The sequence below is a fragment of the Erithacus rubecula genome (genome assembly GCF_903797595.1).
Source record: "Erithacus rubecula genome assembly, chromosome: 3".
Classification (NCBI taxonomy): domain Eukaryota; kingdom Metazoa; phylum Chordata; class Aves; order Passeriformes; family Muscicapidae; genus Erithacus; species Erithacus rubecula.
In genome coordinates, this window is record NC_136689.1 from 128,373,259 (window position 1) to 128,517,437 (window position 144,179).

The 144,179-nt window shown below is 40.4% G+C and overlaps 2 protein-coding genes across 14 annotated transcripts; both read right to left on the reverse strand.

The window, feature by feature from the left end:
- Window positions 1–3,805: 3,805 nt before the first annotated feature.
- Window positions 3,806–23,783, reverse strand: RRM2B (ribonucleotide reductase regulatory TP53 inducible subunit M2B). 5 transcript variants are annotated; one of them, XM_079301406.1, is made up of 9 exons: window positions 23,678–23,783; window positions 19,145–19,297; window positions 17,510–17,626; window positions 16,460–16,593; window positions 14,834–14,928; window positions 12,875–13,008; window positions 7,467–7,571; window positions 6,270–6,383; window positions 3,806–5,807 (listed from the first exon to the last, which is right to left on the reverse strand). In XM_079301406.1, exons 1-9 carry the CDS (start codon window positions 23,678–23,680, stop codon window positions 5,655–5,657), a joined length of 1,008 nt encoding a protein of 335 aa, XP_079157532.1. In that variant the 5' UTR covers window positions 23,681–23,783; the 3' UTR covers window positions 3,806–5,654. The 5 variants fall into 5 exon arrangements, with proteins under 5 accessions (XP_079157532.1, XP_079157529.1, XP_079157528.1 ...); XM_079301403.1 differs by having other exon boundaries at window positions 23,472–23,734; XM_079301402.1 differs by lacking the exon at window positions 23,678–23,783 and adding an exon at window positions 21,838–22,897.
- Window positions 23,784–29,135: 5,352 nt separating this feature from the next.
- Window positions 29,136–114,022, reverse strand: UBR5 (ubiquitin protein ligase E3 component n-recognin 5). Of its 9 annotated transcripts, none has more exons than XM_079301378.1 (60): window positions 113,682–114,022; window positions 96,493–96,537; window positions 95,945–96,026; window positions 95,696–95,772; window positions 94,781–94,900; window positions 91,590–91,779; window positions 89,734–89,893; window positions 83,094–83,243; window positions 80,890–81,083; window positions 76,420–76,536; window positions 76,230–76,340; window positions 75,366–75,520; window positions 73,363–73,480; window positions 72,393–72,577; window positions 71,539–71,648; window positions 69,827–69,939; window positions 63,139–63,282; window positions 62,930–63,041; window positions 62,563–62,717; window positions 61,534–61,731; window positions 60,215–60,425; window positions 59,525–59,569; window positions 56,341–56,467; window positions 55,270–55,421; window positions 54,792–54,887; window positions 54,254–54,377; window positions 53,844–53,941; window positions 52,905–53,053; window positions 52,380–52,471; window positions 51,325–51,471; window positions 51,108–51,226; window positions 50,883–51,009; window positions 50,654–50,783; window positions 50,270–50,430; window positions 49,530–49,769; window positions 49,255–49,378; window positions 48,551–48,662; window positions 47,381–47,512; window positions 46,482–46,743; window positions 45,875–46,139; window positions 43,653–43,864; window positions 43,068–43,298; window positions 41,283–41,356; window positions 40,544–40,716; window positions 40,331–40,444; window positions 39,575–39,795; window positions 38,816–38,936; window positions 38,595–38,702; window positions 38,088–38,331; window positions 37,415–37,526; window positions 36,750–36,894; window positions 36,304–36,434; window positions 35,372–35,432; window positions 34,909–35,084; window positions 34,473–34,557; window positions 33,376–33,531; window positions 32,886–32,999; window positions 31,475–31,619; window positions 30,830–30,915; window positions 29,136–29,756 (listed from the first exon to the last, which is right to left on the reverse strand). In XM_079301378.1, the coding sequence occupies exons 1-60, from the start codon at window positions 113,741–113,743 to the stop codon at window positions 29,544–29,546; spliced, it is 8,433 nt and encodes a 2,810-aa protein (XP_079157504.1). In that variant the 5' UTR covers window positions 113,744–114,022; the 3' UTR covers window positions 29,136–29,543. The 9 variants fall into 9 exon arrangements, with proteins under 9 accessions (XP_079157504.1, XP_079157506.1, XP_079157501.1 ...); XM_079301380.1 differs by having other exon boundaries at window positions 54,792–54,836; window positions 80,890–81,101; XM_079301375.1 differs by having other exon boundaries at window positions 50,654–50,777; window positions 80,890–81,101.
- Between the last annotated feature and the right edge of the window lie 30,157 nt (window positions 114,023–144,179).

Consider the following 144,179-nt stretch of genomic DNA (forward strand, 5'->3'; position numbering starts at 1 on the left):
GACAAGAGTGACCACACCAGTCTGTGCATGATGACCACTTTAGTGGCACTGCTGCTGGCATCTAAGCAATGAGGACTGAATGGGCTGTCACTCCCACTGCACTAGCACATTCTTTGCTTGTCATACTTTCCCTACCCAAGGAATGTCACTGCTTTCAGGACTTCCCAGCCCTCCCTTGAGTGGTCTCAATCTCTCAGGAGGTGGCTGATGGGCCACCTCAGTCTGTCTTCAATGAATCTTTTAAAACTGCCTGTGAAGCAGCAAACAGCCATCCCATTCTGGAGCCCCCCACAGCAGAGGCCAGCAGTGTGACCATCATCAGCACACCATGGGCCCTGGACAGGCTGCTTGGTAACAGGCTGCAGACACAGCACAGCTGCAGAGCCTGCACAGCCTCCTGCATGGTAAGGCCACCAGCTGGGAAAAGGATTCCTGCATTTCCTCATAAAACAACCCAAGTATCGTCTCTTCAGAACATCTCTGGGCTAAGGAATAGTCATGGGGAGGCAGACTTTCCCTGAAGCTCTCAAGTTCAGCTTGCCAGAGGCTTTTGTCAGATCAGTAAAATGTATTTGGATGTTGAGACTTGTTCTTAACACTTCTCTTGGATCTGCCAATTGACAAAAAAAAAAAAAAAAAAAAAAATCCCACCAACTCCTCTGGTATCCATCCAGAGCCTCATCACTAAAAGAAGCAACTTATGGATGACCTAAGAGAGGACCTTGTTTGAGGGGCTTATAAAAGCCACATCAGCCTCAAGAGCATGCAGCCTTCTCTGAGCCCAAGGGGCAAGTAAACCTGGCTCTGGTCAGCATCTGTCCCAGTCTGCCAGGCCAGTGCTGCACTGCAGGCCTTTCCTCTGACACTGCACTGCACACTGGCATCAGCAAGAGCCAAGTCCAAGCCAGGCAGGACTTCAGCCTGAGCTGCAGCTGAAAGGGCAGAGCAGCACCCTGCCAGCCATCACAGAGTGGGCAGAGCAGCCACCAGCAGAGCTGCTTATGGCATCCCAGTGGCCTAATTTCAGTAGAAGCAGGAGCAGAATATGACATGTAGGAGAGACTTTCAAGACAGCCTTTGAGCAGATCACATCCAGCTGTCACTGTGCCAGCACAGATTTTTTTTTTTGACATTCACTGTCAGAGGCAACAGAGGGACAGAATCCAAATTCAGTCCCTGCTGGTGAAGTCACAGAAGAATCCAAAATAACTTCCTATCAGTCTGCTGATCTTTTTTCATTATCTGCTGATGAGGACCTCACCCTGTCTCTGTAGCAAGAGGCACTTCCTAAAGGAATAAGCAAGGCCTTGGAACAAGCCCCAGAGATGGCCTGTCCCCATGGCAGGAGACAGCACCTCACCCTTAATGCCAGGCTGGCCCAAGCAGTTCTCTGTGACAGCTCCTCTACTCCTACAACCTCACTAGAGATGTTGCTGCAGTTATGGGAGGCCATTCCCAGAGTAGCACTAACCAAACAGTGGAATACAGCACAAACAGGGATTGATGATGCAGATTTGATGTGAACCCATCAGCAGCCACACTAGAGCCAATGCAGTGATGAATAGTGCTGGCCAAAGCAATAGAAGGAGGACATTTCCCAGGTAAGCCCTTCAAGCATATTTGTAAAAAAGGATCTGCAGAGCAGAAGCCCCTGGTCAGCAGCACTGCACAAGAAGCTGAGATAATGGCAGCACTGCTGCCTGACATGGAAACCTCATTTCTGTCACTCAAACATCCTTTTAATTCATTGGAAGGATCAAAATTCAACAGGGAATCCCCAGCCTGCTCACATCAGTACACTCAAATAGCCAAATCCCAACGTTTCTGTTCAAAACAGAAATGTGTGCTCCACACTGGCCAAAACCAGCCATTCCTGAGATTTACCTGCATATCAAGCTGAAAAAACTTCAGCTAAAGTTAGCAGAGTTCTATCCTCAAGGCAGCCCTGGTTCCTAGAGCCAAATTATGTAAGATGGGAGAGGACCACTGCCCATCTATGCCCATGGCAGCAGCTGCCAGAAAACCAGGAATAGCATCTCTTAACAGCAATATTCCAGTCCCCACCCTGCCCTTCTGCTCCAGGGAGAGGGTTGGCTAAAACCTGACACCCAACAGCTTCTCCCCTCAGCTCTGCTGGTGTGTGTGTGGTGTGTATGCACCTCCCTGTGTGCCAGGTGTGCACACCCTTGCTCACAAACTCAGTCTGCGCACACACATCAGCATTCCTGCACTGTGACAGCAGGCCCCAGGCACACAAACATCCTGGCAAACACAAACCCAGCTATGTGAAATGTTAACCCATCAGCATCGCCAGGGACTGACTCCCAGAAGGAGCTCTAGATAATAGTGACAGAAACATTAATATTTTCTGACTCAAGGGCTCCACCAGGAGGAAAAACCAGCCCAGATCATCCCCTCAGGAAGGCTGGAAGGAAGATGCTCCTCTGGCAGGCTGGGGGACTGGCAGGGAGGCCACGCTTGCTCTTTCAAAGCTTTCATCATTCAAAGACAAGGATAAGAAACGTGGTGGAAGTGGACCAGCAGTGTCAGCTCCGAGGGTGCTGCCACAGACACAGCATCCCCATCTACTGCAAAAATCTTACCAGTACAGAAACACTAAGAAAGAGGTTGATAACTGCCCTGCCTTCACCCACTTTTATTTCCCAGCAAGGGCTGGGAATACCCTCTGACCTCCTGTGCTTGGCAATGGTTTCACAGTCAGAGCAGTGTTGGGAACACGATGTCTGCTTGTGGCTACTGATAACCAAGTGATGGGATTTACCAGGAGGCACACGTCTGCTTGATTGGGAACAATGGGAACTACAGAGACTACTCTGGAATTTAAAAGAGGGATTCTTACCATGAGCCTCAGCTCCTATTGCAGCCCCCAAAGAGAGGTTTCTACTCATCTGTTGTTCACCACGAGACAAACACCTTCAGGAAGCACCTTCTCTGTCACTGGCTACAGCAAAGTCACACCCCAGCCTTATTCCAACTCAGAGAACACAGCCCAGCAGTGGTGGAAGAAGGCATGCCTGCCCCAAGGAGGCACAGAGGCTGCATTTTGAAATGGCAGCCCTGTGAGTGCATACACATGCAGGTGTGAAGCTGTGCCAGCTCAGACCCAGGTGCTTGGCTTCAGGCAGTGCCTGGCTGGCCCCAGCTCAGGGCCTGAACCCAATGATGCTGAGACCAGGCAGCCAGGGTGTCTGCCCAAGGGCATGATGCCCTTGATATATCAGGTATCACCCACTGAAAACATTTTTGGAGTGTTCATTGAATCTTACAGACTCCCAAAAGATTTCTCCTTGAGCCAGAAAATCCCAATTAAAAATAACACAAACCAAGTAAGCACCAAACCCTCTTGTTTTCTCACTAGACTGTAAAACCTATTTCCAGGAACAAGAAAGAGCAAGTCAAGAGCTCCAAAAAAGTGCAAGACAATATATGGAGCACTCATAACTTTCTCCCACAACCCAAAAGCTGTGAATACTGACTTACTTTGTCACATCCCAATTTTATCACTTTGGATTTCACAAGGAAGCATGTAACTTGTAAATGAAGGCATGGGCTTCCCCACAATCAAATTTTATTGAAACTACACACATATTTACACACAATTTGAGTGGGAGCTGTTGTACCAGACTTTGGTATCTCATATATATTTACAGAACCTGAGCACATTGCAGTTTCATATTAGAATACTCTCTATATTCTCATCATAATTCATAAGACTCAAAATAAATGCTTTTCAGTAGTTTCAGTGACATAAGAGGGTCCATTACTCCAACAACAGATGCATTTATTTTCTTTCTCTCCTATCAACTCAGTATTTCTTAAAGGTGCTGGGTTTTTCCTTTGAGTCCACAGTTCTCTTCTGCTCCAGGATGTGAGGGCCACCAGTTCCACCTTTTCTCTGTATTCTCAATGTTCCCCTCTGCCCTCTTCCAAGTACCTTAAGTCAAATTACTCAGGTTCTTCTCTAGGAAAAAATAAAGCTGTTCCATTTCCATGCCTAGTGCATACTCCTGACCTACAGAGACTAAAGAACAGAGTTGATTTTGCTGCTTATTTTTACAGCAGGGACATCTGTCCACTAGGAACTATGCTAAGGCAGTGGACATGTTTTATGGAACACTAGTACCAGGACTATTGGGGCTGATCTGGGCTGGCAGGGAAATATCACTTACACCACCCCATCACTGAAAACCCCAGGCTGTCAGTTTGGCTCATAGCAGGTATAACAAAAGCAGCACAAGATGTTTGCAACAGTTAAGACTTTCAAAAGCTCTTTCACAAAATGCTGAAAATTATGAAAAATGCTTGGGTTTCATAAAGCAGAGCCCTTTGTCTAGCTCTGGTACACTCACTTCATCTTGAAAAAAAAGAGCCTATGTAATTGCAGATAAACCAGTACAGTTTCCACTCCAAGTGCCACCAGAGCACGTTAGTCACTCTTCAATCGCTCCATGCTCTGTGTGTGGTATCAAAAAATTATAGTTTTCAGGCACACAATCAAAAACCATCTCTGTAACATGCTGCTATTCCATACTACTTCTGGGTTTGTTTTTGAAATGTTAAATACCTTCTTTCAGAAGTTCTTCTGTGCCAATGGTTCCAATGGTTCACATCAAACACACAACTTGATGTACCTTCATAGGTTACTGGGTGCTTCTTTACAGCCCTAGTAGTCTGTAGCACCTCAAGGAATGACCCCTCGGAATGTCTTCTCACCCCTTTCATGCACAAGTGCAACCAAGAAGGGGAGAATATCAAACCACCCAGCACAACAGGGGGAGATGGACAAGACCCAGAGCTGGCTGTTTCAGTGCCAGATAATAACACACATGAGTACAGACTGCTTAATAAGGCACTTGATCAGTGAAGCAAGGAAAAATAGGCAGCACAAGCCAAAGAACTACAGGATGTGGTTTTTCTCCACTGTTAACAGGTGTGCCTTTTCAAGGACCATTCAAAGTCCACTGACCTGCTCAGTAACAGCTGTAAGACAAGAATCACATGTATTTTAATTAAATGCCTACCAAGATCCATCAGTTTTCCAACCAGAGTAAAATTTTTTTTTTCAGACAGAACCCAGGTTATTGGGGAGATTACACTTAATTCCTGGGTTTAATAATATTCTATAGTTCAGACCTCATTAAGGTCTTCTCACATTCAATTACTACTGTATCTGCAACAGGATGAAACAGAAGAGCTTTTACTGTAAACCAAATCTATAAACATGGAAACAGAAGACAGGAAAATAATTTATAGCAACGTTCTTACATGGATACCTTATCTGATTTTCATATTAAAATACCTTAACATGAGGTAAATTTGCAGTTTGCTTTTTTAAAACACTACCAAAGTCTTAAAAAAGTAGTAGCATCCATGTCATCTTTAAAGACAGCATTGGCAGTAGATCAGTCAAGGGAATCTTAAAAAGGACATCCTTTCACAAAGCCATATAAATTTTTTACAAATGATTCCCCTTTTTTCTTCAAATGCCACAGAGAGAAATATATTTGCTCCTCATGAAAACTCAGGAAAAATATCCTAGTAGACTCTGATTTCCCTGAGAGGAAATTAAGTCAACTTCCCAGCATAAAGGCAGATGAAGATAGGGAAACAGTCACCATTCATTTGCCAGTTTGTCAAAAATCTGCATCCAGAGTGAAGACATTGTCCATTGTTTCTGCCATAACAGCAAAACGTTGATATTCCGAAACTCGCTTCTCAAAGAAATTTGTTTTTCCTTCCAGAGAAATATTCTCCATGAAATCAAAAGGATTTTCTGCATTAAAGACCTGGGGAAGGAAAACAAACTGGTGATTCTGACAGGGAAATAAGACTTTAAGAACCCTACAACAAAACTGTCAAAACTCTTTCAAAGTAGACCACCTCTGGCTGCAATATCCTGTTGGATCTATGGACACATATTTAAGCAAATTCACTACTGCCACCCCCAGCAGTTTAGTCTGTGGTGAAGTTCACTTGTGCAAGGTGCTTGTTATTCTTCAAGCACTGCAGCATCTCTTACATTTCCCATTACAAACCTGCTGAGCAGCTGAAGGGAAACAAAGGCCTAAATTGTTCTTGCTCTTTTACAGTGAAGCACAGGTATGAATGCTGTGGTTTCAGCTGTCACTCACAGGAAGCCCATGTGCTAAATTTGACCTGCTCCCCAGCACGACAAGGGAGTGCTTTGTGCTGACAGTTGTCGTGGGCTGCATTGGCAGGCCAGCATTTGGGGCAATTGCATCTCTTACCTTTGAGAAACCAAGCTCCATTAGTAACCGGTCTGCAACAAATTCAATGTACTGTTTCATCAATGTGCAATTCATTCCAATCAGACCCACAGGTAATGCCTCAGTTAGAAACTCCTAGAAGTTAAAATACAGATGATATTTAGAGAAATTAAATTTAAGAAGCAAAAGGAGAGAAGACACCTGTGTTTCACTGTAACATACTTTGTGATGTTCCAGGGCTCCCCAGGAAGTTGCCTTAATAAATAACTTGCATCACTAAATTCAACAAGTATCTTCTGTTTTCAGTAACTGTTTGTATCTTCCTTTATTTTTAGCCTGTTACTCTGGAAAATGCACAAGATTTTTATCACTGTCCCTCTAATCTTTCTCCAAACCCCAGCGTAAGCTTCACTGTAAGCTTAAACTCCAACCTCAATAAACCCACAGACCATACTAGTGGGAGCAGGGATAGAACAAGAAATCACCAGTTTTCCTGGCTTCCAGCCATTCGAGAATGACAGATCAGAGGGCAGTGATACATATGAGTGCTGAACCCAGTCATGTCTATGTTTAGGCACCAATGCATATCTGTCAGTGTTGTGAGACAAAGCAGGAACATTTGTCATCATCACAGCAGTTAGATGACAACAGGAAAGAAAACAAAACTAAAATCCTGCCAAACACTCAGCCATGCAGAAACTTGTGTCTGCAGAAGGGCAGCACTTCACATGAAAGAATCTGACATCAACCTCAGGAAAAGCCAGAAGATAGCATGATGCTTGTGGTAGAACAGACCCTGCCTTCTCCTGAGGACAAGCAGAGATAGAAATACAATATGGAGAGACAAAGATCCTGAAAGGACAGACATAAACAAACTCCTCTCTAAGAGACAGCTGCAGTTGGACTAGATGATTATTGTAGGTGCCTTCCAACTGGAACTAGTCTATTCAATATCAAATGAGACAGCTTTTTTTCCTTTCTGTCATTAAGGAGAAAATCAGCTGCCAGCTTCAGCTCCCCCCAGCTGCTTGACAACTTAAACTAAACCCGACTCTTACTGTCACCATTAAGGAAGAGGGGAAAATGGTAAAATGCAGCAGGGATTAAGCCTGAGCCAAGTATTAAGCACAGAATCCCGGAAGTTAGAAGTTAATTTGCTTATTTTCACATCTCAGACTGAGCCTGTGCTGCCCACAATGTTGTCACAGCCAGGATTACCTGCTCAATTTCTACAGCATTAACGATGATCTCACGGACTCGCTCTTCTGACGGTCTGTTCACCAAATAATGGAACATTAGACAAGCAAAATCACAGTGTAGACCCTGAAATAAGAGAACAATGAAAAAAACAGTCAGTTTTTCCCTCTTCCACATAGTTTGCTCTTATTTTCAGGCAGTCTCATTTGGGTTGAAGTTTCCCAGCCTCCTACTTTTATGAATGTCTTAATGTTATCACATGTAGCGTGGACTTGTTGTTTACAACCTAGCAACATCTCAAATCTAGCACATGCCACCTATGCCAAAATAATGTTCAGCATACATGTTTCTCAGGCAAAATTCTTCTGAGGGCTGCTCTACTGTGAGTGATCCTACACAGAGCCTTGCTGGTCCCTGCCTCCTGTCAGGGATGATTTTGCTGAAAGACTTCTACATCAAGACCTGTAAAACTACCTGTGAGCTAAAACAGGCTGTTTACCTATTCTATGCTTTGAAATACTTGATTTAAATTCTTTCAGTAGCATTTCTTCCCTTACTTCTCCCAACAGCATTTTCAGAAAGGCAGATTCAAAGTAAAGTCACCCAAGATTAACAAATCATCTCTGCCCCAACTAAACTCCCCCTCTCATTTCACCCAGCTATCCTACACAGAGCCTAGTAAACTGTGCTTTTTTCCAGGATTTCCAGAAAAGTCTCCTGCCAAGGTAAGGAAACATCAGGAGACAAGGAACCCCAGAAAACTGCTGCAAGAGGCACCTCAGCTTCTCTTTGATTTGCCTGGGTACAGCTTGATGGTCTTGCTTCAGCCATACCCACCACTTCCAGACTACAGGAGCACTGTGCTACCATCTCTCCTCTGCAAGCTGGTGATCACTGCCCATAAACACCAAGAGGGCACATCCAGAGTGAAAACCAATCAGAAAGAATTTGGCAGACTATGGGTAACATGACAATCCCATATGACCATTAACAAGGATCAAACAAAACCTGGGGGCAGACCTACTAGAGAGCTGCTCTGCTGCAAAACACCTGGGAGTCTCAGTGGGTAATAAGCTGACTGAGCCAACAGAGCCCTTGTGACCAGAAGAGTCAAGGGTATCTCGTGTCTGGACTGCTGTGTTCAGTTCTGGCATCCTCAGCACAAAAGGGACAAGGAGCTACTGGAGAGGGTCCAGCAGAGGTCACAAAAATGATGAGGGGTCTGGAGCATCTTTTTTTTTTTGAGGAGAGACTGCAGAAGCTGGGCCTGTTCAGTCTGGAGAAGAGAACACTGAGAAGGGATCTCATTAATGCATACAATTATCTCAAAGATGGTATCCTGGTTTAGGAATGGTACTCCCCAATTCAGTGCCCCCAAGACTCTCCCAAACCAGGTTTGCTCACTCCCTGCCCTCACCTAGAGACCCCAGCTTCCCCTTGCCCTTTCCTGTTCTGAGGATGGAGGCACAAAAGGTGAAAATCACAGGATGGGCAAGAACAATTTACTAGAAACAACGAGGTAACAAAAGGAACAGTAACAGCAATATGAACAACAAAATGTATAGGACAAAGAAGCTATTTACATGGAAAGCCCATGACAGATACTTACCTGCTCTTTCCAATTACTTTTTTTTCCCTCTGGAAGGAACACCCTTCTTCTCAAAAGCAGGAGAGGGAGTGGAGTCCCTTTCCCCCACTCCTGTCAACGACCTGAGGTGGCACCCACTAACATTAGGGTCTTAGCCATGCCACACAGCTCCAGGCTCTACCCCTCACAGCTACTGCAGAAAAATAACCCTGTCTTTGGCTGAAGCCAGGACAGACAGGTGCCAAGAGGATAGTGCCAGACTCTTTACAGTGGTGCCCAGTGACAGGATGAGGAGTAATGGCTGTAAACTAAAACACAAGAAGTTTCACCTCAACATGAGGAAGAATTTATTTATGTCAAGTGTGACAGAGCACTGGAAAAAGCTGCCCAGGGTGATAGCATGGTCTCCCTTTCTGGAAACATTCCAAACTGACCTGGACACATTCCTGTGTCACCTGCTTCAGGAAATACTGCTTGGCAGAGAGATTAGACTGGATGATTTCCAGAGGGCCCTTCCAACCTTAACAATTCTGTGAAAACCTTTATGGAAAGGCTATAAAATCCTTTTGATTAAGGTCATGAAACAGCCCTGAAATAATGTAATTTGGGAAAAATTCCCCCCTCTAGTGACCACATTAGCTTCCTGCTGCAAGGCTTCCCATGGTCTTATCCAGGGCAACATCACCAGCAGGATGCAGGACTTGCCTGGCTTCTCCCATGAACCAGTGTGCTCTGCTGATTGGTGACCCCACCAGCTCTGCACCCTTAAGTATCAGAGATGCACCAGCTGAAAAGTAGCTGGGAACAGAGCCAACAGCTCAAAAAACACACTGAGAGTTACGTTAATCATTTATCTGTCCAGGTGCATCAAAAAACAGTTTGTAGTTTTCCATTGTGGATTCTTTTTACTGCCACTGGGTTTCAATGCAGGTGCTCTCTGCACCAAGCTTTAACCTTCATAACAGCACTGCAGTTGGAATTATGCCAGCAGAGCTCCAGAAAATTTTAGTCTTTTGGTGCTGAACTCTGCAAAGAAGTACACTTACATTCACTCACCTGCAAGACATCCTTGTAACAAACAAATCCTGCCTCACTCAAATGGATCAGTTCATGATGACACAGAAGACACAAGGAAGGTGAAGGCTGAAGAACAACTTGTTCCTCCTCACTCATCATATCACTTCCTTCAAAAGTGTCTTTTAAAGACACATCATAAGATGTTTCATTTCAAAGCAATTTATCTAACCCATGAAAATTACTTCCATTATAAAAAAGCTCTTTACACATTAAGACCAACTCTGCTAAGTTACAACCACTAGCATGTTTATACTGCATAAAAAACTGGTCTTTCCACTTGTTCAATGCTGACAGCGACGTATGTAGTGCAGTGCACAGTCCCCAGCCATAAACAACAACTGCCAACTTGCAGGGAGCAAGGAAAATGAAAGGAAGGAAAAAGGGGCATTTGTAAGCACATGGTCTGTCATATTTGGTGTGCTGACATGCAGCCCCTCAAACTCCTCCTCACATCTTAACTTAAAGAAGCACTCTCCTCAAAGGCAGATCTGTAGTTGCCCCCCTCCCAGGAGATTTTATTGTTGTGCAGCAACACAAGACCACAGAGAGAAGTCATTCTGTAGCAACCTGCCACAGCTGCCTCAGTGATGGACGCAGGTAGCTGTCTGCAAGCTCTGGGACCCACAGCCAGGAGCAGGTGGGGAGTGGTACTTGGAGCCCAGCTAAACCTGCCTGAAGCACCTGAGGCACAGCAAGTCTTAGTCACACACTATCCAGGTCCTTGCTCCAGCCAGCCCCACCTGTAGTTGGGGACCATGCAATTCCACCCCACTCCTTGAGCAGCTGGGTCTTTGCCTCCATAGCACAGGAAAACAAACACCCCATTCAATCTAAAAAAACCATCTATTCGATAATACTACATACATTGGAGTGCTGCTTTTGGCTGGGGTAGGGTAGGTTTTCTTCAAGTATGGTATGGGCCTGTGTTTTGGATTTATGCTGAACACAGGGTTGATAATACTGAGATGTTGTTATTGCTGAGCAGGGCTTACACAGAGCCAAAGGGTTTTTCTGCTTCTCATACTGTCAACCCTGCTAAGGAAGTTGGGGGTGCATGGGAGGTTGGGAGGAGACACAACACCTGTCCTGAGATGAGACAGGTGACCCAAAAGAGTCCAAAGGGATATTCCAAACCATGTGACATTCAGCATATAAAGTGGAGGGAAGAAGAAAGAACGGGGGAACATTTGGAGTAATGCCAATTGCCTTCCCAAGTCACCACTGCACCTGATGGGGCCCTGCTCTGCTGGAGATGGCTGAACACTTGCCTGACCATGGAAAACAGTTAATTAGTTTCTTGTTTTGATTTGTTCATGTGTGTGACTTTTGGTTTCCCTATTAAATGTTCTTCATACCAACCCACAAGTTTTCCAGCTTTTACCCTTCTGATTCTCTCCCTGATCCTACTGGTGAGAAGTGAGAGAGTGGATGCATGGGCTTGATTGATGGCTGGGGTTAAATCATAATTGGGACACCAATATTTATGTTTACTCCCCTTAAAAAGAGATATTTCTGCTGAGGGACCCAGGGGCATCCAGGCTCTAAGTTCATTAGTGCTGTTTGCTGGGTACAAAACTGGCTGGATGGCCAGCCCAAAGAGAGTAGTGAGAATTGAATCCAGTTGGTGGCTGGCCACGTGCAGTGTTTCCCACAGCTGAGTTATGTTATGCATGCTATATATTTTTTTTATTTTAATTTTTTTTATTGGCCCCAGTGGCCAGTTCTATTTAATATCTTTATCAGCAGTAAAGTGCAATGAGTGCACCCTCAGTCAGTTTGCAGAAGACACTAAGCTTGGTAGGAATGTTGATCTGCTGGAGGCTAGGAAGGCAGAGAGATCTGGACAGGCTGGAACAGTGGACTGAAGACAATGGTATGAGGTTCCACACGACTAAATGTCAGGTCCTGCACTTGTGCCAAAACAACCCTATGCAATGCTATAGACTTGGGTGGAGTGGCTGGAAAGCAGCCCAGTGGAAAAGGACCAGGGGGTGCTGGTCCTTTGAGAGTGGCTGAACATGAGCCAGCATGTGCTCAGGTGGCCAAGAAGGCCAATGGCATCCTGGACTGTGTCAGCAATAGTGTGGCCAGCAGGACCAGAGCAGGGACTGTCCCCCTGTACTGGGTACTGAGGAGGCCACACCTCGAGCACTGAGTCCAGTTCTGGGCCCCTCAGTTCAGAAAGGACATTGAAGTGCTGCAGCATGTCCAGGGAAGGGCAACAAAGCTAGTGAAGGGTCTGGGGCACTAGTCTTAGGAGGATTAGCTGAGGGAGATGGGGATATTTAGGCTGGAGAAAAGGAGGCTCAGGGAGACCTGAGCTCTCTACAAATACCTGAGAGAAGGCTGTAGTGAGGTGTAGGTCAGTCTCTTCTCTCAAGCAACAAGACAAGAGAAAAAAGCATCAAGTTGCATCAAGCAGGGGGTTAGACTGGATATTACAAAAAACTTCACGGAAATTGCTGTCAAGAATTAGAACAGCCTGTCCAGGGAAGTGGTTGAATCACCATCCCTCAAGGTATTTAAAAGACACGTGAATGTGGCACTTAGGAGTGGACTTGGCAGTGTCAGGTTAACAATCTGATTTGGTCACCTTAAAGGTCTTTTCCAATCTAAATGATGCTACAATTCTGTAAGTATTGGTAGAATTCTGCTTCTTTCCCCTTCCTCTGTCAAGACTATGGGTTCTTCAGCAATATAATTCTACCCTTCCCCTGAAAACTCACTTTTATTTCCAAACAGTGTGTAGGACATGCCACATTACCTCATCTCTGCTAATAAGTTCATTGGAGAAAGTCAATCCAGGCATCAGACCCCTCTTCTTCAGCCAAAATATAGCAGCAAAGGAACCCGAAAAGAAGATGCCTTCTACTGCAGCAAAGGCAACCACTCTCTCACCTGTTTAACATAACACATCTTTTGTTAGACAAATTGCTGTATTGCTCATCAGCAAGACTCACCATTTGTATCAGACAGAGTGATGCTAAAGAGGAGCAATCCCCTTTGCAGCACCAGATGCTGCCTTTGACCACATCCATCCACAGATCTACACAGGGTCTACACACCCCACAGCACTCAGCCATAGGCAACCCCAGCAGAGCTGAAGAACCAGGGCACCCACTGAAACTGCTACAGGTCAGAAGCAAAATAATGTAATGTCCAAAGTGGCCAAGACATTAGTAGTCCATTATTTCTTTCTCCTGAAAGGCAGGAAAGCAGCTGAGTAACTGACAGCCAAAACTGAGAACAGGGCCAATCTCTTTTAAATTAAACAAAAAACACCCCACCACAACTTCTTCTTGCTGGGAATCTACATAAAACCATCTTCTGACTGTTTACTGAGGACACATCATCCCATGTACACTACTTCAAACAACTTCACAGGCTCATTGTCTATGTTCTAACATGAAGGGCTTTGGCACTAAGTTCTGCTGCCTATTCCCAGTAAGAACTGCACACATTGTTTAAAAAATAACCCAAAGTAGCCAGATGTCCCACTTTCTCTGTGAGATACAAATGCCAACTGCTGGCTCATCTGAAGAAATTCAAATTATAGGAAAAAAGCACAGAAAGCACTACCAACTTACAAGCATCACAAAAGTTATTAGCAAAGAATTTTTCTAGCAACACTTAAAATCTTGTAGGTTACTTCTATAGAGGAATGGAGAAAGGCTGCTTATAAAATACAGGTTTAATGAAGCAGAAGATTGATAATGTACTTGGATAAAATGCATGAAGTTTGGGGGCAGGAGCAGGGGGTACAGTGCTTTTGGAGTTAGGAAACCTTCTGATTCCTGGCACACCCCACACTGCTGGGGGCCAAACAAAGGATGATGAAGAGGCTCCACACACAGCAAACAAAGCCAGACCAGGGAGGCAGTGGGAGCTCCAGACAGAACAATGCACAGCTAGAAAAAAGAACCTCTCTCAAACAAGAGCTGTGAACAGATGCCGCAAAAGAATGTTCAGATTTATCTTGTTCACCAGGCTGAATCTCTCCATCTCCTACACTTTCTCAAAATATAGAGGATATTTGCTTAAAAAAATTCACCAGAGTGCACCCATTATGGATTTCAGCTACAGCAAACCCTTCAAATTCAACACTGTAAGAATGCAGAACACTGCTAAGGATGCCCTGCACCATGCTGATGGAAGGTGAGCAACTGTCCCAGCTCTAAAATAGATACAAAAGAGATACAAAAACTCGAAACCTAGTCCCAACAGCAAACCAGAAACACCAGAAAAAGATGGTTCTCAAATCTTTTCTGTCCAGGCTCAGTCATGCCTCAGTTACAAACAAACCCCCATAGATTCCTCTATAGGAACATGAACACAGAAAATAACTGGACTTGAAAACTTCAGCTGCCCAGTTCTGAACACTGAGTACAAAACAAGAACCAACTAGAAGAAATAATCAAAACTAGAATATAAAGTCTACAAGTAAAAACTGGTGAAACCAAGGTTATTCAGTATAAAGACAAAAAAAAAGACAGAGCATTTTTCATAACATGGTTTCAGGGGGCAATGCCATTCCTTATTTCTCTAGCTGAAGATAAAAACATACAAGCTCACCAGAATTTACTTCTAGTTCTTTCGTTAAACCAGAGACTCAGAAGTCACTACACCTGTGGAGAATTTAATTTCATATTCCAGGGGTGCAGCTTACTCACAGTAGGTCAGTTTGTGATATGCAATAGAAACAAGTTTTTAAAAAGCTACACACCAAAAGTGGATTCTCGGTCTTCAATCCATTTCAGAGCCCAGTCTGCTTTCTTCTTAACACAAGGCATTGTTTCAATAGCATTAAATAAGAAATCCCTACAGAAGAAAACAGAGACAAAACATCAAAATAGTGATTCATGTAAATCTGCTCTGGTTTTCCCTTCCAGCTCCACTGGATAGGGGATCCATGATGCAAGGCTTTGAGCTAACCCAAGTAGGAGATCATTCCCACTGCAAAGAGGTGATGATCTGTCCTGGTTTTGCATGGGAAAGAGCTCATTTTCTTTCTAGTTGCTTGTACACTGCTGTGTTTTATATTTAAAATAAGAATTGTGTTGGTAACATACTGATGTTTCAGTTGTGGCTAAGTAGTGTTTACAGGACTCTTCAGCTTCCAACCTCACCCCACCAGTGAACAGGCTGGGGGGAGCAGGAATCTGGGAGGGGACACAGCCAGCAGAGCAGACCCCAGGTGGCCAAAGGAGATGTTATGCTCAGAATATAAACCAGGGGAAAGCTGGGCAGGAGCTGCTTCTTGAGAACTGGCTGGGTATCAGCAGGCAGTGAGCAACTGCATTGTGCATCACTTGTTTTGTATATCATGATTATTTTCCCTTTCTGTCCTCTCCAACTCCAACCTCAAACCACCAGTTTTACTTTTGTCCCCAATTCTCTCCCACCCCACTGGGCAGGGGCAGGCAGTGAGTGAGCTGCTGTGTGGTGTTAGCTGCCTGCCAGGTTAAACCAAGGTGTGATCTGTGATAAAAAGGGCAGAGGGAGGCCAATGTGCAGAAAGCAATATACCCAGGGGCTCAGGGGAGGCAAGCTGTGGACTCAAGTATCTCATCCCAGGAGTGCCCACCCAGCAGATCACAGTCTCTCTCAGACTTGAAGCCACCTACCTCAGTCTATCCATAGAGCAAAACCTCATCTTGCTCAACTACACAAAAGGAACTGGACAAGTCCCACATGCACAAATTCTGAACACCTGAAAGGAAACCTTGCAGTCCTCCCACCATTACCAACACAGGATGCCACTGTGGGAAAGCAAGCTCTGCCTGACCATCACCATGGTAGAGCCCCTGGTCGGGGTGGGGGGGCTCAAATATATTTTCAAATATATTACTGTTTGGATTAGGAACTTCTTCAGACAAAAAAGGTGAACTCAATCATTCAAGAATAAGCAGCTCAAGTTGTATTAAAAAGCACTGACAACAAAAAGACTGAAGGGATGCAATACATTTGTTGCTGTATATTAGAAACAGCACTTTGATCATGAGCACTCACTTTCCTCACGCTGATCATTTGCTGATGTAAGAGCAAGCACTGCAGGAGCACAATAATCTCAAGGGGCCTTTAACATTTAAGATACTCCATGCTTCCAGTAATAAAAGATTTATACCAATATTAACTAACCTTCTGATGCTCCCAAAATAACCCTTGGTCAGTAATACTCCTCTCCATTTTGGGGATCAGACATGCAGCATTGAAAGCTTTAAGGAACCTTCCCCAACTCCCCCAGAAAGTCGGTATTGAAAAAGGAGAAAGCTGCCATGCTGCCCTACTACACTGGCACTGGCTTCAGCCACAGACTTCCCATGGGTGTGTACCACATCCAGAGGTTTACCTTTTCTTGGGATCTTTGATGTAGGTGTCTATGAGCAAGCTGTACATCTCTGAGTGAACATTCTCAATGAGAATCTGAAAGCCATAGAAACAACGAGCTTCTGGGATCTGCACCTCCTGACTAAAACGTGCCACCTACCAAAAGCAGAAAGCATGGCAATGAGTACAATAAGACAGTCCTGCATGACACTACTCTGAGCTCAACAGGAGAGACAGCAGATCTCTGCTACAGAGACAGGATGGGAGCAGCTCGGTCCTACTTTGCTCACAGACATGTCAACAGGATAGCTGTGGTGCAGAGGAAAATAAAGCAAGCTAGCCAGAAGTAAATATATCTAAGAGCTGAAGCATGAGGGCACATGTACACAAGAGAAGAACAGCAAAATAATGCAACACTAAACACTTAGTACTGAACAAAGCCTCAGACATTTTGTTCATAATTAAAAATATAAACAGCATGACCTTTCATGCAATGCATGCACATATATTACTGTTATAAACATTCAAACATTTGAGATTTAAATTGGACATTTGCAGACAGATAGCACTGCTATCCAGTTATAAGGTATTCTCCAGCCCAGAAAAGATATCAACAGGAAGAATTCTCTACCATTTTAGCAGCACCACCTGCAGCTCTAAGAGATTCTAGGATGCTGTTCAGTGGTAACAAAACAGATTTTACCAAAATGAGGAATACATGACACAGCCATGGTCTGTATTGCCTACTTTTCAATTAACATGAGTACAGGAAAAATACAGGGTTGTACTAATTTATTCAGAAATACACATGCCACAGCCAAACGGGCTGAACTTAAAAACAGTATCCCAGAGTAATGTGATTTGGAGCCCTGATGACCACAGCTGACCCAATCTAACTCAAACACTGTTCCCAGAAAAACAAGCTGCTTGTTCCACTTGACAAAGGTGAGAGGGAAAGAAAAAAAAAGTACACACTTAACAAACCTATGAATTAATGTGAAAAAGCCAAAAAGGAAAGTTAATGAGACAATAACATGACTAAGTATTCAAGTCCTCTGTAAGTCTTTCTCACCAGGTTTTCATTTACAATTCCATCACTGGCTGCAAAAAATGCCAGAACGTGAGAGATAAAGTACTTTTCATCTGCTTTCAGCTTGTTCCAGTGAGGAAGGTCCTTAGACAAATCAACCTAATGAAAAGGAAAAAGAAAAACATTATTGTCCTTCTGCATCTGTCATTCTGTAAAAACAAGCAGACCAGTCAAGTGACTGAGGCAGAGTTTTAGCTTTTGCTTTCAAATCTTTCAAACATAGGGAATTTAAATACTTGTGAATGTAAAAGACAACAGAGACACTGCAGTACTGTCACCTCTCTCTGCAACAGTAACATCATGTACTTGCTTCACAGTTTACACGTTTGTAATTTGGAATTAAAATCAGTGTCTATTGAATAAATAAATGAGATTTTGAAAAACCTTAATACCTTTCCATCACAAGTATGAACATGCACCAGTAACCAGAGCTCATTCTGAGACACTTAAACTTTACTTGAAATAAATGCTGATACTCCAAGAAAGCTATAGCCAAGCATGTCAAAAGATGGACTGAGAATACTTCTGCCTTTGGCAGGTGTTCAGCCTCCATGTTGTCAAAGAATGGTATGGAGCAAATGCTGTGCAACTGCTCTTGTCTATCAGACCAAACCCCAGCCATGAGAGAAAACCACAGCTTCCTTCACATGGGCCTTTTTTGTTTGCTTGTAGGATTTCTGTACCAAAAGAGCACTAGAGTCAGATGTGAAAAATTCAGAGGACTCACAGATGGTAGGACAGTGAAAGAAGGAACCAGTAACAGTAAAAGGGAAATGCTGGTAAGGCAGGAGTTCAAATGCTTTTTCTTTAATAGTTCAAATTAAGATCTGCTGCAACAGGGTAGCAAGCTTCCCAGGCAGGCAATGAAATATCACTTCCACAAACAGCTGCTCCTCATCATCCCATGACACTTTCTGGTCCATTTAGAGCCTCCCAGTGCTTTTATCTCACTCCTCTGCAGTTGCAGACCACTGCCCACAAACAAGCAAAGGGTGCATAAGCTTTGAGTTGGAACAACCAGCTCCCCTGGCAGGTGATTTCTCCAAAGCAGAGCAATGTTCAGAGGCTGGTACTGCTGCAAGCATAGCAAGCACTGCTCAAGTCTATCTAAATAGCAACCTCAGGGAAGAACTTAGAGCTTGCAATAACACGGGGCAAGCACTTCACCAGGGTGATCAGGAGTCAGCTAAAATGCATTTTAAGCAAGTGTACATGATTAACACTGTCTGCCTGGAAATTTAGGTACCTAATATTAAGGAACAGCATGACATTTTCCAAAGCATCTTAATGGGCAGGAAGTTTGCAGAGATCACGGGAGCTATCTGACCATGAATCAGAGCAATCTGACTCAGGATTTCTCTATAAACAGAGAAGCACCCCAGGACACAATTATACCTCACCCTAAACTAAGCTAAAACAGCTTTGCTGAATTACCCTGTGGAAGCAGCTTGCTTTCCACTGTCAGTGAAGGGAGTTCTGCTTTGCTGCTGGCACCTGATGTTTGATGCAATTAACTCCAACCTTTGCAACACAGAAGCCAGCAGCAGAGCTAGGAAAGATGAGGCAGGACCCCAGTGGTCTGACTGCCTTTTGCCAACCCACTGGCCCAGGGCTCACCTCTTCTGCTGTCCAAAAGGAGGCCTGAGCCTGCTTATACATCTTCCATATGTCTGGGTACTGGATGGGGAAGATGACAAACCTGCGGTGATTTTTTCTGAGTAGAGGCTCTTCATCAAGGTCAGAGCGATTTTCAGCAGCACTCGAGGAGCTCTGAAAGCAAAGCACAGTTCTGGTTAAAGTTACCACTGTTAATTTCTCCTCTTCACAGGATCCCAAAGGTGTGGCTGAAAGCTCACCCGTGTCACACAGACACTCACCTGGTCCCCTGGGGTCCGTGTCCCCTTGCCCTCCATCCGTGCTCCTGGCAGCACTGCTCTACCCAGCACAGCTCACACCAACACCCCCTCCCAGCTGTGCCAGCAGCAGGAAGCCCTGACACCTGTGTGTCAAAGACAAAGCCTTTTGCAGCACAGGGGGGAAATGCCCTGGGAGACACCAGCCACTGTGGTATCACACATGGGGAGACACGTGTGAGGTCACTGCATAGTGCTGCAACCAGCACAGCTCCACCAGGCTCACTGCCCTCGTACCTCCCACGGATCAGGAGTCAGCCATCTCCACACTGATCCTCCTGTGTGGGCTCCCAGAGGACATCTGTGCACAGCTATTCCTCAGTGTTCCAGCCCAGCTGAGCTGGGGAGATGGGACAGATGATATTTAGGAAACGGGCCAGTGAAAACAGCAGAGAGGTCACTCTGAGCAGGGCCTTCACCCCACCTCTGGCTGGGGACATCTGCTCCCAGGATCAATCCCTGCATCCCTGCAGACATGCCACAACTGCTGTGAGGAGCTGTCAGGTCAGCATGCTGCAACCTGGCAGAAGGGCTGGTGACTCACACTGATGAGAAGTTCAGCCAGCAGGATGCCTTTCTGGGTTGGTTCCAAGATCCCACCGACACTGCTGTAAAGGATACCTAGCCACAGGCAGCATACAAGGTGTTACATATAATACAGCAGAGAAAGGGAGCTGAAGGTTTTGAACACCATTTCTACCTTCCAGAAGGTGCCAAAGTCCTTTCCCTACTCAGTCTGCTTTAACCTTTCACATAACAAAAAGCATTCCTTTACTTCAATTTGGAAACTATTCTCAAATAATGCCATTCACATTTTAAAAAACAAACAAAACCCAAACACACATGCACATTGCATGTATGCTGGCACATATACCCCAGATGCCCAGTGAATACATCTCTGAAGCACATTCTGGCTTACAATTCTACCACTTTATTCTATTTTAAAATATTACTCAATTACATGAGACAGATTTCCCAGCATCATCTTACAGAGCGTCTGCTGAAGGCCATGAGTTGAAGACCTTTTTTACTTCCTGGGACATAGAGATGGTTTACAGAAACTTACTGGAATTCAAAGAACTTGTGTTTGGCAGGTTGGGCACCTTGTCTCAGCACATACCTTCTCAGGGCCTGGCATCCAACCAGCTGACATACTTGAAAATGGAAACACTGCAAAAGTGTTCCCTGCTAGCCCAGCCACTGCTGGCTCATGGACAGTTTGTTTTCATCCAGGATTCCCACATCCTTTCCTGCAGGGTGGCTTCCCAGCAGGTCACCCCCATCCTGTACTGGTCCTGGGGCTGTTCTTCCCCAGGTGCAGGACCTGCATTTGTCTTTGCTGAATTTCAGACAATTCCTCTGCCCACATTTCCACCCTGCTGAGGTCCTTCTGCAGGGCTGCACAGCCCTCTGGTGTATCAGCTGCTCCTCCCAGCACTGTGCCACCAGTGAACTTGCTGAGGAGTCATCTGGCCCTTAATCAAGGTATTTATGGGTAAGTTAAACAATACTGGACCCAGCACTGAATCCTGGGGGACACAACCAGTGACAGGCTTGAAACTAGACCCTGTGATGCCACTCACAATCCTTCAAGCTCTGCCATTCAGCCAGTGCTCAATCCACCTCACCATCCACTCATCCAGCTCACACTTTCTGAACTTGCCTATGAGGGTACCATGGGAGACATTAGCTAAAGCCCATGTAGACAAAATCCACTGCTTTCCCTTGCCTATTAAGCCAACTGTCCCATCACAAAAGGTAATCAGACTGGTTAAGCACGAGTTCTCTTTGTTGAATCCACAGTGACTGACTTTTGCTTACTTGGCTGACTGATGTGCTTAGACAGACTGCAGGATGAGCTGTCCCATCACCTTTCCAGGGATTCAGGTGAGGCTGACTGGCCTGTGGTTTTAAAAACTATATCAGTATTTTGTTAAATAGATAGTTTTGGTTGTTTGGGGTTTTTTTTTAATTTTAATAAACAAAAGGTCAGTCACAGAAACCACACCATACTGGAACCTCCTGTTCAACCTATATCCCACCTCCCTTACAACTTTCAGGGGTGCAGAGGGATTTCACAGGCAGGCTGCTGTGAAAGGAGCCTTTCACAGGCAGGCTCTAAATTGGCAGGCAGGCATGCAGCTAGTGGCTACAAGACAATCTCATCTTCTCTAACGCAGTTTCAAGTACATGGCACATTCTGATCACTGCTGAGGCTTCTGAGCAGTGCTGAAGGAGCACAATGCATTCCCTGCCTTGCCTTCCTGGATCCAGGGGCACTGGCAGGAGTGTGAGGGGCAGGAGAAGGCAGCAGTCACAAGGTCCACACTACCTTAGGTCTGCACCCCAGATATTTTTCATATTGCTATGATGGTGCATGAAACAGTCAACATTCACCACAATGACAAAGGGCACGTGCATGTGTACATGCCTCATTCTGTTCAGACAACGCAACCCAAAAATATGAAAGAGCTGAAACTGGTGGGTACAGACCAACCCTTGCTCTAGCAGGGTCAACCAGAGCAGATTGCTCAGCACCACATCCAGATGAGGCTTCAGTATCTCCAAGGATGGAGACCACACAACTTCTGTGAGCAACCTGTGACAGCATCTGGCCACCTTCAAAAAAACAAGTGTTTTCTTACATGTAAATGTAACCTTTTGTACTTCAGTGTGTGACCAATTCCCATAGTCCCACCATGAGGCACCGAGAAGAGCCTGCTCTGTCTCCTTTATTCCCTCCATCAGGTATTTTCACACACTCACAAAATCCCCTGGAGCCTTCTCCAGGCTGAACAATCCCATCACTCATTGCCTCTTTTCATATGATGGACACTACAGTCTCTTAATCATCAGCCCTTTGCTGGACACACTCCAGGTCATCATATCCCAGTTATTCTGCAACTGTGAGACAAGCTCTTCTGGTGATGACAATAAACCAAATGGACAACAAAAAACGCTTGGGGTACTGAGACGCCTTCCATTAATTTCCAATTCAGCAAACTAGGAAATTATTAACATATATACAAACATACAACCATCACCCCACAGCTACAGCTGCTGGGCAACATGTGCAAGTATCGCAGTTACATGCCCCACATCAGCCGTAGCCAGGGAAAAAGCCAGAGGTGCTGGCAGAGCCAGCACTGTGATGTGGAACACACACTCGATGGGATGTGACCATGAACCCCCACACACCCCAATAAGAGGCTGCACGTTGCATCCCACGGCTCCCAAAGCGTTCAGGCCAGCCCTGGGCAGGGCATTCAGGCCTTGCCAGCAGTGAGTCTGGGAAAAGCATCCCATTCCTGGGAGAGACGGCTTGCAGTGCACAGCATCTGAGGAGCACAACACCGGCTGGTTCCACATGCTGGAGCGGGTCACGGGACTACCATGCCCTTCACTAGGGGTACAGCGCGTCACTGTTCAGGGGGTTTCCTACACTTGAATTTAACGGGGCACACCTGTTTCTGGATACTTCATGAGACACAAGGGATCAGGACTAGGTGGGTTTTCCTGCCGCGGTGATCCTTTCTCTGGAACACCCTAGCCTGGCGTAGTTAGCATGGTTATACTGCGGGGACATCAGAACGCAGCTCAGACGCCTCCCAGGGGCAGACTTGCCTGGTCCCCAGGAACATCACCGACACCCACACCTGCCTCCACGGCAGAGAGGACGAGCTCTCCTTCCCGGCCCGGCAGGCACAGACCGCGGGGCGGCAGGGACGGCGCTGCCCGGGCCCGCGGCCTCCGCTCGGCGGCCGCATCCCCTCAGGGGCTGCCCGGGCCCGCAGCCTCCGCTCGACGACTCGCATACCCTCAGGGGCTGCCAGCGCTCCCCGGGGCCGCGGTGCCACAAGGGCCCGTGCCCCCTGCAGGGCTGTCCGAAGCAGCAGGTGCCCGGTGCCCGGGATCCCCCCGGTGCCGGAGGGGCGGAGAGGCCGCGGGCCCGGCCGGGCAGGGCTGCGCTGCCGCCGCCGCCGCTGCGGAGCCCCCGGCCGGCCCCGCTGCCCGCTCCCGCCCGGCCTTACCCGCTGCGGGCCCGCCGCCTCCCGCGGCACCGCCGGACCCCGGCGCTCGCCCATGGCCGGCGGGACTGCTCCGCCAGGGGCGGCGGCGGAGGAGGGGGGAACGGCCATGGCCAAGGCCGCTCCTCCCCCGGGGAGGACTCAGGAGTTGCGTAACAGCGAGCTGTGGCGCTTGGAGGCGCTCGCTAAGGGCCTCTGGGTGAAAGTACCATTAATATTTCGCTCCTTTCTTGCAAGCAGAGAGCTTCAAAAGATTCGGGTGTCCCCTTTCTCTGTGCTGCTTTAAGAATTCGTGCGTCCTTAAGAATTTTGGGTATTTCTCTTTAAAGGCACCTGGCTGCCGCAGTGGCTGGGAGCGCACGGGAAGGGACAGTCGCCCCAGCTGGGCTCCTCTGCGCCGCATCTGCTTCCTGCGGCTCTTTATGCCTTGTGAGGGACGCTCAGCCTCACCAGGGCAGGGATAAGAGAAGTTCTGTGGTGAGACCTGTGACTAAGCACAAGAACAGTTCTGGTTTTCTACATGGAGTTTTCTGAGGAGCAGAAACACGTGCGTGAGCAGCAAGTTACTGAAGAGCAGGAACACACAAACACTAAATGAGAAAAAGTGGATTCACATTAACAATATCTGCTGTTACCTGAGTACTGTTACTTCTGAGACATCCTTGAAGTTTGAATTCTCAGAGATACCTATAAGCTGCTTAATCTTTATGTCCAACAACAGCTCCACTCATATCAAGCATATGGACTACTAGGGATTCCAGTGTTTTGTCCAGAACACTTAGAGGAACACTGACTGATGTAGAGCCAACCCAATTGACCCATTTACAGACAAATTCTATTGGTGTGTGTAATACACAGTTTGCTGATGGTTTAGGGGGGAAATGCGTGAGTTTCTGGACCAAAACCAAAAAGCAGCATACTATTTGTATTAAAGGACATTGACTTGCCTACCAATAGTCTTAGCCCCCAAATGTGATTGTCCTGGCTACTATTTCAGAGTTCCCTAAATAAGGAAATGCCATGTCCTGACAGGGATTGAGATCTACCATAAATTAATATAATCAGCAGTATAAAATTGTTCAAGTATTTGGAGATAACTCCTTAAAAGACCTGTCCTTATTATACACAGCAAATGTCTATTTACATGGTGTCTAAAGATGCACAAAAAAAGAAAAATACTGGAAAGGATTAACCAAACAGCATGTGGCTGTTCTTGCACCTCCACAAAAATATGCCAACTTCTGTTAGCTTTGTTTTACAAAAACTAAATCACGTACACAATACTGAAATACAGACAAGTGCATACAAATAAAATACAGCATTATGCACAATTTTGCAAGATTTCAGATTTCTCAGCTGTACTGCAATGTCCTATTTAGAACAAGCTCCCTGACAAGTGTGGCAGCTGTATTCCTCCCTTAGTTCCTCACTGCTGCAGCAGCTGTCCTGCTCTGGCAAACACAGTCATCACTGCTTTAACCATAGTACCTCTTTCTTCCCTCCCTCAAAAGGTGCTACTTTCTGGGGGAATACTCAGCTGCCTTTTAAAATGGGCTATAAGTCTAATTTTGTATATGAAAATGCCATTTCAGGTAAATTTAAGAATTTTCATTTATAAATTAAACTGAAATCTCCTTTTCAGCTTAGCACTGTTCACTCTCAGAAAACCAATTTGTGAATAACTTCAGTATGACTAAAGCCTAAAATTTCCTTAAGTCTCCTTGCAGAGAAACCTTACCTTGGGTTGTGGCAACAATCTGTTTTCCAAAAGGTTTACCTGACTACAATATTCAAGCATACTCATTTGGTTAGCTGCCATTTCCACTGGACAAATGAATCCTGAAACACTAGGGAGCAGTCAACTGCCTTTTGTTATACTAAATTGTCTATTACTATAATAGTAGTTTGTGGTGGTAATGGACAAAAAATGCTTTCATATTAAGCCATTGACAAAGGGGGGAAATAGTCTGTCACAGGATTGTGTTTCAAGCAAGACATGAAATTATCCTCTGAGACAACTCCACAAAAAATCCATTAAAAATATGTAACAAATTAAAAGCCCTCCATGCTTCTCAATTCAGCAAATATGAAATAGTTGCAAATGAAAGCCATACAAGCAATTTGCAACTAGCAAAGGATCCATCAGAGCTCCTGATGATGCCAGAAATCCCGATTAACAACTGCACTGTGATAGAGGCCACATTCCAGTTGTGAAGCCTGTTCATGTCCTCCCCATGGAGACCACGTGCAAACTTCCAGCATTGTGAGTTCCAGGCAGTCACTGAAGCTTTCACATGACCCATTCACCTATGCATTTTAATGTGTGGCTGTGCATTCTACCTCAGAATAAGCTAATGCCACACATGCTGAAATCCAGTTAATCTGGATGTGCAGAATTTTCTTTAGCAGTGCTGTTACTAAATAGGCAAACTGAAGAGTTCAGGAAAAAGGTCCAATCCTACAAAGCTTGAAAAGAGGAAGGGAATCAGAGCTACCAAGCGAGGTATCCACAGTTTGCCTTACAGAGAGGAAACCAGAAAAACCCACGTGTCAGTGAAGCGAAGAGCACGGACACAGCAGCAGCTCAGAATGGCATTTACAGATGCACACAGATGTAATCCACAGGCTGTGGGACCCTATAAAGGGGGTCAGGGCACAGCAGCAAGCACAGAAAGGAGGGTTAATAAAACCTGGTGAACCACCTTTCACGTGGTGTTAAGGGTGGCCAGGAGCTGTGCTCAATTCCAGCTCTCCCTGAGAAGCAGCCACACAGGAGGTGGTTGATGGTGGCTGGGGAACTTCTCCCATCAGCACAACAGCTACCATGGAGAGGTGCAGCCCTGCTCCCTACACCCTCCTCTTCAGATGCATGGAAGTAAACTTGTGAAAAACAGCAGGTCTGTATGATTTGCACAATCGTATACAAAGATAAACATTGTTTAAGAGTTGAGGAAAACTTCCTTTACTCTGCCTCCCTGAATGCTGCTGTGCAAGGATATTGGTTTGGATTCACAAGTTTGCCACTTTACAGCTTTATCACTGCTTGTTATCTAGTGACCAAATGACTAACTTGCAGGAAAGAAAAATCACTTTCCAAACCACACAGGTAGGAACGACCACTGAATGACAATTTTTCATTCCTGGAAAATTATCAAATCTGAACAAGTGATTTACCTTGGATGCAACTAGCTAAGGAAAAGAAACCAAAGCCAAAAATTATTTGTGTAAATTAGCACTACAGTATCAGCTTTCCATAGATTCAGATTAGGACCGACTCTAGTAGTTGGTCATAACATTTTATTAGTAGCTACCTTTATCTCCTCTTTTAGCAATGGTTAACACCTAAGGATTTAGACTATTAAAAAAGTGTAAACACTACAGAATTTAACTAGTTTCTCTACCACATTTTAAGTGAACTAACAGAAGGGCTTAAGTCAAAGGGAGAGGAGGTGTATGATTTTAATAAACATTTTTCTTATTAAAATCTTGATATAGTTTAAATATACCATACAGAGGAAAAAAAGCTATTTATAAAGCTACATACATATTTCAAGTCAATGACGACAGCATATATCATTCTAAATTCCCTCTCTGCTTATCAGAATGCCTTGTGTGTGTATATATGGTGAGCTACTGTGCTATCTGCATAACTTTTGTCTAACTATACATTACAGGACTTAAAAAATGTTTAAGCTATATACAGAAATATATATACATATAACATATATTTATATGTTATACATACACATACACTTATATACATATACACACAATACATATATATATACACAGTACTTTACATGTATATATGGCCTTTCATCCAAGGGCCTTGGATACTTCTCAGTACATCAAGCCTCACAAAGCTTTGTGAGGGACGGAGCTTTATTTCACAGACTGGAGCTTTGATGCCTATTCTAAACAGTTTCTTTTGTTGCTTTCTACTAACTTTGCACATTTCAGTTAGAGGCAGTTTTGGTAGTGGAAATAATCACAGCAGTTTGATAGCCAGGCACAAGGTAGATGTTGCTTTGTACCTTTGTAACTTAGCCTCCTCAGTATAAGAGAACAGCCATACCAGCATGAATTTTCTCTGTACTAAAATGCCTCTACCTAGATTTGTGAGGCTGTACTGGTTTTTTAGCATAGTAAAATCTAATACAGTTTTGAACTTAAGATATGCTGGAGGTCACAACAGGAAATCTACAACAGACTCCAGTCCTTGTACATTGAAGTTATCCTTTCCTAGGATGATCAATAGAGGAAGTATTAGTACCTGCAGAAATAATTCCACATCTATTTATTTATTTATCTGCAGTTTAACTACACAAGCCTGAAACAGTCTGCCTTATTTATAAAACAGGATTTTCAGCATCAATTTGGCAACTGGTGATCATAATTTGTGGTGTTAACTGTACTCCATACCTTTAGCAACTAAATAAATCATGAAAACAGAGGCATTTTTGAAAATCGGATGTAGGTAACTTTTGGTCATCCTATAACTAGCTGACAAAAAGGAAAACCCAAAAGAGCTCTGGCAAAGGTGAGTTCCACTGGGATTTGGATGTATTGTTACATCAGCTCTTCCCAAAAAAAGGGAGAAAAAAAAAAATCATGGACTAATGGGGTTGGAGAAGTAAGAAAGAAGATCACCACCACCAAAGCCCTTATCCCTCAATACTTCAGTCTGCTAAGGTTTCATAAATTTCTTTTGACAAAGAAAAAGTAGCTCCTTTCTTCATTAACCAATTTCTAACTCTCAAAAATCTCTCAGGCCTTAGGGAAAAGAAGTCCTAGATTATGGTCAGACTGCCCACCCCAAAAGCAACCAACCGCTTCAAGAGTGAACACAGTGAAGTTCAGGAATTTTATTCTAACCTAACTGCCTTGAGATTTTTCAGAATAAGCCACTTTTCCTTCAAACCAATTCTGTTAAAAGGAGGGGTTGCCTGGCCCATTTCTTTCAGGATTCTCTGCTAACTGTAAAATGTGGGCTAAATGTCTTCTGCATGTCAATTTTTCAGCTACAAAATTCAGATTTTTAATGAACAACTACGTTTAGTGTACGCTGTTAACTAAAGTATAAATGGCTCAATAAATAAAAACTATTGTTTCTTCAGTATGACTTGGTATTTTGTGTGTAATTTCTTTATTAAAAAACTGTAACAAGATACTTAAAAAAAGGCTAGATACAAAAGAAGTTAAGCAGCTCACGAACATTAAAGTTTTCCAAAAAATGTATCTTCAATAATCATGATCTTATAAACATTTTACAGTTACCAGAAAGTGCCCAGGCTGAGTTTACATAGTTAGATAATGTAGTACAAGTGTTGGGTTAGAACTGGTAGTGGAACAATCTCCTGACTGTCTGTTCACTGTAACAAGGATACAAAAATGTTGATTGTGAACTATGAAATACTGTGCATTGGCCTCATCATATATGTACAGGAAAAAAAAAAAACACTAAAGGTACAGATTACATGCAAAATATTAGTGATGGTATCTGATGTGCCAGAGTTCAATGCAATAGAACAAAAATTGCAATGGAAGTGGTTTCATAAGTGAACAATCCCAACTTTGGGATCTGAGCTGTCAGGAACTTTTTACAAGTTCAATATACATGCTACACAACTGCAGCCAACCACAAATTAAACACCATTAAAAAAAAAGTTAAAAACACAGAACATACTTAATTTTTTATTTTGAAATTCCCTACTCCCTCTATACAAGAACCTTTGCTGAAACACTTTCCACAAAGGCAGCAGTGAATTTTCAGAACATTTTACATATTTTCCCTCAGCAAAAAGATAAATCACAGTGTAAATTATATTGTTCTGCTGTCATCTTTGGCTGGGGTTAGGCAAAGGAGCCATTAACTAGCAAAGTGTTGCAATCACATATTGCTAGTGCTCCTTAGGCCTTTATGTTACAAATTTAGTACAGGAATGTTTGCATTTATATCTTTGAAGTACCACCAGGGGTATGACAGCATTAACTTTCATAAACTTTTATAGACAAATGGAAAAATCTACAAAACTTAGCTAGTAATATTACACAGCAATACACACTTTTTATACTCTACACAAAACCAAAATTCTTGGTCTTAATGGCGAGTAACAATTTTTGTTTCAAAATCTGCTTAGAGGAATAGAGTGGGACATAAAGGCGAGAAATGCAAGTGTTTGCTGTTGGAAGATGTTGGTCATCTGGTGGCCTTATTGTGATGGATGGCATAGGCTGGAATCCCTCCTCACTGGCAGGCAATGATGGACTTGAGGTCCAAAAGTAAACCTGAAAAAAAGAAGACAGCATTTTAAATTATGATTTACAAGGCTGAGATTCATACTGCCTACAAATTTGTGTAGGGATAGGTTAAAAAAGAACTGCATAGTCACAGCAAGTTTGATCATACTATGTTCTCTTCAATATGCCAAAATAAACTCCACAGTCATACTACTGACTTCTGTAATAGCTTTCTTCACTTCCCTTTGTCAACTGCTCATTCATAAAACTGATAAAAGCAGCACTCAAAATTATTCTGTATCAACAAATTCTCAGTAAATGGCATGTTCCCAAATCCATCTGGGAAGGTGGTGACAGCCATCAATATAAACTGAATCAGGAATCTCTCATAAACCACTTAAGGGACTACAAAATGTAGTACTGGTAGAGCCAAAAGGCAGCAGAGAGTATTTGGTTTATTATCTCAATTGTGAAATAATGAGTCACCCCACCAAGGTGTAACCATAGACACTCCTTAAAAATGTGCTTTGGGATTTCCACTTTTCAGAGTACTCTTTGTTTCCTTTTAGTAGACTATAAAGGAGAGATAGTACCTTGAAGACTAGGAAGTTAAAAACAGTTTTAAGAAGTATACAACAAATAGAATTTACAGGCAAGTTTTTAGAAATTAAATCCCCTGAAGAGTCTCTTATTCTTTCATGTTTCTCATAAATTACTCCTAAAGGGTTTTGAGAAGGACGAGGTATCATTACTGACATCTTAGAGAGAGGATACACAGAAGGCAGGTGAGTAGATGATCCATGAAGAGAGCTCGACCTCAAAACCCTACCATCCCACAACACAGCTGAGTAACCACAGTTACTCATTTTAAGAGCAACTGTGCAGAGTGAAACTGGGCTTCTGTAAGAGCCCTGTGAACAGGGAGAAGGACACACCACGCTTCCTTTCAGTTACAAGAAGGTCTAGGATTCACACCTGTTGTTTCCAGAACTAACTGTCTTAAACCCAACCCTACTACTGTGCTCTTCACAAAGTCTCTGCAGGTAGACAGAGTTAGGATCAATATTGACACCAGTTATTCCAATTCTTCTGCATGTTTCCAGTGGGAATGGACAACTTACCAGATCTTGTCTTTCTGTCATACTCATCTTCTCAACTATGGACCAAAACCAGCGCTTGAATTGCAAAAGCTTCTCAGCATTCTCTCCTGTGTGAAGTAAAAAGACATACAATTCAGCTGCTACAGGGACATCAAGAGACCAGTTTTATGTGTGCTGCAGGCTGGATCTCAGCTACAAATGCATTCATAAAGTTCTGATACTGGAGACCAGTAATTTCAAAACTAATAGCTTTGAATGCAAGGCTAACACTGACATAACTCAGTACCACTCCCACTCCTCCCTCCTTACCAAAATGTCCAACTGCAGCTAAATGCAGTTTTAAAAACTATGCAAGTATTAAACATCCATTCATCACATTTACAGTTCTAAAGAATTTTCACAAGAAAGATTTACTACCAGTAATACAACCCATGTATTTAAGATTAAGCAAAGTTGGAAAACATGCTTTCTCCACCCTTCCTTAACTGAAGGTAAATATTTTCAAAGGAATGTAAAAAAAAAAAATCCCAAGTTACAGCTTTCACTGGCTTATTAACTAATACCAGATTTGAAGACAGTTCAGTTTAATGCTGGTAATTACTCCACACAGAATAAACAATGTTAAGTTATCCCTGCAACTCTGTTTATGAGCAAGTTATTTCATACCTGATTCATCGTTGAAAGAGGTAAAGCTGATTAGCATTTGCACATTTACTTCACCACACCCATTTACCAAAAGTCTGAAATCTTCTGCTGTCAAATCTTCTAATGAATTCTTTGGAAGTACATCCAGGAGTCCCTTCCTCATTGCCTTAAATGAAAATCACAAAATACACATTGTAACCCTGTAACTTTTAAGATTGACCATAAATGCATTACTGAAAAGTTTCAGGTGAAATCCCCTTAAACTCAAGATTCATTATTCTCTAAGCTGTTCTTTTCTTTTAAAGCTTTATCATCTGAGATGCAATTCTTCTGAAACAAAGAACTGCATTCATTTTTACACCCTACCTACTACAGCAAAAGAAAGCAGTAGTGGTTTGAGCTAGTATTTCACCAGGAGTAGAAGCACATGCATTCTTATAATGCTAAAACATTCAGGTATTTTGCTAAGCTGTGCTGAATCTGATGAGAATTTTAAAAAATCTGCATCTTGCATGTTACTTTTACTTTGCTTCCTCAGATACATGCCAACTCTGATTCAAAAGTATTACACACACACACACACAAACATATATTCTATATGAGTAAGTAATATCCAGAAAAAATAGGAAATTCCACTTCAAAATGGAATACTATGAATCAATTTGCTTTAGAAAATTCCAGAATGAATACAAGTGTAAGGGTTTTCAACTCTTAAAATAAACAAGAGTCAAACTATTAATATATGCAGACATGGAGATCAAGTATCTTAATTCCAGGAATGTTATTTCTGTGAGAATTTGGAGCTCAGCTGCACAGAGGTAATCTGGCAGCCTGCTCCCCTATCTCAAATGTGCAGCAGGAAACCACAATGACCACAAGCAACAAAGTTCAGATGTAGCATCATGTGACAGCCTTCATTAACTGTCTACAAAAATATATTATTCCATAAGTGTTATTTGACAAGGGCTTAAAAAAGGCAAATAATTTTTAAGATGGTTTTCTAGTCAATTTTTACATTTCTTGACAGGCTAGTAGAAGTGGTTTTATAAATTACTTTTCCTTAAAACAAGGATGCAAACAAATCAATAGTAATAAATTAGAACAAAGAAGCTGCCAAATACAAAGCCAAAGTTCCAAGAGAATTTGTGCCATTTGAGCTCAAGAAATGAACATATATATTTAACCAATGAGACCCACTATAAAAGAAATTATCTTTCATTCTATAAAATAAATTACTCAAAGCACTCAGTCTTCACAGTACTGCATAAACAGCTATACAATTACAAAAAAAGAAATTAAATACTTTTAATCAAGCTGTCAAGACTTTAAAGAAACCTGATTAACAACACCACAATGAGGAGAATAATTACCTGACTGATGTATTACAGATTTTTTTTTTCTTCTTTTTAAAAAAACACCACTAAAGACTTACATGTAGAGGCTGCTCTGCTACTACCAACATTCGGTGTTCTGCGTATTTCCGAACATACTCATATACATTCTGAGGAGTAACTGGTATATTTACACCGTTGGAAATAAGTTCAACCTATGGCAAAGAAATAAAGAACATTTAAAGGGGGGGAGAAGAAAAGGGATATAAAGGAAATGAGATTATTACAACCACTACAGTATGCTGCGGAGTGATTTACTGCTTAATATACCTCCAAACCCAAGCCAAATTTCCTACTACAGGTCAGTTTTAAAGATCCTAGGATTGACTACAGTTGCCAGGGTCTATGGTAGGCACTATGTCATTTTCAAAGAAAAAAAATCCAGGCTTCAGTGTCTAAGAACACTACACTGAATCCAGGAAGAATAAAATGTTCTACCTGCAATCTGAGAAGAGCAGGGATTATGTGCACATTACAACCTGCATCAGCCGTTGAACTCAAACCACAGAGCACAGATTTAGCCGTGCTTACCTGCCCTCCACCCTCCTCCTTACACAGGTCTATTGCAAAGGCTAAATCCATTGCTGCAAACACTGCATCAGCATCTGCACTCTGGGAAGCAAGGATGAGCTGCCGAAGGCTTTCATACATAACTGGATCAAAAAAAGCAAAGTCGTGCCAGTTCACCTATAAAAAAAGGACAGAAGTTTGAAACATAACAGGTGTTTGAGAATGTATTCAAATTATATGATCTGTGCCAGATCTATGCACAAGTAACAAAGGATACAAGCACACAGAAATAAACACACAGAAATAAATGCAGTTGAACTCCTACTTTCAGTCTGCTTTAGAAGGTACATTAGAATGCCGGAAGAAATACATATTCGACAAGAAAAACCTGAAGAGAAGAATTAGCAGACAATTGCTCTTGGAAGACACCAGGGGGTATTTAATTTCTGCCATTAACTCTTTTTCATTAAAGATTATATACTATGTTGGATAACTGATTATGTGATCAAAACTGAATTTAAGGGAAGACCAGCAGTAACAAACCTTCTTTTAAGTTTGTGGGATCAGACAGAACTTTCAATGCCATTGACTAATGCATCAAAAGTGCTATACATTCCAAGTTTTTACTGGGCCAGGGTAGAAGTTTTGGTCAAAAGTTTAGGTAATTATTGCTCTGAATTAAATTATACTTACACCTGAGACAAAACTCTGATTACAAATTAATTCCATGAACTCTCTCAAATATATTAAAAAAAAAAAAAAAAAAAAAAAAAAAAGCTTTTCTGTAAACTATTGGCTAGCATTGTCTAATACTATCATTTCTGAGTCTCAGGGAAAAAAAAAAAAGCAGACACCATGTAGTTTCTGAAGAGAGTTAAAGGCTAACTTATTACAAATTACAAATCACTACATCTTAGTCAAATAACTGGCTTCTACTACATCTACTCTGTTCAAAATTTAGGAAACAAAAAAATTAGCAGTCCTCAAATTAAAGACTTCCATACAGTTTCAGTATCAACTCAGGTAGTTAATACATATGTGGTTAGGTGAAAAAACTCAGTTTTATAGATGACATTTTAAGTAGTTGGAGGAAATTAAAATTTTTATGTTCAACTTACCTTTCTGCCAAGTAGAACTTTGATTACATGTCTATTTAACGTGATGGGACATAGCTCATTCTGCAACAAGCACAATCCTAGGATTCTGGAAAAAAAATGTTTGGAGTTTGTTTTGGTACAGCAGAAATTACACTACAGATCTTTCAACAAACTTACATTTAAGAGTTCCAATAGTCTAAGAATTAAGCTGGAGTTAGCTTTCCAAATTTATCGGTCACAAATGAAAATCATGGACTTAAATAGTTTTTTAAAAGTAGTATAAAAAATTAAAATTTAACAGGAAAAGAGAAAAGATGACATATGCAAATTCTTCACTATCTAGGCTCAGTGTGAGAAATAGAGATCATTAAAAAAAATTGTTTTCCAGTCTGGATCATCAGTACTCTCCCTGGTGTCTTTCACATTTTTTCAGACTAAAGAGTTAATGGTAGCATACCTGCCAATGTTTCGGAAACAATTCAGCCTTGCTTCTGTGTTTTTACCAGGTCTTGGTGTATAAAAACCTCGTTTCCCAGGTTGGTAGAAAAGTGGTGCATTATCATCCCCATCATCTGTATCATCTAATTCCATATCTACTACACTGCGGCTGGATCCATGTCGCTTTCGATTTTCCTGTTTTGAAAGTCAAAACAGCAATTAACACACTTGGTTCTAGTTACTGACACACATCAAGCTATTTGCTACTAGACCCAAAGATTGATTCCATTGGTTAAGAATTCCTGTGATACTTCCTAATGATGACATTTTATACTTTTGACTAATTACTGTTAATCCTTTCAAAAGAAAATTATTAAACAGAACTTTGTCTTGCACGATAAAGAAAGCTTCCAATTGCTTCCAGTTTTAAAATTAACTGATAAAACTGAATCTTACATAATTTTTGTGCAAGAGGTCATTACCTGCACTTTATCTGAAGAGTCTAGCAATCCAAGATCCAATATACTGTCAGCACCATTCTCCCTTGAGAAGGGAATAAAAAGGCAGATTTAATTTCACCATCATAAAGTCACAAAATGATAGAATGGTTTGGGTTAGAAAGGGACCCTGAAGACCATCTAGCTCGAACCCCCTTGCTGTGGGCAGGGACACTTTCCTCTAGACCAAGGTGCTCAGAGCCCCATCCAACCTGGCCTTAAATGCCTCCATGGATCTACAGCTTCTCTAGGTAACCTGTTTCAGTGCTTCAATATCCTCACACTAAAGAATTTCTTCTTGTTATCTAATCTAAACCTACTCTCAGTCTGAAGCCATTCCCCCTTGAATTGTCACTACATGCTCTTGTATAAAGTCCCTCTCCATCTGTTTGTTGGTTCCCTTCAGGAACTGGATACATCACAATTAGGTCACCCATAAGCTTTCTCTTTTCCATGCTGAACAGCCCCAGTTCTCTCAGCCTTTCTTCAAAAGACAGGTACTCCATTCCTCTGACCATCTTGGTGACCTCCTCTAGACTTGTTCCAACAGGTCCATGTCCTTCCTGTGCTGGGGACCCCAGAGCAGGATGCAGCACTGCAGGTGGGGCAGAATCCTCTCCCTCAACCTGCTGGCCATGCTGCTTTTGATGCAGCCCAGAACACATCTGGCACACTACCAGCACATGCCCAGTTTCTCATCCACCAGCACCCATAAAATCCTTCTCAGCATGGCTGCTCTCAATAAGGAACTGTCATATTCTGAAACCAGTCAGAATAGATTAAACCAAAGCCAAAAAGTTACTTGTTCAAAGAAAAATATCTAGACTATCAAGGAAAAAGCTGCATGTATTGGAGTTATATGTAGAACAGTACAAGTGCTTTGGCCACAAAATCAATTCTCATTTTTGATACTTTACCTGCCATGTGCAATAATGAGTTCCATTGCTTCATCAACTCTTGCTCTGAGGGAATCTTCACTAGCTAGTAACAGAAGCAGCTGAGCAGGAGACAATTCCAACAACATTCCTGTGATTTTACTTGCAAATGCCTGGGGATAAAGGAGTGATAGGTCTTCTGTGTGATAGGTTCTTCTCCAGTTCTCTCATTTTCAAATACAATCTTATGAAAGTTTTGGTATTTTAAATAGAGAATACATTACAAGATACCTCCTAAGCTAAACAACAAAGCTAAACAACAAATTAGAGAAATAAAATCTTAAGAAAAAGGAAAAGAAAATAAAACCCGTCTTACATATTTGAATACTTTCAATTATGTTTTAATTATTTCAATAATGAATGAGGAAATAAATTTTTACATTACAAGATGACAAGAACAATCATGAAGTGTATTAGGGAAGTCTTACTGGTTGCATTGCTTGCACTCGAGGGTAGAGCCGCTCTCCAAGGGCTTGTCTGTGTGCTGGGAGAGGGTCAGGGTCATCACTAGGATTTCCTTCTGATGCTGGTCTAAAAGGCCGTGTGTCAATGGACAATTGTCTTCTGAAGTCCCTTAAGACAATCAGAGCAGTTTGCACTCATTTCAGAGGAAAAATGCAAAAATCCTCTGGAACAATATTATTTGCACATGGATTCATATTAGCATTAGCTTTACTGCTGGAATAGTAGTGTTGCTCATAGCTGCTTGGAGAGAATGAATCAGAAAGAGAACCAAAATGACCCAGAGATTTTAGAATTATTCCTGTTTTGGATACAGCAGTCAGACATGCCACCAATGGCATTGTTGTTTCTAAACCACCTCACAATTTTAGTCTAGTACAGAAGTTTTTGTTATTGCTTTAGCAGAAGAGATTGATGGCCTGTGGTGGAAGCATAACCTATTAATGCTAAAGTAAACATAATAATTCTTTAAAGAATTAGAACTAAAGACTGAATTTCAAGAAATTACCCTGCAAATTGTCCTGAAAAAGACTCCTTTAACCAGAGGAAATAAAACTATCTCTCCTGATGACATCCAAGGAAATGACTATTTGACAAAGTACCTTTATCAAGTTACAGATTCATCACTTACCTATCCCTATCTCTCCGAGAACCAGTTCGCAAGCCACTACTTCTCCGCATTTCTCTCTCTCGCTCCCTTTCCCGATCTCTCTCTCCCCTATTTCGCAATCTCTGCATCAGACCTGAAGGGCAAAAAACCTCATAAACTTAAACATCTTTATATTTCTCTCTCCTACCTAAGTTTCAGTGTAAGGAAGACTAAGTTTTGTAAGAGCTTGAAAGATACAAATGAGACAGAATCACTTGACTTAAGAAAGTGAAGTGTTACTGAAGTGTTCGTACCGACTTAAAAATGACGCAATATTTCAAGAGTTTATACATACTTTCAAAAACATTAAAATGTATTTGTGGCAAGTCAGATGGAGCAGCAATATTAAAATGTATAAGCTCTTAATAGCTAATATCTTGACAGTTATTACCTGCTGGAGAGAAGGACACTCAAGAAATCTGAGCACATCTAAAGCAGACCCTTGTTGCAAAAAAAAATAAGAGGTTCCTGTTTCTGAAAGCGTGGTGGGGGAAAGCAATTTCCTTGCACCAGAGAACTAACACATAATTTTTATGGATTCTGGGCTGAGCTAACAAGAGATGTCTTTGGCATGTGGCCAAGTATTCCTATGTAAAAAAAGCACACAATTTTTTTATGAATATTTTCTCTAGATGAACTTCTATGCATCACTTACTTGTATGGGTACCCTTGTTGGCATTCTGAATGCAATCTAGATTTGGCAGTTTCTCATTTGACAGAAAAGCCTGGGCAATAGCAGTATAAAAGCTCCGTGCTACACCGCTGCCTTCTCCAGGCTCATCCTTAAAAGTAACTTTCACTCTGTGTACGGCCATCGGAGTGGTGGCACACCTGCGACCAAAATGGTTGTTGAGCTGCCTCATGGTCTGCTGAATTAGAAGATCTCTGTCTCGATCAACCTAGTAAGAAATACAAAAAGAATTCTTTCTTTACCTATTATCATACTGAGAGAGACTATTAGCTTAACAACAGATTTCTGGATACTACTGCACACAGATTCAAAAAATATCAATCAGACTGGGAAAAACTACAGAGTAATTGCAATATAAGTCATTAAGTATGATTTAAGACACCTGTTTGCAGCCTCTGAAATACAACTTCTCCTATCAAGTTACTGTAATAATTCAACTTTTAATGAAAGTTTATTCAAAGACAGACTAACATTTTTTACCTCCAGCGTTAAATCCCTTGATTGTTGGTTTCTAAGTTTTTCCATCTCCCTGCGGAATTTCGATTCCTTTACTTCAAAACCACCCAATTCAGTCAAGATCTAAAAATAATAAAAAAAAACAAAAACAAAACACAAACCCCAAAATCAGAATAATCAGGGAGAGTCACAATTTAGTTGTAAGAGGCAATGTCCTTACACTTAGAAATACATACCGATCCAGGCTCTGCTCCAACATCTTCCATGAATACTCTCCCGAACAGCTCCAAAGAAAGGCGCCAACGGCCCAGCAGCATGTCATGAGAAATGACCATGCCCATGAAGCTGCACTGCGGCCTGACACAAACAAGAAAATTTGACAGATATGAGGAACCAAGTTAAATTTCAGCCACATTTTGTGTACTTCAGTTTTTTCTTACCCTCTGCCTTTAACTAAGTTTTTTATTCCTGATAAACAATGACACAATATGCTAAGTCTGTGGACAACAGCACATGAAGCTACTTAGTTTCAGCAGAAACACAAGTCTTGCTTCCAAAGGGTAATTACTCCAAAACATCTAACTTTTGCTGCTATGTGGAATTCACTGCTACTGGTCTCCCACCAACCACAACCTTACTTTCTTTTAAAATAGCTGCAATTTGAAGGGAGGGCAGTTCAATCTGTGGCTGATTAAGTGTGGGCAGCACCACCACACAGATGGCAAGCTGTTAATTCCAACTGCTCAGCCTGGCTACCCAGGACATCACAGCAGGTCTGCAGCAGGAAGTCAGGGAGTAAAGGAATTTGTCTACAGTTTGCACTGACCTCTTTGAAGACTGTTGAACTATTCACTTTAGAAGCTACTAATCACAAACTACCAATGCAAACTAAACTAAGCTATCTGTTTTAATTTTAACTTAAAGACTTTTCAGAGTCCCAAACAGCCACTTATCAGAGCAGGAATATTTCAAAGAGTAATTTTTGAATCAGCTACCTGAAAGATGTGAGGGGTGGCCCTTCACTTTCTGTCAATCCTATCTCTGCCAACAAACTGCTTTTCAGTTGTGCTGCAAGATCATGAGCTGAAGGCCCTGGTTTTGAACTCTCAGATTCTTCTGTAGGCACATTTTGTTCTTCCCCTTCCTTCTTTTGCCGATTTTGCATGCTCATAACATTTTTCAAGTTGGCTGCATAAGACATTTTAGTTGGAAGAACCTAAAGGAAAAGTAAAATTTAATTACATTTTCAAAGTGGCCTAGAAGGCTTTTTCAGTACATATATTCACAGATGAATATTTTAAATCACACAAAAGTGAACACTGTAATTGTTAAAACACAGTGACCTAAATCATTTCAATAAATACAGAAAAAAAAAATATTCTCCCCACTGTATTTTTGCATTTCATATGCTTGTCAATTAATGTTCAGTCTGAAGGCAAGTCAAATCTACTGGACTATAGGAAGATTTAAATATTTTCATCAAAAATAATTATATAATTAGCATTCCAAAATTCACTCAGAATTGTACTGCTGCATTTAATAATACTACCTGAAAGCTGCTATAAATCAATAATCATCAAGTTTCTACATTAAGCACACTTTATTCATAAAGATTTTAAGTTTTCACAGGCACTGGGCTTTTAAATTATCACTCCAAAAGCTACATAAAATTTTCTCTGAAAACATTTTAAGGAATGAAGTTTCTAGTTTAAATTACCATATTGTTTAAAATAATAAAGCTTAACATTTACCTCAAGGCAGTTTCTATCCACTGTAACCTCCACTAAGCACTTGCCACTGTTGGCAGAAGATGAGTACAGACCCTGACTGGGCCGGCCAAACAGATCTTCTTTGCGAGCATTTGGCTGAAAAGCAACAACAGTGTTCTGGGTCAATAATATACTTCGGTGAGGAATGAAAAAGCAAACTGCACTTTTCCTCCAAAACACCATCTCTGATGTCACCTGTAATAGATGTGGCTGGTCTGCCAAGGGGATGGCTTCTGCCAGAGGAACCTCGAAGGGGTTGGGTGGAATGCAGCCGAGGAACGTCATAGAGTCTGACCGTCTGAAAAATGGATGGTTTTGGCCAGTCTCTGCTGGGAGGGTGTCATCATCTTTGTCGTTGAGGGTAGCACCTAAATATCAGAGATTTCAAATCAGTTCTCACAGTTATAAAGAGCAAAGGACACAAAATGCCAAAGATTAATATCCTTCCCTCTTAGCTACCTGACTAGAGGAGAATCTCTGCAAATTTAATACTTCTACAGGATGCTTCTGCAAATGCTGTATTATCCTTATTAATTTGCTTAGTTATAATTTTTATTCATTTTACTATACCTAGCTTTACTGAACAGGCACTTCTACACTTCTACACTGTATGTAGTGTTCCATTTTCAGCACAATTTCATCAGATCAAAAAAATCAGTTTAACTATGATTCAAATTTTAATGTAGAATTGTAGGTAAGGGCAGAAATGCTGCAGTTTAGTGAGGAAGGAGATGAAAGACAGCCCCAAAATGAGAGGCAATGAAATAGGCAATGACAGAAAAAACTTGGTAAAGTAACAATTTCAAAATCTTAATAAAACCCAACTTTACATATACAAGCAGCAAAATTTATTCAAAGTCTCAGCTAGATGAAGGGAAAAAGCACTAAGAAAGTCTGGTATTTTGGTATGCTATGTCAATTTTTGTATACTAACTTTGATTGGTATCATCATCATTTTCATGTTCTGAATCTTCGTTGTCAAGACCCAGTTCCAAAAGCTCCCGAGTTCTTAACAAAAATCACCCAAAACAACAAAAGAAAAGAAAAGAAAAAAGAGTCAATCATCCTAAAGAAATTATTATGCAAAGCATCTATATCCGTAGCATAATCAGGAAATGTACTTAAGAGTTTTACATAACAAAAACAAAACTAAAACTGAAGCACTGTAGAGAACTTCTCATTACATACTCACTACATCACTCACACAGTTATCCTTAGATCCATTTGGCCACCTACCAATTTTGGTTTTAAAAGTTACAGCTTTGGGCAGTGATGCTTGGTTTTAAACACTCTATCAATATAAAATCCTAGGAACCCTGCATTAGTGGAAGAAATATGCAAGTGAATACTATTCCAAAATTTAAAAATAATCTCACTGATGTAATTTCAGAAGGTAAGTCTGCAATTTGCACATTAAAAACCTTGATTTCACTGTATTATACTACTGTTCTGTCAAGAACTTTGATTAGTATTCATTTCTGGTAGTTTATGCATTGTGAAATGTGTTCTGAAACTAGATGAAGACTGATGAAAGTTCATTTCACTAAAACTACTAATATATCATCTAACAGAAGCAACTGTTTGAACCACTCACTTTTAATTGAAAAGGTCTATGCCTTCATAGTTTTAAAAGCTTTTCATGCAAATTTTGCAATTCTTTAACAAACAGTTATTTGACAGATTTCACTATGTGAATTTTTTTTGAGAAAAGCAGCTTCTGTAATTATGTTATTGCCTGAAAAAGTTGATTACTGTACTATATAATTCTTACTTGTAAGGAAATTACTGTTCATAACATCCCCCTCTAAGAACACCTTTAAGGTCATACCAAACCTTACATTACCAGGATAAATAGAACATAGTCTTGCAATTGAATAGCAGTCCAATACACCTAAAATATCAATACTGCATATTTTCTAGTTACTAAATTTGTAGGGAAAATGGGAAGTTAAGCTTGACCTGCAGTATTGAAAATTAGGAGCAGAAAGGAGCAAAGATCTGCATTTAACTGTTGACTAGGACTGCTTGGGTACTCTACCTAAATACCTAGTAAGATATAAGAACACATGATGCAGACTACCAAAATGTGGACATTTCTATTAGCAACAATTAGCATTTGAAATGCAAAAAAAATATAAAAAGAAATCTTAAAACATCTTAAAAATTAATAAATGCACCTTGTAAAATGCCATTGCTGAAATAGCAATTTTTCAACTCAAGGACATTTTCAGCTATTGATTTCCCTACTGTGATTTAAATAGGTAAGTCTCAAATGCACATAACCAAATGGAAAACAAAACCACAAAGCTCATTATATCAGACAATGACATTTTCTCCAATGTCATTTCTAACACGTTTGACAGATATAAGTTGTAATCATGCCAAATGCATGTCTCAAGTCATTAACTGAGAAACAGTCCTCAGTGTGTCTTTACTGCTAGAGTTAAAAATCCAACTCAAGTTTTAACAGTAAGAAAACATTTTATAGCATAAAAAAAAGTGAACAGGGTACTGCAATAGGCTTATCATACACAGGTATATTATATACCATTACAGAAATTCTTTTTGTAATATGCATGTTAATATACACACCCACACACAGACATACAGATTAATGCATATATTTGTAGAAGTTGCTGAGAAACAATGCCAATGACTGAAACAAAAGAGCTTATGCCACTTTTACTTCAGTTTTTTTTGTAGGAGTCAACCTCAATACCTTTTCCTTTCCAGCTGAGGAGTATCCAACGTTGTCTGTTGATTCATTGCTTTAATCCAATAAATGAGGGCTTGAAAAACATATGCCACGTGCTTTAGTGAGCAGACATCTAGAACAGGAAGAACGTCCGAGTGCTCATCGTTGTGAGAACGCATCAAGGACAGCGCGTAGTTCAGGAAATCGCCGCGTGCTGACATCATTCCCTGACGGGCACTGAGTAAAGTTGCACGTCTAGTCAAGGAAAGGGATTGAATACAGAGACATCAGACATCATAGGAGACCACATACTTTATTTATAAGTCTTATATTTGAAATTTGGATGTAAAATCTCAATGAACTCCACACAAAAATAGCGATACAAGCTACAAGTATAGAACAAGCAGTTCAGATGCAGTACATTGTAAACAGTTAATGCTCAGTATTAATCTAGTATATCAGAATAAACCAAATAGAAGCAACACAAGAATCCATCTTAAATCAAAACAATAACTACATTCCAGCGCTGCAAAAAAGGTGTTAGTGAATAAGATTTGACTATAAAACTGATAATTCATATTGCATGCAGTAATCAAACTATATTCATACCTTCTTCCCTCAAGTGTTCTCAAGCTGGCTTCCTCACGGGCTGTCATCCTTTCCCTTCTAGCTGAGTTCTGAGAAGCATGCAGAGGATGATTTGGATGCCCAGGATCACCAGCAGATGATAAGGCTGAGCCATAACGCAGCTGAGCTTCAGTAGAGTCCATGATACTGACCATCCAATTCCAAGTGGGAATAAGCTTTTCTTCCACGTAATTCTATAGAAAAGGAGATTTACATGGTTTTGCAAACAACAGAACTAGATGACAAGAACAAAATCTTCATGAATCCCTACAAAGAGGCTGTAAAACCATGCTCAAGAATTACCAATGACTGGTTTCTGAAAGCTCTTTTGAAAATGCTGATTTACTGTGGTGATATGCAGCCCTCATCACTTAATACTTTGATACCTATAAAGCATTCTCACCATCTCTCCCACTTCTCCCCTTATGACTACTCAGCATCTCCCAGGTGTCCACTCAGCGATTTTAGCTCAATTCCTGACTTTCTATCAGCTTTAACATCCCTCATCCTGCTGTGAAATTTAGCAGCCAGATCGTTTATTCTCCGCCCCTTGCAAATTACTCAATGAAGACAACAAAGTTAAGACCTGCACAGAGAACTATGTCTGCACACAAGTCTCACCTCCTGGTCTCATCTTTACTTCACCTGTTCCCACTACTGGCTCTGCAGCTTGCTTTTCTTGCAATCTGCTAACTCCATTGACCTGTCGAGATTTTTTGATCTAACATCAGTCTGCTTTCTTCATTCCTCTGAATTCTGGTCATCAAAAACATCCCTCACACTTGTAATGCACTAAACTAACAAAATGCTGTCTCAACCCCATTTCTGTGTCCAAATGAAACCTCCACTGTTCAGCTTTCCTGAGCTAATATGAACTTCTTGCTGCCTCAGCTGGACAGATCTCCTATTCACTTTTCCCATTAAGAATCTCCTGAATAGAAGATTATTTTAGTCTCCTCCATAATAAAACTACACTCTCTTATTTCTTTCCCTGTTTGTTTACCTCAGTGTTTGATCCCAGAATATCTTTCTAACCTTCCTCTCCCAAATCAGAAGTCTTTTCCTTCCATCACACTGTGAAAACAGAGCCATACAAACCCCATGTGGCTCAATTACAAGTAAATATATTGTCAGCAGGTTTCCTACAGCCCTACTAACAGAAAACAGCATCCCTTGATTTCCTGCCCCCACACAGCAGCTGTGTTATTCTGACAGCTGACTTCTGTACTAAATTCAGTACATATATTTTTACCCTATACACTATGCCCAGGTACAAGCTGATACACACTTTCTGAACACTCTGGAATCCCTCCTGCCTTGTCAGTCTCTGAAACTAATGTCTGTACATGAGGGGGAAACACTGCTGTCTGACATGTATCTTCTCTACAGATGCATGTTACCAAATTTTCAAAAACACTCAAGAGCATGTATAAAAAATAAGTGCATAACATGGAAAGGATGACCATGTCCCTGAAAGAAGAGACCATGAAGAGTACATTTACCTCTACAAATCTTATCTCATTAAATTATTTGGCACTTACTAACTTTCTTCTTATATAGACTCAACAGTTCATGTCAAATAGAATATGGCAATAGATGTCTAGCAGAAATCCACAGTCATTTCTGACTTAACTAATTACGTACCAGTCAGACATTGTTCAAACAAAATCCACTTAAGTTCCTTTTTTTGAAAGAATATATGTATATTAAATACTACCAATTTAATGAAGTAACCATAGTTACTACTTTAGCCCACACTCTCTCTTAACATAAGAAGAGGCTAAGAATGCTGGGGCACTTCAGACTGAAGAAACAAACTCAGGAGAATCTTACCAGTGTGTACAAATACCTGATAAAAAGGTATGAAGTATACAAAGTCAGACTCTTCTTAGTGATACCCAGTGAACAGACAAGTGGAAACAGGTACAAATTGAAATACTTGCTAAGTCCCTTTAAACTCAAAAAAATCCTTTTTCACTGTGAGAGCTGTCAAACATTTAACAGGTTGTTCAGAACAGCTGTGGAATCTCCATCCTTGGAGATACTCAAAACCTAACCACATAGTCCTGAGCAGCCTGACCCCCAAAGAAATTTAGACTAGCCAATATGCAGAAGTGATTTTCAATCTCAACAATTCTGTAATTTTACCTAAAGAACACCAGCTGTACTGAACTGTTTCTCCATGAAAATTTCCATATTCTTACCTGCAAGTTAACTGCATCTTGATAAGTCAGCTTCACTGCAGCAGGAATCTGGGAGTATACTAAGTGATTGTATTTGGGAATCAGACCCATCAGATCAGATATCTGCCGTATCACAATGCTGTATGCTCTTGCTAAGCTGCTTGCAGATGTTAAATAGCTGCTTGCATTGCTGGCTTCAAGTGCTGCAGCAGCTGCTGCAGCACTTGTACTGATGGTACCACTCCGACGAAGGTTTGAGGGATCAATATAAATCAAGCCCGCTGAACTTGCTAAACATAAAAGAAGAGATTACATTAATGAACTCATTTCATCTTTGCTATGTCATTTGTGTATGGATTGATTTCATCAAGATTTAAGAAATAAACTTGTAAATATTACTGACATCACAACTGCAACTAGCAAATAATTACTAACTACAGTAAGCAGACTCAGATCTTAACTGTAACAGGTCTTTTCCTTTTTTAAATTCAAAACTAGAACTGGAACAGTCAAGATAGGTCAGCACTATGACAAAGAGATAAGATTTCATCCTTAAGAGAATTAACAAAAGCAGAGGAAGGAACAAAGCCAGAGCTAGCTGGCGTTCATGCACGCAATGCACTCAGACTTGCCTGCTGGGGTTGATGTACTAGAGGGAGCTGTGCTGGCAGTCCTCTGGTTCTGGGTGTTGCGTACAGCCCACTGCATGGAACGGGGAGCCTGGGCAGCTCCGTTGGCATGGGAGCTATTGGTGGTTCGCTCCAGGGGCTCATCAAGCATGAAGGTCTCCTGCTCTATGTCATCACTCTGACTGCTGCTGCTATCAGAGTCACTGGAATCGTTCGATTGAGAGTCATCTTCAGAAAAAAATGCTGGAACACTGCTAGCTCCTGTTGAGAGAAATAAGTAATAACTATCAGTTCCACACCTGTGCATGTATACGTGTATCATGTTAGCATAGCAAATTTCTTTCATGAGAGACTACACTGTACTAAAAAGGTTCAAGTACCACTACTGAAAATGTTCAATAAATTATCCTTATAGCATACTGCTAATTCTCCACAGGCGTATTGAAAAAGCAGTATGATTACTTACACTTCAAAATATAAATTATGAAGTAATTTGATTTTAAAATTCTTTACTGATTCTACCCTAGGAAAAGAATTCTAAAAATTATGTTTCCAAATTGGACAGTTAGGCAGTTGCTCTCAAAAACCTGTACAAAGAGTGCTCAGGTTCTGTATACTGATTTAAATCATACCATTGTTCTAAACTTCTACACTTAAAAATAAGTGAGAACATTTAATTTCACTACACAAGAGCACAAGGTAATTTCTAACACATACAGATGTTCCATAAGAGGAAAAAATGAAGGTCACATCTTAATGCATTTCCTTGTCCAAAGAGTCTGCACATACCTTACTATTAGAGCAAAGGAAAAACAGGAAATCTGGGGAAGGAGGAGGGTATTTACTCCTAGTATCTAAGTTTAACCAGCTAGATTAGACCCAAAAAGATGTGGTGTACCTGCTTCTGACCCAGCAGTAGCTGCAGTGACAACACTTCTGCGCCCACTGGCATTGTCCTGGTTACTGTGGTTACTCTCACTGTCACTTTCTGTTTCAGCAGCAGCTAGCAAATCCAACTCCATATCACTGCCTATAAAAACAATGGACAGAACATCTCATGTTTAGAAGACAAAATTGTAATTACTGTAGTGACTCATGTAAAACAGAAACAAACACCAGACACGCTTACCATAGCAGAAGTTAATGGATACACAGGAGGGTCATAAAAACAGTGCAGACACCCACCCAAACCTGGAGTATGTTTTCTTATTTTCCAGCAATTAGCCCCTCTGCACTGTACATGCACATTCAACACACAAAGCTTTTAGGATTCAAAGTAAGTCGCTCCAACCAAAAGACTCCACAACTCTTCATAAACATGGTACTAGGACAATTTACCAAATCCTCTGTCAACTAGTATTTACGGCATACTTGGAAACTTGAAAAAACTCTAATTAAATATACAGGTTCTATTCCAGTTTTAAGTTTTATGAATGAAATGTCTGAACATTCAGCAAATCAGTAAACAGATTTACCATATTGCAAATGGATTGACTGGAACAACAAAGCACAGTCAGAAAGAGAAAATAACTTTTTTTTTTGAATCATAGCTTTGGGTCATCTAATCTCAAACTAAGTAGTGCAAGACAAGTCATAATAATTTAAAACATTTTCATACAGGATTGATAAATTATCTGCAAAATATTCAACCATAATTTAGCACTTGGTGATTAGTTTGAGAACCAGCTTGCCAGGATTCAAATTGCTTTTGAGAACACATCTACCATTGTCATGGTTTGACACTGGCCCAACCATTAATGACATTTTACAGAAGCAAATACAAAAGGTAAAATACATTGTTAACCAAGAATATAATAAAATCTGATACCTTTGGGAACTTAGTATTTTCTCCTCAACCAGAAAAAGTTCACATACTTGTCTATTACATGTTATCTCTAATTTTACATATCTCCTTCTGTAAGATGAGCAGCCTGGAAGCCTTAGATTCTCTCTACTCATGCAAATCTCCCAAATGATTATCACTGGTGACTCCAAAGATGGTTTTCTTTTTTTATGCATGGTTTTTCTCACTCAAGCAGTAAATGTGCAGGATGTACGTTATACATACCATCCTCATCATGCTCATCATGCTGTCCTTCTGCTTCAGCATTTTCTTCACCATGTTCTTCTTGTTCATCATGATGGTCTTCCTCACCAGCCACACCCTCAACCACCTCAACCTGGAAAGAGATTGTAGTATTATGCTAGACTATCTTCAATATCAGAAAATCTATGTGTTGTCCAAGTCAGAGTACAAAGTTTGATTTATAAAAACAAATATTAGGAAGATGACCTCAAAACAGAACTGATGTGAACAAAAAATGATGTGAACTTACAGACACAGTATTTGTATATGGCTATACAGTTTATAGTATTGTGGGGGAAAAAATCACATACACAAATAAAACAGCCTTGGACATTAGACTTCAATGCTATAAGGATAAAATTGGCTATAAAACCAAAAATTAGCTTCTAAACACAGAAGAGGTATTATCTGCTGAAAAACTTTCTACCTTTCTAACAGAACCTACATAATAGCTGCCATATGCTGAAAGACTTTAAAACTTTTTTAACAGGGAAAAATTAAATAGAAAACATAAATTACAAAGTTATATTCAAAATCCTTACAGCACTCTAAGATTTCATGAAATACTACTTAACATCTTTTTGAAATCAGATGCATGGATTTCAGGTTCAGATGTTAAAGCATGGGCTAATGCATTAGGTGTGCCATACTGAGAAGAAAAAACAAGTACAAAAAAGAAAACTGACCTCTTCTACATCAGCTGAAACAATATCATCTTGTTCTTCATCCCTGCCACGAACTGGTTGTGACTGGCTGATTCGTCTTTGCTGAGGATTCCTTATTATGTAGGATGACTGAGACTGACTAGAACTTAAAAGAAAAATATATAAGAATAAATCCTCAAAAAAGTGGATTTGGACCTCTGGATATCACTTAATGGAAAGCTAACAAAATCTCCAAAATAAAACCCCCTTTAAGAAGTCTTCAAAAAGAACATATAGTAAGCTTTAACAAGTTTTACCTGCTAGACTGGTCAGAAGATGGTCTGGGTGGCAGAGGCTCCACAGAAAACAGTTCTTCACTTCCCTGCATGGCATCTATACTAGTGCTAGCAAGGGTAAAGGGTGCTGTAGGACGTGCAATTCCCATCCTGACTGGAATAATTAGAGATTCTGCTACATTGCACAACTCTTCAACCGCATAGGGCAATAATGCCTGGAATACACGTTTACATTTTCCAATTGGCTGTGGAATAAAATTGCTGGGGGAAAAATACAGAAAGATAAATGTCAAATATGTATTTTTTCTCCCCAAAAATTGATGGTAATATTAATTGTTGTAATTTTTTTCTCAAAAAATCAACTTTAAGAAATAGATGCATTTGTGAGTATAGAAACAATATGTACCTATTCAAGTCAATGAAAAACATTAATAATTCAAGACTAAGGCTTGGTATCTAAATCTACTACTGACAAACAACCATACTGTAATTTTAATATGTTTAAAAAATCTATTTCCAAAAACCTTAACACTATAAACAAAAGGTTTAATATAAACATGTAAGTTTAAAAAGCACTGTATTAAAAAGTTACAGGACATACCAGCAGCTACTGTGCATCTTTCCAAATCTGTCTACAGAATACAAAATAATTCAGATGTTTCTGCCTATTGTTGATTTTTATCAACTCAATTTATGAGGAAAAAAAATCAATAAAGAAACCTCCCCCTTGCCAACAATCAACACACATCTTCACCACTTACTTTTTCTTTTTGGAGGAAGCCATCTCCACACTAAGAATGACAAACACTCTTGCCACAGAACGCAGGAATCTCATTGTAACAGCAATAGCTTCTTCTCTGCGTCCTGGCGTATACTTGTTTTGTAACTCCTTTACCAGAGTACCCAGCAAAGTATCTAACAGCTGAAGAAAGAGACCATTACAATTCATTAACTGCATGCAATTTTGGAGCATGAAACAAGAGAGATTAAGACTCAAAGGGAGATCATAGTCATAACCATAAATTCACAAAACCAAGATTAACTTGAAGTTACTTTCAAATAAGTTTCCAAGCATATGACCTGAGATACCTTATAATATTGTATTATTCAGAAAACCCATGTAAAACATGGCTAGGAGTGCTTACCAAAATGTCTGCTGTACATTTGACAATAAGGCAGTGTGTAAAACAGTCCAAGCGAATAGTTCCACTTTGCTGATTAAGGTAAACTTGCTCTTCAGGCAGAAGATGACCTATTCTACTGCTTGCACTAAGACTTGGAAAAAACAAAAAGAAAGGAAATACATTTATGTAAGTCAGCAGGTGCCAAATACCAGACCAAACTTTACATCAACAACTCTGTGTAGATACACACGGGTCTTTATTTTCCTGGGAGCCAAACATGATCATGGATTTCAGTGCATTCCAGTCTTGTAAAACACGTTCCAGCGCTAGCTGGGCAAATCGAGGAGGTTCTAAATCATGATCAGGCATATCAGAATCTGGAAACAGAAAACAGAACAAAAAATACCCAAAAAAGCATAAGGAAGAGGTACTGAAATACGGAATTTGCCATTTATTTCACTGAAACAGCTCTTACCTTCAGGATTTGCAGTTTTACGATTACGATCTTCCCTGATTCTAGGAGGTCTGTACTGGCAGTGTTCTACAGTTTGCCTAGCAACTGTCTGTACTAAAAACAACAGCAGATGTTCTCCCCTGTAATGAAAAAATTGTTAGTGGAAATACAATGCACCACATGTATTTACAAAATAATTTTCAAAATTCTGCCCTAGTCAAAGCTAATATGAACTTGCCTGCTATTTGGCATGGTAACAAGATTCGTGGTGGTAAGCAGGCGGTAAAGGAGATCAAGGCGAGCAGACTTTTGTCCAGCAATTAGTGTTTTACACTTGCACTTTTCCCAGCAATCACAGTAAGCTGTTGGGGATGTTCTTTTGAGCCTTCAAGAAACAGAAAAAGTGAACTGCAACACTGTTCAGCAACATACCAAATCTTTTCTACACAAGCTGAGGGTGTTGGTGTACACACTTAGATTCCTTCTTGATTTGTTTCTGATAGTTAGCTAGGACCTAGCTTTAAAAAGAGAAATACAGATTTTTTTTTATGTGGCAGCATGTTATGTTTGTCATCCATGATTCCTACACTCATCTTAAGAGGGCAGTTTCACTACATGGCTTTTCATACAGTCTCAGTAAAACTCATCCAAGATAATTTATTCTTCCCTAAAAAAGCCTCCATCCAAGAAAGTTAAGCTGAAAATACTCATGACATGCAGTAAAATCTCAGTAACTGTTATGGTGCTGAGAATATCTTTATAATTGTATTTGTTAGCTTACTATAGCCAGGATATTAATTCTGTAACTTTTATACCCGGTAACAGCAGCACAGAACACAGAACAAATGCAGCTACAAAGCTTTGGGCAAGGTTAATCTGAGATTTCTTGACTGTTTGCTCACCTCTTCCCTTTGTTGATTTTTAAAATATTAATATCCTACATATCTTTTAAAATTCACAAGAATAATCTGTCATCAGGATTCATAAAACTCTGAGGGGCACCCAAAATGAAAACAAAGTATTATTTAGATATAATGTTCTCACAATATTATGCACTTTGAGAATTATTTATTCATTCTAAATACTACAAAGTAGAAAGTATGAAACCGCTTCAGGTTACTCTTTCTGACCTATTAAATAAATCTCATAGAGTAGATGCAAAACTATTAAATTAATCTTCTGTTCTTTAAGTTTGGAACACTTCAAACAATGAAAAAAATCTATTAAGTATCAGTAAACAAAGGAAACCATAAAATACTGATTTAATTATAAGAAATGGAACACAATACTTACTTGCAGTCATGTCCTTTGTGACAGACCCTTGCACATTCTGTGCAACAACAAAGCGATTCCAACAGGCCACATGTTCGGCATTCAAATATATCCTAAAAAAATATGGAAAAATATTATGCATAATTTTTTTTCTTACAGTGCTTGCAATCTCACACTATTTCAAGTTACAATAAAACTGCACTTGTTTAAATTGATGCCTAAACTGAAGTAGGTCAGTTCTAGAAAGTGAAATTTAGTTGTTAAGTTAGAATACTCAGTGTTTTCAAAGAGCCATGTCCATCAAAATTCTTGCCAAAGTTAGCCAGAGGGGAAAAGCCACACCTAGTAACAACCATGTTGTGATGAACACAGTCAGCTTTGAGTCTACACAGCAGTTTGGGGAGGCAGTTACTATATCAGACTTCAAAGTCACAGTAATTTAAACAATGCAATTAATAATTTAAAAATCAGATTAATAGACTAACACAATATATGGTTGAAACACATTCTTATTTGCTTTAAAAAAAGAAGGAAAAAAAAGCTTACTTGGTTAATATGTTCTGCACCAGTCCAGGTAAAACTGCATGTATCATTACAACACAAAACATACAAAGGAGAGTCATCTGGATTTGTACCAGAAGGACAAACCATTCCCATAAACACATCATCTTCTTTTTCACTGGAAGTTGCTTCAGCTAAAATAACAGAATAACAGCATTAAAAACAAACCCCCAAGAAAAAACAAAAAAGCCCACAAAAAGAATCCACTCTTGGCAGATGCTTGCCATTACAAAATCTCATACAGCATTAGAAGTTGGAATAAAACCTGCTAGAGCTTTTTGAGAAAACTTTCTGCTTGTCACATTAGTTCTTATGGAATTTCTGACTGAAAAACACAACCATTATGTCTTCCCCAGTTTTAAATTCACTAATATTTTAATCAATTCAATGAATCATCATTTTGAAGGATTATGGACTATATTCTTAAAAGGAGTATTCTTGTCCCACACAAAGTCCTGCAGAACTCTGGTGTGACAAGGTCTAAGGTGCTCAAGTTTTTCCCTCAATTCAATTTCACATATCTCTCCTAAAAAATTAAATACTGACAGTAAAAGAGATTCAGAAAATACTTGTTTGTATATAAGTCTTTTCAGGAACAGGATCTAGCTTGGCATATTACTGTATCATATCAGGTTTTTTCAATTTCAAGAAATAAGTTCCATGTGATACATTTGTGCTATCAAAAAATAGTATCCTAATCCACTGTTTTTTAAAGCAATGAAATGACAAAAAATACTATAAAGAACACAAAAGCAATAATATTCATAGAAATCTATTGCAACATTTAAAGTGCAAAAGAGAAAGATACTTCATAATAGCAACATTTCCAAAACATGCAGCAATCTACAGTGTTAGTAATGACTCTGCACACATGCCAAAGTTTAGAAGACAACCACACACTAATAATTACTAAAACTACTGTACCTTTAGCAATTTTCTGTGCAGTTTCTAGAATTGTAATTGCAGCAGGATATGCCCGGCCACTAACTGCTGACATAAATGGTGTCATGCCTCTCGCATCCCTAAGCAAAAAAACACCAACAGACCAGTTAAAATACTGATTTTTTTTTCATTGTAACAGGAGACATAGGATGCAAATATATGAAAACTTAGCCCTGTTGATGTGTGCAAACAGAAAAACCACAGAGTGAATAAGCACTCTTGTTTAATTCTCTGAAACAGGCATACTTTTTAAGGATGGCAGGATAAAATACAGTTATATTCTCAATTTTAACTAACAGGACTTTATGCAACCTATTTTAAAAGCTTCTATGTAATTGATTTAAAGTAATAGAACATTACAAAGGACAGTGAGAACTCATGAAAATCCTTACTTAGCTGACAGCAATTCTCGAAGATAAGGCTGTAGAACAACACTATCACACAGCAATTTCAGAATGAAATGAGCATTTGCCTTCCGATCCTTCGATTCCACTACAGACGGTTCTGTAGAAGGACCTGTAGTAAGAAAATAAAATTGCAGAGAAACAGTTTTTCCTCAAAAAATGACTTCCTGCTAAAAGCAAGTAATTCACTGGGGTGAAAAATTGGTAACTTGACTATTCAGTGGTTTCAGCAATACTTCACTGAAGTACTGTAAATTTCAGTTCCAAATTATATTTGAAATACAGAGGGTAATCCCAATTTCATGCTCATTTCCATAGTTTTACATATTTGTCACTCTTCATGTATATTTTTACATAAAACATACTATGGTGCTTCATTTACTTTCTGCACACTTGAGAAATTCTGCTTCAATCCAATCTTCATCTGCTAAGAGGCATTTTCATATGCAGAAGTCTGTGCAAGCAAAGACAGCTTTTGAGATAATTTTCATTCAAAAGCACAACTGAGTAAGCAGTATGTCCTCACCTGGTATTGTGGAAGTGCTGGGTCCTTGGCCGGTGCCAGTCGCTGCTGTGGTAAGAGATCCCACAGCGGGGGCCAGGATAAAATCAATGTCACCATCTTTCAGTAAACAGAACAGCAGGATGTATATCAATACATAAAAACATCCCTAACAACATGCTCTTGCTGCAATGTCTAACACACTGCAGGTTTTCCAAATTTAACTGGTAATCTTTCCCACAAACGTTGGTAATGTAACTCAGCATTACAAAGCAGACTTCCCAGAAGTTTGTCACCAGCGTTAAAAAGGCAATACTGGATTTAAAAACAGCTGTTAAGTCTTCAACAAACTGTTAAACTTATCTCCTTGAACTATGCTACCTCAGTGGCATAGGACTGATCTCAGTGTGACAGTAAAACAAGTTACTATTCACCTTAAAAGCCATTGCTTCTTTACCAAATCTCTTCTTCTACAATCTAATGTGATATTGAGCAGACTTACCTGGATCCATTGCAGGAGGATCTGGAACCCAGCTGGGAGGAGCTATTGGTGGAGAAACTGGGTCCTGGTGATCACTTGATGAAGCACCAGCTTCATGTCGGCCCAATCCAGCAGCTCTCAAGGATCTTCTCATCATTTCCCTTAATCTCAAACTAAAAACAAAACCAAGGCAGAAATACTCTCATTTTCATTTACAATTAGAATATACTGAAGAAAAAGTTCACACTGAAAAAGGAAAACAAGCTCCTCTTATCATCATTTTATGTCAGCATAAATAAGAATGAGCCAAGAGGTATTTTTCACTACATTTTGTTGCATCGGAATGTTTTAGCCTTGGAAGAAGAGTCACTCAGCAATGCTTCTAGTCAGATCTGAGCCCAAACACATCCCTAGGCACCACAGCACTGCCTCTTGCAGGCAGCAGCTGATGGGCATTCTTATAACTATCTGACATTCCTTTCAGCCCAAGCTCATTGTCAGGAGTGTTAAGCTTTTGCAAGGATTTGCTCTTGTTGTTACTGCTTTTAAAAATCTAACTACAAGAAGAGGTTAATGAAAGGATAAAAAATGGGTGTTGATGGAATTTCTTCTTAATGACTGCTTAGAATAAAATTAATCAACTTAAATTCTTCCCCAGTGGTGTTATGTTGGTCTCAGTATTATTCATCTGCTTAAGTGACCATCCCCCTCAGAAATTCTCTTAAAATAAGCCTGGACACTATCACAGTAGTTCTGTGATACTTGAAACTTCTCAGTAAAGAACACTAGAGCTTATCCTCAAATTCCCTTTCCCCACGAGGAGGAACATTTACATTTCACAACTGACAGACAATGCAACAACCCCAGAAAACAAGATTAGTTTAGAAACATCCCACCATTAGTTCTTACACGAAAAAAGGTTCAAAAGACCACCGGAGCTCTAGTTTGGTGCTTAAAGAAGTGAAACCCAATTTTAAGCTAGCAACAGAGATCGATTCTTAGACTAGACCAAAGGAAAGAATTAATAACAGATTGGTAGTTAATACAGAAATGAATATACAGAAGACAAGAAGAAAGCATTATTTAGTTTACCTCCTGCTGCTTGATGATCCTGCCCTGTTTCCTGGGCCATTACTTGACACAACAGAGATGGCATTTGCAATAGCTTCCACAGCTGAGAGCCTTTCAGCAAACGTGTTCCTTTCAGAGCGCTCTGCTTCTGAAAAATTAAGAAAAGCGTCAGTGCTAAAATATTACTTGGGACAATTATAAGAAAGGAGTATAAAATATGGAATGTCCCTTTTTTTTTATTATTATTAATTTTACATTTTGAGAGACAGACTAGGTTCATATACAGATGTTAATTTTGGATGAGCTTAAGAATGATTCTGTATACAAGTTTTCAGTATCATCAACAGACAGGGTCCTATCATGTAACCAACTCCAGACACTCCTTGCTGAGTCAAGGTTTAAAAAAAGCCTTCTTAAAAATGATAAAAAACCAAAGAAAAGAAAACAAATAAAACACAAACAAAACCAGCAATTAAAAACACACAAAACCAACCAAACAAACAAAACCACCAAAACACCAGACCAGGAGAACAAGAAAACAAACAAACCACACTTCACAGTGAGCATCCATGAACAATGCAAATGTGTTGGTTTGTAATATACACACTCTAGGTATGATCATGCTTAGGAGAACTGGAACTTGGAATGTAAGAAGGCAGTACAATCAGTTTACATCAGAAAGAAGTAGCATCTCTTCCAACATCTACAACCCTAAGCACCATAATACCTACAGGTTCTACTCATACTGAGATCAAATTTTGTAAAGTGAGATACAGAACACTGTGTTTTTAAAAAAACAGTTTTTGGTACAAACTAGATGGAACATATATATTTCTGAATAAAGAAAAGTATTTCCTTAAAATGACTCTGATCGCTCTTTCAGGACATGTCTCAAAGGCTCTTCAAACTGAAGAGTCACCATTCTCTGCACACTTATTTCCACCAGTGATAGTATTAAAAATGCCTAGACAGCTTCCTTCTTTACCCCTCCTTTTATTTTTTTCACAGGAAACACTATTAATACCTTTCATTCAAAGAATGAAAGAATAAGGTAATCTGACAGTGTGTGTCAGCTGTCATGGTAAGTTTATTCTTTAAATACTTCTACTCATCACTACCATAAGTAAAAGAGATCCTAGCTTTTGCTTATTCACAAGCATGTGCAGGCTGCTTAGACAAAGATCACCAACTACCCAAAGCAGACAACTATTAAACAGTTAGCAGTGACAGAATACTACTCTTCTGTCCCTAGCTACAAGTTGATTCATAGCTGTAAATGAATTGCCGTCGTATTTGTGCTGTATTCTTTTCACATACCCACTAGCTCTCATATAACTCATGACTCATCACTTCTGGACCCCTCACACAAGGGGTCACAGCTCTTGAGAGTGATCCCTCAAGCAATACAACCATTCTCTGCAGCACAGGTTTTACCTGTTCTGGAGAAAAGTAATGTGGAGCTGAATTTCCACTGTTCCACTTACAAAGTTAGCATTTGTTTTTGGAGAACCATTAATTGTAAATGCTTTGGCTCTAATGGGCGATTTGCTGTTCTATTGTCTAATGGTATCGGTCTCAGTTCTTCAGGCAAAAACCCTCAGTTTTTATGTAAGCAGAGATGTCAGCTGAAATTTAGTATCACAACTTTTTAATGATTTCACATGCTTTGGACATTTCTTTTAGACATGCTTTTCCCAAGATCCCTTCTATCAGCAAGGCTGAGATATCAATTGACAGGAACAGAGCAGCCTTCCCCTAGCCGTGCAGGTCTGAGCCCACTTTTCCTGCAATGCATTTATCAGTTATCCAACCCTACAGGAGCTATAGCAAAACTAGGCACAGGATGTGGGAGAAGAGAGAAGGGAAAAAAAAAAAAAAAAGACTTATCCCTGCCCTCAATATTTCCTTTCTGGCACTTAGGAAGAAGTCTGTATGAACGAGAGTGAAGAATCTCAAGCAGGTACTAGCTGGGAAGTGGCACTACATTCTGAAATTGTTAAGAAACATCATATCTGTATGTCTGAAATTGAAGCCTTTACTTCTAAATCAAATTTCTTTTAAAGTTTAAGAGACAATTATGTAACTGACAAACACTAACATAAGTCACTACTCCCTCCATTTGATAAACAGAAAATAAGCTTGTCCTAATACACCACTAAAAGTTACAGTGGAAGATAAATGTGACCTGAATCTAAAGATATGAATCTCCTTCAAGGACAAGTTTTATGAGGGAGAGAGAGAGAGAGGCAGAGGAGTATTACAAGTCTATCAGGTTCATTTTTTTTCATTTTTCAGAAAGTTAAATTACACCCAAATGAATTTACTGAAAAAAAATGTCAAGGTTGCAAAGACAAGCACTCATAGGAAAAGTCAGATTAAGTTTGCCTATGCATCCTTATTTCTTCCTTATGTACTTATGGTAAGACAATCTTTAGTTACACAGTTAGGTTTTGTTCTTTTGAGTTTGGGTTTTTTATTTTGGGTTGTTTTGTCACCCCACCCACCCTGCACTCAGGAGCAAGACCCCTGCCTCAATCAGTGCACAGGATGGACGACACACTGAAGATGAAGGGCTGGACAGAGAGCAGGCTGTTTGTGCCTTGCTTGCTGCAACAGTAGGGAGGGGAGCAGTAAGGCAGCAACAGCTTGGGAAGGAGAGGAGGAAACACTGTGTTGTGCTTAATGCCACTGAACATCACTTTGGAAAACTGGAACCTATTTCTGCCACATCTATCAGCACACAGAACTTTGTGAAACAGATGATACAGATGATCATGATACATTTTACTCATTTCTAAAAGGTGCTTGACTCACAGAAATAATTAACATTCACAGCACAGCTAAAACCACAATTAATTCAGTTCTAAAATTCAGTGTTTTGAAGTAACACCTACTCAAAATCAGGCCCTAGGCTTCTAAAACAGAACGCTCAAAATTAGTTAATATCTTTAAATACAGAAAAACTTCAAGCTATAATAAAACTCCAAGCAAGAGATGAAAAAGCTGCACATCACCCCCATTTTATAAATAGGGATATGAGGAACAATTAAGGTCTATAAATGACTAAAATTCAATGACAGCACCATACAAAAATCCCACAAGGAAGTTCATTCATTATTCAGTGCAGGGTTTGTATGGTGTGCAAGAGTAAGGAATGGGGCCACACACTGAATGATGAGGATAAAAAGAAATATTGAATAGCTACCCATTCGGTGAGCACCGTCCATCTTGTGCACTGAATGAGGTAGTCCTGTGGAAAAAATAGTATGACGGTGTAATTAAAGACCATTTCACAATGCACACCCGTGTACAGCACGTGGGTAAACTTAATTCTGCATTCCCTAATTTCTGAGTGCTTGACTTAGCAACCTTGTTCTGTTAACATGCTTTTTACGTAACAGTATTTAACAGACATTCTAAAATGGTGTCAGTAACTGGCATTAATAGGTCATTTTTCCACATTTCTTAATACATATCAATGACAAGCAGCATTTCTAAGTGAAGGTATTAACATATACTAGAACACTTCAAAATTATTAAATACTATTTCTCATAAATTTTACTAGTGATGTAAAAAAGTAGTGAAAGGGCATACTAGTGATATAAAAGTGATATAAAATAGTGATATAAAATACTTTTTTCATCTAAAATTAACATGTGAATGTCAAGTTTTTACTATCAATAAAAACAGCTTAGTGCTCTTAACTATTGAATTCTTATAAAATTCTCATAATACCTTATGAGAATAAAAATGTTGTCTCAGCACATTTGAAAAGCCAGGGCATATTTCAGGTGCTAAATTTTAATATACCCATATATGAAGGATGCAGCCTTTATTTCACATTTTCTTGAAAAGATTATTTTCAAATTATTTTCATTATATTGTTGAGCTCACCCTCTTCCTCTTTTGTTTCCTTGTTGCTGGTTGGAAAGCATACAGACACACAAGCATGCAGAATGTTACGGTTTCCATCACATCTGTGGCCAAGGAACGTCTGCAGCACTTGTGGATTCTGATCCAGGACAACTGCTTGTTCAAGATTCATCAGGTATTGTCTGCAAGCCTCATAGTCACATCGAAGAATGTGCTGCATCAATGTTTGTTTCTGTACTCAAAAGAACAGGACATTTCAGAAATACAAAGCACAAAAGGTACAAATAAGCTCCATAAACAGTTCTAATTTTCATCTACTTTTGAAATTAATAGGAAAGTCTTCATCTCCAACACTGGCTAGAAGTCAGTGTAGAAGCTGTTCACAATATGCATTATCTCAACTATAGCACTGTTAAGAACAGAGTTGTGTGCATTCAGGCACAGACAAGCAAAAGGAACAGAGCAGCAGAATCCATTAGGCTCACAAAAACATTCCTTTGGCTTCAAAGTTGGATTCTTAAGATAGATTACTTCCATTTCATAGCTCCATGTAATGTAGGAAAAGAAATGTAGAAAAAATGAAAAAGCCTAAGGATCTACATGAACAAATTCTGACCCAGTTCTTTTAAAGTAAGTGATTCATGTGCTGAGAAGTTAATGATTAGAAGCTGAAAATCTGGGAGGTTCACCCCATATACAACCAGTTTTTCCACAATGATGGAATACTACTTCACTGTGAAATCAATCTCAGTCTAACAGGTACAGAGGACCTCTGGGTGGCAGCAGAACACACAGCAGAGCTAACAAATTACTGACAAAATTTTACAAGTATGACATGAATTCACCGCAGAGCTACTCATACAACATCACTGATGAGGACAGAACTCTACAGGTGATTCGAGTGAAAAAACATCAAAAAACCTCCACTTTCCTCTCCTAGTTTCCTAGTGCATTCTCCAAATAAATAATTAAAATACATATATATTTCATTCTCAGGAATCCAACCAAGTTGTTGGATCTCTGAGAAGAACTGTGCACTCATGACACAAATGAAATTGCACAGTGTTAGTAGATTAAAAAAGGTAAACATTTGAAAATCAATGCCTAAAAAACCCTTATTAATTAAAACCCTGATACAGAAGTCATGGACCCTTCAAAAATGATCTCTCACTTTACTTAGCAGATTTGTTGGTGTTTTCATGTTTCTAAAAGAATCTTCAGCTCTTTTAAATACTGAAAATACAAACCAGTATCTAAACATTAAGCTGCTTTACGCTTAACTTCATAAAAGCAAGAGAAAAAAAAAAGCACATAATTTGGTAGCAGAGAAAATACTTTACCTCAACAGCCATAATGATAATAGCAGCTTTCTTTTTGATGGTCGAGTTAGCAGGAAGATTTGTTAAGGAATGAACACCCATTCCAAGACTACTAATAGGTGGAAGATCAAGCCAGTCAGGGTCTCGTATCCCACCCATACAATCTTTTGCCATTGGATAGATTGTACCATTTCCATCTCTAAGAATAATAGGTGATTCCTACATTTGGGAAAAAAAAGTTTCATTATTAAGTCTCCACAATTTATAAATGTTATCTTTCCCAAAAGGTCCAGTTCTTCTTGACTGCCAACAACAACAGTTTACCCAAGATTCTCATTTAAGACACTCACTCCTATAATTACAAGTGGTGCAACATAAGATAGGAGAGTCCCTTTTGCAAATGCCTGAAATGTGCTTAACATAATAAATATTATTAAAGTATCTTCCTCATGACATTAATTAACACTACCAGTGAAATAAATAGTACCTACACTTTTAGCTTACTTACATGCTGCAACTAAAGTTGAATATACTGAAATGAAACATTCAAATTCAGTTATTTTGCAAAAGACATTTCCTTCAATTATCCTAAACAAAGTATAGCACATTTGTGGAAGAGTTGCACAAAACCTCAATCATTTTTACTGAATCTGTATTTTCAGTCAAAAACAGATTAATATTTTTTGTTAGTATTTCCATTTATTCTCAAGAGAGGATTTATATCTGTTCCAGTTCCAAAATATAGCTAGATCACATTCCAAAATGCAGCTAGATAACAAGCTGATACTAATCCAAGAGCCATTCTGTCACCTTTCCCCCCTTTTTTACATACAAGGTAGAGTTTCATTAAGATGTGCTTAGATAAGTTGATTGCTATTCCCCTTGTGCATCAAAATATTAAAGGTAGCAGCAAGTTTTTCATAACCTGTTTGAAAAACCATTTCTTTGCCAGATTTTGGAAAAGTCTTTTAGAAGGCTGTACCATCTCATTCAAAGATGACAGAAGTGAAGTGCAATGAGGTTAAATGATTGAGACACAAAACCACAAACCTGTCCAGCTGTAAAAATAGCAACACTTCTCTCATTCTGACCCAGGAATGCAATGCTGCTGGTAGGGAAATTATTTTCCTGTTCAGCCTTTCCCGTGGCAAGGTCAAATATGCAGTATCGAACCCAGTTCCCAGTTTTCAGAACAGCATGCACTCCTTCAAAAGAGGAACATGAAGAAAAAAGTGAATGTGTTTTATGGATGGCATCCAGTAAAAGAACGCCTAACTAAAGTGCTTTCAAGAAATTACTTATATCAATGGAAGCACCTGTTTATGTCATTTTGAAAGCAGATGTTCTTCACTTGGATGAGAGACAGGTAATAAAGGAACCAACAGATTTGAACTCACAGGGTAGAAGTCCTGCTTACCTTTTGAATCTACATTTACAGCTAGGATCTCTGTTTTTTCAGGAATACACAGCTTTTTGGGTGTTCTTTGAAAACAGTCAGGAACTTTTGGAGTTCCACCAGTTTTTACGACCTGAAAACAGATGTGAAATTTTAAGCTGCTATTAAGCCCACATAGGGCTGACACTTCAAAATACTGATTGTTTCCTCCATGTTTCCCAAACACATACCTGCAGTTCATCTATTCTGAGCAGTCTACAGTCTTGGAGGAGAGAGGAAGGATCAGGATCAGAATTAGAACTGCTCTGACAGTTTGCATTATTGGAGGTGCCTGGAAATTTCACAGCAACGTACGCACCATCCACTTTTAGCACCTACAGGCAGAACACATTAGAGTTTTACCAAAAGGCTGAACAGAATCTGATTTGCTTCAAAATAAACCAGACCTTGTTCAGGAAGAGAAAAAAAATTACAATATCCAGTGATAAAATTGTATAGCTCTTGGTCATTAGGCTTGTCATTTTGCTAAAATGAATGAAATGTGAGAAACTTGGATTTCCTAATGACTTCGTAAACATCCTGAATCATATCAGAGGTCCCTCCACTTCAACATCCTACATCCAATAGGAGCCAACATCAACTGACAGAAGAAGCTCCTACTGGTACTCCCCTAGTCTCTTTCCAACTTCCACCTCCTGGAAACAGTGGGACAAGTTCATGTTTAATAGCCTGGATAGACTATTCTCCAATTAATTTGTGCAATCACTTTCAGAAATAAACACTATTCTTGTGGCAATAGATTCCAAACATTAGCCAACAACTCAACAACAACAAAGCCTACACTGAGTCTCCTTTTTTAAGTGCCCACTAGCTCTTATACTACAAGATAAAGAAAAAAACTTTTTGGCCACACCTGAAAATTTTTAGTGCTCTTTCTTCAACAGGACTGTACACAGTGGAAAAAAGACCTGTTAGTTTATGGGTCTACTACTGTTCTGTACACTCATTGACTCAGTCTGTTAGGACAGAAGGATACAGACAAGTATATCCAGCTGTTCTTCATGTGTGTGTGTTTGTGTGTCCTCCCCAAGGAAGCAGAAGCTATTCAACCCTACACTGACACAGGAATTTCTAAGACTGCAAGACTCTCTGAAGAGTTGCTGCCATGCATATCTAATCAGAACTGTCAAAACAGGCTTCCTTGATACAGGAACTTCTTGTGCTATCACCAAACAGCAAGGCCCTTGGAATTTCCAGCTGAGACCACAGTTTTCTCAAAATTAAAACAGAGCTATGGCAGAACGGGGTGGGGAAAGAACAATGTTTTAATTATGAGCATAAACAAGAACTCTGTATGCTCTCAGTCTTGATCCAAACTAGATATAAGCAAGCATAAGTCTTTAATAAGCCCTAATTTCTCAAGAGTTTCTATGCAGAAAGTACTTAACAAACAAAGGTCTAGGTGTAACCAACATTTTTTAAAAGATCTCCAACAATAAAAAACATCTTAAATTTTCAATACACTGTATGTAAGAAAAATCCAGGCACTTCCATGTATTCTCCCAATTTCTATAGTTAAGTGCAGCCTATCAAGTGGACTAGAGAAAATTATATATTGGCAAACCTTAAAGCAATAGCAAATTATTTTTGGAACAAAGATTACTGTGGATAGAGTTACAGCAGTTGCTCCCTACATGCTGAAACTTCAATCTAGAAGCAGACTACAAGTTCTAGTAGTAGAACATCACTGATAGCTGTAAGAATACTACTTAAAAATTTCAAAATTCAGGCCTAATCAAAGAATTCACAAACATTAGCCATCATCTGCACTAAACAAAGACAGATTTCTAATGAGATTGGCAAGACAACTCTCCAGACAAAAACTGATTTAGTAAAAATAGTTTATCCCATGTAAATTTAGATGTTTCTAAAATAATCAGACTAACTTATATAAGCCTGCAATCGCAAGCCAGTGGTTCAATCAGAGCTTCTAGTCCAAAATGTAGAATCTTTTTCCTTAAATGACTAAATTTTGCTACAAGAACTTTATAAATTTGGGCTGCTTTCTCATGTAAGCACATCTTAAAAAAGGTACAGTTCCCCAGTCTTTAACATTTCCCATCTCCATAATTTAAAAGGTTTTTACTGCATGCTTTCTGGCTGCTCTTAGTGTCATCAACTACATCATTTCTCACTTAAATCACTTTTGATGCATTCAGAGAAATTATGACTGGTTTTAAGTGCTGCAATTCCTATGGCATATCCACATGACAAATTATTTTTCTTTCCCACTCTTGAGAAAAATTATGTATCTTTAAAAACCAAAAAATATGCTTATTAAGATTTTGCTAGGAAGAAAATCTCCTCTTCAAACTAAAATCAGTTCTTTATTTAAAGTTACTACTACAGCTGTTGGTTGTTATACAGAAAGAAAAAACTATCCCCTGATGTAGTGAGTAACAAGCTTGAGTGAAGCATTAGATAGTAACTGTACACAGAAAGCTCTAAAGCAAAGACGTGGCATAATGAGCCAGCACCGAACAAGATAAATGTGCAACATAAACATTTCTCTTTAATTGAATTTATATAAGTCTGAGATAATTAAAAAACTCATTACAAAAATAAAATGTAAAAACTTAAAAGGACTGAAATGCTTTAGCTTACACAACTAATGTAGTGTTGATACTGCTAATGCAAAAGTTCTACCAATTAGAAACAAGCACTTCACATAACTACATATACAATATGTGCCTTACTAAGGACTTAATTAAGAGAATGAATTGAATGAAAAAAGCAAGCAACATAATGGAAAATTAAAGCATTTTTTCTGAAAAGCAGAATACCTTTTCAGTGCACTTCAACTACAAGATAACGACACCTGGTCTTTTTAATGGAATAAAAAAAATATTTGAGAAACTAAAAGATGAACACAGTTGTTAATTCCTTTATCTCTACTATCAACCCACTTCCACAGCCCCTAACATCAGAATGCCATCGGAAATCACTGAATCTTTCCCTCTCCACAATCACCACATTCCTCCTCAAAACACAGCAGCAGAAGACCAAGGAAAATAACTTTTTGCTTCCTATACAATCTTCCTTTTGAAATGGAAGAAATTTTAACATCACAGAAAAGGCTTCTACCTCTATGCCAAAGGTAGAATGAACACCTTCAAAGAAATACTGACACAATTTTTAAAAAATACTCAACTTTGAAAGATTACAAACAGATTCCCAACAGGGAGTGGGCAACTCTTTTAGGGTAAGATGCAGTCTGTGCTCTTTCAATTTATCTTTCTCATTGGAAGGCTTCAATCTCAGACAGGTATCAAAGGAAAAAACCAAGTTCAAGTGGCTGACAAATAATGCACTAGAAAGTAAGAACAAACAACTCAATCCAAATGTTCGTTTTATAAAATTCCTATGAGCTGGTAGGTTTTCTGTGCCTAAGAACTGCAAAACTGGTCATACACAGGGTTCTCACCTGGTTGAGGACAACTTTGATGAGCAGAAGCAGTTTGGGGAGGCCTTGGACACTGCCAATGGAAAGCCTCAGACCAAAACGAACCGCAGCTGCCAAAGAAGAAAAAAGCAGCTCCAACCCAGGTTCCCCATCCCTCTGTTCTAGCAGTGGTTTCAGACACCATTTAAGCCACTTCAGAAGAAGAGATCCAGATGCTAATGTGGTTAAGTAGGATATCCCAAAGTGTATGGGATCAACAGGAAAAAAACTTTTATCCCTCTGATACCAGTGAGCAGTAACAAAGGCTTATTTCAGCCATATCTTTTCTCAACAACAATAAAGAACACTGCATCAGACTTCTCAACAACACAGACAAGAGATGGGACAAGTGCCAGGCTATTTCACTCCATCAGTCTTCCAGTAGGTAAACAATCCTGGAATGATTACCTCTTCCATCTAGTGATGGACTTGGAGGAATAAAGGCTTATTTTTGTTCCAAGCTGTGAATGATTTAAATTGAAATGAGATTGGAAGGCAATAAATTCCAAGGAGCAAGGAGATGACTAACTACAAGAGTGTATCTAGCAGACATGCATTCTTAATCTCTTTCAAGACCACCTCAGCGTAAGAACTTTGCACTCTCACCACACTCTGTGGCTATTCATTGCTTTGGCATCACACAAAATCCACACTAAGGAAGTAGTGCTGCATGATCTACTGATATCAGAATGATCACAACCATCTTGGATCTTAGCACTCACAGGAGAGCTGATATTGCCAACAAAGTGCCCAAAGAGACAAGGGCACCTTAGAAGTCAACACCCTCTATCTGCCACCATGGTACAGAACACAGCAGGGGTCATGGAAGGATTTTAAACAAACATTTTTTTACAGACATCATGTAGCTGCTGCATACATCCAAAAGCAGGGGGACATAAAATTTCTAGAAACAAAACCATTTCAGGAATACAGGCTGCTCATCAGTAAATCTGAACCCCTTCCTTTCCTATCTCTAAATTCTACCTCCTGAAGACTAAGTGAAAATTTTTCTTTTTGTGTAAAACAAAGAATTATATAAATAATTTTAAAAGGTGGCAAACGTTTTGACAGAAGCTCTTGGCTACCACATCTTATCAATTTTATTTTAAAGAATATAAACATTCAAACTTCCAGATGCTCTTGTAGGTAAAAGCACGAAAATAATTGTTTTATTGCTCTTATTCCTTCAAATCTGAATCATTACATAAAGCAAGATTTTTGGCCTCAGAAATCAATTAGTTTAGCGCAATTAATTTCATATTGTGCTCAAAAAATATTCACCAAATTATCAATGTGTATTTCTCAAAGATGCCCAAGTACTCACATGCTCATATTCACATGCCCACATATTTAACATCTCTTTGAGAGAAGCTCAGTGTTGCTCCATTGACACCACACTTTCTAACATCAAGTCCTTAAAACTCAAAGAAGTTTGAAAGTCTTTCCAATTTTCTGAAATACCAAGGCTAGCATGTTCCCAGGTTACATTGCAATTGTATATTCTCATACAAGATGCTCATTCCACTGAAGCCACCCATAATAATACATCAAATATGTGACTTTTCAGACTGTCAGTCAGTAAACAGTAGATCATGGAAGGCCAGATTAATGTATATTTGGGTGAACTATAAAAGGGTAGTACTTCGCTCATGAAGTCCTAATCATGTTGTTTTCAGTCTGAACCTCTGTACACACACATTCAAAAAGTACTTATGGATACAATAGTCAGATTATTCAGAATTCAAATCCTCTTTATGCTTAATTCAGCTCACAACAATCTCAATTACAAACAATGCTGTTCCAGAATGAACAACATTACTCTGGAATCTGTAGGAGAATCTGTCAAGGGTAACTGTTCTGCAGACTAAGGTGCCTCTGGTTTTTCTTCATACAATCACACAACTGATTCAAACTGCAAACAGAACATATAACAAGGCTTAAACTTGTTTATTGCCTTGTAATAAACAGCATTTCTGGACATTTAATCTGGACACCACCAGGCAAAAAATAGTTATGATTTTGTCTGCTGATTCTACCTAAGCTCTAAAGATAAAGTATTACAAAACAGTAAAAGGAGAAACATGAATGGCAGTATATATCACTGGAAATGAACAGCATGCTTTATGAAGGAAAGCAAGCATTTTTGCCATAAACGACTGATTTAGATAGAATAGACTCAGCACCAGTAATTCTGTTAAGAAGATATGCCACTTAATGATTTTAGCACTCCACTGAATATATAAACATAAAAATTCAAGCTCTTTTATACTGATTATAGTAGTTCTTGATGCAATGCACAGACACCTTTGCAACTGTATACAGAAACAGTAGACCAGTCTCTGTACTGAAAATCTTAGGATCTAAAAGGACAGATAAGGAGAAGAGGGACTTTCCCAAAGATGGTATCAGAGGAAAACAATTATTTCAGCAATTTCAGCTAGACCTCAAAATCTTATTTACAGAAATTGAAGTGTTACAATGAACTAAGTTGCCCTATATTCCCTTCTGCAGAAATAACCTAAACTTGATAATTAAAATTCATTGTGAGCCTGCTCCTTTCAAAGATACTACTGAAGGCAAATCATACACTGCCACACAAGTAAATCTATTAGGGATGCAAGTAAAATAACTCCTAACTTCACCTGCCTTTTGTTGGACAGTTATTGATCCTCTTCCGATAACATTTTTTTAAAATCTTCCATGAAGCAAGTAGAAAGCAACCCAATCTTTTCCTTTTTGAGGAAAATCTTACTGGTTTTGTCATTGCTGTTATTCTTGAAAAACACACCAGAGAAGAGTCCAGAGGACCTAATCCCTCCTAACATCCCCCAACAGTGCCAAAAGAGAAAAGGGAATATTTTCCTCCATATGGCTCTTGAGTCAGAGCAAAGGTTTATTAGAGAAAAAATGAAAACATTACAAGGAATAAACGAAGAGATTTTCTGGAGTAATAAATCAAATAACTTTATAATCATATTAATGAAGTGTGTAATTTCTAACAAAAATATTTATGTTCTTTAGTTGCCCAAACAGGAGAATCACCCAAATATTCTACCTATGTGTATGTAAAAGTCAGTCACAAGAGGAGGAACCCTTCACAATCTCATTGGACATGGGGGAGCTATTGCTCAAGACAACAAAATAATATTTTGGATAAAATCACATCTGCTTTTCTTAATATGGGGGTTCAACTTAAAACACCATAATTTTTTTAAGATTTATCACATTTTACTCATAACACACCCACTCAATTATTATTATGTTATGGACAAATATAAACACAGCTAAAGTCATACTCATCAGAAACATGCTCAAGCATCCCCAAAAGTATGATTTTTAAAAACAGTTAGCTCATATAAAAGAAAAACCTTTTCTCCCCCTCCCCAAAAGCAGTGTATTTTAGATTTTAGACACACCTTGCCAACAGGAACATTCTTAACATCTTCCACAAACACAACTTCCCTCAGAGACCACTGCTCTTCATTCACTTTCTCCTCCTCTTTTGGGGCAGGAGTAGATCGTCGTCGCTCTGAGACACAAAAGTTATTTCCAAAAAGAAAGACTTGACATACTCAACCAAAGCATCAATATCCAATGTTCAGTAAACACCAAACCTTAACCCCCAAAAGACTATCAGCAGTCAAATGAAGAAATTAACAAGAGGTTAACAAGAAGACAACTTTAAGAGTCAGAGCGACCTAGCAAGTATATCACATCACTTCCATGTTTTTCTATGGATTTGGAACTATATGATAAGCAAAGCAATTTTTAAAGATATTTAAGAAAAATAATTAGAATACAATATTTTTTAAATTTAAAATAATACAGCAGCTATAATGCAAAAAATTAAAATACAAGGAGCAAGTCCTCTTTTGGCAGGACTCACATACTCATGCTGTAAGTAAAATGGCTGTGAGACTATTCAGTCACCTCTGATACAGTGCTTTAGATCAGCCTTACAAAAAGTCTGCTTGCCTACCATGTATGGATTACTTGGTAAACTTCTAGAAGAACAGCAAATGAGGCAGAAAATAGCTATTTGAGCTAATGGCAATTGCAATACAGTTAGATTCACTGCAGACTTTATCTAAACAGCAACTGTAGTACACTCATAATCAAATCTAAATTCATAACATGGTTAAATTAGCACTGACAAGAACCTTCAATCTTCCAAGCTGAGTATATAGTGTAATTAATACTATCAACACATTTAAAGTAACAAGCAGAGAACTTCTAATCTAATTGCACAGTTAACTTCAGACACTAGCTCAAAAGCCCAAGCTAAGTTGTAGTCAGTGGAAAATTACAGTTGAATGAACTGCAAAAGAAATCAATACTAAAAGACTTCCAGTAAAATTAGTGAGTACTGCAGATCTGAGCAGATGAAATTCTCAGTCCATGCACGGGGCCATTTGAGTCATTAGGTCAATGCTTCTTAAAACTGCAGTTTTGAGCAATTAGAAAAAAAAAAAAGCTGTAGCGAAGATTTCTTCAAATTATGACATTGTAATTACATGCTATAAATTTATGTGTTTAAAATGAGAGAAAAAATGCTTAAGGAGTCCAGTTTCACAAATTTGGATGTAGCCTTTCAGGTTTTTAAGCACAACCTGTGCAATGAAACTTCCCTGACTGCTTTTGTATGTTAGTAAAGAATGTCTTGTTTTAGACATTTTCTGTAATAGATACAAACTACTGCTTTCTGCATTGACTTTCAACTACAAGGCAAGCTGTTCAACAGCAGCTTAATCTTTAAATAAGTTTTCCAAAACAAGTTCAACTTGTGGGCTGCAAAGAAACTCATTATCACATTGCAATTAAAAATAAATTTATCTTCAGAATTGCCTCTTGATCACCTTCTGAAAGGTACTTTTGATTCTGTGAACTGTTACACTTGCACAGATACACATTACATCGAGGAGTCACTGCTTATACATTTATTTAACACTGACAATTCACAGATTATTCAAAGTCTATTACAAAAGCCTTCATCTATACTGAGTATAGAGGGAAAGACCAAAGGATTCTGGAATTAGTAATCAGTACAGAATCACCAGAGAACTGCTTTCTATGAAATCTTCTTATCTACATAATTATTTAAGTTTACTCTGAGCTACACATTACTTACTATATGGCATTGATGCACTGCTTGCTATTGAAGATGCATCACTACAAGTGGAAGCTGGGGATGGTGGAGGACCCATCTCAGTTTTCACTGGCTCCTGTTTGCTTTCAGGTCTAGAATAAAAGTTAGTACTTAGAATGAAGAAAGAAAAAAGTGAAATCTTTTCTGTGACAATGGATAAAGTGCCACTGTACCCCAGCATTGTTCTTTTAATAATACTTTAAAGAAGTAACTTCACACTTGCAAACAACCATCCTAACTGACACAGCCATTATCTTGAGGTTGGGGATGGTGTAATGCTGCTTAATCAAGAATTAGCTTTTAAATATTAACTGAGTGTAGATACACTACTACAGAAAACAACATGATAAGCTTCATTTGAGGAAAGAATTATCAGCTTTATACACTAACCTGAAACTCCAGAACTGCTAAACATTTTCAATCTTGATTTGAAATTGCTTAAATCTGTTTTAAGAATCGTTTAAATGCCAACTGTCAACCTAATTTTTTTTTCAAACTATGAAACAGATCTGTTTAATCTCATGAAGAGCCAGGAAACAGCTGGCTCCATTTTCAGTTACTAAAATATAAAATCCTGGAAACTTTATGAAACATTGTAGGCAAGCCTTTATTTAATACTCCTGCATTTCACATGTACATAGTGCCTTCACACAAGTGAGATACCTTTCCTGCAGTGCACATTTCTGTACATCTAGCCAAGTTTACAAGAAACCTAGTACTTTATAAAGGCAGCAAAACTCTCAAAATTATAAAAACTGGACGTTCTTTTTCCGTTCTTACTCCTCAGTTCAAGAGACTATCACATAAACAATCATGCACATGCTCTCCACACTTACTTTGCCTCAGTAGTTTTGCTGGCTTTCTCCATGTTTTTCAAGCTCTCAGGGGACCGAAGCTGAAATCGACAGCTGTCATTCATGTTCCAAACAGATTCCATTAGCACACCAACTTTAGGAATTCCAGCACTGATTGAAAAAGCAACTGCTCCAGCATGATAGAGGGGGTTATTTCTTAAACACACCTACAGGCAGAAATATTTATTTCTATGAGAAAAATGAATTCGACTGAGGGAAATAATAGGTATTATTTTCTTGGTGGCGTATGTAGTGGTCAAAATAGAAAACTTATGGAATCAGGTGAAAAAGTCAGCATTATGTATGGAAAAGAAGCTGTTGAGCAATTCACAGCTGAAAGCAACAGCTTTAGCAGTGAAACTGCTTAATGTATAATATTTAGAAGCTCACCAAAAAAGAAACAATTAATCCAATAACAGAGAGTCATCACAGTGTCAATTAGAATAGCATTGGAATCAAAAGAGAAGTGCTCCCTGGGAAAGAGCTGCCTTGTTCTAGTACTAATAAAAAAAAGTCCTCTGTACCACTTACTAGCCTTTTTGGTAAAGGCTTCAAACCAAAGGTCTATCACACTGCATAAATAAATCAAACCCAGACATTAATACTGCAGGCATTTAAATGCCTAATAATTTACAAAGCTATTTGCTCTATCAGGAATTGTATTGCTATACTTACTTTCTCTCAAAATACAGAATCAGAAGATAAGTTAAAACAGAATTACTTTGTATGAGTACAGCTTGTTCTTCTGTGCAGCAACAGTCATATTTGTAGAACAGTAACAATACTAACAGGATACAGTCATTTACAGCTATATAATTTTAATTTCACATTATTGCTATTATTTTCGTGCACAACTTTTTGTGCTAATTAATTTTGTTGTGTTTTTCTAAGAGCAAGCTGCAACCTCATCATATAGCATGGTAAAAGTGCCACTGGTGACAGCTGTACTTGCCTGGGTTCCAACAGTTATGTTTGGCATAGAAGAGATACCAGCACTAGACTTCGGCTTTTTATTTTTTGCTCTGGCCTTTTCTAGCATTTTCTTCCTTTGGCTGAAAGGAACTACACCCCTGTGGAAAAATGCATGTTATTTTAGAAACGCTGTGAAAGAAAAGCTTTGTTCAAAACTTTGAACAGTTTCTTCCTCCTGCTTAATGCAATCATGAGCAAACATTCAAGTGTGTGTGCCACCTTCTCCAAAATCTCAAAGCACTTCCATATATACCCCCACTTCCCAAATTCATCTCCACTACCCCAATTTATACAGAGGAGGAGGAAGAGGCAGAGCACACGACTTATTTCCCTGCCAAATGACTTTCCTTCCAGTCTGAAGTGCTGCAAAACCTCTGTCACAAGTGGCATAGTCCAGTCACAGCTTTCAAGATCCAGCTTGCCTCTCTGTACTTGAGGACATCTTTCCCACAACTAATGATAATTTCTAGAATTTGCAAACTCTGGGGAATGTGATCTTTGTTTCTAAATTCTAAAAGCCTCACTTTTTCTCTGGATAATGGCTGAAGGAGTCTGGGACTCTTACAACAGGCTTCCACTGCAAGAGGGGAAAAAAACCCACTTATTTTGTACTTGGATCCTCTTGATTTAGTTGAAAATCAAGCCTGAATATACACAATTAAGCATGCTTATTATTTTGATACTTCATGTTTTAGTAACTAGCTTATACAGCTGGAAGCTTTGATTCAAGAAGCTCCTTCATGTTAAATAAAACGTAAAAAGCATCAGTCCTGTGAAACACTGGAAATTGAAATCCTGTCTCATGTACTATACATCACTGTAACTAAGGGTATCAATAGTAACAGAAGCTTCTGTCTCCATCATTCTGGCAATATAAAATGACCACAGCTGACATTTAACCACAAAAAGACATGTTATATCATAAATTGCTTCCAAAGACTACATGTAAATGCTAGTCAGAATTTTTGTATTTTGCACAGATTAATCTGGTAAATATGGGATGTTCTAATAGCCAAGTATCTCCAATGCTATAGGTTAGCAGTTTCTATATAAAGGGTAATAAAGTGTGCCATGTCAGCCATGATATAACAAAAGAGCTAAGAACCACAAGTTTATAAGACTAGCTACAAGTCTGCTTAAGTATTTTTCAGAGTTAACAGAATTTAATGAGAAAGCTGTTTCATACAATCAATTTTCAATGCTCTGATTTCCAGCTCATCATCAAGTATTTAATTCATCCATGCCTCAAAGCCACTTGAACTTTAGGCATGATACATAATGCAATGACTCCTGACACACTGAAAAATAATGCATGCTGACAATGCATTAGTATTACTCAATGAATTCACTTAAATTAGAAACTCATTTCAGAGCCCTTTTGGAAGTATTGTTTTTGAGGGTTTGTTTTTGCTTTTTTTTGTTTGGGTTTTTGCAGCATAGACTTCTTAATCATGAAGTTGTTAGTTAAAATTATTTTAACTAACATTTCATATTTTATGCTTGAAAGGACTGTATTTAAACAACAAACTCCAGAGGGAGTATTTGATGTTATTTCCCCCTTCTTTAAGATTTAGACCACAAACTCACAGACCAAATCTGCTAACAGAGTCAGACAGAGGAACATCGACCTCATATATGGGCAAATTTGTTCCATATTTATAATCTGAAAAAGACCTAAAAGGCATAGAGAAGATTATTCTCTGATCCTGTATAGCACTGATACATCTGAATAGCAAAGCATTTACACACATCTCCTAAAAGAATGACCATATTCTGTTAAAGATGTTATGATTGGATCCAAAAGGTTTAGGCATTTAAAAGAAGAATAAATTTATTTTATAAAGGGAACCTAAGATCAAGTACAAATTTACCAAACTCAGAACAATGGTGGCTCAGTAGTTTTGTAATGCTTCTCAGAGCCAGAGACATGAAGACATCCAGAGCATCCACACTGCTGTACACAAACACAGCATTTTTACTTACCACCAATACAAGTTGTTCTCTAGTTGAGCACACGTGTAAAGAGCACAACAATGTAAAGAAACAATCCGTTCTCCCTGAAGCTCCGAGTATGTCTGTGCAGTGTGTTCTAATTTAGAGGCTACAGAACTTAAAGTTTCATCTACCCATGTAGCAACCTAAGGGAAAGAAAGGAACAGAAAAGGCAGAGGGAAATAAAATAAAAAGTTGCACATCAGTTGCACCTTTAATGTAATATTTACTGGTTTTGTAAGGGGAGAAAAAATGCATCACAAAACAAAGAAACAATTATACCCTTCGAAAATTTATCCCCTACCATCTTTTCTTTCCCCAAAAGAGAGCTTTTCAGAATCATTTTCCCCTCTATTTCCAGCTCTCAACCCTAACAAAAAAAGGCTGGGGGAAAAAAAATGGAGAAATATGTCATAAAGTATACGGATATGTTGGTGTCTTTACCAAATCAGTTTCCAGTTCACTCTAACTGGGATGAAAAGCACATTTAGCCAACTTACTTTACATCTATGTCCCTAGTTTTTCTACTAATCTCTACAGAACATTAACAAACATCTCTATTCTCAAACCAGAGTCAGTTTCTACTGAAACATCAAAGAGTGGAGTGTTTCAGATAATCAGGTGAACCAGGTATCTTTCCACTGGTTCTGCTCTAAATCTGATAGATACCTTTTTTAAAAACTTTTTGCTTTTCTACAAAACACCAGAGGGGGAGAAAAACAAAGGCAGGAGCAGATGAATTAAATACTTTCTAGTGTAGATGAAGCTGAAGAAACAACTTCTCTATATATACTGCAAGCAATTGAAAAAAAAAAACAGCTTTGTCAAACACAGCAAGCAGCAAACATTTCATACCTTGTTATTTTCTGTGGCAACAGTTGCTCTAATACTATTTGCAGAAAGGAGCACAATCTTTTCATTGGTTAACCCCAAGAACATGGCTCGTGGATGATGTAGCGAAGGATTCTTAAGAAACAAAAAAGTATTTTAGATATTCAAAGCATATAAATAATTCTGAAGGGGAACATTTAAAGCTATACAGTACCTGTGCATTTCTGTAAGGCTCTGATTCACTCCATTTCCACTGATAGAGTTCTCCTTTACTGCTAACAGCCACGAGCTCAGAATATAGAGCTCCTATAGAAATAAACTTTGTTCCATCCTACAAACACAGAAATGCAAAGTCTAAGACAATTATATTATAAATGCATCTGTAAAAGCATATAAATGTAAAAAAACAAAAAAAAAAACCAAACTTAGAATTGGTATTTTTTCAGAGCACTCATGAATGCTGAACCTGAAAATAAAGATATATCTGAATTGTCTCAAGATCAGCATGCCCCCTCCCCCAAAACATCATTGTTTCTAATGAAATGAGGGAAGAAAGAAAGATGTTATTTCCCTGAACTTCAGCAATAGCATATATATGGCAATTAACTTGGACAGTATATTAAGAGCTTACACAGTGCTTTAAGAACACAATACTGCTCATAAAATTAAAGATGAGTGACTTGTGATACTGAAAAAAGGTTTCTGCTTGAAATTCTGGTTGTTTGAAATTAACAAAAAAGCAACATAATTCCACTATTCCATTGTTAAGTATAGTCAGGAAGGTATCTTCCAAGCTACACAAGAAATCAATTATCAAATTCACTGTTTTATCAGGTAAATCAATTATTATCTTTCACTTCTGAGAGTAACTAACTGCAAACAACATCAAGTTTTAAAAAAATCAGTATGCTGTCTCAACAGTGCATCATTACAACCTGACATACTAGAGAAGTTTCTAAATATTGGTTATTCTTCTTGCCCTTTTCTCCTTTTTAAGGTTTTATCAAAACTCATCTGGTATCTTTCTACTACTTACATAGCATCACTCTGTTTATTTGTTTCTTTCTGTACCTACACCGACCTCACAGGTCTGATTCCCTCCCTCTTTGACTGGGTTTTGTATCAATGTTGCTGCAACTATGCAATGTGAAAACCCCACTTCTGCAAATTTCTGTTCCTCCTTGCATTGAAATGGATCTCATACTACACAGAATTTGAGTGATTTCACAATACATTAAATTCTGTTTACTGAGAAACATTTGCAATGTTTCATTGCTCCTCAGCAAGTGCAGCTACAGGCCAAAATGCAATAATTCAATTTCTTCTTCCATTCACAGCTTTGCAAAAAATGAAAAAAAAAAAAAAAACAAACCCAACACAACTTAAACTAGTATAAAATCAAATCAAATCAAATGCTGTCTTTCACAGCTATAGATCTGAAAGAGAGTTACACGAGAAAGAGTGGTACAGTCTTCTCCCAGATCAGTATCTTTAACTGACTCTCAGATTACAATACACCCTGTTTAAGTACTTCAGCCATCTGAGGGGAAACTGAACTCAGTCAGCCATTAAAGAAGTACCACTATCCAGTATATTTATCTATCCTTTAAATTAGGGGAACTTTTCACCACAGAAGTCTAAAAGTCTATTTTTTTTAGTTTCATAAGTCTGGATTTACACTATTTTTTGCTGCTTTCATGCTCAGAAGTGTGCATTCCAAAAGGTATGAGCATGTCCTTGAGTGACACAGGATTCATTCAGTGTAGGTCTTACCAACTGCTCACCAGTATTTTGGGAAAGTGAAAAACAGCAGGAGGAAAAGACAGGAGCAATCACAAGCAATTCTCTTTTGTACCCTGATTATGAGTCTCTAGAATTAGTTAAATCATTAGAGAACTATTTTGTCCTGGAGGGCATCAACCCACACAGCACTGAAGTAACACAAATACTAATCCACGTCATGATTATTAATACAAGCCATGGCATAAACATTGCATATTCTGAGAAAGAACTGTCATCAGAACCTGCTGTAGTCTAATGTAATGCATCTCTACTTCATTAGCCTAGATGAATCTTCAGAAGTTAGCTTGCCTAATGCCTCAGAGTTAAGTTTAGAAAGCAATTAATTTTTGCTCCAAGACACTCTCATTTTGATTTTTCATTTTGCTAACGCATCTTTTAAAAACAAACAGCTTTGTACCAAAAGATGAATATTAGACAGACCTGCCAATCAAATTTTTTCTCTCCCTTCCATCAAAATATTAGTAGTTGTGACCTAAGTGCTTCAGGATCAACACTACATTCACCTCCAGAGGGCCATTCAACCAATTGCCCAAAGATGCACAAACAACACAATAGCTCCGTTTCTGTAAACCTGAGACTCATGTTCAACTACAAATTCTGATTTCAGACCACAGAATTTAACACACTTGAAAGATGAAGCAGACTACTGACAAAATCTTAGTATCTCAATAGCTAAGCAGAACATACCTACTTGAAAAAAACTAAAGGCTTGGTTTGCACCCAAATTACAGTCAAGCAGGGAAAAACCATCCATAGTTGCCATTACTACACCACAGATACACGTGGCTCTGATACATATGGCACAAGGACACAGTGCAAGTGTAGACTGACAGCACCAGAGTGTAACAAGATTTGAAGTATCAGAAGAATGTACTCATTGATTTGGATTCCTGAGCACTTGATGACATGTATTTGGTGGAGAAAACTCAGCACCTGAGCAACATGTCTATAGACCATCAGTCTCAGTTTTTGGTGAAACTGATGCATTTGGGAACACTGTCAGTTTTCCAAAAGTTTCACCCATGCCCCTCAGATTGGTACTTCACCTCCCACAAACAAGTTAACCACTCTCATCACAGTCTTCTACAGAGTTCTGTTCCAAATGCTAAAGGTCAAAATAATGAAAAAGGAAGGAACAATACTTGCAATGATGATTGGTTCTTTTCTAGTGGTTTCTTGTGTGCTTTAACTTGCCCTCTGGCTGTCTTTTCCATTAACCTTTCCAGACCTCTTTCCTATCTTCCAAAATAGAAGAAACTGAACTGATCTTTCTGCTAAACTATCACCCTCAGGATTTTCACCTTGAAGAATTCCTGTTGGAAAATACTACCAACAAAAATTCATGCTGGATTTATAGCAGGAAAGACAGAGAACCATTTCTTATGAATGTTCAGCTGGAGGAAATGATAGAAAGTTTAATTACTTTTGAATAAAAATGGAAGGCCTGCCTTTCCAGTAAAACACCTTCACTTAACTGGAAGCCCAGAAGCTGTGGTTTGTATGAGTGCATATGCAAACAGGTATGTGGGAAGGGTTCAGTATATATAAGCTACACAGGCATATAGTTAGATATCACAATAAAACAAACAAAAACCCCCACACCAGTAATAATGGCCACAGTAACGTTACCAAAACACAGATGATGAGTCAGTATCCCAAATCAAAACTACATTTATCCTTTAGTGTTAAATTCCTGAAAGGTCTCTCTACCCAAGCTGCATTTTCTCATTCTAAGCTAGGGGGACAAAAGCTGCCAACTTTCACAGACAGAGAAGTTCAATGTTACTAGATGAGGGAAAAAAACAAAACAAAACAAAAACAACAACAAACCTAAAACAAACAAAGGAAAACACTTTAGACATGAAAGATCTGGTAGAGAGCAACTACCAGACAAACATTCTTTTCAGGTCTCCCAATTTCTAAGTATGAATGCCTAAAAGAAGACAATAGCATCTAAAGTCATGCTGCTGGTTAGCAGAAATAGGCCTCTTTATTCACCTCTGTTTTCAAACTTCCTATCTAGATTTAGACTGAAATTAACACAGACACAGAAAAAGAATGTGTGACAGATCAAAAAAGCAAATTCACAAATACCGTGGACGGAAAGAAATGTGAACACCAGACTAAGTCAATAAAATTTGGTCTGCTAAACATAGATGATTATTTCCATTCTTAGGAAGCTTTTTGATTTGGTTGATTGGTTTGGGTTTTATTTTACTGGGGTTTTTAAAAACTCATCTCCTGGAACATCTAGGTAATCCACAGAGACAATGACCACAGATACTCAATTACCAACACACAGGTGGTGTTTCTACTACTTTTATCTCCTTCAGTAATTACTTCTTGCCTTGAAAATGGAATTAAGATTACAAAGAAAAGCAGCTGATCAAAGTCAAAAGGATTTTGAAGGAGCAACCAAGTTACTAAGCAATTCAAAACACAACTGCAAATACATGCAAATTTTTACCACTGTAGTTTAAAAGCCCAATCCACTCAAACTGAAAATATCTCTAGGAATAATAATGCTTATCAAAAAACGTTTCCTTGATGAAGCATAGTTTAGATTGTTTCATTAGTTTCCTACTGCCAATTAAATGCTTTGACCACCCAAGTAAATAAAAGAAAAACCCCAACCCTTATGATCTACAGCAGTATCTTGAAAATTAAGAAGAAAATTAAAACATTAGGAACAGAAGTGCAGCCATAAGAGTGTCATTAATTATGTGCAATTTAACTAAGTGCATAGTAAGGGATATGGTTTATTATCTCACAAAACTAAGACATGATAGTCAAAAAGGCAACTCACAGTATTTATTTAGAAAAAAAACAGAACAGACCTATTGCACGGCATGCAAATAATAAGATTAAAAAGATTCCATACCTTATCTGGCCACCACTGCAAATCTTCTCCTAAAGAAACAGGACTTTGAACAGGTGTATTCTTCTTGTCCAGGTTTGGTTCCCCTTCCTTACTTGTTGAGCCTCTCTCATTATCAAATGAGGCTCCATCAAGCCACCTTCGTTCACGCAAACGTAAAACGGACTCACGTTCACGCAACAGCTCAGAGTCTCTCTCTAAGGGAAGAAGGAGAACTGGTATGCAATTGGGTCACACCAGTGGGATAAAAGTAAGCCACTCTCTAGTAAAGACCCTTCAGGATGCAACTAACAGCAGTTAATCTACTCACAAAGATTAAAAATATAGTCTTGACATGCAACATTCAACATATTAACTCTTTCAAGAATATGTACTTTAGAATTATTAAACATAGCTAGAAATAAAGGCTTACAGTTTTGTGCACTATGAAAAAATGCTAGAGAAATTGCACTTACATCATAAGAGGCCAAATATATCTAACATTTCTATTTAAAGTTTTCTAATACAATATGCAGTTTCGTAGTTTTATCAATGCAGTTACAACAATAAAAGAATCTTAAGTCTATACAGTCTGTCAGACAGCTCTATGCAAACCAAAAAAGAGTATTTATTAGAGAGTTTCATAGCAACTTTCCCAGAAAAAACAGTAATTTGAAAAGCTTAAAGAAAGCAAGCATTAAAAAAGCTCTCTTACATGTTTGATAATCCAGCCCCCTTTGTTTAAAGCAATATTCTATAGGACTGGATTTAATAAACTAATGTGTATCTGCTTTGACTAGATCAAATGAAAACTTTTCAAGAGTCAGACAAGTTTTTAAAAGGATCCTCACAGGAAAATGTTCCTTACCAAAATGCTTCCCCCCCAAATGGCCTGTCCCCAAATAGCCTGTAACTGTCTAAAGCCAGTACTCTACAATTCACTCATGCAGAAAAATTTTTTTAATCAGGTAATCAAACTAACTTTCCATGAGTCAACTACGCATGGAAAATAAGGACTATAAAATCCATGGTAACGTCTTATATAGAATAACCTCTTATATAGAATAACCTTATAAAAAGAAAAAAAAGGAGGAATTTAGGAGTTATGTCAGATGCTGAATATTTGCACATGCACGTAAATGCATTTAACCTCCAAAGTACCTCACTTATGCTCACAAAAATGAACTGGAATTACATATATGAGATGGCTGCATTATTATATCATAGTTTCAACAGATTACACCAAGTCTTGGATCTTTTGCTGCATTGAACAAATGGGAAAGTTTTTACATAAGCCAAACACAACAGCCTGTCTTACAGATGTATTTCATATAAGTACTTACTTTCTAGCAAACATCACACTGACCCCTGAGTAGTAATTTTGTAACAAGAACTTACATGTTCAGCAATTAATATACTAAAACAAGTTCATGAAAGGCAACAAAACTTTACTAAACAAACAATCACACCAGAGGTTAGATTAACAGTTTGGAAATACTCTAGATATTTGTGGCAACAGCCTCCAAGGATAGGAAATTGCTGCACAGTCTGTTGTAAATCTTTCAGGAGTATAATGCTTACAAGAAAAAATGCCCTAACACAGCTCAAGGAGCTTATTTTATCACCTGCCAATAGTTTTCCTTATCCAACCATAAAACTGCTTCAAAAAAGTAAAATTTAGATTTTTTTTTTTCTCCCTCCTTATTATCTAAAGTTCCTCATTCCATAAAGGTAACTTCTGTATGGAACAACTAAGGAATGTGAAGAATAGTGTACAAAGAGCAACCCAAAAGAAAGAAAGAAGAAGAAGAGAAAAAAAAAAGAAAAAAAAAGAAAAAAAAGAAAGTATTAAGAATGCTGCATGTCATCAAGTATTACTAATTTTTGAGCCAAATTTATACTTGTAATGCAATCTATGTATTAGTAGGTATATACACTACAGTTTAAAATAAACTTAACATGCAATAATTGTATAACACCTTGCAACACCAATGATCAACAATTGTATTTAAAATATATGACTACCAACATTCTTGCAGAACTTACCTGCTAATAATCAGAATTCATTAATAATTTTGATGAGCAGCAGTCTACTTGTCTACTCTACATTTGACAACATACCACAGTCTACTTGCACATTAAATCAGCATCTAAACCACCAGTGTGTACTATCACTAACTTTTTCCACAGCAAACTACTTATTACAAAGAAAAAAGGTGCAAAATTACCTCTGGATGAGCCTAGCCTGGAAAGTGATGAGCGCCGAAAGGATGGATAACCAAAGTAACTAATATCTTCTGAAAACATAGCATCAGCATCAATAATGACACTTGGGTGAGCAGAATGTATGTCAGCATCCAGAAGAGACATAAGATCCTCTATAAGAGGAGACAAGGGTCTTAAGTGAATAATCAGCTACTTAAAACATCAGCTAGAGAGACCATCAACTAAACAAATATCAAAGTAAAAAAAAAAAAAATCCTATCTATTAATTGAATTTCTGCTCTTCAGATTCACCAGTGCAAACTCATGTGCCTTCTATGCAACCACATTTACAATCAAGCTTGGCAAACTAGTGAACAAAACCAGCTTCCCTGCAGGAACTGCTCTGTCACATATCTAACCACATTTCCCAAAGGAGACTTTCCCAAAACATATTGTTCTGTATCCCAGAAATTCAAACTTTTGACTGTCACTTGAAAGAACAAAGCACTAAAATAAGATAGAGACATATACACACATGTGCACACACACTCATGCACGTGATGCAGAGCTCCCAAGAGGACCTAGAATGAAGGGAGGACAGAGCTGAAGGAGAAAGGTGGCCTTCACTCAGCCACGTCTTTGATGCCAAAGACTGCATATTTCTCCATGGAATGTTTATTTCAGAGAATGATGTACTCATTTAATTCACAAGCCAGCAACCTGTAGCTCTCAGTAAAAAGCTTTAAATGTCAGCTACATGAACAACAACAACAGTTACCTGGAGAAAGCACAATGTTTTAATACCATGCAGATTAAAAAAAAGATCCAACCAAACCAAAACTGAAATTAAATACTGTGACTGCCCAGCTTTTATGTTAGAAAGCTTGAGTTTCCCTGAAGTAATGATCACCATTAAAATGCAAAACAATCTCCTTCCATTACCTAAACTAAAGCTTCTACCCATACACAAAAGAGGCTACTGGAAATTCATGTGACTTACTGAAAGCCAGCAATACAGACTGTCAAGACAACTGTAAAGGGCAGTCCCACTTCCCTCCTCTTTATCCCTGTGGCAGGCTCCTCCTTGGCACAAGGGGGGATTTCTAAACCTACAACTAGTGCATTCACCTGGCTTGAAACAGAAGTTCAGTGGATACAGAAGTAAGGTGGGAATGAATCTTCAGACTGACTTAATGGAGTAATCAGAGCCCCAAAAGTGGAGCTTCACCACATGCTGCAAAGCTGACCAGTCCCTACTGCTTGCTGCCAAAGGAAATAATTCTGCCCTTTCCAAATCTTCAAGCAAATCTGACTTTAAAAAAAAAATCAGGCTCCCCAAATTACATTTCACTTGCCCAAACAGGCCCAAAAATCTCACCCCCATGCAAGGGAATGGCAGGATAGTGGCTTCTGGCAGCAGGACAACCCCATCTGCTTAAACTACCCGTGAAGCTCATGTGAGCTATACACAGATTCTCTTCAGGAAACTTGGAAGGAGCATGCAGAATTTCTGCACATCCAGTTCTCAGCCCCTATCTCATAGGCATAAAATAATAAAGTGGCTAGAAAACAAGCATTGTCATTTTTTCAGTGTCTGGAATGAAATGGAGGGAGGAACACAAAATAGAGGGTATCTCAAAAACTGAAAAGGTGTCAGAAGTCTGCTCTTAGAGCTAGTATTAATTCACTTAAGACTTTCACACCCCTGCACATTAGAATATTCATCTTTGTATTTCATAACTCTCATCTACTCTCATCAACACATAACACTGACTGTCCACAGAAAAACAGCACTGTAAACCAGTGAGCACAGTGGATTCAAGGCAAGACCTACACTAATGTTTTATGCATTAATTAAGTAATCCACTCAAGTGTAGGCTGTGCTTCTAAAACCACACCATTTGGGACTCCATAGTTCACATGGTACACTTTAGGAAGTCATCCATGACAGACTGCTTGGAAGTCTTAGAAAGAAAATTCACATTTGGCAACCAGGCTTTATCTAAAACAATTCAGGTCACTCAGGGTACCTTTACCCTTCCTGTTACTGGCTTTTCACAACAATAAAGCTGCAGTACACCTCACCTCCAGTGTCAACTCATAAGCAGCAGACCTTGAGAGCTGGCAACACAGAAGAGATTCTGCAGCATATCCCAATATTGACACACTGCTCCCTCCTCCCACAACCATCTTTCCTAGGTAAGCTCCAAACCCCCCATAGTCTAGCAACTAGTTCTGTATCTTTTGGTCAGTGTCCAGGAAAAAAAACTAAAAATAATTCTGATCTCTTTCTAGGAACCAAATTGACCAGTACAGAAAAGAACTTTTCACCCTCATTGAAAATGGACACAACTATATTTTTTTAAGGTAAGCTACATGACAAACCCACTTTACAGAAAACACATACTAACTTGTGACACACACACACACACCTTCCACCAGGTCAGGCATCTTGAGTTTAGCTGTGTTTCAAAAAAAACCAAAAAAGTAAAAATTCAGGCTATCAGACGTAAGAACCAAAACTATGTGGGTTTGGGCTAAATACGCATTAAGATGAGTAACGAAATGAAGCCTTTTCTTACCCTCTTATTTCAGCTTCAAATCAGATTTTAATTTTCTTCCAGTATTTCTGAAAGAGATCCCCCTTCTTCCATTTTCTATATCAGCAAAGAAAGGTGCTAAAACCAGTAGGGATAGGAGCCAAATCCACTCCCCTTCAAACATCACTGGAATTTTTTTAGCGCTGTGAAAACACAGATACTGCAAGGCTACATCCAGTTTAAGAATCCAGAGTTTAAAAAAGCAAAACAAAACAAAAGTGGAAAAAAAAAAATCACCACACGAAAAAAAACCAAAAAAAAACCCAAAAAAAACCCCAAAAACATTTTCTATGTCTTTATTTTCCTGCTCTTCAGACAAATCCTGTGGGATTATAAAATTTATCTCTTGTGCTGTGTTGGACCAGAATCAGACTGCTCCCTTCACATCTACATGATACTTCTGATAAACCTATTTTCATAAGAAAATATCTATGATTGACAACTAAATATTGTAGAAAATTGGAAGGAAAAGGATATCCTGTTCAAAGGAAAACAACAAAACCAAAAAATACCCATTAAAAAAAAATCAATAAAATCCCCTAATTTTCAGTATGCACATAAGCAGCAATTCAAATAGCATTAGTACTGCATTCCTTAACTGAATGTGTTGCTTAGATCAATTCTGATCTCAAGTAGAGCTCACTTTAAACCTTTTCCCTTAAGGGGGCAATCATAAATTCTCTCCCCTCTTCTCAGCTGCACACTTTTATGAAATATTCAATGTGCTCAGTACCTCCTTCTCTTTCAAGTTTGGATTAAATTGGCAAAACTGACAGGGAAGAGAGAGAAACATTTGTTTTGGTTCCCTAGGAAACTAGATTAAAACAGAACTCCAGAATTCATTCTTGATAAGATAATATTTATTCAAAATATTACCCAACTTGAAGTTCAAAAAATCTGAGAATAAAAAACAAGCCAACAACAAAGAAAACCAAACCACAACAACAAAACCACAGAAATCCCCCAACTTGTTATCTAATTGTTTTCCCCAAAGGCAAACCACTGAGCTGATCCTACACTATGCTGCAGTTCCCACCTCCCCTCACTGGAAGCCAGCACAGTAAGTCCTGCTGTGATACCAGCCCATCTCTTCCCTGCAAAGCAGCCTGGAAGTTGTCAAACCCACATTTCACAAATCCCACTAGCAAGAACCCACTGTACCATGCAGAAGTTACTGAGCAAATATGCATTCCTCTGAACTACAAAAACAACAAAACATTTTAACATCTACAGCATCTCTATTAACAGAACATAAAATCCACAAGAACCCTCTAATACAACTTGGTATAAACTTCATAGAAGTTGTCAAGTCTTTCCTATGCTAAATTATCTTGTTCAATATATTTATACCTTGATTATTCTCCTTATGAATTTGTTATGAAACAAATGAACCCACAGTCCTCTCTGCTAAATATCATAAAACAAAAGAAACAGGACTAAATTAGAGAAGCCAAAAATCAAAGTACACTGGGATCCAAAAAAAAATATTTAAGAGACACTTGTTGATAGCGATTTATACAGAAAAGTAACATTCTGCTCTTCACTTAAGACATTCTGAAGAATTCAGGAAGGATTGAAACATGGGTTTTGCTACCTCAAAAAAAGCCAGATGCATAACATTTACAATACTAACTGAAATCATCACAACTGATATATTAAGCAATTATGATCCACTAAACAAGAATTTATTAATTTCACAGTACTTGGAAAGTATCTCAGCTTATTAATGATTTTATGATAATTTTTTTAATCATATGTAAGGTGATTTTTAAAAAAGTTTCTCTGTCTTGGAAAGCTTAGAGAGGTAACCCCTACATTTAAGGGTCACAAAGCACCAGACATGCAGAAGGCAGAAAGACAAAATTAACATATGCTTTTAATTGAAATGCAAGAACCTCAAAAGTCCAGAGGCAAATTGTGTCTTGTCACTTGCTTTTTCTCCGCTTGAAATGAAAATCAAAAAGCTTTAAAGTATAATTTGGCGTAATTTTAAAAAGGGTTCTTTATTTTTCAGAACAATAAAAAAGCCTAACAACTGAATGCATATAGCATTTATCAGTTATCCCATTTTCTCTGATGTTATAGCTCCAAAGGGCCATCCAGATGTGAAATGACAAGTGAAAGCAAGAAGACTGCAAAGTTTCTAGAGCAAAATACTTCTAAAAAGAGCTATAGGCAACTTTCTCTGGCCATTTGGTTTTCCTGAAAACTAGACTGTATGGGCACATGACACAAGCAAAGCTGGCAATTTTTACTATTCAGTGTTTCAACAATAAAGTCATAACAGCACTGCCTAGTGTTCAGCTAGATTTCTAATCAGTTTTGGATACCAAACAAATTCATTTATCTGCAACAAACTGATTTTCACCCATAAAACTCAGGACAGAGAAGGTATGCACATTCTACACATCAGAAATTACATCTTTGAAGACTGGTGTTAAGACAGACCAAGTGTCATTTCCGTCATCATTTCCATATCTTTTCCCATAAAAATGGGGAAAAAATTAGCTCCATTTCTCAGTGGGGTAAATTAGGGGGGAAAATAATTTTAGGACATTGTAATCCCTTACAGGAAATTTACTCTTAACAGGGAAAAATATTTAAAGATTAAGCCAAGGAGAAAATTTTTTTCTGGATATCCAGTGAGGACAGAGAAACTCTGCATACTACTTTAACCCATCTCAAATAGATGAGACTCACAAACTGTAGTGGAGGTACAAATAAAATAAATGTGACCAGTCACAGTTTGTCAGATGGTCCCTATTATCTGATCCTTAGGACCACAAGAGGTACTCAGAGAACAGTTAAAACTGTAGAAGGCTGGTTAGTGTGGTCAGAAACAGTAATTTACAGTAGAAGTTTCTAACTGTGATTTATCTTCTGAAGGCCAGCTCTGAAGGAATGCATTTGGGTATGCTTAAGACTAAGAAGTGCTTTGAATATGTGAAAACTTATGAGAATTTACTTCCTCCAGTGCATCTGTCTAATGCTATTAAGCTCATTGCTAAAAAATAAGACAGAGATTAAAATTTTTTCACCCCTTTCTCCAAAATATTCTTGATTCTACAGCAAAACAAAGATGCTTGACAGATGCAACTAAAACTAGAAGAAGCAAAATGAAATGCAAAGATTTTCTTGCAGAAATTAAAAAAACCCATTCTCCAATCACATGACTGACAAGATAAAGATGGACAAAGCCCATGAACCTTCCTGGTGAACCAGATGAGCAGAAAAAAAAAAACCAAAAAAACCCCAACCATTTATTAGAAAAATATCAAAACATCATTTTGACACAGAAGAAAAGCTACTATGGAGTCAGAGCTCAGACATGTTCTTTTCATACAGTGCAACTAACAGCGTTGGATATGGCTGCTATGTTTTCAAATCTGTTCACTCAGCAAGAAAAGACTGCCTAAATTATTTAGCCAATGCAAAAGAAGATTCAAAGTCGTTTATAAAAAGCAATTTTATGGGACAGACAATAATTCAAAAATAGCTGCACTTATATTACAGGATTTTGCCATTATAGCCAGAACAGCATTTATAAGGGGAACTTGAGATGAAGAACAAATTCTAACTGTAATCACTGTAAACAGTTTTGTCCTCTATTAAGGCCTTTTGATTTTAAAAATCTACGTAACTTTTGCTCTAAAAACTTGTATAAATATTAAGAACATATGTTAGTAGTAAAAAAAAACATGCAAGTCACTAGAAAGTTTTAGAATTAGCTTTTATGAGCAAGCCACACAGCAGTCTCAGCATCTCACTGAGCAGCAAAATAGACAAAAGTAATGCTAGTGTTACAAAGCCTGGGATCCTAAAAGAAAATATAACTTCAACACCCCCCACAAACATTATCAACAGTTATTCTTCAGTGGCTATCCTAATCCCTCAAGACATCCCAGTCCATCTTTTGTTTTGTACATCTTTAGACTTTGCTCCTATAAGCAAGAATTGTCTTCGCTGTGCACCTTGCACAGCACAGAGCTCGCTGTCAGTACGTAAATACAGAAAAATAAGAACACATTGGCATTTTTTTTATCAAAAGTTGCAGGATACAAACCTCCAGGAAGATATGATTCACTTGCTGTGTCATCCCCATCATCTCCATCTTCATCATCACGACTCAACAAATTATTTACAGCAAGGTTTACATCAAGATTTGTTCGTTGGAGTTCTCGAATAATAATACTTCTGGACTTCCCTTGTAAAACAACTTGTGCCTGCAAGAGCAGAGTGAATTGGTTACTGATTATTCTCAGCTTACCAACCACTATTCATAAGAAAATGCTTAATTCTAGAAAAAGTCTAGTAAGAATCCAAAGTCAGTAACAGTACATACAGACACAGGCTCATATCAATTTTTCACAGTACCCTGTACTTGGTATCCAGCCTTCTCTCAGCTCCAGCTTTGGCACTAAATTTACTAATGGAGTATTAGAATCTACTTCTTGGAATGTTTAATGCTGTAATTAAATAATAAGCAAAATCTGTTTTTGAGAATGTTCTGTATGTTTCCATAAAAGTGTTTGAACTTAATATGTCAATCAACAGAGTTTGCAATCAATTGCTGTGCCAAAACTACACCTCAATCCCTGTCTTTTACACTGGTTTCTCTTTCCACTGCTCTTCAAACAAAACCACCTTAATGACTCTATTTTTCTTGTCATTCTGCTTCTTTCTAAAGGCTTATCAGATTCAGCAGTTTCTGCAACATTGAAGTTTAAATTAACAAAGTGGAAATGCAGATAAAAACCTTCCAAACATCAGATGCTACGAATTTAGGAAAAAAACAGGAACTCTGATTTATCCCACTAAGTCTAGGACTCAGAGCACTTTGTTTTTCCAGATTAGTCTCTACTGAATGTCAGAGATGATGAGAGTTTTGAAAAATCACAAACAAAAGAACGTGAGAAACAAGTACCAAGTATTTTTACAACAGAATAAAACTAAGGCACCAAGTAAAACGGTCTGTTGGCAAGCAAAAAAAAAAAAAATACAAGAATAGAACATTCTAATAGCACAGGTAATTTTTTTGTCGCAACATTCTATGCCAGAAGTTTACCAATTTTTGAGATCTCCTAAATCTACAGACCATCTGTGAAGATCTTTCCCATTGCTCTGCTTTAAAGTTACCTCAAAAATGTTTTAGACACCTTCCGTTTTAAAGGTAAACAAAGTATGCTATTTAAAAAATAAAAGAAAGAAAAAGAAGGCAAAATATAAAGCAAGGGAAATAAAGCAGATTGTCTTTGGCCTAGCAACTAACATCTGCATTTCAAATGTTGACCAACAACTAGTTCTAAGCTAGTAGTTAAAAAATTAACTATTTTGAATAGGTTACATATTTTCAATGTATTCTTTTCTTCAAATATGGAGGGAAATGTTTTAACAGACTTAACAGCTTCAGACTTTAGTGCATTAAAAGGCAAAAGCAGAGCAATTTATACCCAACATTCATAAAAGTCACATTTATAAAAAACTAAGCTGAGGTGTCCATGAAGAAAAATTATCAGTATTTCACAGAGAATAAATTTTATCTTTCATTTACATCTGAAATGGATCATTCCTTCAATCAAACATGAGGAAAAAAAAAGTCTATCTTTGTTACATTCCTTCAAGAAACTTAACATTTGATACTATTCTCAAATACTTGATTTTCTCACTAATCTCTCCTCTGCAACCAAACATGGTCTTCCTCATCTACATTAAACATATATTTTGTCTTGGGAGACATTTGGGAAATGAAAATTCTAGAATCCAAAAGTCACTCTCACTACACGTTTAAGAATAAAACCAAAGTCAGCTAAGGAAAGCTTATTTCTTCAATTACATGCCGTTACTCCTTGGAGAACAGGCACTAGTACAACACATACTGGTAAGAGAAGCTTTCCAAGTTTTTGGCAACAAGCAGTTTACCTGTGAAATTAGCTCCTCTGGAATGACTGATGCTGGAATCACTGGCTGTGGCTGACTCCCCAGCAGTCCAGATCCTCTGTCCCGTCCTGTGCGTATAACTCTGGTCTGCCTTCGAGAGTCTCGAGCTCCAGCAGATGATCTACCAGAAGATCCTCCTCCACTTCCACCAACCCCTGAACTCCAGCGACTTCTACAAGATTTAGATCATTTATTTTTTTAATACAGCAGCATACTTTGGGGACTACTTCAAGAGTCTTTAGTTTTAATATTAATAACTTATATACAGTCTCTGAAAAATACTGCAGCTTGACTTCACATACAAACACTATGAAAGTAACTCTCAAAACTAGAAAGAACAAAACACCAGGAAACTGATAAAATTCTGAAATATGCAGAAGAAATAAAAAAACAGGACTCCAATTGGAACTTGCACTCTTTCCCATAGCTGGGTGGATGTATACATATACAAGCACATAAAAGGATCAATTCCCAGATTTTCTAAAAGCAGTAGCAGCAGCACAACATTTAACACTCATCTATCACCTTCCTATAAAAGCATACATGCACCAACTTCACTGTCAGTGGCTCTGACAGAACATGACTATACTTCTGTGGATCTTCTAAAGATTGACACACTTGATTTACATTAAGAAATTGGTTCAGATTGCACTGGAAAAATCTTCTTTATCTTACTTTAGATAGTTCTCTAGGTACAGTTTTCAAGAGATATTCTACTTTTTTACCTATTCCTATTGAAGAAATCAACATCCACTGTACACATTGCCAAACCATGCCTGAACTGACTGAACAGTCTCTTCATTTCTATGAACCAGCATCAAAATAAGGCAACAAAGAAAAGACAGTGATTTGTAAAAACAGATATCTCACCATCATTACAACTATCCACTAATAATTATCACTACAGACCTGTGTCAACTGAATCTGCTCTGAACTTAAGACAAGATAATCTACTGCCATGAAAGACAAGAGACTCTAGTTTGTTCTTCAAGGTTAACTACGCTTTATCTTGTAATACACCTTAAGGATATCGGATATGGCATCACTGCTACTTAATAATCTGTATCAGCAGAACCTTCCTGCTATCAACCACTTCAAGTCTTAAATGCCTTTCAAGAAAAACAGTTAAAATCAGATACAAAAATAAAGATATGTTCTCTGAAACAGTATCTAATAAATTTACATTGAAAGTCTATCATATGCAACTATTATAAGCTAACTAAGTACGAATACTTGTCTTGCACGGTATGCCTTCATTTGATTACTAGCACCTTTTTAATTAGGTTTTTTTCTTCCTCCTGACAAGACCCTGCAACCACAGAGTAATTCGAGTGCCTGCTTAAGACAAGGTCAGACACATCTGTATTTTCAGAATTCTAGCTAGCACACAGACAATGACAATGACAAGACAAAAAGCACTTCAATTAGGTCTTTAGGAAAAGTTTTGTCTCATGAGTTAGAAAGATAATTTAAAAAAAAAAGATACTATTGAAAACAGGAAAAAAAGAAAAAACCAAAGAATGTAACATTTTAAATAAAATGAACCACTTAAACTGTTCTAAAGATGGGAAGGTTGCTCAGAGGAAAAGAACAGGGATGATGGGACATAAAATTCTACCTACAGAGCAACTCTTAATTCAACTCTCTGCAGGGAGGTGTGGAGTTAAAGAAAAAGTTCTGTATTAGATATTAACACTTACTACAGATGCATTTTCTGCTTTAAGTTATAAACTATCAATGGCATCATTTAGATATCTAACAGTTAAAATCCTTTCTATTTGCATAATAACTTCAAATATTCCCTGCGTGTCCTAACCAGGTCCTGTTAAGGAGAATAAGGACACAGCCTTTGCTATAAAAGCTGTCTAAACCTAAAATAAATATTAACATAGAACAGAAATCTTTCAACTCATTTCTGTTCACCTACTAGTCTACCATATCTCTCCACTGTGCAGCAGCATGCTAGCAATTTTCCAAATCCAGTTATCTACTCTAATGGCTTCACAGTTTGAATGGTTTTAGATTCAATTTATTAAGATAATTATTCCCTCCATTTAACAGACTAGTTATAGTGCCTACTGTTAGTCTAGTAGTTCAGTGACTTTCAACTGCCTAATTCTGAGAATTCAAGAGAAGACATTAGGAACTCTTCAGGGTTGGTCTCTAAGATTCAAACAATTTTAACACATTATGCTTAGCTAAGAATAATGCAGAAAAAAATGTGTTACACATCCCACAGTAAGTTCTTAAACATGACAATACAAGTTTGTCTTTAAAATTTAACACATGGATTTTTAGGTTCAGATGCATAATGGTTTCATTAAAAAAATGGGAAGGTTATGGGTTATTTTTCATGCAACTAAGGCCCAAATTAGATTATTTATTTGGTAATAAAAACCAATAAATTTTCTGGAAATTCATGGAAAAGATGTAGTTCTCCCTCTTAACAAATCATTCATATGCAGAAACCACAGTTCTCCTTACTGCAGTTAGTAACCTTAGGAAGCAGCATAGTCAAGACTTGTCTTACAAAAACATGTAACAAAGAGATCAAAGTCATTATGGAATGAAAATTACCTTTCTATAAAAAGGGACACCATCAATTTTAAAGCTAATGACAAGAAATCTGTATCTATGAAGTACATTTTGTATATAGTACAATTTTAAAGGTTTTGAGAAAAATCTTTTCCAAATGTTCCTTTTGTATTACCATGTATAGGACCCCAGCTATCAACATACCACTCATGTCTTGGGGCAAGGGAGTGGAAGGAACAAAACAATGGAGCACATAATGAAGTTCTTCCTGCATAAATGCACACATTTCACTTTATGCTTCTAGCCTATCATGGTTTAAATTGATAGTGTCCCTCTAAAAGACTGCTTTCCAAAAATCAAGGAACTAAAAAAACATTCAAAAGAAGACAACACAGCCTAAACCAAGTTATTCTTCACACATATATGAAGAACTCTCTGTATCCTATGTGCTGATGGGTCACTTAAATGTCTGTTATTTTAACCAAGTCAATCAAGGTTTTTTTTTGTTAAATCCTACCTACACAACTGCTGTGATTATACGTTCCCTTAGACACACTGCATACAATTTATATATGTGTATACACATATACTCAAATATGGAACAAACAGATTGCAGCCTCAATCCTATCAAAACTTACCCAAGGGTGTTGCCTGCCAGTCTGCCCAGAGTTTCAGAACCAGACAGAAACCATGGGGAGTCACTAGTCCTGCCTGGCCTGGATGTCCTTCCTGCCCCTGAGCCACTGCTCAACTTTGAACTGAAAGTAAAAGATGGTAAATCAGTCACAAAACAATCCCAAATGGGTTAAGAACAAAACCTGGAATCCCAGGTTGAAATTCTCAGGGACTTAGTCTGGTAACATACCAGCTTAAGCAACACCCTTGGGGAATATTCCAAACTAATCTAACTGTATATTAAGAGAAAAAGAAAGTGGAAAGCATGCCTAACAGACCTCACATACATCAGTGATCCATAATAGCCCAGTTGCAAATACATATTAAGCTAATTAGTGATTTGAGTTAGCCACTGTGCTACGTTTTCCATTAGTGTATATGTACAAATTGTAATTAGCAGGTATTCTATCTGTAAACCTGAACCTGAGTATGCTAATTCAGTATTAAGTGGTTTAAATTGAAATGTGAACTGTTAATTAGTCCTATTGAGGGGGACTTACCTGGACTGAGGACCACAGGTCTAGAAAGTGAGCCTTGCCAGATGGGACCACTTTCAGAGAGGATTCTACATTTTAAGCTAAACAGTTCAACACAGCTTCTTTCTTAAGGATTATTTTTGGAGTATTTTTTTTCTTGAAGTTAAAGAGAGCCTGTCTCACTTCTTCTGGAACCACGAAACAGAATCACATGTACTATTTCTTCCTACACCAGTTTGTCAAGCTAGGCTGTTTGGCTGCATCACCATAACCATTGTGTGTCTACACAAAGTGTCCATTCCAAAATCTACTTTGAAAACAAACAAATAAGAACAAAACCAGAAAAGCAGCCAAGCTGCTTATCATATTCAAAAAATATCTTAGAAGAAAAGCATTTCTTACCCATCACTATTCTCAGGTTTACCCAATTCCAATCTGTCTGGTTGAACTGAAAAACCAATCCTGCAGACTCTACCATCCTGTATTTAGAACAAGAAAAGCAAGCGTTCAAAACTGAAGCATAACTCAAGTTTACCAAAAAAATTAAAACACAAGTCATCAGTCACAAAGACTGTTAATCAATTTAATGTTAGAATAACTAGTTTTAAGTATATGGTTTCAAGTTCATTATCTGAGATTTCAGCAACTTACCTCCAGAAGAAATGCAGCATGATTTGGTCCCACCACACACTGTTTAATAGTGGCCTGTTCCAATACATTCAAAGGCGGGTGGCTGAAAATAAAAAGTGAGAATTTACAGCATTTTAGAACTTTTGAAGTCTGAAAAAAGTTGTCCATGGAAAGAAAAATGTGCAGTGGTGGCTACCAATACAAAAAACTTTCAAAAATTATTAAACATGCATTAACTGAAGAACACAGCACATAAAAGGCAGGAAAAAGAACTTAAAACAATAGTTTTCACTTAATGTGATCAGCAATAAACAACAGGGTTTATACCTCACATTAAAAAGTCATTTAGTAATGAAGATTTTAATAATATAATTTATCATAACTGAGAACCTCACATTTTCTTCCTGTATTATCTGAACTGTATTATCTGAGTCACTTCTGAACTTCAGTATCAGTAGCATTGAGGATTTCTAAGGCTCTATCACTACAGTACAAACATCTGCTTCTTGTTGCTGTTAGAGAAATTGTACTTTCCTAAATGATTTACAGCAGCATGTGATGTGCCTTACCTGTTTAAATTATATTTGTTCAGCTTCTCTGAAACTTCCCTTAATCTGAAACAGAAAGAAATGAAGCTGTTACTTGATGACATACTCCACAGTCCCCCAACATCCACTCACACAGCATATTTATGATATTATGGGAACAACTTAGCACCACATTTTTTGAAATTTAATATAAATACTACTTGGTGCTGGGAATCTGTTTAAGGACTGGATAGTGCTCAGCTTCAAATAAAGTTTTTGTTTTGGAGGTTTTTTGCTTTGGAGTTTTATCCTTGCCACAGAACCAATGTTGCACTTCTGTGTGTTTTACAAGTCACTATCAAAAAACACTACTCTTTCCTTGTTACAACCATTTACAACTTCATGCTCAAAATAAACATATAGAGCAATGACCATGAACTGAAGATATACTTGTATTTCCTTGTATAAGCTTGAATACAGTATCACAGAGGAGAAAGGATTAATCTTCCAGGAAATCCAAGTATGTGGCATGTGAGAGCCAAAAACATGACAGTAAATTCCCCAAAACACAAAACACAGATTAACAAAAGCCAACAGCAAAAGAGAAAAAAAAAAAATTCTAACTAACAGAAGAAACAGTCCAGAGAAACACCACTATTTATAGGGTAATACAAAACATTACCTTTACTAAAGGTAAACAATGTTTCCAAAAGTTCAAAACACCAGAGCAGAAGCAAGGGCCAACTCACATACCACTGCTGCTTACAGGATATTGTGTCCAAAAGTGGAAAGCAACAGAGTAATTTCTAAAGTAATTTCTAATCCACTGAGGAAAGATCCTCTATGGACAGAAAAGACACTTGAGTACTATCAGGTAGGCACGTCAATCAAAGCCTGGGTTCCTTTCTTCTCAAAGGATGCAAGAAATCTGAAAAAGCCCCTAAAGAGTTTCCAATTATAGTCTGACTATTTGCTTTATATCAAGACATAAAATCAAGACAAATTCTGTAAAAATTATGCAAGGTCTACATAATTAAGATTAAAAAAACCTCATATTTGGTACCATGTTCCTCCTAGCATAAATCAGCAACACCATCTAAACCTAAAGACAGGCACACCAGCACCATTTCCCCCTGTTTGAATCCATGTCTTTAAATCCTTCATTTTTACTAGCTTCATTTCAGTTTCTACATACAAAGGACAACAGACTTCAGCTACTTGCAAACACTGAGCATGAGAAAGAAAACAGACTAGAGATCCAAACAGTGAAATCTTAACATTATCAACAGTGTTTAAAATATTTTCCTGAGGGAAAAAAATAAGGAAAAAAATCTCTAAGTCTGTTTGAGGAACAAGTATTTTATACTGATTGAAGTAACTTCCAAGCCCAAGAAGAAAGGAAGAGTGAAAAGACAGCAGGAATTGAATGTGTTTAGAATTGCCTTTTGCTATCCAAGCCAAGCTGCTGGTTTGTAAGTAGGCGATTTCACACTCCAAATTTCCAGCCACAACTACTTCACACAGGCCAAGAGTACATACACAGATAAGGTTTCTGTGAAGACAACCCACAAAAGCAAGAGAAACTTCCCATGCAATCTGTGCAAAAGGTACCCACAAGAGTGAACTATTGTGGGAGACTGTGGAATGAGCCCCAAGCTGAACAGCATAGACTCCACACTGTATCACATGGTTTGATACAGCAAGCAGGGATTGCTGCATGATATCTGACAGGTTAAACATCCCTCAAGTTCCATGCCTTGACTTTATCACCTAACAGTTTCCCACAGGAGTCCTGCACAGTTTCCCATTAACATTTCTCTCCTGGCAAGCATGAGTAATAATTACAGAATAGGAAAACCTATCTTTAAGCTCATTGCACTGCCTTTAAGAAAAGCTGACAGTAAAAAAAGCAGCACTTTATTGAAGATGGTTATTAGAATAGTCTATGAGCAACCTTTAAAGCTTCTTTTTCTGAGACTCGGTCACAAGACCAGACCACTACCAAAGAAACAGACGTATTTGGATTTGAAAAAAATCATCATATTCCTTTTATACCTGTAAAAATAATGAAGTCATAGGAAAGAAATATGCTCAGAAAGCAAAGACTCAAATAGGCAATGAATCCATGAGTAACATCAATCTCAAGAGAGTAGATCTATCTGCAACAAGCACAGGCTAAAAGAGATCTAACCTTGCTGAAGAGAGGCTGCTGTCAATCTTTAACAGGAGGGAACAGACAAAGCTATAAACAGCAATGCTTAAAGTAATAAACTCTTCCATAGAAAGAAAAAAAAAAATTAAAACTATCAGATGCCTCAATCATCTCATATAGAAACACTGTAACAGCAAAATTAACAAGTACTGCTCACAAGCTCCTGTAAATCCATGAGGAATTGAATTTGGTGGGGAACATCATTGAAGTTGTTCCTTGCTGGGCTGCTGGTTCCACCCTCATTCCTCCCCTTTCCTGTGCTGGCACCAGCATCCACATGAACACCAATCACAAAACCAAACCACCAGGAAAACAAGAACAAAGCAGAAACATGTGTTTGTATACTCTGTATGGAGAGTCTCTCTGTGCAAATAAAAACCTGAAATAATTTCCTGCAGCAATCTAAGCCTTTCTACCTGCACAGTTGCAGGGTATTGCACCACTGACCCTCTGAAGGGAAAACCTTATTTAAAATCAGGTTAATTTTAATAATACAGTGCAGTAATTTCAACTGATGGTGCTCTGGAGGAAGAGCAGAGATGATTTAGTCAATTCTCACATCAAGGTTAACATTTTCACAAAGACCTTTCTGTGGTAAATGAAATCTCCAATATAAATGCCTTGACAGACTACACTTCAAAAAGTTCTAATTAAAAGCAATTAAACTATTTCAAAGGACTAATTAAGAAGAAACAAGTATTTTCATCACAAACATTTTTGAAGAAATGCACTAGCTGGCAACAGTTTTAGAGAAAAAGTTTAGTGATGATAGCTCCTGCATCAAGACACACATTCTTTAAATATTATTACTGAAATTAATCCAAAAGTAGTTGTGAGGAAAACAAAGTCAGTTTCGCCAAGCCAAGTAGGGATTTCTTTAATTTCAAGTTTTGCAGCTCCAATTTCTAGCCTCTAGAAACTGATCAGAATAGAAGGGATCTGTGCTCACACTAAACAAGCAAAAAGGCTCTATGTCAGGACTACCACAGCTCAGATTTCCAACATGGCACTTTTATTCATCACAGGACATTATTTTTCTCAGAGATTTCTGTTTCCAGATAAGTTTATCTCAGGACCCATCCTCCCACCACATCTTGCTTTATAAAAGCAGGTTAGGCTCAAAAATTCAGAAGAGTTACAGAGAAACTCCATTTCAAAAAACAACCAAATAAGAAAAACATAAATCAGCCAAACAAAAAACCACACAGGCACACACAAAAATCACCAAACAAACCAAAAACCCCACACCCCAAACTTCTAAAACCCTCAAAACCAGCTTGGTATGATTAACAATTTCAAGTAAGGAAATAAGAAATAAATCTACTTCAGGCCTGGTAGACTTTTCTAGATGATCAGGTCTCTTTAAGACAACTTAATATGTCAATGAAGTCTGTAAGCCAAAAAATATGAGACTTCCACACCAGAGCAGACAAAAGCATACAAGTATACTTCTAGTATACTAGTATTTCACTAAAATGCTTTTCCAGGGAAAGGTTAATACTAATACTAATCAAAATAACAAGCAGATATCCAAGGGGACACACCCACATGACACAATCCGTGTAAGCACTAGAGAACAGTATTACATACCTATCAACATTTAAAAGGTAAATACAACCTTCATTCCTGTCCCCCAGCTGAGATCCTGAAGAGCTCTGAGCACAGCAGCCAGACCCAAGGAACCACCTATGTGGCCAGTTTACAGGTTTTGACCCAGCAGAGCTGCACATTCTCCAGATCAAAGACCTCTTACACCTTTGAATCACATAGAAATGAGATCCTGTGCCTCTCTATCAGTGTCATGAAAACAGAGTCTCAGAAATGCAGAAAATGGACACCAATGAAAAGCTTAAGCAAATACATGATCTTTGTTTCCTAATCCCAGGATAACTTAGACATGAGATGCTGTCATTGATGTAAAGTCACACCCAGCTATTTTCTGTGCCACAATACAGCATACAAAAGGAACCTGCCCCAACTGCCATCTCAAACATTAGAGGGAAGCTTCCAAGGAGACAGCCTTCCACACTTTTCTCCTACTGGAATAAATGAAAATATAGTGTGTGCTTTAAGTCATTCTGGGTAGAAAGCGGGGGAGAATCCATAAAAACGTATGCTAAAGTACCACACAAAAGCAGGCAATAAAGTTACCTGTAGAAAATAAGGTAACGCACACAAGAAAAAAAAATTAAAAAAAGGAATTTCAAGCACAAGTACAAAATGACAGGCTCTAAGGTAACCAACACTACTCAGCAGGGTAGTGGGATAATGTATTTAGACTGTAATACACAGATCACTGAAATGAACTAGATGACAAAGAAACCCATTGCTCCACTCAGTCAGTAATCAGGAGAACCATGGCTTACACTGTGTCCTCTCCACATTTCAAGAATTAAAAATTTGGTTATTACATACTAAACCAACAGCTACAGCTCAGGAAATCCCCAAGCTGCAAATTCTTGAAGCTGGAAAAGCATCACTGTATGTTTGCCCTATTCTAACACTGTTCTGTTAATCTAGCACTGGTCTCTGCCACAAACAGGAGGAAAATAAGTAGGACTTCTTGTCTGACTTGAACAGCTGTTCTTGTCTTTCATGGTATCAGCCAACACAGGTTAACTGAACATGGCTCCCAAACTTTATTTCCCATTTTGTGGGATTATCAGTTTGGTTGATGAAGGTAGTTCTGATCACTTAATAGTTCTCTCTGGAACACTGTGCTGAAGCTGCAATCTGCAGTAGAATGCTAATATGGCAAAGATCAAACAAATTCATGTCCTGAAAACAGCTTTCTGTCACTGAAAATTTTTCAGGTAATACAGTGATTGCAGAATTAAAATTCTCTTAACAACAGACCATTACTATTTCATGATATAACAACACCGATGTAGATAGTAACCTAAGCTGGGTATAAGAGCCCACAAGAAAGTTAAAGCATAACAAGAAAAAAATATCAAAAACAGGGCATGTATTTTACTTCTAGTTTTAAGGGAAAAAAAAAAAGCAGATTTCATATCACTGTATAGAAGAACAAGGGGAGAGCAGTGTATACTGCCTAGCAAGGCATACGGTGCTGTGTTCCATAAAATCCACAGAGAAGCTGTTGATGCTCAGACTGGATGAGTGAGGTGAACCAAAAACTGTTTGAACATCTGGGTCCAGAGAGTGATTAGTATCACAAGGCTGCAGGCCAGTGACAAGCTGTGTGCCCCAGGGGTCAATACTGGGTCCAATCCTGCTCAATATCCTCATTAACAATCCAGATGATGGGACAGTGAGTACCCTCAGCAAGTTTGCTGATAACACCCAACTGAAAGGACTGGTGGATATGCTGGATGTCACTGCCATCCAGAGCAGAGCAACCTCGTGACAAGCTAGGGGATGCAAGGCACAAACCCCTGCACCTCAGCAGGAACAATCACATGCACAAGAACAACCACATGCTAGAGACTGTCCAGCTGGAGAACAGTGTGGCAGGAAAGGACCTGGAAGTCCTGGTGACCACCAGGTTGAACATGAGCCAACATGCATTGCAGCAAAGAATATAAACAGCATTCTGGCTGCAATAGAGTATTGCCAGCACGCTGAGGCAGACAATCCTTCTCTTTATTCAGCACTCATGAGGCCACATCTGGAGATCTGGGCTCCCCACTACAAGAGCAACATGAGCATACTGGACCGAGTCTAGCAAAGGGACTAAAATGACTAAGGGACTAGAGCATCTGTCACAAGAGGAAAGGCTGAGCGAGTTGGGACTCCAGCCTAGGGAAAAGAAAGCTCTGAGGGGATCTTATCAACCTATGTGAACATCTAAAGCAAGGGCAGTAAAGGGGACAGAGTCAGACTCTTTCCAGTGGCACCCACTGACAGGACCAGAGGCAGCAGACACACACCAAAACACAGGAGGTTCTGTCTGAACATCAGGAAACACTTTCTTTGCTCTGAGGGTGACCAATTACACAGGGTGCTCTGGGAGACTGTAGAATCTCAACCCCTGAGAGTTATTGAAAAGCCATCTGAACACAGTCCTGGGCAACCAGCTGCAGATGGCTCTGCCTGGGAATGGGATCAGATGACATCCAGAGGTCCCTTCAACCTCAGCCATTCTGCAATTGATATTGAGGACTTCACGCTTTCAGGATGTGATCTCCACACATTTGACTTGAATACACAACAGCAAAAGGAGGGGATTTGACATTGAAAAGCTAGAAACTCATGTTTTGCTCTATAGAATCCTCCTAAGGTCAGTGGCACAGGAAAAAAAGTTATACCAGTGAGTCAGGAAAGTGTCAAAGAGATACACATTCAGAAAAAAAAAAAAAAAAAACAAAAAAAAAAACCCATGGGTACTTAAATATCCAGCTGGAAGTACTCTATTTCTTTAGCAGGAGCAGCAAGATCAGGGGCAGACACCTGTAGAATTTGTGAAATGCTTTTAACTAGCAAAGAATTCTTAAGCTGGGCAACTGGTTCCTCTAGCTCAGAATCTACTTACACCCTTTCTTCTGATTCAAGTTACACTGAAAATATCCCCCACTGAATAAAAATAAAACCCAGAACCATAACCCCACACCAGAGTGCAGAGATGGCCATAGCTTAGCTCAAGAGGAATACAAAGTCAATCATGCTTTTTAAGTAAGCAAACACTCATAAGCTACAACACAGCATGGCCCTTTTTCTGAAAAAAAAGTTTTAGTTAACAGTCTGAATACAAACAAGAAATTACAAATGGGATGATCCTGCCCCAGAGGAGTTACAGCATGCCTATATGTCCACATTATCTAGAGGATTTGGTAGTAAAGTAGACATACAGCTACAAGTTGCCTAAATACCTTGTGCTGCTTCTGGGGGGAAAAAAGAAATATAAACTACAGGAGAAGCAGTCAGACTCGTTCTGAGTCCCTTCTATGGCAGCAGATTTCCAAAAGTATAGTTTGCAAATCCAGACAGAAATCTGTTCTCTGGTGCAGACTCTGTTCAACTGCACCAAGTCCTTGCAGCTGTTTTGTTCAACATATAGCAGAAGGCAGTTTCTTTAGCCAGAACACAACAGCTAAACAACTGGATCACCCAACTCAGCTGGGTGAGTTCTGAACCTTAAAACAATTAAAGTTGTAAGCTATTTAACTATCCATCGTTTTAGGAAGTAAATCCTCTTGTGATAATAAAACATGAATAATGGGAATTTAGAACCCCATGGTTCTAAGTTCAAGGATACTTGAAAAATACACATATGATAATAGCATGAGCAGTGTTACTACACTGAACAACAAACAAATGCCAGCTATCAAAATACAGCTAGAAAGTTGTACACTTGTTCAACTAAAATGAGTGAAAATCAAAAGGCCCCATTAAGGCAAAGAAAGAAAAAAAACCAACTATTTTTACAGCCAGAACATTGATGTAGTGATTCCATTAAAAAAATGCTATCAAAATAAAAATCCAGTCACTGAAAATCATAGAATCCTTTTGTGTCCCATTGTGATAAGATTGTTAATGCTCTTTCAGGAGTTCATTATGAGGCACCAGGGAGGCTGTGAATTTACCAGCACACCACCCTAAAGCCTGGAGAGGCAGGTTCTGGGCCCAGCTGAGGCTACTGTGGGAACCCAAATCATCTCTTAACCATTTTCTTTTGCTCTAAGCTTTTGGGAACTGTGACCACTTTGTGCAAAGTTAGAAAACAGCCTTTGATTAGAGCATTCAAATGCTATAAAAATATTTTCAAAAGTGAGAATGGCTACATTATTAAATACTTTGTGTCTTGACTATAGAAAAGCAACTGTATGTTTTGTACATGTGATTTTATTTAAAACAAAGCACAAACAAGAACTGAATTCTAATTGCTTTGCTATTAAGTCTAATGACCTTATTCTCATTCTGAATTAGTTTTAGCAACAGGGAAAGATCACTTAGCATGTCCAGTCCTTTACTTGCCAATTCTCCAATTCCAAGCCTTGAAGTATTCAACAAAGACTCTGACATCACAGTGTTATCTGCATGTCACTTTTTCAAACTTGCTAAAAACTGCCTTTTAAATGCCAGACCTTCTCCACACACTGCTCTGTCTTCCACTGAAAAACACATCTTCAAAACCTTTCTCTCAGACACTGCATCTTTGATTCAGGCAAGAATGGACTGAGGCCTGGCATAAAGAACAGGGAGCAAGCACCACGCCAGAAAAACAAGCAGCCAAATCGCTTTGTCCAATGCACAGTGCAGGCAAAATAACTGAAAGGAAACCCCAGCTTCTGCAGTGCACAGCTCATCCCAGAAAAAAAATCCTTTTTTCCATCTGTCTGCACCCCAGCCATGAAACTCCAGGTGCTTCCCTCAGTGCAACCAGTGTTTTGGTTCCCCTAGAAGAACTCATGAAGCAGCACATTGAGTACCTCCTGCATCATATCTTGCCTAGGGCCATATTATTTCAGGTAACAGTCTTGCCAGATATAGATTCTGCACCACAAGAGAAAGAAAACAACTTAAAAAACAACTTCCAGCAAAAACAGCCTGTTAGTCCCCAGCCCTCCCATGAGGAGCAGGGCACTCCATGCCAGATTACCTTCTGCCTACCCAATCTGCCCCACAATGACAAGATGTTATGATTCATATCATTTGAAGGTTTAATTAACTATCTTTAAATAGGTGCTCTAGAGACAGACACATTTTGTCAAAGTCAGTGAATTGTGTTTACAATGACTTTAAAAATGGAAAATGAGAAAAGAAAAACTGCTGTTAATAATATACTGTGGTCAAGCCTAAAGGAAAGAGTTCCAACAACCTAAGAAAGATCTTCATTAAAGATCAGACAACAACAACTCACACTAAAAAGTATGAAATGGATTAAAAGCCATAAATTCTCTTCAGAAGAACACATCTTGATATTTACTGGAGTGAGAGAAAAAAATGCAGCTCTGATAATTTTCAGGCTGGATAGAGAATAGCAAAAGTTTCAAACCATAAATGAAAGAGTAAATACAGAGCCATATTTAAGAAAATTAATTTTGCAAAATTAACAAGAAATTAAAATGACATCATCCTTACTGAAGGAAGTGACAAACTTCAATGGCTTCAAACAACAACAGAGTAAGGTGTACATTCAATTTTATTCCCATAGGCAAATACTTATTCTCCAGTTAAGTTTTTGCAAAAAAAAGCTGGAGCACAAACATTTGTCTATATTAAGTCCATGTCAGACTCCACACTGATATCCAGAGAAATTACAATTTTCAGTAAAATCCAGAGATCTCAATCAAGATTCATTTCACTGTATCACAACTTCCTACACATACAGAGAAATAATACACCCTAAAGGTGAAAAAAAAGATGAGAGTGTGAGAAAACATAATAGATAACAGAGAATGAAGCACAATGAAAGGTGGTAAGCAAATTTTAAAAGTGCTGTTTTATCACAGGTTTGGATTAAAGTAACCAACTACTACTTCTATGGCACATAGGGGAAAAAAAAAGGCAAAATTAGCATCCAGCTTAACCAGAGATGATGGCAAACACCAGCAAGACCTGGGTACAGAGCTGCAGGGGTATAATCACCCTCAGCTCTTCAAGACATTTTGAACTGATCCATTTGACAAACAAAAAAACACACTCTCTTGAATGTGGATTATTTTTTGGGCTGTTTTTGCTGAAGACAAATTTTGTAAGATTACTGAAGTCTCCAGCAGCATTGGTACTTTCATCTGCTCATTACACTACTGTTGTCACAAATTAAACTGGCAGACTTCATGGCTGGCAATAAAACAACAACCATAGCAAGAAATCCCAACACAGCTAATGTCCAAAATACTACTAATCATGGAAATATTTTCAAAGTTTTTTATTCTGTACCATTCAATAAAATATCATAATGTAAAAAATAAATCAGAAAGATGAGACCAAAGTATCCTCAGGCATCTTTTCTGATAAAAGGCAGTAACCAGTTTAATGATGAAAAGCCATCCAAAACAACATTACAGAAAATACACATTTCATCCCCACTGTGGATATAAGCAATTTGAGAAATCATCACAACAGCAGCTGGCTTGAGATTACAAAAACTAGCCACTAAGACAAATCATAAGACACTACACGAAAAATCATTTTCAGAACTGCTACAAATAATCAAGTTGGGATGGTAAATATTCACTGTACCAACATGGATTGCTGCTGTAAAACACAATGCACTTTCAAGTAGAGCAGCTAGGATTTGCTGAAAGACTTGGTGAAGCATATTTAGTATGAGAAATTCCCCTGACAAGTGCTGGGTGTAGCAGTGAGACTTGTGAGCAAAGACAGCAAGTTTAATGGTTACATCACTCCTCACCTGGAACCAAACTGGCAGTTTTATGTAAATGCAGACCAGTGCTCCCATCTTAAACCTTTCTATTTAAGTTTATAGTACATTTCAACTGTTTAGAACTGTCACACTTTTTACCTTTGTATCAGTGAGTATGTGTTCTCTCATATAAAATAAAAAATTTCTTTAAAAAGGAGCAAAATACTAATTTCCCTAGAGGGGAAGGGTAAGAGAAAAGAAAGCAGTCTTGGTGAACTGCATTTTTTAAGCACAGAAAGACTTTTAGAAATAGAGCATAGAGTTTATTGTCAAAATAGTTCTATGCCAGAAAGAGCAAATAAGATCTGAAGTCCAGATAATTATTCCTGTAATAGAGTAACTAATGCTGTGTCATCCTCACTTATATTGTCAGACTTAAGGTTTTGGACAAAATACATGTGTGGACTGTGAAAATTAGATTTGCACATTTATTTCAACATCTTTTTTCTGCAAACTGTCCCTCTCAATTTAAAATCCTCTAACTACTGCAACCAGGCCTTGTCTTCAGATTTTCTCTGGGGCACATACAGAGACCAGCTACTGCAGTCTCCTATGTGAAGTTGTTTCTAAGAGCCAAATCCTTGGTGGACTTCAATTAATTCAAGGTGAAAAACATGTTTGTACAACTGAAAAGCACAAGTACTTTTTTTTGTGTATGATTTCTTCCTGCATAAATGGCTGCTGATGAAGAGAAAGACAAAACAGCAATTTGTACACTAAGCTTCTTGCAAATTTAACTGCAAATTAGATAGCTGCTAGTGTAATCACTAAAATAAAATACCTTAAACCCCCTTCTCTTCTTCATACGAGTTTCAAATACATAATACCACCTGTTTAAATCACAAATGATTAACTGTGACCGAACTGTGAGAAAGCAGCCATAACATAGTGCAGTTTGCCAAGCTGATGTACATCCTTGGTTGTTTTTCCTCGTGTCAAGGCATCCTTCATGTCAATATAACTGTGTACTGCATAGTTATCTACTTTAGATAGTTTAAGAAAGAAACTGTTATACTTTTCACATCTATTTTTTGGCTGAATCACAAATTTGACAAACATCCTACATGGCAATCAGAATATTTCATAAATAAATACCTCACCAAAAATTACCTCAAATGTATGTTATTGTTTGTAGTTTTTAACTTTTACAAATATTTAGTGCATAAATGTTAACTGATACCTTACTGTTCTCAGAATTAAAAATGTTGTTCTCTGACAGCTTTGATTTGCAGTGCCAAGCTTAAAATACAGCTGTTAAATCTTAGTCCATTAGTCTTACTTTATCATTGGTCCAACAAATATGCTCAAACCTTACATGTGATTTGAGAAGGAAAAGGGAAGCAACATTTGTGGCCCAATTACTATTTTACTAAATTCCTCGTGACAGGTCACAACTACTCTCAGCCCAGATCACATTCACAGTACAGTTTCACATTACAGTAGCCAAAATAAACCTGCTGCTTTCAAAATGGAAGGAACTCAACCCTGCTTCCTCTTCCCTGTTCTTCACTACCAACCCTCCCTCCTGCAGCACTTTTTAAAATATTCTGATGTGCACCCAACAAGGAGATAAACCATTTCAATTTCCTAATGCACTAGATAATATTTACTTCATTTTACTAGGGCTATCTTTATATCATTTTAGCAAGTTAAGTCAGTTTCCTATGGATCAGAAACTTACAGTTAGTGCAACGAAAGAGGCAGGGAAAACAAACCTCCGCCTTCCGAAGAGAGCAATTACTTTGACTTACAACATCTCAGGAAAGTTTCAGCAAGAACATTCACAGACCATTACATATGTACTGTCTCAAAAGCAGCATCTGGGGCATAGCAAGCAACTGTAACCAGAAGAGGACCCAGAGCAAAGTCCAAAAAGGCCTGGAATACCAGCCTATGTAAAAGTAACCTTCCACATCCAACCAGACATGAAATAACATTGTAACTTCTGATGTGTAACTTCCCAAAGTATTGTTCTTAAGTAACAATACTAAGATCAAATTTTAATGCATTGCTGCATGCATTAATCCTATAACAGTCTATATTACCATAGTGGTGGTGCAAATCTTTTGAGGCAGCCAAACCTTTTTCTTTTTAAAAAAGTGTTTCCAACTAGGAGTCTGATGATAATGCAATAATAACCACTCCCTCCTTCTCTTCTGAAAGAGGTCAATCTAAATTTGGCTGTGCTTTCAATAAATTAATCCTAAAATCACATCCAACACTTTGCCCACTACTAAAGTTTATCAAGCATCCGTAACTCAGGAAATTCAAATATTGTATCAATTATGTCTTCCCAGTAATTAAACCACCTACTCCTGTTTGAAGCAGGCTACCTGCACTTTTGCTAAAGTAGATTAGGAAGAGTTTAAAGCACACCAAAATAAATCACTTAAGCTAAAAGTCCTGTATTATCTGCACAAAACTTGCAGATTCTCTATTTAAGAACGCATCAGTCAATCCCCTCTTTTCCCCACCTTGGGGCAGACATGCAGATCAGACACAAGTAACAGCAGAGGAGTTTGTGCTCAGGCTGCTTTCCTCTACACAAGAGGCCAGGTACCCTCCCAGCAGGCCTGTCGACAGAGCAGAGCGGGTTCAGGGGGTGCATTATCACTGTAACATGAACACTTGCCTTATCAGGAGCTCTCTCCTCCTCCCTGTGCGCGGCTGCTGCAGATGTGTGGGGCCAGGACACCAGCTCCACATCCCTGCTGGCTCCCTGCACAGCCACACCACACCCTAAACCAGCTCCTTCCAGCAACATCTGCTTGAGATTTTTAACAGATTTGCTCATCAGTAAATGCAAGGGGGGGTGGCGTTTGCCAGAGTAGCAGCCACATATCCACTGATCACTTGCACAGTGCCTTAAATTTATGTGCAGATTCAAAACGTAAGTTCTTGCTAGCTTGTTTTTTTTTCCCACATAGATTGATTATCAGAGAGTGCAAACAATGCAGGCAATGCAAAGTACACAACTTAAATTTTCAGTTCAGACACAGCCTAAAGTAAGTAACATTCAAATAACAGAGACAGGAACCGAATGTATTATTAAGGGAAAACAAAGTCACGTAAAGAACAAGATCATCCTTTCTTCCCCCAAAGCTGACTCTACACACAGACTCAGTGAAGCTTCAAATTAACTTTTCTCAGGTGTGCTACTGGCTTCAAAGATGTTACTGCCAGAAAACTTACTACATGACACTTCTAAACACTCATATTCAGAATACCCTCTATTTAACCAAATTCATTACATCTCATCTTCTGGAGGAGAGAAAAGACCACATTAACATTACTCTATGCTAGGACATAAACAATTTAGCTGAAAAGAATTTTCTCAGTACAAGGTAAAAACAAAGTCAAATCTTTGAGATTAATCCTGTCCCTGAAGGTTAGTTCATGTATGGAAAGCCATTTATGTAAGGTGAAAGACTCCCCTTCTTCCCAGAGCAGCAAGTTAAACTGCTCCTGTGGGGTTTCATAACAGCCAAGAAAAGGCTATTTGTCATGGTTACACCCACTTCCTAACCCAATATAAAATTAAGAAATATACTTAAGAATTTACTAAGATTAACTTATCTATGAAACTGTGTCAAACTTCCTTCACAAAGCACGAAGTCTCCAACCCCTAAAGAGGTGGATAACCAACAAAATATACTTAACCTAAAATATGCTCATTGCAAGAGAAGCTGGACATTTCTTTTTCAAATATTAAAGCCATTAATTATTTACATCCCAAATACCCTATGGAGTTGTTTCTCAAACTGCAAGCCATACGGAATTTTTCTCCCATTAAACTGCTCAAACTCAGTTTGCAAACAAATTGCTTGGGAAAGAAATTCCAAGTTACCTATCTTCCTTAATAAATTTACCAGAAAAACCTCAATTACCTCAGTTCATCCTAAACAAAAGCTTAGCCTAGTATCCATTTTAAAAGATGAATCCTAATACAACTACAAAATTAAGTATGACCTTGTCCTCTGTGAACTCCCAGCTCCCAGACATCTGAGTGAAGAAGTTAACACTCTTTTAGCTTATTTGAGAGACAACTAATAATTACCATCAAGGTACAATATTAACCTACATTTTCAAAAACACTAGCTAAGAAGTATTTTCTGATGGTGAATAGATGTGTTAAGGAGTCCTCTGATTATCTGTGGTTCTCTTTTCTTTGAGGTTGTTTTACCATTCTCACAGTTGGTGCATGAGTAAGTGTGATAACAAATTATACAGAAAACCTAACAGTTCTGTAGAACAGAATGACAGAAAATGCACCAAACCAAGCTAGAAAAAACTACTTCCTCACATTTTCTTGACTACTTAAGAACAGAGCAATACTTCAGGACAAAGATGGTTTCCAAAAACACTTCACTGCCTTCACATATCACACTGGTTATTAAGCAAAATGTATCAAATACTTGATTACAAACATTCAACAGTGTTCTGTATCCTGAACACACAGGGAGTGCACTAATAAATGCCTTGTGTTTCAAGTGATTACTCCTTAGATGCAGGACAGAAATCCATAACTGAAAGCACACAATGCAGTATTATGATTGCAAAATCTGATTTGAGAAACAACTATCATTCAGAATACAGACAGAAAAAAGCCCTGACTGACCAATGACTGCAGCACAGACTCAAAAAAGCCTATAAAGTGAGAGAGGAAAGAGGAGAGACACGAGATGTTCCAAGATCCTAACTTCTATGAATATGTGTATGGTAATTTATTAAGCTATCTAGATCATGATCTACACTGACAGAATAGTAATAAGCAGTAATACTACTGACAAAATTGAACTAGCATTTCCAGCACATATGTGTGTGCCTCAACCCTAATTATGAATCATTCTGATTTCACTGCATTACAAGTTCTGATACACAGCTACTGCACTTTTAGTAAAATTACATTTATGAAGTCGAAATTTCTAACTTGCAGCTCAGATCAAGGAGTCACTAGATTTTTCAGAATAGTCACTACTTAACAGCACTTCTGCAGTTTTCTCCATACATTGATTAACACACATTTTGAAGCTTCCTGTATCAAATAGTAGTTGCAAAAGCTGCTGCTGTGGTAAGAAGAAAAATATTTAAAAGACGAGTAAGCATTTTGAAGACTGAAAGGGACTCATATTTTATATCAATATGTCAACAGAAGAGGTAACATTAAAAAAAAAAAAACAGATGAGCTCTCTCACTTGAAGCAAAGCGTGGTAATTACATGATAAATGTTTTCTTAGGGCCTATCAACATAAAAAGAAAAAGAAAAGAAAACCCACTGGGGTCCTTCCAAGTTCAAAGCCCTACTAGATCTTACTCCAAACCAAAACAGTGCAAACAATAAGTGGAAGAACTCCTAGAACAGCATCATCTCTCAGTTTGTCACTTTAAAGGAGGATGGTCTATGCCAAATTTGAATGTAGTACCTATGGAGAAAGCAAATCGATCCCACAGGAATGGCTAGGCCTCCTAGGAAACAGAATTCTGTAAAACATATTATCAGGCTAAGGGAAAAAAACACTCCACACTAACACACTTCAGGATTTGAATCTGTTTTATCTTTTCTTTACCCTGTGTAAGCATATAGATTATGTAGTTATACAGAAATTCTGTCCTCAAAACTACTTATTTTCTTCATCATACACTCTCAAACCTCACCTGTTTCAAGAGGCATCTCAGCAAAGACTGGTCTAGGGAAAATGACCTAACTACAAATAACTCTGAAGTGAGTTGGACCCTGACCTACTGGTAGTATCAAAACCAGAAGAGTATAAACAAGAGTTTATGCTTTTAAAGACTTAAAAATATTCAGACGTTGTTGAGAATCCTTAAATAACATTTATCTTTAATGCAAATCACTTTAGGTTTCTAACCGGTGATGATTAAATATTGCGATTTATTCACACATAAATTTGTGAGAAATCAAAGACGAACTTACTTATTTTTAAGAATTCCTATATAAAAGAAGAGAAGTAAAATTTGAAAGCTATTACACTCACCATTAGCAATTGCTACAGAAAAAATATTTGACAGCCACACAGAACTGTCAAATACACGTCAAGCAATGAAGAAAATTTGGTCCACAGATTCATTTTCTCTCCAAGCACTCCAGTTTCTCCCCAGCCTGCAATCTCTCTCCCCCAATCCTACATAAAGTTATTTGCGTGGTTTCCAGGCTGGCAGCTGTCATGCCCATCTCAGCCAAGCCGCACTCTATCAGTGATTCGGAGATCGCGCCTCCTTTTGTACCCAGCACCCGGTGCGTGAGCAGGGCAAGGCAGCGCACACCGGCGCAGCGTGTGACAGCGCTGCCGCCTTTATCCCCGCTCCCGTCATTCTCTCTCGCACACCGCGATCCCCCACCCGCATTGTCTGCCGCGCTCCGTCCCTGACTGATCCGGCCACGTTCTCGCTCCTCCGCCAGGGATCCCCGGGAACCCCCTTCCCGGGCCGGCCGCCGGGGTTTCCCCGGCCGGCCGGAGCCCGCGCGGGCCCGCGGCGAAGGTCGCGGCCCCGAGCGCGGCGCGGGGCGCAGTTGGCGGCGGCGGCGGCGGCCGGGAGAGGCCGCTCGGAGCGGGACGCGCCGGGAGCCGGCGGCACCGCGGCCCGGCGGGGGGGGTCGGGCCGGCCCCGCCGCCCCGGGGCCCCTCCCCTCGCCCCCGGGGGGCCCCTCCCTCCGCCCCCCCTCACCGGTCGTTGAGCTGGTCCTCGGTGCCCGGCAGCGGGTGCACCACGAAGTGGATCGAGGTCATGTTCCGCGCCGGTGCTTCCCCCGGCGCGGCGGGAGGCGGGCGGGCGGGGGCCGGGTACACAATGGGGGCGGCGGGGGAGGGGGCTCTCGGCCTCCGTCCCTCCCCCGGGGTGGTTCGGGGCCGCCCGGCGGAGTCTCGGGCTCTCGGCGGCCGCGGCGCTGCGGGCGCGGGGCGGGGCGGAACGGCCGCAACGGCGCCGCTCGGAGCTGGGCCCGCGCCGCGCTCACGCACGCGCCGCCATCTTGGCTTCCAGCGGGCCCTTCTCCCTCCCCCCTCCCCCGCCCTCCGTGCGCCGCGACAGGGAAGGGGCGGGGCGTGACCGGCGCGCGCGGCGGCGCGCGTGCAAGCCTCGTGCTGACTGGCGCGCGCGGCTCCCTCCCCTGCCACTAAGCGCGCCACCGATTGGCCCGGCGCGCCGCCCTCGCGGCGGGGCGCGATGACGTCATTGCGCGAGAGGGACGTAAAGGACCACGTGCCTCCCCCGGTTCTCCTTTTCCCCCCCCCGGCCCAGAGCGGCTCGGCGGCGGGCGGCGCGCGCGGCTTCCCCTGAGGCGCGGGGCGGGAGCGGAGCCGCTTCCTCTTGGCCGGAGCGGCTGCGGGAGGAAGCGGGGGCGGCGGTGTGCGAGGCCTCCGTGTGCTGCTCACCAGGGGCCCCCTCGGGGGGGGACAGGGATTTCCCCCCCCATGCCCGCAGGTGCTTCCAGACCAGCACCCGTCGGCACCCTCTCTCCGCCGCCGGTGCGGGCTCTGTCCTTTCCAGTTGCGAGTCTAGTCAGCCCTCCCTGCAGCAGACGGGATTTTTCCATTTTTTAGGGAGGCTCCCAGAGTTATTCGGGTTGGAAGGGCCCTCTGGAGATGATCCAGCCCCTCTGCCAAGGCAGGGTCAGCTGGAGCAGGTGACACAGGACCGTGTTCAGAGGGGGAGCCGCATCCCTGGGCAGCCTGTTCAGTGCTTCTCCACTCTGCATAATGCACTTCTACCTTACCTTCAAGTGGAACTTATATTTCAGTCCATGGCCTTTAGTCCTTGTTCAATCCCTAGGCACCATCCTCTTGAGACATTCCTTTAAGGTATTTATGTGTCTCGATGCGGTCCCTTTCCAGTCTTCTCTAGATTAACCACTAGGTTGGTGGTATATCAGAATACAAAACTACCACGCTGTGAAGCTCCTGGTGAGCTGGCCTTGCATGCCTTCCCTCTGAACAGGGTTTAACTGAACCTCCAAAAGATTGCACCTTGCCAATGCAGCTGTTTTTAACAAATTAACATCTCAATGTACCGAAGGTTGAGTAGCGAAGTCAGTAATTTGTTTCTATAGAAACTAAACACCCTAGCAGGGATTGTACCAAGCTTTGATTTTGGTGATTTTTTTTTTTTTTTTTTAACTGGAATTTGCTATTTTTGCAGCCTGCTCTCGCTTGTTTTCAGGAAATCTGAAATTTGGAAAACTGACGCAAAATTTTTCAGTGTTTGAGGAGTGAAAACCTCTAGAAGCTAATTCAGTGAGTTAGAATTGGTTTCTGAGTCTGTATAATCATAAGCCCTAAAAGTCTCTGTTTGTTCCCCGACTTTCAGACCTTAAGGAACTTTGTAACTTCTCATCTTCCACTCCCTTTTCTTCCTAGTCTTTCTCCAGTATAGCTGAAAGGAGCTAATGCAAGAATCAGCTGATGCATCTGCCTGCTGCCCAGAGATCTGGGGAGTTTGTGAAGTTGGTTTTTTTTTTTTCCAACTATCGTTAATGCGAGGAAATGTCAGAGAGAAAAAATATTCAATTGTTGAATTCCAGATTTCTTATTCTCAAATCAACTTTTTCCCATATGTTCTGTTCTCAAGTGACAGTGATGGTCAAATGCCTTCAAGAATACAAATAAGTAATTTAGCTTATCCTGGAAGAGAAATGCTACCAGGTTTCTGGAAATCTACAAGGTATGGAATAGGACTCATTCTGTTTGGCAGTGACACAGTGCAGTAGGTGTGCTTGTAAAAACTAGTAGGTCCATGTTTACCTTTTTAATTTTTATTCCTGTTAAGACAGAGCTTAGAGTTTATTTATTATTTACTCCTGTGTTTGATTGTACCGAAGTTTGTTAGGTTTTTTTCTGCCTTTTTTTTTTTTCTAACCTCAGTCTTTATGCTTTTCCTGAAAGTATTTGTGTAAGAGATTCTTGTGATCTGTGCTGGTATCAGTTATTTTATCAGAATCACTTGCATGTTTTGATAATCACCTGAAAAGGCTTGCTTCTCAATTTGATTTTTTTTCTTCCCCAGACTAAAAAAAAAAAAAAGAATATTTCCCTTTGGCAGTCATTCCTCTTTTCCATTGAACAGTGGGAAGACGGGTCACATGAATTCCTGCGGAGCCCTTCTGAATGCTGTCAAGAATTTTGGGTAGGTTTTGAGAAGTTCCAGATATTTGTTTGCTTTTCTGTTCAAGATGTAGCTCCAAAGCATTTACATTTCCAAATGCTGTGACTTGTTCTTTGAAATTCTCTAAGGGGGTGGGCATAAGGAAGAGATTTCCATTACTCTCTGCCTTTCACCATTAACACAGCCTTTAAAAGTTAATGGGTTATGGAAACCTGCTAGATACAGAAAAGGAGCTGGGGAAAGCCCTAAGGGAGTGCACATCTGTTAGGCCTCAGCAGCCTCCTGCTGCCTTTCCAAGCACTCCTTTTCTGTTGTGTCTAAACCCAATTGTAGCCATTTGCTAAGCCATTGCATAGCAAAAATTTTTTAAAAATTTATTCCACTGGAACTTGCATTCAGAGCCAGAATAAACTTGAGTAGTGCAAATGTCAGCTCTTGTTCACATGAGAAGTTTACACTAGTGTTTAAAATGGCAACTAAGCATAGGTGAGAGGACACAAAGCCAAGTGCTCAACTGATGATGTTATTCTGACATGAGTTTGGAATATGGAGGAAATTCCAGCTCAGGGATGTGAGGCTGCATCTTACTGGTTGAGTTGTGCATTGCCAGGAAGTGGTAGCATTGAATGCCTGCCTTGGCCACTTCTTCTTGGAAGATAATTATGGGGATTACAGCTTGATGGCCCTTTGATTATCTGAATTTTACTTCAAATAGAATTGCTTTCTGATTGTAGAAGTACTCATTCTTACAACTTATGTTTTTTAAAAACTTCAAAATAGAAGGTTTTTCTGAAGTTCTCTCACTTTCCTCAGTCTGTTGGATGTGAGCGTCCAATACTGAAGTGGTATTTAAAAATTCATATTTGCCAAGTCATGAAAAAGCCCTTAAGAACCCAGCCAGGTTGTTTTTTTTCTTTACAAAATGTCTTTAAGACAACATTGTATGTCTTGGCCTGAGAAATTTGGCTGCCTACATTGCACAGCTCCTCCGTGTGTAGATAGTGCTATTTTCAAGTTTACAGGTAAAGCAGCAGCTTCCTTAGGAAGGTCCAGCTATGAATGCACCAACATCCAACCAGCAAAACAAGTTTCTTGCTGGTATATTTTCTGTGCAAGAATTCTGCCAACTTGGAAATACCATACAAAATAACTCCTGTGGGATCACTGCTGTCATGTCTGAAATTCAGTTTTGATGACAGTCAGCATTTCCTGAAGTTTTCAGACTGGTAGAAGCACATAGTTTGGCAAGGATCTCTGGAGGTCTTATCCAGCCTCCTGCTCCACAAATGTTTGGTTCCAGTGGATCAGGAACTTTCACATCAGAAAAAGTTTCTGAATTATATCCACTGGGACAGATTTATTCCCACCTGCTTTGCTACTCGGCAGCTGCAGGTCTGGTGGATTACACAGAAATCTGTTAGTTCTGATGGGAGGGGACCTGTTAAAGGTGGGAGGATTGGGGTAAGAGGACTTCAAGGGACTTTGCTCTGTAAACAGTGGGAGCAGATGCCAGCAGGTGTGCCACAGGCTGATGGCTGTGGCTGATGGGAGTGCAGAAGTCAGGGAAAAAGCCCTGAGTAGAAATGAAGGCTTCAGGCAGTGAAGAAGAGTTCCAGTATGCACTTTCCAGGCTGTTAATTCCAGATGTCAACAGAGATGACATCAGGCTGGCACCATAAGGTTGTATTTTGCTCTGGAAGAAATGAGGCCGGCATTCCTGGAGAAGTCAGGCTAGAATGCTGTGCAGAAAACTGCAGTTTCTAGATTGTTCTGAAAGCTGAAAGGCTGAAAGGAAGTTCCTATAATGAGCAGCAAAGTACATGCCAAGGTTTCCATCACCATGTGTCACAGACTGAAGCAAGGTAGCTTAGTAAGATTCAGAGCTGATGAAAACTCATTTTCCATGGAAGTGGGTTTTTCAATGTCTAATATTGCACACACCATTTCTCTCTGTCCTGGGATTCTTCAGTGAGGAGTATTAGGTGGTTCTGCTGCCTCTCCAATGTTTGGGTCAATTAATCTAGAAAAGACCTCTGAGACCAGAAAATTGTGTCAAAATGTGGCTGAGACTCACATATTCAGAAGTGAATATGGTGAGCTTTGTCACAACCTGGACTAAAATACATCTGTTTAAAACTGGGCAGTTCTGGAGATGCCTGATCTCCCTTCTCCCTCCCTTGTCTGATCTGCTCTGCATTTCCTCTCTTCAGCTCTGCAATGAAGGACTCCAAGGCTTTACAAGAGGCCAGATTTAGATGGGAGATAAGGTAGAAATTATTCATTGTGAAGGTGGTGATGCACTGCAGCAGGCTGCCAGAGAAGCTGTGGATGCCAAATCCCTGGAAGTGTTCAAGGCTAATCTGGATGGGGCTTTGAGCAGCCTGGTCTAGTTGAAGGTATCTCTGCCCGTGGCAGGGAAGTTGAAACTAGAGGATCTTTAATGTCCCTTCCAACACAAATAATTCTAGGAACCTATGATCTGTTTCTCCTATACAGTATGCTTTGCTTTCCCTGTTTAGAGGTGTTGGCATAACATGTCTAGGATCAAAGTGAGGTCTCTGCCAAGTGTTTGGTGCTGTTTGTAGATCCACCAGTACCTGGTAGACTGAGATTTTGACACTCACCTGACATTGCTTCTCACTGTGGTTGTAGCCTCTTACTTGCCACTTTCTCTTCCAGCTCCCACAGAGGCCCTTTTGAGCATCCATTCCTTCTGACTGGACATCCAGGGCATCTCTTCTTGTCCAGGCCCCACCACAAAGTTTGTATGATCACTTGTTTTTTGTGTAGAACAGACCTGTCTGTTGAGAAATGCAGCTGAGCATGACTAGAGGAGCTCACCAGGCATCCTGGGCACTGTGCAGGAGCTGAGGGAAGAGAGGCTGTAGGCAGCCCCTCTGTGACTGTCTCTGTAAGCTGGCATGGACAGAGCTGGCGTGCACAGTGTACATGGTGGGTGTATCTCTGAGACTTTGTGTCACCTGGGCAGGTGTTCCTGTGCAGGCAGCTGCAAAACAGAGTTGTGTTCATTTGTATCACAGCAGCTTCCTTTAAGTTCCTGCTAAGGAAAACAAAATTTGTTTGAATTTTGGGAACTTTAAGGTGGGCATATGTTCCTAGGGGGTTGTCTGGGTTTTCTATGGAATTGCCTTCTCCTTCTTACCTGTCTGCAGGATGCCAAGGTACTCCAGGTGATTAACTAGGATAAGAAAAGGGTTTTTTATTTTCCTATTAGTTTCATTTGATTGATTTAGCTACTCTTGTCTTAACCATATTTACCTTCAAAAATGAAAGTTTGGGAAAAAAAAAGTCACCATTATAAAATGTGTGGGTTAAATGCATTCACAGCAATAATTCTGAAATTATTGCAGAGTAAATTTGTTTCTGGCAGAGAGAGGAGTGGAGGCCTTCCAGGTCAAAAGCAAGTGAATTATTCCATGGACTCTAGTGGAGCCAGGATTTACCTTTCAGCATACATACTTCAGCCTACTTCTTAGCTGCTGTTCCTCTGTCATTAAATAACCATTTGTCATGGATGGCTATTTATAATATAGGAAGAAATAGTAGGTAGTTCTTGGGTTTTAATTCCCCTTGAAAGAAATACAAAAATTTAAACATTTCCAGAGAAGTTCAGTGTAGCACAAAGCAGGTGCCAAGTCCCCAGCCATCCCTCTTTTGAGGGTGGTTTTGTTGGCCAGCTCTAGCTGTTCCTCATGGGCTGAACATCCACAGCTTTCCCAGAAATAACAAGGCACTTTGGGAATGGAGTTTCCCAGTTGGTTTTACCCCCAAGGAGGCCAGGTTGTGTGCTCTCAGGCTGCTCCACAACATCAAAGAGAAGATGGTGAGAGGAAGATGAGTTTCTAGCCCAAACTACTGATTTGAACAATAGCACAGGCACGCAGAGAGAAAACTGATCTGCTTGTGAAATAGCTCCAAAGCAGCATCCATTTACAGCTGGCACTTTAATCAAATCAGAGGCTGTGTCATTTGAGAAGTGGTTTATAAACAGTGGCTGTTCAGGAGAAATTTGGCCTGTGCAAAATGAGTGTACGCAGAGGCTACAAATCCACTATCCCTTCTGAAATATCTCTTCCATATTTCAGCAGTTGGAGGCTCCTGTCAGGAGGTGCAGACAAAGTGTCAAAGCAAACCCATTCCCTTTAAACTATGGGTTTTGCTTCCAGGGAAGATTGCACCTTCTGCTAAAAATCTTACTAGCTTTTTTCTTCTTTGTTTTCCCCCTTTCAGTCACTAAGGACATTCATGTCGAGCAAGATGGCTGTTTTTTACTGTTCTTCCATGTCCCTATAGCATCTTCCCTAGATGAGAACACAGTTGCTGTGGGTCTTGCAACCAGTCACAGAAGTGATTAAATCTCGAAAACCTAGATGTTAAATTCATGTGAAGAGAGGCAGCTCTAACATTTGGGAGTCCTATGAAATAGGATTTTTATGGTGATGGTGCTTCAGTACTGAAAGGCAGGAAAAGAAATTGCAATGGAGACAGTGGTCAGTAGGAGATGTAGCACATGAAGGTTGCTGGGAACTACTTTGACAGTTAACACTGAGCTTCATTGAAGCTAATTGGCAAAAGAAAATATGAATAAATAGTTTGGAAGGTTTTTCTTCCATTGCAGTTAAGAGGAAAGGGACACAGTTAACTGATGGCTGAATATTTTATTGTGAATTACAGGAATTGCAATACTTGCATATGCCTGCATATGTGTTGGTGAGCATATTTCTATAGACAGGCAGGGAACTGACACAAAACTGCAGGCAGATTTGCAAATTCAGAATTACTTGCTACTAACTGAACATACAGGTAGTTTCACTTGCCTTTTGCTGTGAACTGAGACTATGTATTGGGGCTTAAATGTTTAATACTGTGTATCTACTTGGTCTATTTTTTAACAAAAGTGTCAAGCAAAAGGTTTAGCTATTGCAAAATGGGAAAGGATAAGAAATATGGCCCAGAGACATCTTTGAAACATTTTCATGAAAGCTGTAATGCCACTAGAATCTGAAGGAGGGCAGTCAGTATACTATCACTTGCAGGAAACTTCAAAGTTTGAATTTGGGTTATGAACACCGGGCAAAAGAAAAACTGAGCTAAATAAGCCAGGTAGAAACTTGATAGCATTTGGCAGGTCTGTTCACTCATGATTATATACTTACACTTGGCCTTTTCCCCCTGTACAGTTTGTACAACCTACCTAGACCCAGCTAAATTTGCCTGTAGTTCTCTGTCACGATGCCTTCCAGCTAGCAGGGGAGCCCCTTGGCTGCTCCTCTGGGCAGAATGCCTGCTGGGCACACTGCTGGGGTGGAGCCAGTCCTTTGGGAAATGTCTTCTTGTGGCACCTAGATTTTGGGACTACAGTGGCAAGAGCACAAATACACTGGTTCAGGATGTTCCATTTAGAAATGCTGTTCATTTTTAATGCATAACTTACAGGCTTTTGCCTGAGGAATATACAGAAGTTTATAGTTGTAAGGCATTAAGACAGGAGTTCAAATAGGCTTCAGTCATAATGGCAGGGGACTACCCATTTAGCTTTCTATTTCCTAGAATATATTCTGCTGTTCTGATAAGCTGTGGTTTAAAACACTGAAGTGCCACTACAGACTAATAGCCCCTAGTCCTACATATCACTGAGAGTAGAAGATACTGTGCTTTGTTTCTATCTCCCAGTGTGAGGAAGAGAATAGCTGAGAGATATGGGGTCCTGCCCACAAAGACCTCCTCAGAGGCTGTCAGCTGAATTTGGAATGGGAATCAGATCCATAAAACAGATACCTGAATTTAGGTGTCTAATCTCCCACACTGTGCAGTGGAGACTTAGTTATAGCAGTCAATGGAGCTGGGAGTGGGATTTATCTGGGGAAATGTAGGTATTCTGTTAAGCTGGATCCCTCTGAGCAGTGGGAGGTGGGATACCGAGCTCATCTTGTGTTGACACTGAGTACACAGCCATCCTGGAAGGCCATCCCTGGCAAGGATGTGCTGATGACAGGGATTCCGTCTCCAGTTGCTGCATTGTTTCTGCAGTTTAATGAGAGGGGCGGGCTGGACCCCGGCTGAGGCTGGAGCTGCAGAGCCCTCTGGAGAGCCAGAGAGCCTGAGCGTGTGCAGGCAAGCTTCATCCCCTCTGTGAGGGATGGGTGAGCACATTAGACGTTATTTAGGTAGTCAAAATGGCACTCAAGGCTGCACAGTAAAGAAACAACATCTCTGTAAAAATTATTTTTACAACCTCTATTGTTGAGTTCAGAGAAATAGACTTAACCAAGCCTTCTTAAGATATGAAACATTTTAGTATCTACTACTTATGTCTGAACCTATATTTTAGATTTTATTTTCCAGACAAAAGAGTAATTTAAAATTATGCAAATAAGCTGTCAAAGCAAAGCATTATGCAGATTTGTGAGGCAGGCAGCAGTGTTAACCCTTGGTGCTGCAGCTTGCTGCAGAGGGAGCGCTGCTGCATCAGCTCTGCATGAATTCCTTCCAGCCCCTGAGCTCCTTAATTGCAACACTCCTATATCAGGGCCTGGGGAGTGAGGCTCACCTCCTGCACACCCCCACTGCCAAGTGGATTTAGGTGGATGGAGGAGCTGTGTTTGCTGCATTGTTCACCTCACAGTCCTACCCTGCACAAGCTGTACCAAATCCGGTCTGAGCATCTCAGAAAAGACAAGTGCTGTAACTGTCATCCACAGTTTCATATGGGTTGTTTCCAGAATATCTGAGGTGAATGTTAAATTGCTTTTCAAATGTCAGCACTGCAGTAATACTTTAAAAACAATTGACACTGTCAGCTGTAAATCCTCCAGCTTGCTGGCCTGGCTGGTATACACAAGATGCACTACCGGTCTTGACTTTCTGTAGAGGAAAGCTATTGAAAGAACTCCATGTTGTGCTAATTTGTGGATTCAGTAGCTTATTATCCCACCCAGCTATAAAGGTGGTGGGAATAACTCTCAGTCAGGAGCAGGTAGGTTTTGATAGAAATCCAAGGTCTGATCTGCTCTGGAAGTTTGCCCTGATCTCTGCAACTGATGCCAACAGCTGACATAACCACATTGGTGCAAGCACTAGTGCTGAGCAAGAAATCCTGTGTTTTATAGCAGTATAGTTTGGCAAATGGCAAGAGCAGGCAAATCCCCAACATGCATGAGGATGTCAGTGCAGCTGATCTCTAGTGGAGGTGCCAGATGATGGGTTAAAATAATGGCAGCCAAGCTGGGGGGAAAAGAGAAAGGGTTCTCATCATGCAGTTTTGGAAGGCCTGGGTTTGTGCCTCAGTCATGCCCATGTGGGATGCCAAGGCCTGTGAATATTGAGTTTGTTCAGCATCAGGCAGGGCTGGATCCTGGTGTGGGCAGGAAGGAGTCTGGCTGCAGTATGAGGGGACTTGAATCTGCATTTCCTCCTGCACTCCAGTTCATAGAATCATACAATAAAATCACACAATCATAGCTGTTCATGGCTCTCTATGAGAGAGCTTACAGAGCAGTGCAGGTTCCAAGGAAAACACCAAGAATATGTATTTCTGTGGTGAATTACTTCAGGAACAAACAATGTCTCCAGGATGCAGAGGTATTCTGGGTTTCTCTCTCACATCCTCTTACACCCAAACTTTTTAAAGTTTTCTCCACTCACCAAATTGATCCCTTATTTTCTTTCTAGTTAAAGGTGTCATTTCAAGCTGTCTGTCTCAGCCAGTGCACAATACTGAATAAACACTTCAATATGTTCAAACCTGGATATAATAAGTGAATTTACATGCTTAAAACCTATGGCCATTTTTAAACTGGATGCACATGCATGCACACAAAAGTTAGCTCAGTTTAGCTACTTTGTTTTGCTTGCTCTTAAGAGCATTTTTGGCTCAAAAATGTGGTATCTCTCATGTATTTGGAAGGAGTTGTCCAGAGCACATGATCAACATCTGTTGGTTTTGGTATGCCAGAGGAGGTACATAAGAGTTGCAGAGATCAGAGAATACATTGCTGCTCTGTATATTTGTTTTTAAATTTGGATTTTCTGTTTCAAATTTGGAGTTTTTCTATTGCTTAGCAGTGGGCTGATGGTCTGGTTAGTAAAAAAAAGGCATGAAACCCACTTTCATTGGTTCAAGTTTTGTTAGTTTTGGAGGAAAAGAATATAAGGATAAAAAGCTGAAAAGGATATAAATCAGACACTCCTGCTGCACTGCCAGTGCCTGGCCGGCTTAAAAGAACTAAACTAGTTTAAATAGGCAGAAACACTGTTTTATGATGGCAAACAACAAAATTGAGCACAAAGATCATGGAAGGAAGTTGCTAGGAAACCTCTGTGGTGCTGTGGAAAAGTTTTGCAGCACAGGCACCTATAAGAGAGCTGTCACCACCTGCTAGCCTGGGCATTTTCTAAAAACAGGGATGTAAAATTGTTGTACACTTTGGTTTCTATAAATGCAGCACCAGGAAATGCCTTACAGTTCATTTTAAGTCCCATCAGCTTCAGGGGACTCTAAGCTCCTTCCAGAACCATCTCTGAAGACTCAACACAGGTCTTGTCCACAGTATTGCTGAAGCCCTGACTTCTGTGTCCAGGCAGGGTCTGCCCAGACTGCTCTCATTTTAATTAGGTTCTTAGCAAAGATCTTTGCTTCTGTGAGCTCTAAGCTTGCCCATGCTGAGATTTCAATAAGGTAAACTGTAAGCTAGACAAGCCCTCTGCAGGCACAGCATGGAGTCTCTTCTCTTTTGTACTGACCTGCAGGGTGCCTTTGCCAGCAGAGATTTCCTGCAGGCGTGCTGCTACCTCAGGTGAGTTCTCTGTATGGGGATACCTCAGAAAATTGAGGTGCATCAACCAAAAATGTTACAACTGCAGGTCCACAGCATGCACATGTTAAAACCTCAATTTCTGTACCAAGTATGTATGATGATATCTTAATGATGGTATCTTAATTCTTTTAACATTTGATTTCTTTTGTGTGACTTCATAGTTTAATCATTTAAGGGCATTTCCATGAGGAAACTGATAGGTAAAAGCTTGGGGAATCAACAGGAACCATGTTTTTCTTTCATCACAAAGTCATCTGTCAGTGAGGCTTATGACTGGGATTAAGACAGGCAATGTCTTTCAGGGGTTGCTAAGGATTGCTTGTCTACACACTTCCTTGGTGGCATTTTGCAAAAATGGTTAATGTGTGGTACAGTGATGGAGGAATGGCTGCTGTGAGCACAATGGACAGAGCTGTGAAATTTCTGGTCTGTGAAATTCTCTTTGTGTGGGAACCCCCTGAAGGTGTGTCACCAGCAAACTCCTGCCTGCCACCACCTGTCCTTTTATATCTTTCACTCTGCACTCTTCCCTGCCCACCTGGTGAAACGATCCATCATGCTACAAGCCATTGGCACTCAAAAGGTGGACAAGGGGATTTCCTGCTCCTTGAAACATAAGCAACAAATTAAGAGAAATAAGAAATACATGTTAAACCTGAGGATACTTCTTTAAAGAAAGATTTCTTTTATAACAACAGGGTTCATTCCACAACAAAGAAGGCACTCCTGAGAAGATGTGATGCTGATATGCAATACTGTTACATGAAGTATGCCTCTTATAGGATTTTCCATTCTGGTCTGTCTAGTCTGGTGACACATAAAAAAGATCCAGATCTTCAGTTTAACTTAAAAAAAAAAAACAAACCCAAACCTCTTAGGAAATCCTTTTTTACACAGCATATAATTAATGTATGGAATCAGCACTGGATATTCCTGACAGGTTTAGACTAGCTCTGCACGTGATGGTCTAGCAGCCTTTGTGAGCTGCATCCCTGTGAGATGCTGTGGGAGAGAGGGCTCAAAAACACTCTGTAAAGCCAGGAAGTTGGCTGTTCATTTAGAGAAAAGCCTTTAGTTTTTGGAGCCAGAAAACTATACAGGAGCTATAGTAATATCTGCACCTTTCTTAGGTCAAAGAAGGTTTTTCTACATTTCAGAAAGGATTATGTGCATACACAGAAAGCAAGTCCAGTGGTGTTACTGGACTAAGGTCACATCCAAAGACTCAGATTCCACACTTGGTGACTCAGAAAGTAGCACCCACATCACGTGCTTTTGCAGCAGTGATGCCCACACCTGAGCAAGTTCCCTGCACCTTCCTTATGGCAAGTGAGGAGAAACAGGAACCCAACAGACTCAGCTGGATAGCTGCTGATAGGAAAAACCATATCCCAGCAGCACCTCTCTCCTTTGTTGGCTGCAGAGAAAATTTAGAGGGAAGTGGATGTGTTTGCTAAAAGTTTGAAGAGGGTGAAGCCATCAAGGTGCCTGCTGACTGCAGCTGGGGAGCCATCTGCTTTCCCTGCTCTGAAGGCAGAGCCACCCTGGCTGGGGTGCTGGGAGATGCAGGTTCCACTTGGTGCTGGATGAGTGCAGCAGGCAGCCTTTGCAGCTCTCCATCCTGCTCCTTTGGTAGGCACAGTTGCCCCGAAGCAAGGATGTGCTCCTCCCATGAATCATCTCAGCCATATGAGTCAAGGTGTCACTACATCTCTTGGTCTTTGTGCTCACCACAGCCATAGGCCTAAGATTGGTGCAGAGCAGACAGAACCTGGGCAGGTCTTGCTCAGATGCAGGACAGCTGAGTAGTGAGGAGAAACAGGAAAGGCAAGTTCAAAGGCAGGTGTGACACAAAGGAAAAAGGTGAGGTAGTAACACCAGCAGGCACAGTCCTGTGCAGTCTCCTGGTGTCCACTGGACCCCTCCCATCAGGATATACTAGGGCAGCTCTGTGTCTCCAGCTGGAAATGAGAAGGGGTCTTCCCCAAAGCATCCAGCAGAGGCAGGACTGTGAGAGGCAGGATTCTGGGGCAAACCTAAGCCTTGCTCATCACCACAACATCCTTGTGCACAGGTAATTTGCCTCTTCCAAAGCAGCAGCTCTCACAGACCTGAGCTAGTGAGGTGAAAAGTATCTGAGCCATCTCAGAGATCAGTGCTTCTGAAATATGGTGTGATTATTAGGGGTCATCAAAGCACAGGCTTAACTTTAAACTCCTCAGAAATTACAAGTGTTGTCTGACCCTGTCTCACATCCTAACAGTGTTGCCAAAGGAGGAGGGAAAGAATTGAAATTTTACACCGTGGCATATGGAGTGATTCAGAATTCTTCTAAAATGGAGATGGTGAGAATGTTTTTGATCCCTTTCAAAAATAGAACCCCCTGGATGTGGTTAGAGAGGGCTCATGCTGTGAGCTGGAGTATTTGTAATTACTGGTGACTGGAATTGCCTGTTGGTCTGATTTGTGCATTTTTCCAGTCTGTTTTATAATACAATCAAATTGCTGTTCCCACATTGTAAAAGTCACTTCACAAGTTTCTTAGGAGAGGACACCAAGCTCCAAGGCTAATTAATTTTTGCTTTCAAAAATATTTTTCCCATTTTTTCTTCCTAATTATTAATTTTATAGTTACTCAGAGAGGCTGAAAATTGATTCAACAAGTCTTGGATAATCTCCAGGTGTTCCCCAGGTTAGAAACCAGCAATTGAAAAGAGAAAGAATATCCAAAAAAAAAGAAAAATTCATAAATTGAGGAACTTGTTATTTCACTGATTTCCACCCCTGCAGCAAAACTGGGTTTCATTTGTAGAGGACTCTCCTGGACAGAAGCAGATATCAGACTATTGACTAACAACATAGAATGAACTTTTCTGTAGCAAATAACATTTTGTTTGCACTTGGGTGGACAAGATACCTACAATGAAGAGCAAAACCCAGTAGATACATTGCACACTAAACTACACAGGCACCAGTGCCTCTTGGCACTTGTTCACAGATGGGGGTTTGTACCTGGAGTGGTGTCCATGGCTGGTTAGTATAACCTATCTGGTTCGTCCTCCTGAAAACTGGAAAGCACAAATAATGACCATTTTCAGCTACTCCACAATTTCCATTTCTTCTGGAAGATCAGTTAGCTGAGCTATTTATACTAAATGGGAACAGTATGAATACAGTAGTGTTGGCTGAAAACAAAAGCTGAAGCAAGGCAAGGGGATTTTCAGAGCTGCTTTAGGGCCTGAAAACTGCTGCAGTCCTCCTCATTTTGCTACAGAAAGGTGGTAAGGAGTCCTAGAAATTACTCTGATTGTGACAGAGAGAAAAAAATTCTGATTTGGCAACAGATTCCTCTCTTTAAGCATTGCAGCAACTTTCAGATACTACCCTTGGGAAGAGGGACTGGCTTGGAGGGAGTGAGGAGCTCTTCCATAGCATCACCTCCCCAAATGTGCGGGATGGCAAGCAGGTGCTGCAAGCCAAGACAGTCTGCACTGCCCCACCAGCACAGGAGCAATGGCAGGGGTGGCCCAGGCAGGCCAGGCCCTCATGTGAATTAGCACCACTGACATTCCACTGATGGGCTGTTGCTCTCCATGGCATGGTGCTGCAGGATGTTTTGGTCCAGATCCTGTGTGCACATGGGACAAAGCATCTTTAGCAATGATGCTGGGTAGCATGGTATCCTGAAATATGCTGGGGAAAGACCTGTCACTGCTTTAATTACATTAAAACATGCACAGCTAGAGTGAATAATACCATGAGCAGGTCAGGAATTGATTAACCAGTTTGGTGTGAAAGGGAAGGGTACCTCCTTCATTTTCTTCCACCTGGCCTTCTTGTGAGGAAGAAGGACATTTATTCACTTAGGTGTAACAAAATATGATCCTGCCTCTCAGATCTCCACCACTATGTGCTAGTGGGAGAGCAGGAGTGGGAGAGAGCCCAGGATAATGCAGGAACAATGCATATAGGAAGACATGTTAGGACAGCACTAGGAAAACAAGGAAAAGACAGCTCTTTTAAAGCTGACTAAGCATCAGTGTGTCTGAGCAGCAGCTTGAGGAATCAGGGCAAAATATTTGATGAATCATTTAAATTTGAATTCAAGGAATTAAACTGATCCATTATGAGTTTCAAATGGAGCAAGAATTCCTTGAGGAATGATATAAAAAGCAGTTATTGTTAGGAATATTTTTCCTGTGGAGGTTAAAGAGTGTTGAATATGTTGGTAAAACCAAGACAATATCAAAGGATGTCTCATTTACATAAACAGTGTGTTGACAATGCAGAAATACCATCCCCAGGAGTTAATTCCACTGGTTTATATTGGAAGTGAATGTCACTTCAAGGAGCAGGAGGCTGAGCTGGAGCCTGTCACCCTGGGTCTGCTCCAAGCCTTTCAGCAATACTTGGCTGGACACAGGTGCACAGTTACATGGATAATTACTTCCATTCCACATGGAAATTAGAACAGGAGAAAATGATCATTATTATCCATTTGAGCACACGTTTACCTGAGTGCAGTGTGTGGCCACAGTGCTCTGTATGCAATTGCACTCTCAGTTAAACAACACCTGGATTTCTGTCTGAGGGTTGGTCCAGGCTCACTTCAAGTGATATCCTTATACCCCACATAAGAAGATGATTGGGGCGTTAAGAGATTCTGGCTGATATTTGTACATCAGTGCTTCAAACACTGTCAAAACCTAATAGGTCTGAAAATATGTTGACCTCACTCTGCATTGATCTGTACTTGCTGAACTTGATGTGTTCTTGCTCAAAAGAGACCAAGAGATGCCTTGAAGGAAAGGTTAATTCAGGCTGATGGTTAATTATGTTTGAAGGGGCAAAGAAGACAACAGTGTGTCCAGCCCTGGGAGTTAGATTTTTGGCATTTTGGAGGTTTAGGGTTGGGTTTTTTGTTTGATGGAGCTTTAGGGGGTGTTTTGGGGGGGATTTTTAGAGGCTTTTTTTTTTTTTTTTTTTTTTTTTTTTTTTTTTTTTTTTTTTGAGTTTCTGGTCATATTCAGTATTTTCAAGTCCATCTCTGTGCAATTCAGTGTACTCTGTGGACTCTGAGTGAAGAGGTCCCTGGCTCTGTGCTGTAAAAGGGTGAGGCAGTTACACCTGACAGTAAGCAATGAAGGACATCTTCCAGTTTCCATTGCTCCATTCTGCTTTTACATTTGAGGAGCTTCTCAGCTTAATGGGTATCTGGAAAACCTTGACAGCCAGGGATGCTTCAGGAGCCAAAGAACCTATACTTTGATTTGTCTGTGTTGAGATGTTGTCTTTGAGGTCATTGTGGGAGAAGGTTCAAGACAACCTGAGACTGACAAGGGCTGGATCAGACATGGATGCTGTAGCACATGCACTCCTTCATCATCCTCCTCATGCCAGGTCAGAGCTGACTGTGCAGACTCCCTGGGACTGCAGCAAATGTGAGACAGGAGGATTTCCTATTCCATTGGTAAGTAAAGACAATTTGAAAACAACACTTGCAAGTTAGGCTTATTAGTGGACTCACTTCCTTGACAACCCCAAACATAAGGCCTTGGTCTTAACATAAGTCAGAATACACTTTGGCTACACTGGGCAGGGACCTGCTTAAGCTGAAGCATTCATCATACCACAGTGGTGTTACCCCACTGATTCTCCACACCCCAGTACCATGCAGCATCCACATATCAGCATGCCACCAGCAACTCCACACTGCACTTACAGCACCAGCTGACTTGCAGTGAAGGAGAACACTAAGACATCCTCTTACTGGGGAGTACTGGAACTCCCCACCAGCAGCTGCAGCAACACACTGTGTGGCAGAAGTCTCTCCTTCCCCTGGGGAAGCTGAGTTAGTTCTTGAAATGACAGACAGCACACCTTCAAGGTGGGGTTGGTGTACTCAAAGCAATTCTTGTCCATCTGGAAAGTGTATGGTGCTCCTTTCAAGTGGGGCCAGCTAGACAGACCCACAGAAATGTGAGTGCTGCTTCCCTGAGCCTGAGAATCACCAGCTTCACAGTGGTGACATTGTCCAAGTCACAAGCACGAGGTTGGTTATTCCTTCAGTGTGGGCCCATAATTACCCATCCATGCCCAGAAGGGCAGGTAAGCTCTCCCTCAGCTCACAGGAAATAATTACAGAGCAGCTCACCTTCCTGCAGCACAAACCTCTTCCTGGTACATCCCAGAGGCACCAACAGCACTACTCATAGTGGGTGACGTTTCCCAGCCTGATTCTCGTGCCTTGGCTCAGCAATGCATCCCACTGCCATCTGAGGCTGGTCCAGCCCAGGACAGCAGTTGATGCAGGGGAGGTGGGGAGGAAGTGGAGGACATGGCTCTGGCTGTGGGAAGGAGCCTGTCAGGAAATGCTTGTTTAACACATGGCAGATCAGCCTGCCTCGGGAGTGAGCTGGTTTTGTAAATCAAACAGCTTCTCATGAGTCAGGAGCCCAACCCTTTATTACAGAGTCACATATTTTCAGAAATTGCTGTAATTCCTGGATTTCTATTAACATTTTTTGGCTTTCATGTACCAGCCTGAGGTGGGATCTGACTCCTTAGAACTGTTAAGAGCTTGGATTTCTGTGTACTGCCAGCACCCAAAGGGAGTGAAAGCCTGGAAAGGGAAACCAGGCAACCCGTTCTCATTTGCCAAGAGAGACAGATCAGTCCTTCTTCTCTGAATGCTTTTGAGGGCCTCTTTCCTAAAAATGACATCCACAGACTGTAAACTCTCTGGAGGCACTACTGGAAATGATTACATATGGCTGAGAATGCTGAAATTAAATTTGTAATACTCAGCTTCTGTAATCTGCAAACAGTGCTAAGTGGTAGAAAGAGGCAGCAACTACCTTCCAAAGCTCTTTCCAAGTACATACGATCAAGAGAGTGGCTTGTCAGCCACAGCAAGTGCCCACTTCTGCTCAGCCCCTAAGAGGTCACACAGAAGATGATTACCATGCAGATCTGTACAGAAATTTCATAAAATATAAGATGAAAAATAATTATTGAGTTGTCTAGTCTAGCTACCCATCCATCTCTTATAAGTGCAAAGTGAACAATTTGTAGCAGAAGACCAAAAGTTTAAAGTGTGTGGGAGTAATGAAAAACAGCAATAGAAGCATGAAAAAAGCTCTTACCAACATTTTTCAGCAGCTGCAGTAATGGAAAACAAGGCTACCAATTACTTTCAGGGCTCTGTATTTCCATTGTTTTAAAAACTACAGCCCATTTTTCAGAGCATTACAAAAATATCTTGCCTGCAGACAGGCTTTTATGTTTTTTAAACACTGATTGCAAACATGAGTGCAGGTATGTGGTTGATGTGAGACAGCCCTTGGGGATGAGGAGCTCCACACAGGGGTGTTTCAGGAAGTCTGTAAACCAGTGTTGCCACCCCTCGATTAATTAATTCTACCATAAGCACTCACTGACAGTGTTTCATCCTCCTGGGAGGTTTTGGGACACAGTAAGACAAGGCAAAGCAGGCACTGTTCCCAAGGCATGGCAATGCACACCAAGAGCACTGCTGGATGCTGCACATCTGCCTGTGATGATGGGAAAGGAGAGCAGAGCTGGGCAGTACCTGCTTGCTTGATTTGTGTGGATGCACACCTGCTTAATCTACAATATGCTGTGTGGTGATGCCCTCCAAGGTTCCTTTGCCTGCAGGTCCCTCTGCTCAGAGTTCTGCTTGCAGACCATGCTGGTGCTCTCCTGGTCTGGGGACAATCTCCCTGGATGAGCATGCACGTGGGGAAAAGTTCACATCCCTTGGCACAAAAATGCATCCCAAAGAAGTCAGCAACCTATGGGCACCACTGCCTGTAGACCCTTCTCACTCTCCTGTGGAGCACATGGCAAATTCTCAGCTCCCCAGTTCCATGTGTCAGGAAGCTTTAACTTCAAATTACTTTTTGAGCTGTTGCAAAAGTTTTGTTTTAATACAAGTGTTCAGCATCTGTGCCTTGTAGTGGCTCTTGCAGTTCTTACTTTTGTATCAGAAAGAAGATTGATACTCAGTTCAAGAGATCTGCTCCAGACCTCATCTCTTCAGACTGGGATTGGCAAAAAAAAAAAAACGCCTCTGGGGAATAAAGGGTTCAGAATCACCAGGCAAGAGAGACCTGAAGAACTCTTTCATCTAGAGCTAAGAGAATAAAGTGTGTCAGAGTTTTAAAGACAAAATAGTGCCATCAGAGGGGTGTACAGGCTCCATACAGGAGGGACCCTTCACGTGTTGTCAGCCTTTGAATTCAGATTTTAAATAAAAGATTGGTCTTCAGACCAAAAAAGTTATGCCTTTTTATGAGTAATAAAATGGATTAAACTATCACTCTATATAGAATAAGCTGTCTCTTTTGATTTATTGATAACTCAAATTCATATTTCACCTTGGGAAAATAACACATCATCTGGCTTGCCACTGGGCAGATGCCTGAGAGACAAGTGTGTTGGTGCTGCTGAGGCTGGGACTAGATTGGTGTCACAGGCCAGTCTGAGGGAATATATTTCATGTCTTGGGCTCTAGACTTGTCAGAGGTGATGGGATGGAAGCTGATGGTCAGTATCATTTTTGGTGAATTGTGGGCAGCCACGCCGAAGTAACATTGTGTATGAAACTGCATGCAAGACATGCTCGGCATGCCCATGGCTCTGCTGCTCAGCTGCTGTCTGCCATGTCCAGCCCCCGGGCCCGTCAGGGCTCCATGGCTGCACTGCCCCCGCCATGCGCGGCCCCCGGCCCGTCAGGGCTCCATGGCTGCACTGCCCCCGCCATGCGCGGCCCCCGGCCCGTCAGGGCTCCATGGCTGTGAGCCCGGCCGTTGCGCACCGCCATGCGCAGCCCCCGGCCCGTCAGGGCTCCATGGCTGCACTGCCCGGCCGTTGCGCGCTGCCCCCGCCATGCGCAGCCCCCGGCCCGTCAGGGCTCCATGGCTGTGAGTCCGGCCGTTGCGCACCGCCACGCGCGGCCCCCGGCCCGTCAGCCCCCGGGGCTCGGCGGGAGCGCGGCCGGCGCTGCCGTTGGTTGTGCCGGTTGCGCCGCCGTTGTTGCCATGGTGACGGTCGAACCGTAGAGTCCCGGCCCGTCATCGCACGGGGTGGAAGCCTGGTCGGCTGCAGAACAGCCGCAGCTCAGCTCACTCTCACCATCACATGAAGCTGGTCGGGCATTCACATCTGCTCCTGCCCTGACACACTTAACACCACCGTGACAATGTCGAGCCACTGCCACCTTCCGGACCATTGTCACCTTCAGGACCACTGCCACCCTTCGCACCACTGTCACACGTCGCACCACTGGCACCACCTCCGGGACCACTGTCACCCTTCGCACCACTGTCACACTTCTCACCACTGTCACCCTTCGCACCACTGTCACACGTCGCACCACTTTCACCACCTCCGGGACCTCTGTCACCTCCGGGACCTCTGCCACCTCCGGGACCTCTGCCACCTCCGGGACCACTGTCACCCTTCGCACCACTGTCACTCTTCGCACCACTGTCACCCTTCGCACCACTGTCACTCTTCGCACCACTGCCACCTGCACAACTGGAGGCACATCTCGAGGCAGATGCGGATGCTGGACCTGCGCCTGCAGCTGCTCCGTGACAGGCTGTGCGCCGCCCGCCTGCACCGGCTGTCCCTGCCGTGCTGCTGCTCGCACCACCACCACCACTTGCGCTGCCCGGGCAGAAGGGCCCTCATTGCTAGGTAAGAGACAGCTGCCGCTTTCTGCAGGTTACCATAAAGGGAGGGTTGGCATTGCTGTCAGGAGCGAAGGTTGGAACGGGTAAATGGGATGGGAGCCATTTTGGAGAAATAAATTGAAAGGGATATGGGAAGCTAAACATTGTTCCATGTTTTAATTCCAGGGCAAAAAGACTTGGCATGCTGTTGAGCTCATCCTGTTGCCATCTTCCTTGCGACGTGAAGTGTTTCGACCCCCATGACGTCTGTGTATCAGTGAAAGACGGGAAGGTGACCGTCCATGCGGAGCACAAGGACGAATGCGACACCGGATTGTCAAAGTCGTGCAGCTACAGAAGATTCACAAAGGAATTCTGCCTGCCACCCGGGGAGGAGGAGGTCACCTACTCGGAGGAATCCAACAGCGTCACGAAGATCGAGCCAGCCAAGTGCTGCTCTCACATCTGCGATCTGTGAGCAGCGGCGGCCACGTTCCTCTGCTTCACCCCGGCTTCGCAACGGAATGATGTCTGTCCCAGTCACTGTGTGTCAAGAGCTTCTCTTACCGCTTCCACTAAAGAAAACAGCACTCTAAGCAAATTGTGTCAGCCTCGTTTTTAAGGGGTTTGGTGGGCAAAAAAGGGAGTGGCATCCGGAAAACACAAGTATATTTTTGGGCATACACGGCTGTGGTTGCTGGGTACTGCAGGGCTAGTGGTGGTGGGCTCAGGGCATACAGTCTCATGAATTTTAAAGGCTGAGGGGGACCACTTATGATCTGCCACATTTTGGTAAGGACACTCCTCTGAATCCAACCTCTTCCATTTTAGCTGTAGGGTAATTCTAGGAAGAAAATTTTGATGATAAACACCTTGAGGAGAGGCACCTACTTCCAAAAAAATCAAGCTGTACTTTTTTTTCCCCTTAGTTGGGTTCTTGCCAAGACTGCATGGCTGGGAAAAGTGGCAGATGAAGGACACGGAGCTTTTCCTTAAGAAAGTTGGGATTAGCATTTCCTGCTGAATCAATGGCTCCAAAATAATACAACTCTTTTCATGTTGGGAGAGAGGGAGGATTGTCAGTATAATTGCTTGAAGGCAATTTTAACTTTGCTGCCCTGGCTTCAGCACTTGGGTGTGCACTCCTATGGGAAGCAGCATTTCCTCCCACTGCAGAAAGGTGTGGAAGAACATACCTGGTGCCTGCATTTACTGCCCACTTGGGCCAGCATCTCTCCAGTGAGCACCACCTGTTTCAGGCTTCTTGAGGCTGATGTACTCCCTGCAGCAGATTTTCCTAACAGAGAACTCAATGTTTTAGGTTATGCTGGTACAGAATCTGGTGTTCCCTAACCCCCACACCTAACCTGCCAGGAGAGGGGATGACCAGCTATGGGCAGTGCTGTGCAGGTGTGCTGCATGCTCGAAACTCTTGAGTGGAGTGTTGTCCCTGCCATTAGCCTGGCTGGGAAATGCAGTTTGTTGCTGTCACACATGGGGACCCTGGCCCCTAAAAGACCCTCACACCAACTGGGTCAATGTGTCCCAGTGCAGCCAAGGGGACCCCAGTGCCAAAAGCACCCAGGCACTGCAGGGAATATTACCTTGGAAATACTCATGCCTAAAGAAAATAAAGCCAGTTCTTTATGTACAGCCTGCAAACAGACTCACTTTCACAGTTTACTTTCATCTTGTGAAGGTGGTGAATCACAGGGGGTGGGTTGCAGAGCAGTGAGTCCATGGCTGGGGGAGGACCTTGGCTCCATTGCCACCTGCTCCTGTCCCCTTCAGTCAGACACGTTACAAGCAGATCAGTTGAGGATCACTTTAGCTGGGATATAAACAGCTTGGTAATTTAACTTTGGTGCAAGAAATTAACAGCTTCTGGGATATTTTCAGCATTTGGCTACCACTTAAAATCACACCTGTTAATAAATGTTAAACTTTTTGGGCTTAGGGGATAGCTGGATCAATATAGAACCACACAACCATGGAATAATTTTGGTGCTAAGGGACTTTTTGAAGGTCACCTTGTCTAATGCCCCTACCATGACCAGGAACATCATCCATGAGACCAGGCTGTCCAAACACCCATCTGACCTGGCTGAGTAACCAGTTACAGTGTCTCACCACCCTCATCATTAAAAAAAAAAAAAAAAATTAAAAATCCTTATGTCACATTTAAATCTAACCTTTTACAGTTTAAAACTCACTCTCCAGTCACTCAGGCATTAGAATAAAATGTATCTCATCTTCCTTATATTTATTCCTAATGCACTGAAAGGGTGCCCATGGTAGTCTGATTCTGCTGGTGTTGGCCAAGGATGTTTAGCCACACCTCACCTGGGAGGCTGCAAGGGAGCCTGCAGTGAGAGCAGGCAGCAGGGATGGGGACTGGGATGGACTGGGAAAGACCATCTTCCTACAAAGCTAGCCAAGAGCCAAAACCCCTTTGTGATATGGTTTTTGCACTCTGATTTTTACATGAAGCTAATAGTTTCTACACATTGTAATGATTTCTACAGAAGCTGTCTAAGCATGGAGAAGGGAAACATATTTCAACACCTCCCCTCTATCCATGACTTGCAGAATATATCAAGTCCCACAGAAATCACAGGTCTGGCTATGACTGCTCTTTTCCTTATTGCTCATCCTGTAACACATGCTTAACACACTCTGCTCCTAAATTAGGCTCCTTACTCTCCTAATAACAAATTACACTCTTGAGCACTTATTGACAGATATGACTTACTGAGGAAAATTCTGAATTCATATTACATCCTGTGAATAGTCTAGACTGGTAGGAGCATCTTTGAGATCTCTTCTTTAATAGAAGCAAATCACTGAAATAATCACTTAGTTTTGTTAATACCTACATGCTGTTAACAATTTGGAACTTAGCCCAAAATCTGTAATAAACAAATAGTGAGAGTTTTCAAGGAGAAAATACCTTTGCAAAGCCACCATTAACCCAGCAAACCATAACATCATCATCTTCCATAAAACAAATTCATTTACCACTAGGTGGCAGATATTATTTTTTAAAATTTACTACTGTGGAGCTCTTTTTTCCACTCCAAACACACTGAGGGTGGTGTCACAAAGCAGTAAGGTTGGCACACATCAGAGTTGTTTTTTTTTTTTTTTCTATCATGCTAATAGCAAGTGAAGAGGAGGGCAAGAGACAGAGCTGTTATGTGATCCTGGGTGTCAAGAGCTCTCAGGACAGACCATCACATTAGGTTGTGGATTGTGCTGACTTTGGTCCTGCAGCTCTCCACCATGGAGCACAGCTCCTGGATAAGACCATGTTCATTTGCTTCAGCAGCCTGTCCCTGCCACAGTTTTCAGCCCAACAGGGGCTTCCAGTGGTTCATGTATTCTTCAGCATGTTGTTACAACAAATTATTTTTGGGGCCAATCTCTACCATCCTCATGCAGCAGATATTCTCTCTGAATTCCCTTGCATGAGGAAGATATCAGAGAGGGTGAATTGGCTCTGTAGTTCTAAATATTAGTGCATTCTTGAACTCTAGTCTTACTGTGGCATTTATAAATGCCCAAGGAATTTGTAATGAGAGGTCATCTGAGGATGCTAAATCCAGATCTCTCCTTGGTCATCAATTTCTAGGGGATTTTCTACAGCCAGGCAGTGCTCTGCTGTGCTTTACACAGGCTTAGGCTGTGCTGAGCTCATGTTTCTCTCCTGCTATTGAAAATGTGGGGAGAGCAGTGCCTTCATGGGAAGGTGCAGAACGATCCCAGCTTTGCTCTCCCCAGTGTCCTGCTGCTCCTGAGGGCACAGCACTGCTGGGACAGGGGGCTGCTGCTCCCTATGGGCAGTGCCTGCTTGGCAGGACTCTCTGCCAAGGACTAAATTAAATACCTGTCACAGGGGCCAGCTCCACTCTTCACCTCCTGTCCTGGTCCTCAGAGTGCCAGAATGGTGAGGCTTTGGCATCACCCCAGCCACTGATGATGCAGTGCCCTCCACTGCACCTCCATGAGGTGACAAGCTTCATCCATCCATTGTGTTTGTGCTTAAAGTTAAATTTAACCATTGTCCTTGCTAAGCTGTTTGGCACCTTAGTCTCTTAGGTAAACTTTCCAGGCCTGTTTTCCATCACCTCCCCTGGAGAAAGCCCAAAGAGTTTAGAAGAGAGAGCAGGGCCCATGTCTTCAACTCTGCCTTTCTACCAAAGGCTCCATGTATTTGTTGTCATTCTGGACTCTGCACTTGTCACCTCATTAATAACCCTGCACTGAATTTAGTTGAGCAGTAAGCTGATCCTTCCAGCACACTCGTCATGACTGTCATGAAGCTGCCACCTCCATGAGCATGGGACACTGGCCCTGGCTTGTCCTCTTTTGCCCTACAGGTCCTTTCCCTGGTCTCTGGAATGAAAAGTAAGCTTTCCATCTCTGTCTGCCTTCTAACTCCCTCTGCCATCCCATTTGTGCCACTCCAACTGCTGTAGGTCAGGCCTTTCTTTTGACAAGGGTTTGCTTCTTGTCTTGAAACCCCACTCCATGTGAAAAAGGCTTTGCTGTCCTGCAGGGTATCCTTTCAACTGCCCTGCTATGTGGTGTGAAATCCTCCCCATGCCAATTGTCTTTTCAACATTAATTAGAAATAATAGCAGGTCTCTCAGCTCTCTTGCCCTGGTCCCTATCTTGGGGTGTTAGACAGAGTCTTTAAAGGCCTGCAAGTGACAATAATGCTGTAATAAAAAAATCTGAGAACTAAAAATCATCAGCCCCCACACTTCACTAGTGCAGACTTTAACTTGTCAGAAAAATAAAATGCAACCTCCTCTTTTTTTTTGTTTGTTTGGGGTTTTTTGCCATAGCTTTTTGCATCTCCACACGTGTGCAGAAAAGCCTGCAAAAGGGAGAGCTGCCAGGGCTCTGCCTCACAGTCACAAAAATGCATGTGGCACTTTACAACGTGTCAAGAGAGGAAACAAAATCCTCTTTCTGCTGAGGTCTGGGCCCCAAAGCCCTGAGTGTGCTCATAGCCAGGGACAAGCAGCCTCACACCAGGCACAGGCACTGGACACAGCAGGACACAGCAGGGAGGGAAGGCTCTGTCCTCTGAGCAGAAGAGGGATGGGGAGAAGGAGAGACTGGGGCACACAAGGTGCTCTGAAGACACTCAAACCTGAGCACAGTCCACCAGAGCCACTCCAAGGTGCTTCAGAGCCCACTGCCTCCTGCTCAGGTGTTAGGCTGTGACCAGCATTGCTTTGTGTTTTGGCTTTTCCCTCCCTTCTGGTAACCTGCTAGAAATGTCTAAAAAGGAGCAGAATCTGCAGGATGCAGAAGAGATGACTGGGGTAGGAGATGTGAACTTGAGAACAAATTTGGCATAAGGACCTCATGCAGATAAATAATTAAAATCAGTGATCATCTTTTGGTAGAGAGGCAGCAGAAGAAAAGGACTGAAACCAGCACTGTAGCAGGCAGTAACAGCTGAAAGTAGCAGCTAAAAGTCATGCAGCCTTGCTGAGGTTTTACTGACTGCAAATTCAGTAAGGCTCTGGGACACTGAAAAAAGATGAATAAAATAAAATTCCAGCATCTGGGGCCCACTTGTGCCATGTCTTGAGCACTTCCATTCCCACTAAATTATCTGGACAACAACAGCAGAACTCCACCATTACTGTGAACACCTACACAGCTAATGCCCTTGGAGAAACAGATATTTGCATGACTAGGAATGTCACCACACAGAGCTAAGAGGAATATTCAATCATCTTGGGGAAATCGTCAAAATCCCACCTTCTCTGGCCAGGTACCCACCCATTCTTGGCTGCTTGGTGAGCCTGGAGATCCAGGCACTTAGCTTGAAATTCTGGGCTGGCACCCAGAGAGATTTATGGATGGTAGTGAACCAGTGTAATGTAATCCTCACCCCAATATTTAAAAATAGCTCAAGGGACTGACCTACATAAACTCCAAGCCATCCAGTCTGGACTGGGTGCCCAGTTAGCATGACATTTCAAATGTGGTGCAGCTGACTCCATGACAATCCAGTAGGTTTCATCTAGGGGAGGTATGCAAAGTGTGCACAGAGAATGTTGTTTCAGATTGGATTAAAGCACCAAAACATCCTGGAGGAAGGAAGCACTCACTGTTTACTCTTCAGAGCAGCTACTAAAGGAGCAGGAGCAATGCTTGTGCTGTAGTCTTATTCAGCCATTTGTATGTGCTGGCTTCTTCTGGAAAACAGAGGGAAAGCAAGCCCTGACACGGCATAGGATTACCACAGGCACGGAGGGAGAAGCAGTAAATAGGTCAGCAAGCAGTGGCCAGACAGTGCCCTGGGGGCTGGGCATCCTGCTGGCTCCCAGCTCTGCTCTGGCTGCCTGGGGTCCCTGCAGGCAGGAATCCTGCTGCCTGCAGCCTGAGCCCTGTCTGCAGGGGAGCTCCTGGAAACTGGCTCCTGTCCTCCTGGCTCACAGGCAGGCACAGTGCAGGGATGCAAGTTTTGCACCCCATTCTTCTCCCAGGGTACCTGCAGCCTGCTGTGAAAGTGAAATCAGCCACCTCCATCCCATCACATGCACTCAGAGCCCCTGCAGCCCTCTAGTGAGGGTAAATGTGCCAGTTGTGTTAGGGAGGGATTTCCTGAAGCACAGGCAAGCCCTTAGAGATGCTCCATCACCCTGACAGCAAAGAGGGACTGAGCCAGAAGCCAATGCAGGTCTTGATGCCAGCATGTGCTTCTGGGAACCCCAGCACACAGGGCACCCTGGATGGCATGCAGCTAGGTGCTTTGCCACACTTGTTTCATTTTGCATCAACCCTTGAGCTGTGTGAGAGAAGACTCACACACAGGGCTCACCAGAGCTGCACACCCACTGCTGAGCCCCCAGCCCTGTGCCCTCAGGTGCCATGGGCTGCCAGGGAGCAGGAAAGCCAATGCAGCAGAGCCTGGCTTCAGCCAGGAGATGGTAAGGTTTGATGCGAGGTAAAATCTGGTCTAAAAGAGACTATTTAAAAATGAACTCGTGCAGCTGGGGAGCAGAGGTATGCCTTGCCTGCTGGTGTCAGCAGCAGCAGGCAGCTCTGCAGGCAGCACAACCAAAACTTGCCCTCTAATAGCTTATGTGACAGGAATCTATCAGTCACAGCCTGTCCCCTGGGTGCTGGTGACCCTGAAGCAAAAACTGCCCCTTGTTCACAGCCAGATCATTGTGTCCCCTGCTCTGTGCCAGGAGCACACTGAGCCTCTGCTGTGCCATGTCCTCAGATAATGGAGACAGGAGTCACCCAGGATGAGGAGCAGTGACTGTGGACAGTGCTGGCACCTCTCTGGTTTTCTGCCTGTCTCTCTGGGAATATTTTGCTGACAGAACAAGGATGAGGTTGGCCAATTGTGTCAGAATAAAAATGAAGAGATTCAGATAAGAATTCCCATAGACAAGATAAGCACAGGCTTGAGGACGTTGGAGTCATGTTGGGAGATGCTGCACCCTTAGACTGCCTGAGAACCATGTTCAGTACCTAATTGTTTTGGCAGAAAGCTTACCTGTCTGAGATTCAGCACAGTATGGTACAGAGAGGGCTCAAGTCTGTACTGCATCAGAGTTAAAAAAAAGCCACGGACAAAATATTAAAAGAGCAAAAGTAGAGGTTCAAACAACATCAGAAGGAATCAGAGCAAGGGACAAATTTAAAGTAAGAGAATTAAACTGTATGTTAGGAGGAAAACTGACTTAGGAGCAATGCAAACAGGCAAGGAGTGGACATGGCTACACAAACAGCCTGTCCCCAAATCAGGAGAGGCTGTGGCATACAGCTGAGGTGCCAAAAGCTTTGGTGGCATTTCCCCCTGCTGGTGGTGTGTCATGGCAGTGCTGGATTCCCCTCAACAAAAGCTGGGGTAGAGCCCAAGATTCAGCTCAACTCAGGGATAGTCAGCTGAGATGAAATGGTCTGAAGCACAGTGAGCTGAACAGATGGCCTGATGTGCCTGCTGGTCTGAAAGGCTCATTAGCTTCTATAGAGCATCCAGGGTGCAGGAAGGAGCTCCTGTACCTCCCCTGCCAGTGACAGCAGTAGCTGGAATCCCAGCACATTTTGTATTCTGGAAGGGAAATTTTGTCTTTGAAAGCAGAAACAAATGAAATTACCAGTTGAACACTCACGTTCTTGCACATCAGGTATCTCCATACAAGAAAGCTTAATCGGTGTTTTTTTTTTTTTTTGTAAACCACCTCAATACATCTGGTAGTGCTCCAAGAAAGGCTCTGGTTTCTTCAGGACTTGAATTTTGGTCCTTAAGGTCTTTTCTTCCAGCAATATTGGGTCTGTCCTGGCCCACCCATGTTTTGGAGAGATGTAAATCTGAGGCTTGGAGTCTGTGCAGGAGTGTCTCCTGATAGCACCCCAGAGACCTGACTGCATCTCTCCCATTGTGGGGGCTGGCCTGGGAGAGGAACTTTCTGCAGCACCTCCCCTTCTCTTCCACTGTGTCTCACCTCAGGGAAATGCAGACTTCCCACTTAAATTCAGGTGCCTTTCTAGGCTCAGCTTATTCTTTCTGACCTATTAACAGCTTTCTACCCATTGGCCTGTTTGAGTTCCAATTAGAGATGGAATTCTGTTTGCTTCCAGTGATTCATGTGGAAGGCCCATGAGATCTGGCAGGAACAGCAGCTCATCACTGATGTTTATTATGCCAGAGCAGAGTATCACAAATCACAAGTAGGGAAATGAGCTGACCTCTAATAATCTAACATTTTTAGAATATTCCTTTTATTTTTACAGAAGGAAAAGTAACTAAATGTGTTTGAAGAGCCAGAGGCTCTGTCTCCTGCTTAGCATTACATCAATCTCTCTGACATTATTTGTGCTAGTTTCCTCACAGATATAGAGGTTTAACTGGATTCAAACATTATCAAGAAGACTCAAAGGTAAAGGCCAGATATTTTTATGTTTGCTTGCTGAAACAGTTTTTATTCCATCTCCTTGACTGTAATTATAGATGCACTTCTTGCTCCTTGATAACAGTGTTAAATTCACAACTGCTCACAAAGCCACATAAAAGCAATTTATTGCACATCACTGAACACCCTCAAGAGGCCTGAGGCAGCATTGACATTTTAAAGGAAGCTGGTATATCCTTTTGCACATACCCCTCCTGCTCTTTTGCTTGCATGGTGTCCATGGAAGGTACATAAATGCTTGCCAAGATGTGCCCAGCCCCACACAAAGGAGCCCCAGCCAGGAGAGCCTGCTGGATGCATTGGCCACGCCAGCCTTCACAGACATTTTAACTCCATGAGGTGCTGAGGACAGAGGGCACAGCATCACAAACCCATCCATGCTGACCACATAAGGCTGGTTTCTTCCCACTTGGCTCCTGTCACCTCCAGGTGGGATGGGACACCAGGCTGGGGCAGGTGGCATTCAGAGGGCCCAAGAGAACAAGTGACTCAGGCTGCCAAACAGACTTTCCAGCAGGTTTTAAGACACATTTCAGCTGAAATAAAAGTGACCATCACCAGTGTCATTGACTAGGC

Bases quoted from the DNA above. Each gene is read 5' to 3' on its own strand.
- RRM2B (XM_079301402.1), bottom strand. From the start codon at position 22,185: ATGGAGGGAATAAAGGAGACAGAGCAGGCTCTTCTCGGTGCCTCATGG. The intron at 19,298-21,837 runs GTGAATGTTGAC...CTTTGCTTTCAG, and splicing joins ACGTGCCCTTTGTCATTGTG to AGCTCCTCGAGTGCTGCTGA. The intron at 6,384-7,466 runs GTAATCCTGGCT...TTTAACTTCTAG, and splicing joins ATGCTGTAGAAATTGAGCAG to GAGTTTCTAACTGAGGCATT.
- UBR5 (XM_079301374.1), bottom strand. From the start codon at position 113,743: ATGACCTCGATCCACTTCGTGGTGCACCCGCTGCCGGGCACCGAGGAC. The intron at 73,481-75,365 runs GTAAGTAAAAAT...ATTTTTCCACAG, and splicing joins GAGAACAACTTGTATTGGTG to GGGTGTAGTTCCTTTCAGCC. The intron at 49,770-50,269 runs GTAAGTGGTGAA...TTTTTCCCCCAG, and splicing joins GCTTCCTCCAAAAAGAAAAA to CAATTTTATTCCACAGCCAA.